The sequence below is a fragment of the Eschrichtius robustus genome, chromosome 20 (genome assembly GCF_028021215.1).
Source record: "Eschrichtius robustus isolate mEscRob2 chromosome 20, mEscRob2.pri, whole genome shotgun sequence".
Classification (NCBI taxonomy): domain Eukaryota; kingdom Metazoa; phylum Chordata; class Mammalia; order Artiodactyla; family Eschrichtiidae; genus Eschrichtius; species Eschrichtius robustus.
This window is the reverse complement of record NC_090843.1, coordinates 61,838,149-61,960,044: the sequence shown is the minus strand read 5'-3', so window position 1 is coordinate 61,960,044 and position 121,896 is coordinate 61,838,149. Positions and strand designations below refer to the sequence as shown.

Below are 121,896 nucleotides of genomic sequence, written 5' to 3'. Positions count from 1 at the left end.
GGTCTGAAAAAGCACATTTTTGAATGCACTGCTGAAATCCTGAACAGTCACTGAAGGTTGGTAAATATTACATCATCTATCTATATAGAAAAGACTCCTATTTGCTCTTGTTCGTTGTCACAGAAGTCTCCATTGCTTCTTTTTAATTCTCTCCGGCTTCTCCTCCTCCTCCTCCTCCTCCTCCTCCTCCCCCTCCTCCCCCTCCTCCTTCTTTTGGATAATGTCAGTGTTTACGGTTGTGTGCTTTCCCCCACGGGGTTCCTACTGGTCTTCCTTAGCACGCTGCGTCAGGCATCTACCACTGCTGTAAGTGGAGGTCCATGGGGGAATTCAAATTGAGATCCGTGACATCCAGGAAATCGATGTTGAAGATGCTGGGGCCGCCGGTGGGGAGGGAGCTGAAGCTCGGGGTGGAGCTGGGCGGCGTGATGTCCAGCCACTCCATGCTTTCCCAAGGAGATTCCGTGAAGCTTAAGGGCAGCCCACTGCTGTCCACGGACGAGGGTGAATACTGAGTCTGCATGGGGGAGAGGGGGCCCGGCAGGATCTCGTGCGCGTTGAAGAGGTCTTCCGCAGCCTTCCCGGAGAATCCATCCATCATCCCATCGAAGGGGGGCTCCTCGCTCCCGAGTTTCAGAAGGGCGACGTCGCCCACCTTCCCCAAGGGGCTCTGGGAATTTAGTAAGACTTCAAGGTGCTCGTTGCTGTCGGCGCCGTAGTGATCGAAGGAGAGCTGGCCTCCTGCGGAAGCTGGTTCAAAGGAAGCCGGGGGCTTGGGGAGGGCAGCAGTGGGGCTTCGGGAAGACCCAGGTACCTTTGGGACTTTCTGAAGACATGAATGATCCTCTCTGGCGTCAGCTGGCATTTCTGTTGGTAAAACACAATGGGAATTGTTCAATCCCTTCCGATCGAGCGTGACACGTGCATGAATCTTTGGAATGAATGACTTACGTGTAGACACAGGAGATGGCCATGCTTCTCGGGTCACTGCTCATCACCCAGTCTCATCCCCAAACTGCTCTGTATATTCTCAGTTCTTCCCTTGGGTCTCTACTCAAACTCTCTCCTGCTGGAAATTCCACTCTGTGATTATTGAACGCTCAAAGCAGGTTCTTTTACCTGCTTCTTCACTGACACCTGGCTGTCCCCTGAGGACACTGCATCCTCCGTTACACCCTCACTGGGGGTTCCTTTGCTGCAGAGCCAGAAGATGGGTCATCAGGTCCTTTCCCATTGCCACGTTCTGATTGTCACTCCCCCTCATTCTTATTAACTCCTCAGTGGTTTTGAGGGTCATGCTGCTCCCCTTGCCCCCGCCCCCGCCCCCCAGTCTCCTGGTCCTTCCTCCTCATCCACTGAAAACTCTACTTCCGGTTCATTGTTTTTTCCCCCCTTCAACTCTTGCCATCCTCTGTGACTTCAGCATCCCCAGAAGTGACCCGTTGTCCAGCTGGCCTCTCCATTCCTTGACACGCCATCCCTCCAACCCAGGTGATTCCGCCATTCCCACTCTGCTGGACACAGCCTGGACTTCGTTGTCCCCAGACACTGCATCCCCCTGAAAGCTCGATTTCCATCAATATCGCCAACTCTCTGTCCATCTCCTCCCATTCCTCTAGCTCACCTCGTAAGGACCCCACGACAACAACTTCTCAGCCAGCTGGGGTCACCCCAACCTACCAACTCGGCTATTTTATCACCATCCATCAGCCCCTTCTGGTTTTTACTTCTTGTTCCGTCTATACTCCTGAGCCACCATTGTAATTACTCTCTCATAAATATCCTCAATCCCCTTGTCCCTTTCTCCCGTCACCATACTCCCTTGGCCAAAGCCCACATCTGGATGAATCTTATCATCTGTTTTCTCCGAGCCTGCCCTGGACCGGCTGGACGTTCAAGAGAAAAATTACACAACGAAGCTGCCCGGTTTCTCTTGAACTTCATGATGTCAAGCCTACGAGTGGCACTTAATACTGCCTAGGGATCCTACTGTGTTTCTCCAGAAAACTCAATTCACTTGTGATCAGTTCATCACTGTTCTTCTTTCCTGGAACCTCCCGTGATCCCCTCTTGCACCCCGACTCTTTGCAGACCTTGCCTACGTACTTCACTAAAAATATAAGGGTGTCTGATAGGAACCCACTCATCTGTCCATTACGAAACTGACAACCATACATACACCTGTGCCCATCTTTTCCTCTTTCCCTCTTGTTACAATGGAAGCATCGCCTGTTTACTTGCTTTTTCCCCGTCTCCCCTACCACACCGCAAACCCCCTGAAGGTGGAGACTTTGCCTGGTACAGCATTGAACCTGGTACGATGCCTGGCCACTTTCTCCCTGAAACTTTAAATGTTGTTACTTAAGGGCTCAGATCTGGAGTCTTTTCTTTCTATGCACACGTTCTCCTTACATGATCCTACTCATTTGTGTGGTTTCAAATTTTAGGCACATACTACGTAATTTTTTAAAAAGAAATAGATGAATGACTTAAAAGGAGGCAAAAAGAACACGTTGATCATTTTTTACTTGAATGCCATGGGAACATGAATGGGCCATCAGTGGGAGATTACCAATTAAATTTCATTTTGAGTAGGTAGCACAAAACTTGCCTTATCTGCTTTCTTCTTGTAATTAAGAAGAGGGGGACATGGGGATTAGAACAGTAGGGAGACATGGTGTAGCAGGAGAAAACATTTAGGGAAACAGGGACTGAGCTGAAAGATGAAAACTGTTAAAATGACTGGTGAGAAATTTTCTGAGGACAACGGGACAAAGGCCATGGGGAACCATCATCTATGCCTTCTACTCACATTATCTCTGCTTCAAATGTGGACAGGAGGCTCAGAGGAAGTGACACTCGACCCTGAGACGACTTTTTGGTCCAGCTTACAACGAGCATCTGACCTTGATCCTAAGGGTTCGCACACCAGAGTACATGCAGGTGCAGGGCATCCTGATGTCTTACCTCCACTTTCAATGAGGACATCCAGGAGTTCGTCCATCTGCTGACTCTGGGTCATTTGCTATTGCAAAGTAACCAAAGGAGAACAGAGAAGTTAAAAGATGGCAACCGCTTCTGTAGGAAATCATCAGAAGCAGCACAACAGGTTTTTGAACTAGGTTTGGCTAGGGTTTTTTTTTTTTGTTTTTAATTGTGGTAAAATACACACAACATAAAATTTACCATCTCAACCATTTCAGAGTGTGCAGTTCAAGTGCATTAAGTTCATTCACATTGTTGTGCCACCGTCACCACTGTCCAGCTCCAGAACTTTTTTCATCTTGCAAAACTGAAACTCTGTCCCCATTAAACACTAACTCTCCATTGCATCCTCCCCCAGCCCCTGGCACCCACCGTTCTATTTTCTGTCCCTCTGAATTTGACGACTCTGAGTACCTCGGATAAGTGGATTGATACAGCATTTTCCCCTTTACAGCTGGATTATTTCACTTAGCATAATGTCTTCACGGTGCATCCATGCTGTATGTATCATATGTCAGAGTCTCCTTCCTTGTGAATGCTGAATAATATTCATTGCATGTACAGAATATGTATTTGGTTTATCCATACATCCATCAATGGTTTATCCATTCATCCATTCAACCAACTTGGGGTGCTTCCACCTTTTGGCCTTTGTGAATAATGCGGCTATGAATATGGGTGTAATTGACTAAAGGTTTTTGAGCCATGTGTGACTAAAGCTCAGTATGAATTTTGGACAGGAAAACTACTGAATAAAACAATCTATTACAACAAGAGAAGGGGAGAAGGAGGCAGAATGCTCCCCAGCCCAGAGTTCTTCAGAGTGAATTCAGTTGTTTGAGAAGTTTCCATCCCAGGAGATGGGCACCTTAACACATAGATAGTATGGCCATTTTTATCACTTTGAAGCGACCTGGGTATGACATAAAAACAAGCCTCAACAAATTTAAGAGGACAGAAGTTAGTTCAAGCATCTCTTCTGATCACAATGGCATGAAACTAGAAATCAACCACAGAAAAAGAAATGAGAAAAAAATGCTTACATGGAGACTAAACTACATGCTACTAAAAAACCAATGGGTCAACGATGAAATTGAAGAGGACATTTAAAAATACCCAGAGACAAATGACAGTGAAAACACAACCATACAAAAACCTATGGGATGCTGCAAAAGCAGTTCTTAGAGGGAAATTCATAGTGATACATGCCTTCCTCAAAAAAACAAGAAAATTCTCAACTTACCACCTAAAAGAACTGGAAAAAGAACAAACAAAACCTAAAGTCAGCAGAAGGAAGGAAGAATTAAAGAACAATAGGAAAAAATCAATAAAACCAAAGGCTGGTTCTTTGGAAGGGTAAACAAAATTGACAAACCTCTGGCCAGGCTCACCAAGAAGAAAAGAGAGAGAACCCAAATAAACAAAATAAGAAATGAGGTGACTCGGATCTGCCTCCCATTTGGGCGCTGAGGATGTGACCCAAGAATGTGGTTCACATTTCTCTAGTTCCTCATTGCGATAGCTTGTGGAACCTATCAACATTTGTAGGGACTACACCTTCTCCTCTGGCTCATCTGAGTTGTGAAGCAGAGTCCGTTTATGGAAGTCCACTTTGCCTGGCTTTTTTTTTTTTTCTTTTGAAACCAAGAAGGATCCGTTGATGTTTACAGATACCAGGGGACAGGAATGGGGAGAACAGAGGCATATACTGATCCCACTCTTCTGAGAGCCGGGTCCCAATAAACACAGGCATCAATGATCAACGTGGGTGAGAGCACTGCTTAGAGAACGAATCATTTGCATTAAATGCCTACAAGGTCTGGCAGGTAATGTAAATGAGCCAAACACAGAGCAAGAGAGAGAGGGGTAGAGGCTAGAACACATGTTCTGGTCCAAGGAGGCGACGATACTTTGTTTCAGGCAATGGTTGTCTGGCAGAGATGTGCCTCCAGGGTTGCCAGTTCTCTGATTTTTTTCAGAAATGGGAAAGCCTGCGTTTTGCATAAAATGTCCCGATATTTAAAACACTCTCTCATCCAAATGAAACCTAACTGCAGGCTGATTTTGCTCTGCGGGATACCAGGGTGCAGCAACTGATGGAGATGGTATTTTCTGGGTTGAGCACACACGGAGGGCCATCTGGTACTTTATCCACATTCAGACCATTTGAAATGTAAGATCACTCATTGCTGCTTTGTTTTGTTTTGTTTTTTGCTTATTATTTGAAAAATTTCCAAACATAAATGGAAGTGGAGGCTACAACAAACCTCCATGATTACCCAGCTTCTACAACCATTCATATTTTACTAGGATCACTGAATTTTGAAGCTAGGAAGAAACTTAGAAATGACTGGCCCAGCAATTACTCTCATATATTTGAGTACCTATCCCATGTCTGGACAGTGTGATAAACGCTGCATCATCTGAAATGATGGAGGCAGTAGATATCGCCTCCATTTTATGTAAGAGAAGTTGAATACTTGCCCAAGGGTAGTGGGAGAGGCAGCTGGCACCGAGCCCAGGCATCTGGGCGCCCAGCCAACCTCTTCTCTCTCTGCCTCAGGCAGCATCTGTACACACACAACGCCTCCCCACAACGAGCATCTAGACATTTTGCTCATTCCAGCAGGGAGGTGACAGACACGCTCAACAACAGAATCTCCATGCGTGAAGCAGCTGCATCACGTAAAACCACGTCCACCGAGTCAGCCTACTCTTCCGTAAAGACCAAATCGTGTGCTTACCTGCTTTACTGCATCTTCATAGGATGGAGGCTGGCTTATCTCTGAAACTGCTGAAGTTGACTTAGAAAAAGTTGGGGATGGAATTGAAAACTTTGGCCCTGGCTTATCAGAAGAGTGTACACCAGCCATCTGGGTGAGTAAAACGCAGAGAAAGACAATCAATCCATGCGTCGGAAACGGTACAGCTTCTGTTTTAGAAACTACAGGCTAAATTCTGCAAACATTGACTTAAGGGAAAACAAAAGCTGGGGCTTAAATATATGGTACATATGTATCACAGATACATATTAACAATGGTACACATCACTATGGACGCAAAGCTGGAGGCGTCTCAGGATGGGAACCTCGAAAATTCACTTCCCCCTCTAAGGTACACCCTGTCTGTTGGGAGAAAGCGAGATGAGAAAAGGAAATAAAGCAAAGGGTCCATCCAATCCGACATGAAGAGCTCCACCAACCCAGGAATTTCCAGAGTGATTTATCTCCCACCCCGTTTCATTCCTAAGTGGATGTATATGCAGACAGCTGCAGGCAGGTGTTGCCAGGGTATCTCTTCATGAGCCAGCCTTGGGGATTGTGAGTGCATTCTGTGCAGTGCCCGGGACCTTTCGGGGTCTCTGTCCCCTCAGGATGCCCTGCCCTGTGGCCTGCAGCACTTTTGTGTCACGGCCGTCTCACGTTTGCCTCCTTTTTACCATCTTCCCACGGCTCCTTGAATTCCCCGTGTCCCGCATCTTTTATATCCCCGATTGTCCCACCTGCTGACATTTATCATCTCTTCCCTTTTGCACCGTGACTCCAACTTTCTGCATCTCTCCAGTCCTTTCCGAGGACCCACTACTTCTTTCTCCACATTTTTTTCCCATGCGCCCTGACTCCAATCTTCAACTTCACTGAACCAGGTCTGTTTGCCATGATGTTTCGCAAACATACCAAGGCCATGTTAGTCGGCATAATTTCTGGGATGAACCCTGGAAACAGTGCCTTGGAATACCCTCACTTGTATCTGTAAATCCATTTCTGTCCTTTTCAAGTGGACTTGTTTCTATCCAAAATGTCATTTCTTTCTGCCTTTGAACCTCAACATTTGGAGAACAGGGGCCACGGAGAGAGAAGAGGCAAAGCCAAGCCCCAGTTTAAACCTCTTCCCAGGTGCCTACCTTTTGCTGTACACCTGGGCTTTTGGGACAAGAGTTGCCCCCGGCACCATGACTGCTGTCTGCCTGGGCTCCAGAGAAAGAGGGGTGAAGGCTGGAAGGCTGGGGAGAGAAGCTTGAAGGATGGCCCTCACGTGCCCCTGAGTTCTGTAGAAAGGAAGAAGGACAAATTAAATGGCCACCAGCAGCATATTTGAGGGTAACCTTTGCTCAGACAACTAGTCCCTGCCCTGGTGTCTCATCTTTCCAAACCTCCCTGAATTCCATCACCAAAGTCTCAGATCTGGCTTTGGACGTATCATTTCCTGCTCACAAACTTTCCATGGTTTCCACACATCTACATCGTAGGGTCTCCACATCTAACCAGGGTAAGTCTTTAAGACGCTCCTCAGTCGAGTATGATTTCCCTCTGCGAGCTTAAATTCTACTAATCCCTCCAGGCCCTGTACATATTCCCTCCCTGTGTTTTTTCACATGGAACGATCTTTTCCTGACTCTCCTTCTCCAACTCCACTTCTCAAGTTCAACCCCTTTGCAAAGCCTTCCAGACTTTTCTAGCGCTTCATGATCAATACCCACTGCCATGCTTTGTGCAGCATTTAACGTCAAAAGTGCCCATCGGTGATGTTATCCTATATTGCTCTTTATCTTTTAATTTTTTTAATTATGGAATCATTCATGTCTTTACAAAGAGTGCTTTGTAAACCATCAATGACTGTACAAGTGGTAGTTCTTCTTGATACTATCGATATCCTTCAGTTGAGTATCTTCCGGTCCACGGCTGTATATTTCAAGAGCTATTTTTACCTTCGTGGCCTAGGACATGACGCGCTCAATACCTGTTGTCAATGAGGATGATATTCCACGTAAGTTTCAGCTCCTCCCAGAGTGCTGACTGAGGACTGAGCATCATTCACGTGAATGCGCTGTTCTGGTGGGTTCATAAAAATGTATTCGCCTTACCTATGGCCACGCCTCATACTCCCAGGGTAGAGAATATTCAGTGGGAAAAGGCCATGCATTTTAGAATCCGATAAACCTAGGTTCCTGTGACCCTGGGCAACTGGCTTCACCTCCCTGAGCCTTATTTTCCTCAGTAGCAAAGAGTGATAAATTGGAACTCGTAAGGTTGTTGTGACAATCAATGAGATGACTCACGTACATGCCTCTTACTACCTGGTACACGGCAGGCATCCAATTAATGTAAGTGTTTTTCCTATTCCCTTTCTAATAACATAGATTTCAGAACCTTCTGATAACATAATTGTCTTTCTCAAAGAGACTTTCCCAATAATTCTTTGTTTTCATGGATAAAAGGAAAGTCCTGGATGGTCACCTTGGTCTAGTCTTTGAACTGGTCACTATTCTAAGCCATCCCTACTCTCGCTCTGCACCAGACACACTGGTTTCTTTCTGGTCCTTGAACATTCCACACATGCTCCTACCACAGGGCCCTTGCACTTGCTGTTCCTCCTTCACCTGCAACGCCTTTGCCTCAAGTATTTACAAGGTTTTCTCCTTTATCTCCTTCAAACGTCCCGGGCCCTTCCCTTTAAAGTTGTAAACTTCCAAACTCTTAATCTCCCTTCTCTGCCTTTTTTCTGTAAAATGTATCATCTTCTAATGTGTTAAATACTTACTTATACCTTTTGTTTACTATCTGTCTTCCCATGAGGGTAGGGATTTTGTTTGGCCAGCTCAGCACTAATCCCCAGAGACTAGAACAGGGCCTGGCACACAGTAGGTAAATATCTGCACTATGCAGACCATTACATGGCCACGGTAACTCCCTCTTTGGCCCTCTTGATGAGTTGGTTTGGCCTATGGTAAGGCTTGATACCAAGGGGTCCTGGGAACAGCCCCACGAGCCAAAACCAGCCCCTGGCTTGTTTTTGTAAATAAAGTTCTACTGGAACACAGCCACGTGCATTCGTTTACCAGCTGTCTATGGCTGCTTTTGTGATACAGGGGTAGAGTTGAGGAGCTGCGACAAAGACCGTACACCCCACAAAGCCAAAACCATTTATGATCTAGCCCTTTCCAGAACAGGTTCGCCACGCTAGTCTCGGGGGCGAGTTCGTTCTACCGTAAAGGCTTTGTGCATCGTGGCATCTGGCAGTTGCTACTGGGTTTGTGGCAAACCCTCCCCACGAAAAGTTCCAACGTCAGCTCTCTAGCAGCTGCACGTCCACAGCCCGCTTCCAGGAAGACGGGTTCACCAGGCATGGGGCCAGGCGTCCTTACCTGTGCAGTACGCGCCTGGCTGCCGACAGGTGAGGAGACCCTGTGCTCGTCTCCTTGGGCGCCCGAAGATGCGGGTAGGAAGTAATGGTTGTTTGGCGAGGGGGGCAAACTGATGTGCTGCGGGCTTTTCACGGCCCCGAGGGGCGAATGCTGCGGGGAGCACTGCGGGCTGAGGAATGTGGAAGGAAGTACGCTGGTCTGACCTGAGGGCTCCGCACAGGCAGTGCCCCCGAGGGGCGGGATCTGAGCATCTTCACGAGCCGGCGGCTGGCCCTCCGAGCAGGCGCTCGGTCTTCTCACGGCTACCTGCGGGGATGCGAAAGGACAGCTGGGGGCGGCGTCTTCCTGCTTGACGGGGGCGGCCGGGAGGGGCGGCAGCTTCTTCTCGGGACAGCTGCCCCTCTTCTGCTTCTGCAGCTGCAGCCTCAGCTCCTCCACGTGCCTCTGCTCTTGCTGGAGTTTCCAGGTGAGCTCGTTGATCACCTTCTGCTTCTCCACCAGCATCTTGTCCTTCTCGGAGTCCAGCCCGTCCAGCTCGGGAGGGATGCAACAACCCCCGTTGAGACTGCCCACGAGGCTCTCCTCGGGGCACACGTGGACGGGGGACGGATGCAGGCCAAAGGACGGGGAGGCATCGTGGAAGGTGTCCGGCAGGGACCCCGCCACCGACAGGTCGGAAGAGGCGGGCGAGATTGGGGGGCTGGAGCTGGTGCTGCCGAAGTGGTAGAAGCCGTTGGACGAGGCGCCGGTGGGCGGGGAGGACTGGTAATTGGGCAGCGCGTTGCTGGGCGTCACAGGAAAAGTGACGGTCGTTATGTCACCGAAGTTGGGCACAGGGTTCCCAGAACAGTCCTGGAAGGGCCGAAGCCGGTCCATGAGGGCCGTCTTGGTGCCGGACACCGGCAAACCTCGTATTCGAAGCTGTTGTCTTAACTCAGAGACCTAAAGAAACCAGGCCGTCGTTAGTGCTTCTCAATGACCATCTTTTAAAAATGTATTTATTGTTACAGAAACTTCAAGACATCACAAATGGGATTTTATAATGTCCCCTTTCTTGTTTCCAATTTCCTCCCCTACACCAGATATTCTATCGGTTTTGCACAATTTTAATGATTTGAAAATATCGGCATACACCATGTTTTCATGGGTCCAGATTATAGAAATGTCCAGCTCAAATGAACCACGGCGGTTATCTGGTCTACTGCTCTCCAACCCCCAACGTGGTCCTTGTCCCCACTTTACAGGTGAGAAAACTGATACCTGCCTGGGTTTGGACATCAACCCTCAACCCACAACACCAAAGCAGGCTGACACCCCAGGACCTCTGCGTCCTAGAGGATGCCCTGTCCGCCACCTCTTTGCCACCACTGGCAAGAGCGTTACAGCACAGCTGGGCCCCGGCCCGGGCTTCCTGATCCAGCAGGTCTGAATTGGGGGCTGAGAATCTGGGTTTCTAGCAAGTTCCCAGAGGATGCAGATGCCACTGGTCCCAGGACCAGGTTCTCAGCCTTGCAGTTCTGCATTACCACTGATGTCCCAATTTTACTGACTGGCTTGGTTAACAGTCACATACTGAGAGAAGTATGTGCGGAGGTGAGCCCATCATTCAAATCCTGGCCCCGCCTCTTCCCAGCTCAGTGATCTTTCTGTAAAATGGGGATGACAGTACCTCCCTTATACATTTTTGCGAGGATTAAAATGGCCTAAACTTTGTAAAGGGCTTGGAGTAGTGCCTCACAAATTGTTAGTGCAGTGTGTTTGCTATTATTATTATGTTGATTCACATGTAATTATTTCAACCCTGCAATTTTATATATATATATATATATATATATATATATATATATATATATAAAAAATTGCAGGGTTGAAATAATTACATGTGTTTATAAATCACAGATACGTAAAAATATGATAGACATGTGATAGACATGATGGAACACTTTAGATCCATTACAACTGATGCTATTTGTTGATATAGAATAATGAGTAATTATTTATGGTATATGATTAAGTGAGAAACGTTTGAATTGCTTGATTCAATTTCTATAAGAATTATATAAATGTGTGTGTGTATATATATATATATATATATATATATATATATATATATATATACTTAAACCTATGCTTGCAAGATGAAAATGTCTATATAAAAATATGCTAAAATGTTAACAATGGTTCTCCTTATCTGTATTTCCAAAATAGCCCACATAAGCACATTACTTTTGTAATTAAAATGGGAAACATATTAAATACCTAAATGTCAATAATTCCATAAAACAGCCAGAAATCTATAGGGAAATATTCTTCTGATATTTTGCAGGGAAAGATCTTTTGAGCCTCAAAGCAAAGAGAGTAATAATAAAAATACTGACCACAAAAATTGAAAACTATAAGTCAAAAATACTGGAAGAAAATGCAAATGCAAATAGCCATCTCATTAAAAAAATAATTGCAGGGCAAGTAATAAAGTGTTAGTAAGCTCAATGTATCAAAAGAAAAAGACTGACACCCAATATAAAACTGGGTAATGGACATGATCCAACCCTTCACAAACAAAAGATAAAATTAAAAGAAAAATGGCCAATAACATATGTGTACCATCATTAGTATTCCAAGAAATGCAAATAAAATAAGTATGTACGTAGCTTTGTATTCATCAAATTGACAAAGAAATGAATAATAACACTGTGTCAGTGAAGTAGCAGAAAAAATAATTGAATAAAAATGTTAAGAAAAAAAAAGCTTTTTAATACCTTGCTATTCCAAGTGTGGTCTTTGAACCAGCAGCATCAGACAGCATCTGGCAATTATGGGAGAAATGCAGAATCTCAGGCCCCTCCCCACACCTATCCAATCAGAATCTGCATTTCACCACGAGCCCCAGGTGGTTCACTGGGCACATTCAGGCTTGAGAAGTGCTGCCCTAACACATTACCTCTGGGAATAGATTGGCACAAATGTTCAGGACAGGAATGGGGCCATATGGATCAAGAGTTCTTAAAAATAGTTATATATTTTGGTTTAGGAGTTCCACTCCCATGTATTTAGCCTGGGGACATAATTAGAGAAATTAATAAATGTGTGTACAAATTATATTTTTAATAGCAAAAATTTGGAAGCAAGTTCAAAGTCCAATAGAGGGATGTCAACGAGGTGGAGAAATGATATGCCAGTATTAAAAAGAAAAATCTTATTGAATATTAAACATTATGAAAAAGTCCATGATAAATAAAATAAAAAAGCATGCCCGAAGTGTATGCTCACATAATTATTTTAAAATAATTATTTCAAAACCAAACATGTTCATACATATTTTAAGTCTAGAAGGATATAGAATCTGTGAGTTAATTGTCTTTTAAAATACTTGGGACTTCCCTGGTGGTCCAGTGGTTAAAACTGCGCCTTCCAATGCAGGGGGCACGGGTTCGATCCCTGGTCAGGGAACTAAGATTCCACATGCTATGCGGTGCAGCCAAAAAAAAAAAACTCTTCACTTTTTTATACACTATCATATTTCAATAGTGAATATATATTACATTAAGAGTTATTTTTAAAGTTATCTCAAAAAGGATTTGAATAACTTACCGTACCACAAGCAATAAAATAACGCTCTCGGCCCCCTAGCCTGGCTAGCATTTTTTTTACCATTTTCTTTTAGATTTGCTGGTTTGAAAAAGTGCAAAATGGCAACTCATTACTGTTTTAATTTAGAGTTACTTAAAATTAATGAGTTCTACATTTATTTTTAGAATCTGCTCTGGCACTGAATAATTTAAACAACATTATTACATAATGCAGCTCATATTCTAAAATAAAATGAATACTTGTTCAGTCCAGTTTGCTATAAATTTCAGAATATTACGCTGTGTAGGCTTGCTTGGGACAAAGATTTGTATAAAACTCTTTCTTACCTTCCCTGGTGTTTTATTTTTTTAACTAATTAATTATTTAATTTTTTGGCCATGCCATGCGGCATGTGGGATTCTAGTTCCCCGACCAGGGATCGAACCTGCACTCCCTGCATTTGAAGCACAGAGTCTTAACCACTGTACCACCAGGGAAGTCCCTCCCTGGCGTTTTAATCATTGATAAAACTTTAAACCATTTATTACAAAAACTTTCAAACATACACAAAAGTAAACAGAAAAGTGTAGTGAACCCATAAACCCATTAACCAGCTTTGACAATTTATCAGCCCACATTTGTTTCATTTATACGCCAATCTTGTTTGATTTATACCCCAAACTACTTCTTCCCCTACATTTCCTGAATTATGTGGAAGCAAACTATATATATATGTATATATATTTTTTTATAATAATAAGTTTATTCAGTCCCATGTAATTAATTCTGGTTCTGTTGATCTTTTTTTTTTTTTTTTATTAGTCATCAATTTTATACACATCAGTGTATACATGTCAATCCCAATCGCCCAATTCAGCACACCACCATCCCCACCCCACCGGAGTTTTCCCCCCTTGGTGTCCATATGTCTGTTCTCTGCATCTGTGTCTCAACTTCTGCCCTGCAAACCGGCTCATCTGTAAATTATATATTTTAATCTGTAAATATTTTGGTATCTTTGTCTAAAAAGTAAGTACTTAAAAAATATAGATGTAAGATCATTATCACACCTAAAATATGAATAATTATTTCTTAATATCCATCAAATATTTTCCCAATTTTTTAAACTTCCCATTTACTTTCTCTCTCCTCCCCCGACCCCCCATGCTCTCTGGCTCTCCGACTCTCCAGTTTGTTAGAAGTGGGATACAAAAAAATCCATATACTGTCAAATTACCACTTATAACTTTTCAATGAGAAATCAAACTTTTTTCTCCGTGCTTTTCCCCTTTCACTTCTATGTAGCAAAACATAAGCATTTTTCTGGAAAACATCACCTCCATTGCCTCACCTTTCTGATTACTTTTTTTGAGGGTTACCTTCATTAAGTCCTCTTATTTCTTCCTTTCCCTAAATGTGGTTCCATCATTCACCTCCTTTATTCCTCTTCTCTCCTTCCTTTCCGCCTTCTCCATCCTTCCCTCCCACTCTTTCCATTTTGTTCTCCTTCTATCTCACTTGCTGCTCTACTTCCAACCCTCCCCATTATGCAAACGATTCCGAGATTTCTGTTCCTATCCCTGACAGCACAGGTGAGCTGAGCGAGGCTGATATTTGTCTGACTGATGGAAACTGGCTAGACTTTTTCTCTTGGTTGTCCTGCTGGTACTTGCTTGTGCTCAACTTTTCTAAACTGAATGAACTTGCCAACATACCTTTAAACCATCTCCTCAGTCTACCCTCCCAATTTCTGCTGCTGCTGTAACTCTCCCTGGTGACACCTCTCCCCATACACCAGTAGTCAAGCCCAGTTCAGGTTTCTCCCATCTATCCCCCGCCCGCTTTCCACTCTCAAGAATGACAACAGCAAAGCCTTTGACATCAGTCACTTGAGTTCAAGCCCCAGTTTTGTCACGTAGAAGCTGGTTAACTTGTATTTCATTTAACCTCTTTAAGATCCTGATTTATTATGTTTACATTTAAAACTTATCTCGTAGGGCAAAAATTGAAGCAAATCTCAAAGTAAACAAAATTGATAAACTTTTAGCCAGACTCATCAAGAAAAAAAAGGGAGAGGGAGAGGGCTCAAATCAGTAAAATTAGAAACGAAAAAGAAGTTAACAGTGGACACCACAGAAATACAAAGGATCCTAAGAGACTACTACAAGCAACTATATGCCAATAAAAGGGACAACCTAGAAGAAATGAACAAATTCTTAGAAAGGTACAATCTCCCAAGACTGAACCGGGAAGAAACAGAAAATATGAACAGACCAACCACAAGTACTGAAATTGAAACTGTGATTTAAAAACTCCCAACAAACAAAAGCCCAGGACCAGATGGCTTCACAGGTGAATTCCATCAAACACTTAGAGAAGAGCTAACACCCATCCTTCTGAAACTATTCTGAAAAATTGCAGAGGAAGGACCACTCCCAAACTCATTCTAAAGCAAACCTCTGAAAGACGGCCGACCGATAGTTTATACTCAAAAAATGGTAGTTCCCACTGTCACCACCACCATCTCCTTACACCTCTGCTAATTATTGTAACTATAACCAGCCAATGATTCTGAGCATGTGCACGTCAAGGAAACCACCTCTCGGGGCTCTGACAGGTGGCACATCATATCTGGACTATGTTTTCTTTGGGGCCAAGACATCTCCAGTCCTATGTGATCCGAGCTCCCATCCAGAGATAGACGACTTAAAAAAAAATCTTTGTAGAAGACATATGACATAAAATTTACCATGTAATAATTTTTAAGTGTCCAGTTCAGTGGCATTCAGTACCTGCACAATGTTGTGCAAGTATCACCACCACCCATCTCCAGAACTTTTTCATCATCTCAAATTGAACCTCCGTACTCCTGAAACACTCACCCTTTATTCCCCTCTCCCCTGGGAACCAACATTCTACTTTCTGCCTCTATGGATTTGAGGACTCCAGGGACCTCACAGAAGTGGATGCACACAATATTTGTCCCTCTGTGTCTGGTTTACTTCACTTAGCATCAAGTTTTCCAGGTGAGAGAAACTACTTTTATCTCTATGGATTGATGATCTGGGGGGGCGTGGAGGGTGAGGGACCACCGCTCTGGACAGCATCGTCATAAACCTGACATCCTCTTCTAGGTTTATAGCTGCCAAACTGAAACAAACTCGACGAGACCTAAGCATTTTTATTCCAAGTGTAAGGAATAGAGAAACCTTTGATATCAAAGCCCAAGATACATTTCATTTACCAGTGTTGACATTTGGTGGCCACTGAATTTCCTCTAGTTCGAAAGAGTCCCAATCCTACTTTCCCCCCAAAGGAGATAATGACTGAGGGCTGAGCATGGGAAGGAGGATGACCAAGGAGGACGGAGGGCTGGGGAAGGGCCATCAGACTGGCCCAGTGAGGACCACGGGGGCCTTTAGGAATTTAGTGTTTTTGGGAGAAGTGATAAGATCCTCTTGGGGGGAAGAGTAATTGGTGGGGTGGAAACCGGGTAAAGAGGTGCAATCACTGAGCTGGAGTAGGCATTGGAGGGAGGTGTGCCCACGCACTGGAGACCCGGAAGGGCCCTGCCTCCATCCTTTTCTGTCCTTCTGTAAATGCCGGACGGACGAATCTGCCAATCCTGAGGACTGCTCTGAAACACACCAGGTTCAGCTCAAAGGCCAGCGTCCTTTCAGTGAACTGAGACCCATGAGTGTGATCCAGAGGCAACTGCTAGCACACATATATCATTTAACAGGCTGTTGCTACACTTCAGGGCAGACGTTCTCAGAATTGGGGATTTCATAATAGAACAGCACCTTGTCTTAAATTATATTATCGACATCGGGTTCCCAACATTTTACCTTGTTAAGTAAGGACTATTCTCCTTATTTAAGAGCATCCTGATGGAAGAAAAAGAAATAAAACACCAGAAACACTCAACTTCTATCCACTGCTGCCATCACTTCCTGATGGAAAGGACATTTTGACATTCAAAACATTGCGGGGAAATAAATACTTCGAATAAAGGTTAGTCAGATATATTGAACACAGTTAGATTCATGAAAAGCTCTTGACGTGGCTCTTGTTTTTCTTATTTCAAGAGACTGGTAAAAGTTCATCGTGAAATTGGCCATTGGAAACTTGTATCAATCTCAAAGCCACCCTCTGCGCTAAGGGCTATCATGTATACGATTCTATGTGACTCTTACAATGACTCATTCACGCAAAGGAGGAAACTGAGATGCAGAAACATTAAGAGACCAGCTTAAGGTTGCACAGCCAGTGGAAGAGCTGAGCTGGGAACCCCCAGTCTTCTGTTCTACTGGGTGTCCAACCACAGTGGTTAAAAAAAAAGTATTTGTTAAAAAAAAAAAAAAAGAAAGAAAGAAAATCATGTCAAACCGTATACCTTCAGATCATCTAGGTTGGATGGGAGAGGGCCTGGCTTGAGAGCAGAGACACCAGTTTGTCCAGAAAAACTGTTTTTGGCAGGAGACAAAGGGGTATTGCTCAGTGGTGCTGAAGAAGGGTTTGGATTTCTGACCACCTGCTCATTTGGTTCCCTGAAAAACAAACAGAAAAGAGGCACTTACAATACAATCAAATACAGTCAAATATACATCTGGGGGTATGATACTGTGATTTAGAATAGGAAATATATATTTGGTCTTCATCCTGGTTTCTGGCATAGCTCCTAAAACCCTTGGGATTTCCTAAGTCATGAGAGCACAGAACTGTCTTTTGTTATCCTAATGAGGTGACTCTTGGAAGCCACCTAAGGATGGAGGGTGGTGGCCTGGAGAACCAATCACGTGATTAGAGGGTTGGAACTTTTAGTCCCACTCCTGACCTCTGGGTAGGAGAGAGGGCTGGAGGTTGAACTGATCGGCAATGGCCAATGATCTAGTCAACCGTGCCTATGTAATGACGTCTCTATAAAAACCCAAAAGGATGGGGTTTGGAGAGCTTCCGGGTTGGGTAGCACGTGGAGATTTGGGGAGACTGGTGCACCTGGAGGGGCCATAGATGCTATGCCTGCCTCCCATGTACCCTGCCCCGAGCATCTCGTCCATCTGGCTGTTCCCATGGGGAGTTAACATGCTTTTACAATAAACCGGTTATCTAGTAAGTACAGTGTTTCTCTGAGTTCCTGAGCCACTCTAGCAAATTAATCGAACCCAAGGAGGGGATTGTTGGAACCTGCCATCTGTAGCCGGTCCGTCAGAAGCACAGGTGACAACTTGGACTTGTGACTGGTGTCCGAAGGGGGAGGGGGCAGTCCTGTGGGACTGAGCCCTCAACCTGCGGGCTCTGACACGATCTCCGGGGAGACAGCATCGGAATTGAGTTGAATTGTAGAACACCCAGCTGGTGTCAGAGAGTTGCTTGGCAGCGTGGGGAAAACTGGGTGACCAGAACCCTTAGGGGGTGGCTTGCGTTTAGACTGGATCACAAGCTAATGGCCCAGAAGGATCAGGCGTGTAATAATCAATGCATCAGCAATAATAATCAGTGCAATGTAACAAATGTAATAATAAATCAGTAGAAGTGGCAGGGTGAGGAAGAACTGCAGAGTGGGCCAGAAGGCAAGTGGCAAGCACTCCTCAAGCTAGTTTTGGGGAGACAAGAGGGAGTGGTGGAGACTGTGGCCGCAGGAGGGGCCCGTCCATCTGTGATTCAGCAGATGCCCTGTCCTGGGGAGGAAAGAGCATGCGCACGAAGCTTGATCGCGTACCGCACGTGGCGTAATCGCCAGCATGACCCGAGGCTGAACAGAGACAGGTGGGGGAACCTACATCCCAACTCTATGGTTGAGGAGAAAGACCCTTTACGAGGTGACCTAGCTGTGAGATCACACACTGGGCTCAGGAGTCCATCTTTGAGGCTGTCACCCAGTCACTCAGCCCTGAGCCAACTCCTGAAACGTAACCGGTATTGGACTGGCTCCCAGTTCCAATGTTACACTCCTAGATGGTTCCTCCCCTCCGTTCTGCCATTAATCTAGCGCTAATACTTTCCCCAAAGAGGCCTCTTATCAGGGGCACTGATGTACCTGCTTCCTCCCGGCCTTCTGTCCCTGAAAAAGTGGGCGTGGTTTCTAAAGAGTCACATTCTAAACACACCGGACCAGGATGCGGTGCAGTGCGGGACTCGCTGGGTCCCCAGGGGCTGGCCCGGGGGCCTCGGCCAGAGAAGCCACCGCCAGCGTCTGCCCCCGGGCGCCAGCCTGGGCCTGCCTGACTTACTTGAGCTGAGCTTGGTGGAGCCCGGGGTAGCTGAAGCGGTGCTGTTGCTGTTGGCTGAGGATCTGCAGCTGTAAGAACAGCTGTTGCTGCTGGAGCAGCCTGGCGTAGGCGGAATCCATGGGCGGAGGGGACTTCTCTGCCTTCTGGTCCGGGGGGATGTACTGGTGATATTTGAGCTTCTTCACCTTTGGCTTGGGGTCCTTGGGCTTTTTGTGGCGGTTCTTACTGTCACTCAAGGACTTGGACTGCAAAGCAGATGGAGAAACGGCATGTGCTTTAGGTGATGGATGGGAATGGCTTGGCATCAGGAATATATCTCTAGGAGGTTTCATGGGATGGACGTTCCTGAACCCCCGACACACAATACGGCAAAGGCAGGATGCACAAAGAAATCCTGGACGTTAAGGTACCTAACGGACAAATCCACTGCAAATGCATCGCAAAGGAAGGACACCCCTGAGGCTGGGAGTCCTGAGTCTTAGACGTGGCTCCAGGAGAATTTCCTTCCCGGAGGAGAGGGAGAGGTAAACTTGTGTTTCATGAGGACACCGTCTTAACCTAAAACCACCTGACGGCCTAACGAAGGAGATATTCTGCTCTTGGGATGGACTCATAAGAAAGCTCTTTCATCTGTATACATGTAATCAACTTTAGTGAAGCCCTTAGTAAGCTGACTTATTAATGACATAAACTCAGATGAAGTTCAGCTTGCCTCTGAAAATCCAGAATGTGGATTTTTGTTACCTCAAACGTAAGACCAATTCCCCTTCCCATCAAACACTGATATAAGATCAGGAAGTGACATCCTCTGAACTAAAGATTCTCTATTGACTACGGGAAGGGTTAGTCACCCACTGGGACCTTTCCAGAAGTTACCCATCATGGAGCATGATTTGGGCCCTTGAAAAAAGTTAAGGACACAGGCTCTGAAGTGAAGACACAGTTTTGAACATGGTACAATCATCCAACTTCATGACATCTCAATTACCTCACTTGCAAGTTGGGAAAAACATTCTCTACTTTCGATCTCAGTAATCAGTGGAAGGATGGTGAAACATATTGTTGAAATAATAACAGATTTCAAAGGAGAGTGTGATTATAACCCGCTCCTAAAATCCAAAGGCCTCCATAGATTGGAAAGCAATAGATCCATACTGGAATCGGTTAAAAAACATACATTTCCAAACCCTGACTTTATTACAGAAGATTGAAAGGAACATGGATATGACCATGGAAGAGTCTTGAGGATCTGGGGACAAGTGGGAGGGAAGGTGTGGTACCAGCAGTGTCCAGAAGAGGGGGCTCCTGAATAGCTGGCGGGCATGTTGTGACTGGGCAGCTTCCCCGTTTTAACCACAAAAGTTCTCTCTGACTCAGCGCATCCCTCCACCGAAGCCTTTTTTGTGTTTTCTCAGGGAGGCTTCTCCTTGGAGACCAACGAGCAATGAACTCAAGTATTCCCGTGGGCTGGGGGCTCTCCTCCCTGCTCATTCATTGGTTAGCGCTCCAGGTAACGAATCAGTCTTCTGCACTTGGGAGAGTTTCTGCAGGGCTCCTACAGTCAGCTCTGCCCTGCTTGGCTCTGGCGCAGCCTCCACTCCCACTCCTCCTAGGACCTGCTTGTCTGGGGGAGCTGCAGCCCTGGGTCTAGCAGTTAAGTCAGGGGCTGAGGCATTTTCTCTACCTGTCGCCTTAACACAGGGACTCCGAACATTTAAAAAGGTACGAAAATCGGACCATTTTCTCTGGATAGTGAGGGGCAAAGGCCGCCGCCGCCGAACCCATGGAACTCCGAATCCCTGGAACTGTACACTTTCATATTTTTGACACCAGAGGATACTAAGGCTGTGGGTTTGCTTTTGTTTTCTTTCTAGAACTGCACGGCCAATAGAAGGGGAGCACCGTCATCTTTCTAAAGCAGACCTGGATCCAAAATCCAGTGGTTTAAGACTTGGGCGTGAATGCATAAAACAAGTTAGTGGGCTTCCCTGGTGGCGCAGTGCTTGAGAGTCTGCCTGCCAATGCAGGGGACACGGGTTCGAGCCCTGGTCTGGGAGGATCCCACATGCCGCGGAGCAACTGGGCCCGTGAGCCACAACTACTGAGCCTGCACGTCTGGAGCCTGTGCTCCGCAACAAGAGAGGCCGGGATAGTGAGAGGCCCGCGCACCGCGATTAAGAGTGGCCCCTGCTTGCCACAACTAGAGAAAGCCCTCGCACAGAAACGAAGACCCAACGCAGCCAAAAAATTTTAAAAATATATAAAAATAAATAAATGAATTACAAAAAAAATAAAAGATATTCTAGGGCACATGTATTTCAAAAAAAATCTTAGGAGAATGCAAAGAGATCATAAGCTATTCTTCTAAAAAAAACAAAAACAAAAACAAGTTAGTGTAAGGCAAGAGGGAACGGTGGGGCCTGCAGCTAGAGAGGGCATGACTTCCTAAAGGCCTTCTGCCTCGAATTCGCACACACACTGCGCCGGGCACGCAGCACGCCCCCCAAGCCACCTGCACTCAGTTTGTCCATCCTGCTCGGCACACTGAAGTCCAAACTCCAGCCTGCAAAGGAGACCATCATCGAGCTGCCTAAACTTGCTGCTCTCCAATGGCTTACCCCTCCTGACTCCTTTCCTTGTCATTTTCTGCCGTCTGTGACTCCCTCCTCTGCTTGCTGTCTGACGGCGGCTCATCCTTCGAGGCTGGCTCAAACCCTGGCTCACTTGGGAAGCCTTTCCTAACCCACAGGGAGGTCTCTCATCTGCATGTCTCATAGGACACTTGAGGCTGCCCCGTAACGGTCACACTGCCGCAGACCCTGCTGAGGGGGGAGGGAGACGGACATCCAGCCCCAGGTCTGCTTCCGAGGCTACTGGCCCTGATGGGGGGCTGTGGCCACCTGGGGAAGGGGACTCTCCTTCTGTATTGCGGTAAAATACAAGGAACATAAAAATCCCCACAGTCACCATTTTCAATTCAGTGGCATTTAGCACATTTACAGTGTGGTGCAACCATCACTGCTACCCAGTTACAGAACATTTTCATCACCTCGAAAGGTAACTCCATCCCCGTTAAGCAGTCACTCCCCATCCTCCCCTTCCCTTGGAAACTACTAATGTGCTTACTGTCTCTATGGATGTGCCCATTCTGGACACTGCATAAAAATGGAATCAGACACCATGTGGCGCTTTGTGTCTGGCTTCTTTCATGCAGCATATTTTCAAGGTTCATTCATGTTGTAGCAAGAATCAGTGCTTCATTCCCTTTTCTGGCTGAATAACCTTCCATTATATGGATGTGCCCTGTTTATCCATTCTTCGCTCGATGGACATTTCGGTTAGTTCCAACTTTTGACTATTGGGAATAGAGCTGCAATGAATATTCCCGCATACAGTTTTGTTGGAACACCTGTTTTCAATTCTTTTGGGTATGTATCTAGGAGTGGAATTGCTGGGTTACGTGGTCATTCCGTGTTTAATTTACTGAGGAACCACCAAACTGCATTCCACACAGACGCACCATTTTACATCTCCATCAGCAATGCATGAGGGTGCCGATTTCTCCACATCCTCATCAACACTTAATATTTTCCACTTTTAAAATTTTAGTCATTCTAGTTAGTGTGAAGTGGTATTCTGTCGTGGTTTGGAGTTGCATTTCCCTGACAACAAATGACATGGAACCCCCTTCTCGTGTGCTTGTTGGGCAATTTGTTTATCTTTGGAGAAATGTCTATTCAAGTCCTTTGGGGCACATTTTTCTTACTTGCTCAAAGCCCCATATGGACTAGTGATGGCTGTGATATCAGACTAGACTGTAGGCTCCTTGAGGGCAGGAATCATGTTTTATTCAACCTGACATGCACTACCTGGAGCCTGCAATGTGAGCCCCGTTCTCTTACAGAGGATTTTACAGTTTCAAAGAGTATTCTTGTGCATTCTCTCAATGGCCTTATGTGAAGCTTACGCAGTCGACAGGGCAGAGATGTTTTTCCCTAGCTGGGTTGCTTCCTTCTTTGAGAAGCCCTCTAGTAGCCTCCTAGCTTAGAGATGATGAATATTCATCAGCTGAGAACCCACAGGCATTGACCAGTCAGAAGAGCTGTTGGCTTTCACGTAAACAGCCAGTCCTGCTGGACCAGGTGGGTATCAACCCTGCTCCTCATTGAAACTGACTGTCCTTCCTCACGGCAACTATGATACTCCCTTCGTACCAAGAGGCTGAGCGCTTTGCTCATTTGCATTAGGCAGAATTGAAACACTTTGGTAGAAATACTGATGCAATTTCTCTTTGCACACAACGTTAGAAATCACTGAATCATCCCCTCCACTTGCAGTGAACAAAATTCATCAATAGCCACTTATTTTCAACGCCGTTGAGCTGAGTAGATTGTAGGCTGGGTTTAAGCCACTGCAGTTTGGGGAGCTTTACTGGGAATCAGAACTACCTGCCATCCATTTATAAGATGAAAACCACTTCTGTGTACATGCAGTGGAGGGGGCAGTGGGTGGGCACCGTTACTTTAGCATCGATTCTAACTCAATTTACAACCTTTTCAAAAAATGTTTCTTAAGAATCTTCTCAGCATGAAGCGGTGGCTTTAGAGCTGAGAAAACACGCCCCCAAATCAATCAGAAGTTATTTGGGATAAAACATTACGAAGAAAGTCAAATGACTACCAGGCAGTTAATTGAGGAGAAAGTACTCTGTGAGCTATTAGATATAATGCTGAGAAACTTAAACCAAAACTATGTGATCATGCTTGTAGTTATGTGTCTCTTGTGAGTGTAACCCTCTGCTTTGTCTTTACTTCCATAGGGAGACTGGCTTGAATGATATAGGGTTTGCTGCAGGCAAGGCCTTCAGGTTTGCTTTCCTTGCATAAAATCCAGCTGCCCTACACCTGTTTTACGCCACATACAAATCCTGTGTGCACTGCAGTCAGCTGTGTCTATCTCTAGGCTGAGCTGATGAAGCCTTTTAAGTCAGGAATAGGCTGGCTGAGCTGTGATCCCAAAGAAGGGCAAACATTGCCCAGCAGGGGTCTTTGTCTGCAGGGAAGGCCCCTGCTGGGCAAGAGAATCTTGGTCCATATACACTGATGGCCCATGTCTCAACTCCTGTCTTGCGATGTTCCCAGTGGATTGAACACGTCCGTGGGGCCGTGTGACTCTCCCCCTGTTGACAGACCTAACTCAGCACTCCCTGCCCCGAGCTGGCCCTGTGAGCTGAGGGCTCAGACGGGCGTGGAGGCCGGCCCACCGTACCTTGACAGCAGCGTGTACAGGGACCGGGTTGCCCAGGGGGCCGAGCCCCTGCTTCCCCGGGTCTGACTGGTTGCCGGGCTGGGGGGGCGAGTCATTCCTTTCATTTTCTGAGCCAGAAATAAGATCCTAAAAATCCAAAGTTTAGCATTATTAGGATGCAGCAGTAAAAACTGTGTGACGTGGAAATGTTGCGGTAGAGCCTCCCACTCCCACCCCCGAGGTCTGCTGTGTTAATCCTAGCTTCTTATCTCAGGAACATCAGATTCTGTCCTCCAGCGGGAGGAGTCGTGTATATAACTTGTCATCCAGTTGAGGACACTTTTAAGAGAGAAAGCAGGCATGATTAATAATTATTCCAGCAGACAGGTATAGGACTGGCCTGTTCTGGACAAACTGGGACATCTGGTCACCCTGGGTGAGGGTTCCACCTACCTGCGGCTAGGTCTACCTGTTGGAGTTGACAGTGGGATTGAAAAAGAGAGGAAGTGGGAGGAGTGGGTGTAGGAACTTTGGGGGAAAGTAGGACAACAAAAAAGTTAGATGAAAAGGGGGTTAGCAGACGGAGGGAAAGTGTGTAGGTATGTGTATGTGTGTGTACGCATCTGGGTCTCTGTGTATTTGTGTGCATGTGTGTCTCTACGTGTGTCTGTCTAATATATGAGTGCATATATGTATGTATATATATCCCTTTGCACGTGTGTCTGTGTCTGTGTATATGTATGTGCATGTGTGTATATATGTGTGTGTGTGTGTGTGTGTGTGTGTATGTGTGTAGTATCAGGAAAACCTTTATGAGAGGCACGTTCCCATATGCAGAGGACTCTGAAATGGACCAAGCGCCCTCTCTCTTTCCCCTACAATCCTATGCCATGACTTTGAAAAAGAGGCAGGGGCTGCTCCACAATCTCCCCGAGCTGCTCAGCCCTTCCCTGAGCCCCAGCACCTATCAAAGGTCTGTAGCATCCTTTTCTCTCGGAGCCCGTGCCCTCATCTGTCACATGAGGTTGCCGGATGAACTGACATAAGATGATTTTTGCATTTTGCCTGGCATTGCTCAGTGTTTGTTCCCTTTTTACCCCGCTCCGAGGGTTAAAAAGAAAAGAATGCGTCTTCTCCCCAAAGCATCTTTAAATCAGAAGCTGAGGAATTTACTGTCAGAGGAATAAGATACAAATGGTCTGATGTACTGTTTGATGTTATCAAAGAAGTTGGGCTGCAAAGACCAGCTGTGGGATGCAGGGGAAGGAAAAATGCTTTGATTATAAACTCTTGCGCGATAAACGTACGGCTCTTTTGGCTCTGCTTTTTCTGTCTCCCGTCTCCCTCCTGTTCCACACTTCCTCCTGGGCAGCCTTGGCTTTGTTCTGATGGAGTGAAGAAAGGCCTGACAATGACCGGTAACAGCACAGTTTCAGGAAACAGGGTCGCGGTAAATAATTCCTGAAACTGTCCCTGATCCCTGCATGCTTTACAGTGTAAAAATGTTTTCAAATACACTATCTAATACGGTTTAAAAAGTACAAACGTCCAGCTATACAGTAAGTCCTGGGGGTGTAATGTACAGCATGGTGACCATAGTTAACAATACTGTATTGTCTCTCTGAAAGTTGCTCAGAGAGTAGATCTTAAAGACAGTAGATCTCATCACAAGAAAGAGAATTTGTAACCATGTGTGGGGATGGGATCCTGGTGATCATTTCACAATACATACAATGATATATTGTATCTATCGTACATATGGTGAAATACACGTGTATTTTTCACGATGTACGATACCATATCAAGCAATTATTCTGTACACCTGAATGTTGTATATATTGTATACATTGTGTATTTCACGATATATACAATATCGATTATGTTGTACACCTGAAACTAATATAATGTTATATGTCTATTATACCTCAATTAAAAAAATTAGAAGTACACACAGATATAAAATATCTATATAATAAAAATAAGATATGAGATATCTCCATATAATTAAAATATATAAAATAATATCTGTTAATAAAATATACATCATATATATAAAATATCTGATTTCAAGTCATCGAATAATTCCTGTGAGGCCAAGAGGAGTAAACTCTTCCCGAAGGGTAGGGGCTGAGGTCGAAGGGTTCTCTCCAGAAACAGGATGTGATGGAAGATTGACATCTCGTTGTCCCACGAGTGCAACCCCTCCCCCTCACACTCATCTCCTCTGGGGGCTCTGGGAATACTATCCTGCCAGGCCAAGGAAAGGTCCCATCAAGCCTGGGTGTGGCTTATAGAGGGGGAGCTCCAGGTGTTGGTGGGGGGCCCTGCATGCTCCTGGGGCCACACAGCTACTCAGCCTCACTTCCTTCTCTGTAACATCTAACAGAAAACGCTTGCAAGGTGCCTAGCACTGGCCCTGGTACACAGTGGGCGCTTAATAATGGCAGTAGCTGTTGTTAGCCATCATTATACTGCTCTTTATAAGTGTGCTTTTAACAGTATGTGCAATATCCATTTCTCACATCTCAACAATCTGTGGAATTGTCCAGAAAAAGGGGAATGCTATGTTTGGGCTGGGGCTGGAGGTGGCCCTTGCTCCAGGAGTTTGGCAGGTAGACGCCTGCTTAGGGGTAGAACTGGCTCAGGGCTCCGGCTTTGTAGCCAATCAGCGCCTCCTGCTCCCCGCTCCCCAGGGTCCTACAGTGGTAACTCAGTGCCTGGAAAGACCGTGGGCTTTGAAACCAGCCCTGCTGAGGCCCTTTCTCTCCAGGAGACTGTTGGTTGGTCATCTCATCTTGGGGAGCCTCATTTCTACCTTGTCTCTAAAAGTGGAGATAAAAGAGATCTACTTGACAGAGTAGATACTGAAAACATAAGTCAGAAGGGCATATTTCTGCGGATTCTCTTTCGGCGTTATCTGGAAGCTTTTGCCCTTACACACAGAACCCTGGACCGAACAGGGTGAGAAGAAGCATCAAGATGACGTGCCATGAAGAAACATCTCTGGGGTCTCTAAGCAAAACAACCTCAGCACTGCTGATTTCAAGACTGAAGAGGTGACAGGCTGAGATGTGCTTTGTTTACCTGGATTTTCCCCCGAGGACCCGCCAAAGGGGTCTCTGTAGCTTTCACGTCTGGGGGGGATCCTGCTGAGCCCTGGAGGTCTTCACCTCGAGTCTGATCCGGAGAAAGCCCATCGCTGCTGTCCTCCTCAAAGGCAAATGCATCCGCTGATTTGGAGAAACTCACCTGGTTACCTGAGGGAGTGAAAGCCAAGAAGAACTGGGTCAGTGGCAGTGCTTCAGTGTGTCATCCCTATTAGGAGCACTCACCTACCTCCTTAGATGTTTCCAGTTCAAGGTAGGAGTGAAGATATTTAAAATGACTTGCCTTCCCCTCTATTTACTCCATACAGGGGAACTTGTGTTTATAAAAGTGACACGTTTGGCAGGGATGAATGAGTGACAATATTAAAGGTCTATCATCATTTATTAAACTTCATTTTCAGATTGATCCATTCCTGCACATTTTATATGTGAGCCCCTATCTTTCTGAAGCTAAATCAGGGAACATGAAGGACAGAACAGGGGTCATCGGGTGCAGGAGGAGAAGGGCCCTGTCTCCCTGGGGCTTTACGACGAGAGGTGAAATCGAAATGACGGTGGGCCATTTGCATCGTGTTCAAACATAAAGCGGGGCAACCGGCACAAAATGTTTCGCAAACTTTGCCATTACGGAGAAGCCAGGGAGCTCCTAAGTTTAAATTCCTAAGTGTCAGAAGAGCTAATGGCACCAGAATGTCCCAAAGCCCCACTCAACGAACGCGTATCTGTCTATAAAAGCCATAAACGTCTCTCAGAAACTGGAGCGTGATCTTTATTTATTTTTATTATTTGGATTCTGTTGTTATTCCTCTTATCTTTGTGTGTATTTTGGAAGTCCCCAGCGACTCAGACGTGCTCAGATTCTTCCCCAGCAGCCTGCGTGGTCTCGGGAGGGAAACCCAGACATTGGCTTGGGGAGTGGGGTTACCAGACCAGGTGGGACTATCGTGACATCCTTATATGTCCCTTATGTGTTTGTTTTTTTTTTTTTTTTATCATTTTGATCATTTACAGTACTGTGATTTTATTTATTTATTTATTTATTTATTTATTTATTTTGGGCCGCATTGGGTCTTCGCTGCTGCACGCGGGCTTTCTCTAGTTGCAGCGAGCGGAGGCTACTCTTCATCGCGGTGTGCGGGCTTCTCACTGCGGTGGCTTCTCTCGTCGTGGAGCACGGGCTCTAGGTACGTGGGCTCAGTAGTTGTGGCTCGCGGGCTCTAGAGCACAGGCTCAGTAGTTGTGGCGCACGGGTTTAGCTGCTCCGCGGCACGTGGGATCTTCCCGGACCAGGGCTCGAACCTGTGTCCCCTGCATTGGTAGGCGGATTCTTAACCACTGTGCCACCACGGAAGTCCCTCCCTTATGTTTTTAATTGCCAAATCTCCTCTGGCTTATTATCCAAATGCACAGTACAAAATGTGCTGAGGCCACACGCTCTTGTGACCCTCTTGCAGGCACGGCTCTTCGAAAGGAATTTATGTATTATCAGCAAGTTTTCCAGCCCGGTATGCTGCAGTTACACTGACAACAACTTTTGACTCAGGCTTGGGGCAGATAAGAGAGAGGAGCTCTCACGGTGGAGACTGGAAAGGCAACGGGGAGCTGGAAGTAATGGAACGAATGTGGTTTGGGGCTTGTCATCACCACCACTGCTGGCATCTGTCATGGACCCTCACTCAGACACGCAAGTGTCAAATCAGGAGAGAGGCCGGACAAGGACAGGGCAGGTGGGAACTCCAGTCGCTGGCCCGCTGGGCAGCCTGCCAACCTGGAAAGGCTTGGGGACCAGCGTTGCTGCTCCTTGGTTTCAAGGATTATTTATAAAGGTCATTATTACTTTTCTGTGATTATAGAAGTAATGTTTACTTATAAAAATTCATACCATAGGAAATGTACATAACAAGGTACATAATAATCCCACTTCCGTTAATGATTTATTCCCTCTTCTAGACTTAATTCTATCCATATAGCAAGACACTCGCATATTTAAAAAGCACTTCAAACAGACAGGACTGAGTGAAAGATACTGTTCTGAAACTTGCTTTTTTCACCCTCCAGTGTATCTTGGAGATCTTTACATGTGAACGCATAGAGATCTTCCTCAATTTTTTGGTTAACAGCTACACAGTATTTCATTATATGAATGGGAACTTTTATTTTTCAACTTTTATTTCCCAAGGGGCCCTTATCTTTTAACTATAAAAATTTTGAAATAATAGAAAGGTACAGAGAATAATATAAAACATGTGAATCACCTGAAATAAATATATGCCAGTATTTTCCTATATTTGCATCAGAAAGCTATTCATTTTCTAACAGAAAGGGCTTTCATCGGGTATTTGACAAATGTCAACTTTTCCTTTGCAATCAGGGGTCACTCATCTCTCCCATCTGGTCTCTCCCACCTCCCTCCCTCTCTATTTTAAGGTCCAGAGCTAGCTCACACCCTTCCCTTCTTTCCTTACGGCAAACCCCCCGGCTCTGCAAAGAAGCCTCGATCTGTCATTTTCACTCAATGTGAAGGAATTTATATACCATTTCCCTTTCTCCAGGGGATCATGTGCCTGAGATCTTCCCAGGAAGGTCCTTCCAGGAGCCTCCATGAATGCACTTCCATTGTAAACTCAACCTGCTAATTTCTTTACTTTAGAAACCACGTTTTCATTGAAATTTCAAGTCCCACTTCTAGTTGTGGAATTAAAGGCTTTGTCCCTGCTGAAAAGATGACATGTATTATTCAGGGCCAGGTGGGCATGGGATCTGGGGGGGTGGGGGGAGTGGGTGTTAAGCCCTCTCCACCTCAGAAGTCACAGCATTTCATTGGGATTTACTTGGCATAGACCGTGAGGCAAGACCAACTCAGAGAGCCCTGCGTGTGACCGTACCAGCCCCTGGGGGCAGCCAGCCTGCCCTGCCCAACAGGACCCTCCGTGGGAGAGCTGTAGCATCTTACACTCCCTCCCCACTTCCTTCATTCTGAACGGCACTGATCTTCTCTGTGGGATCTGACACTTTGTGTGACAAAGAAGACGCCCCCGCCCCCTGCCACCTCCACCCGCATCGAGGATCACATCCCAAACGCGTGCAATTGAGAGGGAATTAACCAAACTGCAAAGTTGTCCAAGCATTCTAACACGCGTGGAAATGTTACAAGAAGGGCGGGGATGGGAGATAGTGAGAAAATTTCTCTCTTGATCCCCCAACTATCCCCCTTCAATAGTTTCAAGGGGAAAGATAACAAATGATAAAAACAGTGGTTTGCATCAGCAGTTCACTTAGTAGTGGAAGCAATAACAGAAACGATCAACTTGTGTTAGGCCTTAGAACGGTCCAGGAAGTCACATGAGGAAGGACCACATTCTCTCGTCTCTGTTTTGCAGATGAGGACGTTGCAAGATCCAGGCCCCCCAGTTCTTTAGAGACCGAGCTAAGACACAGGCCCAGCCTTTGCATGCTCAGAGCCTCCAGCAGAGGGGGAGGCAAAATCAATTTCCCTCCCGGGAGGTCAACAGATATATGTTGTTTAGGGAACATCGCAAGACTCACTGGGTTGGTGGCAGTGGGGAGGGGTAGCGTAGAAATCGGCCAACGTCGATTTCTTTTTCGGCACACACGTACTAAGGATGGCTCCATCCTCCACAACATCTTTAACTTGAGCTTTTGAGATCTGAAGGACTGAACATGACGTCTTGACTGTGAGAAGAAAGAAGGCAGGCGATCACTTCGATCTCATTGCCACTGTCTCAGAAAAGGGATTGGGAGGATTGTGAAGCCCTGTTGTTGTGGCCATAAATCAGCGTGTCCTTTTCACTTTGGCACCTGCCTGGAATGATGTGGAAAAGTCTAGAAGTAGAGTGTTTGGAATAAAGGAGTTGGTAACCAGTCCCATTTTCCCCAGAATTGGATGGAACACTCCTCAACTATTTTGTTCACTTCCAGCCTTCCCACTCAAGAGAGGAGTAGAGAGAAGCAGAAGTATAATCAGATACAGTATGGTGAAGATATGGAAACCACGAGAAGGATGCTATCCGTCTATCTGCAAGGGACACAACCGGAGAACTTGTCAAGGACTAGCCTGCCTGGTGAGTGCTGTTGGTGGCTAGCAGACAAAGCGGGTGGAGATGTGGGTTGTCCCGGCAGACTCACTCCCAGACGAGGTGGGATGGAGCTGAGCCTGAAATGACGGTGGACAGGATAACAGAAGGGAGGAGGGCACCTGGCAAGAGTTGCGGGGCGCAGAAGGGAAGTTACAGGGTGGTGATGAGCAGAGTTGGGGTGGGAAGGATGAAGAAGTAACTCTCCCAGCCGCCGGAGTGGATTACTTTAGGATCCAGTTCCTGGAGACACACAGCTTCGAGGAGTCTACTTTACAAGTGACATCAATCATTTAAAGAGGTTCCTCTGCTTAAGTCAAGGAAGAAGCCATGAGTACATGCAACTGTATACACGAAGAAGCCGTAAGTACATGCAACTGTATACACGAAGAAGCCGTGAGTACATGCAACTGTACACACGAAGAAGCTGTGAGTACATGCAACCCCATACATGAAGAAGCCATGAATACACGCAACCACGTACAGGGTAGTTGTTTACACCTGAATGAACAAACACAGGGTGAAGACCAAGGCCCCCAAAATGACTCCCATCTAGTTTCTAAAAAGCACGTTGTACCAGGTCAGAATAAGCCGTGTCAGAATAACAGACACACTGAGGACCACTCAGAGGCTGTCCACACTCGAAGAGTCGACCACGGGGGCCCCTCCCTGTCCCCCAGCACCACAAAGGGCCTGGATTTCTGACTGCGAGGCCAGAAGGTGAGTGACAGGACAGATAGATGAGCCCACACTAGGCTCAGCCCCTGCTGATGAGGACGGTGACAGCAAGAGGCCCCCGAGAGCGTGGCAGTGGCTTCCTTTGGAGCTGAGGTACGTGGTGTTCAGTGTGGTCAGTGTGGGCCAGACAGGTGGGTTTGTTTCTCGGTTCTACCACTTCGGTGGTGGAGTGACTGTTGATGAATTACTCAACTTCTTAGAGCCTCAATTTCCCCATCTATCAAATGGGACACATCACCATAGTCACCTCTCGGGGTTTTTGAGGATTAAAGTAACGCATGTAAAAGCACTGAGCTTTACATGTTTTATATGTTATTCACATGGTCCCTGACGCACACGTGTCCAGTCATTTCTAGCTGCTGTTGTTGTTATTCTTGTTTTTGGTAGCAGTGTCTGCTTGTCTCAAGTGCACCACGATCAAAAATAAAACAAAGACCACCCAAGAGGCAGTTTATCCTGTGGTCAGCTTTGCAAAGGTCAGCCCAACTCCGGAGCCAGAAACACTGAGAGGTTCATCCCGGGAAAGCAAAGACAGACCTTCCCCAGAGCAGACAGAGTGTCACAGGAAAGGCTGCGCGCTGCCCCCTCTCCTGCCTGCTTCAAGGCGGGCTCAGTGGAGAGGGACAAAGGTCACCTTATCTGGCTGCTTCAGGAACAAGCAAAGTCTGTCGGCTCCGTGCCGTGACCCTGGGCCCCTGCTCCAATCCCCAGGGCGCGGGGCTCACTGGAAGCTGCTGGAGTGTAGGCCGCTGGCTATTGTCCCTGGAGACACGTCAGGCGCTGTGATGACAAGGACCTGCTTCTGGAAGCCCTGACTCACCCCCAGGCTATGTCCACGGGGCTGTCTCTGGGCACCGGCCCCTTGGGGATCTTGGCCTGGCGACTCGGCGCTTTCCCCCTCTTTCTCGGAAGTGATTAGATGAATGAGTCAGTTGGACTTTACTCTGCATAAACATTTGAAATTCCAAGATGAAAATGCGATCGCTAGAGTCCTGGTTACCTTTCCGCCGGGACCCACACCAGGGGCTGGAAAGCATGGGGTGGGAATGTGAGAACAAACTTCGCTCGCTTATCTGTTTGCAAGCCTGAGCGGTGCTCGCGTGACAGCTATTTTAATTCATGATCAGACTTCCTAATGTCCTCCTGGAAGAGACTGAAGCCAAATCCACTTCCTAAGGGAGGAGGTGGTCGGGTGACAGTAGCTATAGTTTAAAAGTGGCTCTTGCCTAAAGAGATTTCAGTACACTGAAGACACCATAGTCTGGATGGGATGGATTATGTTGTCCAACAAAGACCGAACCCACTGCCCTTGAAGGGGATCAGATGCCTTTAGGATGGAAACAGATGAAAGTGGAATTTGGAGGAACAGCATTATTTTTCCTCAGATCCCAGGCACTTTAGAAACTGGCTTTAAGTCTCTAGATAGACCCTGATGCTAGGAACACATGAGTTGTGAAAAACAATTCAGCTGCATAAACACTTGTCCTGTATCAGCTTTCGAGGCTAATTCTCCAGGGACAAATTCTTAGGTGGGCAAAGATACATGAGCACTGTCTCAGAGCACCCGAACTTTCCTCCCTGTCACCGCCCCCCTCAAAGCTACCGGCTTCCTATTTCTCTTTTCCCACCCCCTTTCCAGAACCTTCCTCAGAAAAGTACTTATCACGTATGCCTCCGTGTGTTTCTTTCCCCCAAGGATTATTCACACTTTGGAAATAATTTCTCATTATGGAATGATAGATTTTGTCCATGAGAAAGTTATGCCAAAGCAAACGACGCTACCATCTGCCTTAGGGCCGTGGTTATTGTCTATTTGTCTTAGAAATGCATGATCGGAGAGTGGCCAGACTTCCAGAGTCTCTGAAGAATAACTGGATACTTAGTAAACAAGAATTTTTGTTCTGTTTAGTTATAAAGTCTGAGCCTTGGGCTTACAGGTGAGCAAAGACTAGCGTAGGATCTTTTAGAAAAATGTACATGACACTTGTAAATGGATGACTTCTGGGCCATCCCTGGCGGACAGAAATGTTGCTTTCCTGTGTTGAAGGGTTACGGTGATAAAAAGAACTGCTTTATCTTTGATAATGGCGCTGTATACTCTGAATCACAGGTTCAATTTAAAAAAAAAAAAAAAGAGCCGAAAAGCAGACTCAGGCATTCAGGTGGGAAGCCTGGCTCAGTTCCAGGAAAAGATGAGGACACTTCAGGGGGAGGAGCTTGTCCACTAGAGCAGGATGCCGGGACCCTTCCACTGTTTGAAGAGTTGGGAAAGCCAGCTGCGGTTCTCTTTTACCCAAGCAGAAGCCAGCTTCCTTGGTACCTAAGGGATGCTCTTGGCAAGTGAAGAAGACACCCAGATGACCAGAGAGGGGATTAACAAGCTTGGAGTAGGGCTCTCAAAACTGAGGGATGCTAGGTGACAATGACCACGTGTAAGCAGAACAAAGCCAGGCTCAACTCCAGTGTATAGCTTCTGTTCTCGTAAATCAGCACTCCCCCATAATGTCATATTTGTTGTATTTGGAGTTCTGGCCTGAGAGAGAGTAGCTGTTAGAGGTTTTCTAAGAAGGAGAAACAGGGAAACAGGTGTTATGTTCTGAGATGTAGCCACGAGGCGCCCCAAGCCTCCTTCTGTGTCAGTAAAGTCAGAAGGCCCCCTCTTCATCCACATTGCGTCACTCTGGTCACACAAGCCTGTGTTTCCTCCCCCTGGAATCTGTAAAATTCTACCTGACTCAGAAAATAAACTTGCAGGCTGGAAGACGGATGGCTAGCTGGCACCCCAAAAAGGAGAGGAAAGGTCGGGGGGGCAACGATTTGCTACAGTCATTCAGCTGAGTGCAAGAGGGGGGACATCAGGGAAGGAGAAGAAAAATCCCGGAGTAGGGGCTGGTTCCCTGTCTACAGTATCCTTCCCTCCCTGCGTTGAGAGAGCTTCTGGATTATTGTATCTTTGGGATGGAGAAGCGTTGGTCTTGAATAAAACCGGGAGGGAGGAAGACAATGAGTATTTCGCTCAGGGCTTGGCAGAAACACAGACGCACAGCTGCAGAGGGAGCTGGAAAATGTAAACACATCTGGAAAGGCACGTGCACAGAGGAGGAGAAATACACAGGTGCCGGGAGGAGGATACACAGAAAACCACAGCCCTGAGTCACCACTTCACCGAGGGTGGATGATGTGACCCCAAGGAGTGACAGATAGGTGAAGGGTCGGCATCATCACCGCCACTGGAAGGGCTACTCAGAGCGCTGTCTCTGCAATTGGTCGCTGAGCAACGCCCTCTGCCTCTATGACACTTCATAGGATGCCACGGCCTTGCCCGTAGAGATTCACGCACATTGAAAGATTACCGCTAGAGAGGCTGAGGCACGGACGTTCCTTGGATGAGGTCAACCTGTATCCTCCATCTCTTTCGCTAGCTACGCCTTCTCTTTACTCTTCACAGATCCCTCGTTCTGTCTCACATATTCCTACATGAGAGCTTCCTAGCCCTCTTCGCTTCTTGTACATCCTTCATACCCCCAGCTCCCCCTTCATACCCCGTCTACTGGGCACTCCTGATTCTCTGTACCCTGCACAACTTCTATCTTGACAGCATCTATCGCCTTTTATTAGGATATAGAATTATTTATGGGTTTTGTGTATTGTCTGTGTCTCCTGCACTATAATATAAGCTCTGTTAGAGCAGAAATTTTTGTAGGTTTGTCTAGTGTCTGACACACAGAAGATACTCCGTAAATATTAAATGAAGAGCTAAATAAATGAAAGGGCAATCTTATCGAGTCCGTCGGTTTAAGTTACCATACACACTAAAGTCTCCCATGTCTACAGCTCTAGACCAATACTTTCTTCTGAAGTCTAGTTTGATAGAACCTCCTGCTATTGAATCCCTGCCCTTGGGGTACCTGTAGACCTATCAGCTGCAACTGCTGAAACGGGAATTCATCACCTCTCCCCAGATCTGCTCCTCCACTCATCCCAGTCCTGATACATGGCTGCCATTTACTCAGTTGACCAAGGGGGAAACCTCAGGGTCATTTTTGACTCTTCCTTTTGTTCACATCGACATAGTCTACTGGTCATCTAAGGATGCAGCGTCAGTTACCTCTCAGATGCTCTTTTTTTTATACCCACAGCACGACTCTTGTTCAGACTCTTAACTAAAAGCTGTTCATCAGATTTTATGTTCCCCCTTCTGAAGTATAGAGATATTGCTGTGAAATCTCTGTTCAGCCAGGGAATACCACCCCTGCCAGCCACGTGTACTGTTTTCACGATGGGATGGGAGTGGAAGTGATGTGTTCATTTCCAGGTTGAGGCTTTTTAAATGTGTGGGTGGACCTTTTCATTTTTTCTTTCCTCCTCACTGGCTAGATCCAGAGGATGATGAGACTGCAGGGCACAGGTTGGCAAAATTAGGGCCTGTGAGCCTGCTGTCTGTTTTTGTAAATAAAGTTTTATTGGAACACAGCCATGGCCATTTGTTTACATATTGCTTATGGCTCCTTTCCCACTACAGCAGCTGAGCTGAGTAGCTGTGACAGCTTAGAGACCTCAGCTTATTCTTTAAGAAAAAGTTTGCCACCCTGGCTCTGGGGGATGGTGGAGCAGCAAGACCAAAGAAGCTTGTGTGCCTGAAGGGTTTGCTATCGAGGAAAACCCTTTCTGGACTGTTTATGAACAAGAAATAAACGTCTATTATTAAGCAGCTGAAATTTTGTGGTTTGTTTAGCAGCCTCTGTTATCCCAACTAACAACAAAAGAGATGTAAAGTCTCAAATAAAATACTAGCAACTTTTTAGGGGAAAAAAATCCAAGTAGGATTTATTTCCAGAAATGCAAGGATGATTAGGAAAGACAGCAATACCACATTGGTAGATCAAAGAAAGAAACCCATATGATCATCTTTTCATGCGTGTTGAAAGCATTTAAAAAACTCAGCATTCACCTTGCAAGCTATTCTTAGTGGAACAGAATAGAGAAACACTTCCTTGGAATATCTACCTCCAGCACAAGTTAGTGTCATATTTAGAGGTGAATGACCAGAGGAATTCCCACTGAAGACTGAATCAACAAATGTTATCACTGGGCTTCCCTCATGGTGCAGTGGTTAAGAATCTGCCTGCCAATGCAGGGGACAGGGTTTGAGCCCTGGTCCGGGAAGATCCCACATGCCACAGAGCAACTAAGCCCGTGTGCCACAACTACTGAGCCTGCGCGTCTGGAGCCTGTGCTCCGCAACAAGAGAAGCCACCGCAATGAGAAGCCCGCGCACCACAACGAAGAGTAGCCCCCGCTCGCCGCAACCAGAGAAAAGCCTGCGCGCAGCAACGAAGGCCCAACGCAGCCAAAAATAAAAGAAATAAAAAAATTAAAAAAAAAAATGTTATCATCAATATAACATAAAAAATATATAACATTATATAATATTGCTTTTGAAGCACTGGCAATGTACCAATAATAATAATTGTCTACTATGTAATATATCAATAATTTTAAAATTATATAACGAAATATTGCATAATGCAAAATAATATAAATTATATGTGCTTTATATAATTCATACATATAATTTTATATGTAAGATATATATCTACATGATATAAATATTTTATATATGACAAAATATATATAATTAGATTTGTATAGTATATTATACATTATAACATATATCATTTACAAATACAAATATTTAATTTATAAATAAAATACATAAAATTATATTGAATTTATATTATGAATATACTGCATGTAACTTTTAAAATGATGTTAATTATGTAATTTATTAATAATTCCATGATGTTGCTTTTCAACAACCAGCCAGTGCTCCAAGGCAGAAAGAAAAAACCAGGAGGCACATCTTCATTATCTGTAGATGATGTGATTGCCCATGCAAACAATTAAAGATAAAACGAGATACTATCGGAACAATTAAGAAAATCTACAAAGATGCCCAGTTACAAAATAAATGTGCAAAATTAAGAGGTTTCCAATATGTAAGTAATAACTGATGTGAATTTATTTTAAAAAACCTTACCAAGGGAAATAAAAGAAGACTTGTAGAGGTGAAAAGAGATACTATCTTTCTGCCTCAGAAGAATTAATATATTTTAAACCTATGAATTCACCATAAACTAACCTATACATTCACTGCAATCCCAAACAAAATTCTAATAGGATTGAAGTTGGAATATAATAAACTGATTCTAAATTTCACCCACCATATACTTGTGAGAGTAGCCAAGAAACATTAGAAAAACCAGACCAATGTAAAGAAACTTGTGAAGACAGATATTAAGACAAATTATAAAATACACCACTAAAATTGTGGAAAAAAGAAAATTAGACCTGTCTCTTAAACGGTGCACTGAAATAATTTAATATGCAGTAAAGACTGAAATATAAAAATGAAGTATAGGGCTTCCCTGGTGGCGCAGTGGTTGAGACTCTGCCTGCCAATGCAGGGGACACGAGTTCGAGCCCTGGTCTGGGAAGATCCCACATGCCGCGGAGCAACTCGGCCCGTGAGCCACAACTACTGAGCCTGCGCGTCTGGAGCCTGTGCTCCGCAACAAGAGAGGCTGCGATAATGAGAGGCCCGCGCACCGTGATGAAGAGTGGCCCCCACTTGCCGCAACTAGAGAAAGCCCTCGCACAGAAATGAAGACCTAACACAGCCATAAATAAATAAATACATAAATAAAAAATTTAAAAAAAAGGAATAAAGATGTTAATCTGAGATCACAAAACAACCTTTAAACAAAAAAAAAAGTGAAGTATATACATGTCAGAAGACAGTATAGGTGAATAACTCTATTCTTGAGGTAGGAAGTGTTTTCGATAAGCAATAACAAATTCAGAAACTACAAAGTAAAAGATTAAGAGATTGCACTACACAGAAATTAAAAACTGCTATAGGTAAAATACACTACACACAAAATCAAAAGGCAAAGGACAGAAACGAACAAACAAACAAACAAAGCCAACAATAAAAGGCAATAGACATGCTGGTAAAAGGATGTATAATACCTGTGACAGGTGGAGGATGAGCTTTTTTTTTTTTTTTAATATATATATATATATATATATATATATATATATATACAGCTTTTATAGTGAGGGAAGAAAATGCCCAGTAGAAAAAAGGAATAGCCACGAATTGCCAATGACACAAAATCACATGGAAAAACATCATCTCTCTATAAACCAAAGAAGGCAATTTAAAATGGGATCTTTTGCCTATCATATAAAAATCAAAGATAAATTTGCATGCATGGAATAAATATAATGTTTTAATAAATGATAAAAGAGATACGCGATAAGAGATCTTTTCTGTCTTAGATCTCATCCAAGTAAAGACGGGGATGGTGCACTGTTGACTGGGCTAGTCCAAGTTCAAAAGGCACAGGATATTTAGGTGTGGACGGAGAGAGTAAAGAAGAGAGAAAACCACGGTGGGATATTTAATGCGCAGTGATGAGAATACTGTCTCCCCTAGAGTTGATTCTTCCATATTTACAAGTTCCAAATACAAAACTCACGTGGCCTCTGACTGGTTGGGTGCAAGATTTTAGAATGTGGATAAGTTTAACAATGAACTTAGCATTTAATAAAACATCTTTATGCATAATATTGGACAATGTGTCAAAACATTTAAATGTTCATTGCTTATTATATATCAGTAATTCTTAGAGCGTTTGTAGGCTTCATTGGAAGAGCGTTAATTTGCCCGTGGGAATGCCAGGATTCCCTTTCTTCCTTCTACCATGGTTTTCCCAGATTCCACCTCAGCACCTCTGTGAATGAATTCAGGACCCTCCGGCTGTTTGGATCCATGTGGCCTCAATGGTTCCAAAGGTCTGCAAAATGATTTTACGCAGCTGACGAGAGAATGAACGTTTGTGTCTCCTCCTTAAGTATCTGTACTTCAACCCTGTAGCACGCATGTGTGTTGTCAAAGAGTTTTCACGTGCTTCAAGAACTGAACCTCACTCCCAAGAGCCGATGAGTTGGGCTGGTTGGGTATTCATCTTGGAGAAGTGAAGGGACCTGGGGAAGCCCCAAGCCACAGCACCCGAACTGGGCTTAGCGTCCAGGTCTTCCCATTCAGGTCCAGCGCTCTTTCCACTCTGCCAGTCTACGCCCCTTTAAAAGAGGAAGGGCGGAGAATGCCATGACTCCAAAGTGATGGAACCTTGCAGGGAAGATGTTTTGAGGTTTAAAATCAGGTCAGCTCCCCAACCTGCTTGACCAGACCCAGACTGGTCTATGTTAACCTGACTTTGGAGGGTGAGCGGGTCTCAGTTTCTTCCTCACTCCCTGGACCTCTGGTTATGGGGAACACTCTGGAACAGCGGCCCATGGATTGACTCTTGTCTAGTGAGAGGTCTTCGCCCCCAGGGCCCCAGCATTTCAGAGCCATGGCGGCCCTCAGACCTCAGCATGGAGGGAAGCGTGCCATTCATTGGTGCTACCTACCTTTTAGGGCCTCTTTCACAGCGGAATCCACAGGGAATATGTTCTTCTCCACCAGCTCCAGGGGTCCCGGCCGGAGAGCGATTTTTTCATTGAGGTCATCTGCAAGTCGGGCTCTTTTCAGCTTCATCTGAGTAGTTGGAACGGATCTCTCTGCAGTGGAGGCTAAGGGGTTAAAATCAAAAGGGTCAGCTCTAGAACTTGATGTCATTTTTGTGGGGTTTTTTTTTTGCTTTTTTTTTTTTTGCTTTTGTAACCCAAACACTCTGACACATTGTACTCCACCATCCTAATAATTTTTCAATGCAATCATCCTCATTTCACATGGATTAGTAGTGAAGACTAGACGCTTCCAAATAAAGGCAAATAGAGAAGCACGGAAGAGTTAGAGCAACTTGCTTTGTGAGGATTTTGGGAAAAAAAAAAAATGTGCAATTTGGCGATTCTGTGAGTAAGTAGTCCATGGGGCCTGTATTGCTTGCTGACACTAAACTATAGCATTTGCATGCAAATCCTGTCTATATATTGCCCGGCCCAGGCTGAGCTGGCAGTAAATATTATCTATTTTTATAATTAATTGTAGTAGCGTGACTTCTCGAGAGTTTTAGACTTGTTGAGGTTGTGATACTAACTGATTCAAATGTCCAGGTCCAGTTGTAAAAGAAAAACAATTTTGGGGGGGAATAGTTATTTAATTAAACAGGGATTTTAAAAAATTGAATTTATCCAACAGGCAGTTTCTCATCTTTGGGAGGGTGGGAAAGGTCACTGAGAAGCCCTCAATCACCGCTCTATTCCTCTTTGGGTGAGGCCCTGACTTATTTCTGTGCGGGAACGTGGAAGAGGATCTTGTGAGCCGCTGGTTGCTGTAACGCAGGACCGGGAGTTAGGGTTCCTTTCCGCTCAACTCTGCAAATTTAGAAGTTGAGACCTTTACGGACGTCCTGGTCCTATTGTTCTATTAATATCCATCTGCTAACCCAGGCTTAGTGTCTGGCCGCTGCTCTAGAAATCTCCACACAGGGGAGGACTAGGGATGTCTCATGGTTGCAACAGGTCAGACTTGCGTAGAAGCTACATCTGCAAAGCACTCGATGTGGGATGGACAAAACATCAATATTCCAAACCGAAAAACGGAAGTTTCTAAGCCCAAATCCTCTCCCAACTACCCGTCAGGCCAGTGCAAGGGCTTCTGCCACACCCCCTGCCTCAGGGATGTTTCTGACCCATCCTGCACAGCCATACAGGATTCATCCTGTATGATGAAACACTCCTTTCTTGCATCCCCTCCAAGATGGTCCTCTCCATCCGTCTCTCAGTCCGGTTTCGCAGGCTCGCCACAAACCGAATCCACCCCCTACATGACCTGAGATGGTTGATGCCCAAACTACCACTCCAGCGAGCCTGGTCCTTTGCCTTCTGTCCCCCGCCCCCCATCTTCCTGAGTTCACCTTTGTACCTTTGCTTACTCTGTTTCCCCGCCCTAACAAAGTCTTCCTAACTCCTGTTCTTACAGCTTCCTTCTGCTTCGACTACCGCCAGCAGTTACAAGCATTGGTCCTTAATCTTATATTGCTAATTCCAAAATCAGACCATGAACCCTTGGAGGGCAAGGGTCATTTTGTATCTAGCAGATCCTTGGTGCTCCAGGGGGCCAACTTCCAATTTCTGTGGGGGGGAAGGGTGGGTTTCATGGGACCCAACAGAGACTAAACTTGGGGTTTCTGTGGTTCATAGCCTGATATTTTAATTCAAGACTGGACTGATACAACAGATAATGCTTTCTTGATTATAATATTATACATACGTATTGTTGTAAGTGTGGAAAACGCTAAAACATTATGCAAAAGAAGTGAAAGCATTAGGAAACTCCCCACTTAGGGTCAACTGTTTTTAATAACTGGGCATCTTTCTTAATTACTTATACAGTATTTATTGGTAAGTCAGTATTTTTTCATCATAGAATCTGACTGTAAATACAATTTATGTATATATTTTTGCCTCCCTGATTTTGACTGTAAATATAGTTTTGTTTTCTGGTCTCCTCACTAAACATCATTTTGTAAGCCTTTTCTCATTAAAACATGATTCTTTTAAAGCCTCATTTGTGGTAGCTGCAAGTTATTCAATCACACGGATGGTGCATAATTTATTCAGTCTGTCTACTATTTTTTGACGTTCCACTGATTTCAGTGTGTCACTATTTAAAGTAATTACATGATAAACATCATTGTACATAAATCTTTGTATGTCTGATTATTATTTTTTTGATACAATACTAGACATTTATTACTGGTATGAAGGATGGACATTTTAAAGGAAGTTGATATATGTTGGACACTCCCTATGTGCTCAGAGAAAGTTGGGAGGTGGCACAGCTCAGAATGAATGCCAAGTCTGGTACTTCTTGGCCACTATATGGCTTCCCAATTTGACCGTCTACATGGCCTCAAATGACTAGATGAGCGCTCAAAACCACCACTTTGGAATGGCAGGGGACCCCTTCTAAGGGGAGTTAGCAATTGTGCAGAGACAAAGAACCCTGGAAAATGGCCCACGTTCCATTCCCACTGATGGGCCCCAGTTTATGACTTTGGGCAACCTTACCTTGGAGTATGTGCATTTTCACCACGTCTGCACGGTCGGACCTGTTTCTGACCTTGTGCTTCAGGGTGTCTTCAGCCTGTCAGACACAAACACAGAATGAATTCTGCTATCAACCTCATACAGTTTATTCACCTAGTTTTAACTTTAAAAGAGACCCCTTTTCTCTCAAAGGGAAAATGTCTCTTTTTGTTTGTTTTTTGTTTTTTGTTTGACAAACGCAACATGCAAATATCTCTGTTCTCCTACGTCTTGATGAAGGAGGGCTCACAAAAACCTCTAATAATTTTAGGATGGAAAAATGAGATAAAGAGGTCAAAAGCTTGGGTCCACCTCAGTGCTCCAAACTTAAAGGCCAGGCAGGTACCTAATCATAAAATATTAATAAAACTGTGATGATACTACACTGCTTTTGCATGAGAGCCAATCCTGTTCCATTGCCTCTTAAAAGAGTCACAAATTAACTAGAGTCAGAGATGAAATGTAACCCCAATCCATCCGGTATAACATGACAACATGTGCCCTCCTCCTGTTTTGCCCTTGATCTCTCTCTCTCAAGACGTGAAAATGTAAATCCTGCAGACTGAGACCCACTGTAAGCTGGGAGGACACTTAGAGATGAGTTATTTACTGAGTCTCATGGCTTTCTTGATGATGGAGTTGTCTGTAGGGATGGCGTTGGCTGTGGCAGGGCCACAGCTGGACCTCAGGGCCCTGATTTCTAGTTCTGGGTTTTTATCCCACTATATTGAATCTCTTAATTGGCCCCCGAGAGGAGTCTGGAGAGCACTCCAGTTCTGATGAAAGACGATTATTCTCCAGGCAGTAGGAACCCCAGCCTCTCACGAGTGACTCTGAAGAGTCCCAGAGCTCTGCTCCGTCTTCCAGCCCCTCCCCTCACTAGTTGCCAGGCTACGACATCCCAGGAGAAAGATACCTAACGGCCTTTCCTTCTACATACACTGCTGATGCTTGCTCAATAGCACTTATTGTATTGATAAATTCAAGTTGCAGAGATTTGCTCTGAAGGTACAGAATATACACCGATTTCCCCCCCTCAAATGCTAAACGAAAGAGAAATAAACAGAATTCCTTTTGCCTTTAAATAGCTGTGAATAAGCTCTGTATCTGCAGGCCCTACCCTACCACTGAATTGGGTTTAAAATAATCTGATTGTTGCTGAGAAAAGCCTGTCATGAAAGAGAGGGCAGCTTGCCCACACACCTTACCTCCCTGTTTCATGTCTCTCTGACCCCCACCACATCCTTGCAGGGATACCCCCCGACATCAGAAAGATGGGGGACATTTTCTTAAAGCTCATAAATAGCAGCTTCAAAGCCAATACTGTTGATCCCATTTCCACAGTTTTCAGTTTCTAGGAGGAAGATTCCACATGGCGTGCGGGGAGGGGACCAGCAAATTGGTTGAGTTTGTAGGAGAAATTCTACCCACTTTCCCCCAAGCTTAGCATTCAGAGGTCCAGAGCCTGGAGTCTGAGTTCAGGAAGGTGGGAAGTTCGCAAACAGTTACCTTGCCACTATCCAAACGTTTTCTTTGCTCATGGAATTCAGGTGGGCTTTTCAGGGCTGAAACAGAAAGACACAGACGTGAGCAGAGGGGGCTTGGGGCCGGGAGCGGCGTCGCGGTGCTTGCCGGTGTGCTTGCCGAGCGGTGCACAGTGGAGGTGCGACGGAGATGTGATGGCCTTCATCAGGCCACAAGCAATGGAAGAGGAGAGGCCTGGAGGTCACCAGCTTCCCTGCAGCCGGAGAATCCAGAGGAAGGCGGACGTCAGCCTCAAACAAGAGGAGCAGCAAAGACAGAATACGCGACAGGAAGAGAAGTGGCAGAGACAGGGCATTCCAAGATCCTGAGGAGGGACAGGCCTGCGGGAGGAGACCAGGCAATGCTCTAGCTTTAGGGGAGACTGGGGTGACTACCACCCTCTTTGACTTCGCTCTGCCCTTGAGTGCGCAAGTCTGGGTGGAGACTGCAGTCTGTGGAGGAACCGTGTCCCACGTTGCAGGAGGGGACTTGTCCTTTGGCTCAGGGAGTTGGCTGGTGGGGTGGGAACATGCAACCAAAGGGCAGTGAGTGAGAAGCACAGAATCAGACTCTGAGTGCTGGAAGGGACCTTGGAGATGGTGAAATACAGCTCCAAGCCTGAGCGGAATGGGGAAACGGAGGCCCACGGAACGGGACTGCCTCGCCCGGGGTCACACAGGTAGGGCTAGGAGCCTAGGTCGTCTGACAACCTAACTTCTTTCAGGGTGTGATGCTCAAAACACTAACAACCAGTAGACAGGGCACTGGTCCCTCACAGCTCACAGCAGCCGGAAGCAACCTGGACCGAACGCCAGCCTCCCTTCTTTCCAAGACCCACTGCTTCTCCTCCTCCCAGCTCCCAGCAACTCCTCACGACGATGCACTGAACTTTTGACTTTGCAAAGCAGTAGAACATCGTTCGGCAAAATTCTACCTTTTTACTGGTCTTCCTGATCCCCTGGAACAACTGCAACCAGAAGCCATAAAGGATCACCTTTCATCAGAAGTGATGAGGTGGATCAGAGGTTAGAGAATTGCATCAAATTTTCTTCTGGATAGTACGTAGGTCTGGACCAGTCGGCGAATCACGTGATCCAGATTTCTAATATTTACTCCCACAGATGTCAACTCTCAAGCTGCAGGCAAGAAAATATTCTTCCAAACTTTGGCTGGCATAAAAAAATCGGATTTCTAGCCAGATGGGCACTTGGGGCTGTGTGTGTGTGAATGTGTGTGTGTGTGCACGTGTGTGAGTGTGTGTGTGCCTCATTCAGCCTTAAGACCACGCCAGATTTGAGCCCAGCTCTCAGATGGGCTTGCTGGACAGCAGGCAGACTCCACTGTGGTCCTGGCAACTGATCGACCACGTTACCCTCTATTGAGGATGTTGCTTGGGAAGCTACTAAGGCATCTCTAAGTCTTCCTGTCTCACCCCGACATCTGCAATGTTGACCAAAGGAACGCACAGAATAGTCCCAGCTGGCTGCCTTGTGCCAAGGAGAATGCACAAGCACTATTCTCCTCAATCTGACCAGAGACTGAAAGGCTTCCTTTCTTATAGGAAAAAAAGAAACAATTGTTGCTTGACTATCATATTTCCCATTGATCTAACATCCCCAGTTTCTCTTTGCTGCTTTTCACTCTTAAAATGAGCCTTTCTGCCAACCCTGCCCTTTTCAATGGCCTCTTTCCCCCTCCCTGTCTCCTCACTCAGTGGCTCTGAGGAATCACCTGGGAAACTGTGCAGGCCTGCCACGTTGCTCATGCATTTTCTCTGATTTGGGTCTGGCCCTCATCCTGAGTCAGGAGGCTTGCCGTTACTTGCACTTGATCACAGTTGCAATTTATATTGATGGAGTTTTGAAACCATCTCCCATTTCCCCAGGCGACCAGGTGCTACGAATCTGCTTGAAGTCCAGTGGGCCCTGGTGAGTCTGTACAATCTGAACCCATAGGTCTGCACCTCTGTCCGACAGTCTGGTGGTCACCTAAGTAGGTATTATATGTTGGTGTGGCTTAATCTCTTCCATAATCCAGAAAAGGAATTGATTTCAGTGTGGCCTTATTAAGTGGTTAAAAAGAGCAACACAGCCTTTGCCTTAAGAAGCAACCCTAAGGGAACAGCATGAATCTATCTTGAGATTGCTCTTACATTCCAAACTCAATTGGTTTTAATTGGGCTTAGGACTTAGGGGCAATTCATCTGGTTCTCTTATCCCTGAGGCTTTTCAATTCTTATTTGCGGAACTTATTAATTCTTCTACGAAACACTGCATTTCCTGTATCTTAGCTTGCAGAGCTATAAATCATCACTTCTTGGTGTTAACTATTCCCCTGTGAAATGATTGTACAGTCCAGTTCTCCAAGGCCAGGAGCACAAAGGTCTTCTGGGACCTTCCGCCACAGGGTGGGAGAGGCTACGCCCATTTAGCCAGGACTTGGGAAGGAAGCTAAAAAATCCACATACTGTGTTTTACCCCACGCTCTTCTTTTCAGGGCTTAAGGGGTGTTTTGTGGGGCACCACTTGGCCTGCCATGGGCCCTGTGATTGACGTTTGCCTTTTCTGTGATTCCAGAGAATGCGGGTTTTAGCCACCTCCCCTGAGGGCCAGCGAAAGCCATAATGCACCCCCTACCCCAGTTGACTTTTTGGAAAAAAGGACCTCCTTTGCTGCCAGCCCTGGGAGTATCCAATGGCAAAATTTTGTATTTAAGGGATGTTGACATTTAGGATTGAAAAGGAATTTGGATTTCTAAATTAAAAAAAAAAATAAGTCAATGTGATCTCAAATTAAAATATGGTTGTAAATTCAGTCAACCCCACATCTAACTCATTCTGCCTGGAGGAAGATGAATCGCTTCTCACAGGGGAATTCATGTTCTCGCCGCGGAGTTTAGTTAGGGGCTGTTCCTATTTCTGTCCCCGCGGCTCCAGCTAATTTGGGTCAGCTGTGTGTATAAACATTTGCTTACTTAGAGCTCAGGAAAAGATCCCAAGATAAGAACAGGCCTCCTGCGGTCCCCTGCTGCTAACCTCCTGCTTCCTACAGGAGCCCAGCAAAAGGAGAAAATACGGCTGCAAGGCCGTGGACAATCAGTCAGGGAGAGGGGCCTGGCTCTCACAGAGGAGGGGCCCGGGGCTGGTAGCAGCTCTGGTGGCAGAGGCAGGGCCTGCCTTCTCTCCCAGGGCCCCTCACGTCCAGGCTTGCAGGGGAGAACCCAGCTCCACTGGTATACGGATGAGGACCAAGAGGCAGCATCAAAGAGCCCGCATCTTAGGCAACAGATGGAGCAATCGTTCTCGAAGTGTGGCCCCTGCACCAGCATCTTCAGCAGCAGCTGGAAACTTGTTAATAATACCAATTTCCAGGCCTACAGAATCCAACGCTCAGGTGGGACGCAGAGGGACGCAGGGGTCTGTGTTGGAACACGCCCTCTGGGAGATCCTGGCGCCCCGGCGTTCACAAGGCCAGTGGGTGCTGATCTAGAGTCCTTGGGAAACTGAGAGTTCAAAAAGCGGGGAATGATGTCTAGGACTGATTTCTCAGTATTTCAAAAAGCTGAAGAAAGAGGGTGTGTTTGCCCAGAGAAAGGCTGCTTAGTTCAGTGAAACTGCCACTTCTCATACTTGCTGTCTCGAATCAGAATAACTTGGGTTAGAACTGGTCGTTCTCATCAAGAAGCAACGGCTGGTAAGCTTATATGCCGCTAATTAAAGACAGGTATATGGATCAACAATTCACATATGTAGGGTTCTTTGGGAGGAAGACAAAACTGATTCAAACGCAAGACCCATGGCAGTAATGGGTATAGTTTCAAAAGTGACTAAAATTTTGGGAGCCTTCCCTTCGGGCTCTGTCCTTGCTTTGCCATCTATTTTTGGTACAGCCTTGAACAAGTCTGACAGGTTTCCTGTGTTCTCCGTTTCCCACTTACAAAATGGATCTCGTAGTCCTCTCTTGGCTCTGCTTTTAAGGACAAGTTGGACCATGAATATTTTTTTTCCCCAAACAAATGGGATCCACGCTATGGGTGTGTGATAATGCTTTGGAAATTGTCTTAACTCTTTAGGTTGGCAACAGATTGCCTATTCAGTACCCAAAGGATAGCCTTAGGGGTCTGAAAAGAGTGCATTCTCCCAACAGAGCTTTGTAATATTTAAGGCCTGGCTTGCACACTTGGAGAATTTAATGCATCACACATGAATACTCTGGAGTTTCTCAGAAGGGTTCAAAGACAAATTCAAAGGGTGCCTGTCATCACTGGTTTACTAGTTTCTAAGGAGCGAGGAACTAGAAAATCGAAGGAAAGAGGGAGGGAAATAAAGAAGTGAGGATTTTAGACCCAAATGGGCTCGGCATGAAAATCCAGGGCGCCTTTTTTTCCCTATCTCTGAATTTGAGGTGTTAGAAGGAAGGGGAGAGGGACAGATGAAACCCTTGTGCCGTGTTCTGCTCAAACAGCCAACAGTGTGTGGTACGTAGGGTGCTGTGGGGAGAAGCCAAGTCAGATGAAGGCACTGAGGAAGGGAAGAAAGACTTTGCCCCGTCAACGTCTCAAAACTATCAGGAAGCTGCATGTGCTGTGGGTAGAGGAATTGCCCCGTCATTCTTCTTGCTATTCAGGAGGAGGATCACAGAATTCAGGGATTTACCAAGGCTTTGCAGTAAGTATGTGTCTGCTGAGGCTTGGATTAGTCTGCAAAACAAATAAAGGCAGCACCATTCACAGATAGCTCATCGTATCTTTCCATTCATTGACATCGATCAGACCATGGAACCTGGCTGCCCAGATGCTTCTTTCTGGCCAGCGGTGCTTTCTCTGAGTATCTGGGGAGAAGTCGCAGCCTCTCTGGTCCCCTGGGCCTCTGTAATCCACTTCAGGTCTCTAATCTCGTTTTCTATAATCCCAGAGAATAAACTCAATGTTCCCTCCTCTATCCCCTGGGTTCATATAGATCAGCCCCACTGTAGTAGCAGAAGGAAAGGGAGAGAAAGTCATCTATTTCCTTCAATTCTCCCAGAAACTCACTCCGTGTAGTGGTGGGACATTGTCCAATATTATTAATGGGGATAACTAAGCAGGAGCGATTTGGGGAACCTTCTGGACTGTAGGCTCTTTGAAACAGAATTCATGTCTGACTCCACTGTGTTCCATAAGGCCTTCCTCCCAGCAGATGGTCGAAATATTTACTGAATTGCTCTATGACCGTTTTTTTTTTTTTTTGCATTGAAAACTCAGAGCTGATCGTCTTTCTGCACTAAGGCTTCTGAAATGGTTGGAATAAAATGGTATTTAAGATTCAACCCAGGAGAGTGATGCCCAGAGAAAAGAAGATAGTGGAGAAAATCTGCCTGAGAAATAATGAACAGATCTGAGCCCCATCCATAGGTCTCCAGAGGAGGAGCCTGGGCTCTGTCTCAAAGGCAAGAGAAAATAAGAGAACCTTGATGTCCTCTCGCAGCCTTGAGCCTGGCAGGGAGGGGCGGCAAAGCCATCCCTTTGAACTCTAGTTGATGGTGACAAGTAGGCAATTTGAAATCTCTGTTTTGAGATTCAGAGGTAGGATTTTGGAGAGGAGTCCAAACAATATATTCTTAAAGTAATATTTCTACGTAAATGTTGAGAGGCTATTTCACTCAGATTTCACGACTCTTTTGAAAATGTGAATTCCACCACTGATACTATAAATGTGAAAGCAATCTTAGAAGCCAACCTGGGCCCATGCTTCTGGCCCGAGAACCCTTTCCCACTGTTTAAAGTTGTTCGAGGGGCCGTGTGCTGATCTCAGAACCCTGCCTTCCTTGACTAAATTCAAGGAAAAATGCCTTTAAGTGCATTCAAAGCACCGGAAGGGGAAAATCCTAAACCTATAATATATACAAGTAAGATATGAGTACATGCTTAAGAGAGGTGATGAAGGGCGATTATAAAAGAGGCTCTGATTCTCTGATTGCTGTGGCCTGTTGGTTACTCATCAGCAACTTTGAAACCTGCAGGATGCAAGCCCATGAAGGAGGAAGAAATTAAATTCAATCCATGTGGACCAGTTTCACTAGTCTACTGAAAATCACACATGGTCCCACTGGAGTCAGTGGGGGAGAAACCTTCTACTTAATCATCAATTTGGTGTGCATTTGAAATGAGACCAGCCATAGAGCAAGCTCAGTGGAATTTTCCATTCACTCTTGGTCATGGTGAGACATAGATTATGACGTAGAACCCAAAGCCATTTCATTAAAACCATGGGCTTTTCCTTGGCATTTTCACATATACATGTTTTTATTTTCCCAAATTCCAACTGAATTTTTCTGGCCACAAAATGCTTGATGATAGAAACTTAAGGAAGTGCTTTTAAAGTTCCAGTGATTCCTTTTGAATATTTGAGTCCAGAGCCCTATACCAGGATCAGGAGACACGGGTTCTGGCCTCAGCTCTGCCGCACTAGGAATGGACTGCACTTTTTTTGCAATGGACAATGCCCTTGGGATTTAACCTAATGTACAACTCATGACTAATTCTGCCCAAGGAGAGCAGGTGTTTCCGTTGACCAGCTAAAAACTGCAGAGCCATCCGATAATACCATAAGGACAATGAACAATTCACTTGGCCATAAGCTTTCCATTTAGGCAATTTATGACAAGTCTGAAAATTCAGGGGGAGCACTGCAATTATTTCCAATGTATGGATAACGTGAGGTTGTGTTACTAGTTTTATTGTGCGTGCATTTAAAGTCTCACAGTTCAGGTTTGTAAGTAGGACCACACTGGGCCCTGGCTTTGGGATGTTTGAAAAGCCTCTTAGGCCTCTCCAATCTCGGTTTCATGGAGGTTAAAGACAATGAGACTTGGACTAGGGAAGGGATTTTCAAACTCTGTTTGAAGAGGACCAGCGCCCTGGGGAGGATAATCAGGGTCACCTAGGAGGGCTGAGGGGAGCCGAGTGAATGGGACAGAGGCCTCCGACCCTGTTCCAGCCAGTGTGTGTGTGTGTGTATATATATATATATATTTTTTTTTTTTTCCCATAAATTTTAAATTTTTATTTATTTATTTATTTTTGGCTGCACTGGGTCTTCGTTGCTGTGCACGGGTTTTCTCTTGTTGCGGCGAGCGGGGGCTACTCTTCGTTGCGGTGCGCGGGCTTCTCATTGTGGTGGCTTCTCCTGCTGCAGAGCACAGGCTCTAGGCGTGCAGGCTTCAGGAGTTGTGGCACGCGGGCTCAGTAGTTGCGGCTCGCGGGCTCTAGAGCGCAGGCTCAGTAGTTGTGGCGCACGGGCCTAGTTGCTCCGCGGCATGTGGGATCTTCCCAGACCAGGGCTCGAACCCGTGTCCCCTACCTTGGCAGGTGGATTCTCAACCACTGCACCACCAGGGGAGTGTATATATATATATACACAGACACAATATCTTTAACTATTAAAAAACATTGAAAATCACAAAATTAGATGATCTCCAATGACTACTGGCTTTGCTTCCCTCCATTCTACCCCCTTCCTTCCTCCTTTCCGCTTTCCTTCCACTTCAAAAAATTCAAATGATAGAAGGAAGACATAAAGAGCCCTCTTGTAGAACATAACTAGTTTCACCCTGACTTATACTATCTGTGTCTCTTGTCACCTTTTCCCCTGAAATCTCGAGTCTCCGCGAAGGACGGTCTTGCTCACTGTGGCCCCCCACAGCACCTGGCATACCACCCTGCAGAGAGTCAAGTTCATCATGAAATGTGTTGAGTTTGATTGAGTTGAAAGGACCCTGAGACTGTGGGCTCCTGTTCCCTCTTCTGGAGCGGCTGCTTTTACACACGTACCCCCGGGGGCGCTGAGTAAACAGACTGCATGTTTCATGTCTGGGTTGAAGAGGCTACCATCTCCGCCCCCAGCCTCTCAGCAGGTGCAGAGGCTCGTCTGGGTCTGGCTTCCCCAGAAGCACTAAGTCATCGAGGTCTAGGGGCTGGGCCTGCAGGGTGCATCTGCTGCGGCTCTGACATTTTTCCACAGCAGAATCGACACCCTTGGGAAGCCTGGAGAGGAGATGGCTAAAGAGTAAGGAAAACTGACGATGCTTAATCAACCCTTCTCATTTTGCTGAATTAAAAAGAAATATCATTGCATTACTCTTAGGACTTTCCCCCAGCAATTATCTTAATCATACAATGGGCTATGGATGCAAAATTTCTGTCAAGCAGTATTTCGTTAATATGTACACTATTTGATTCTGAAAATCCTGGAGAGCAAAATATTATATCTTCATTGGACTCGACTCTACAAATGGACGTTCAATTTGGATGACTTACATAAGAGTGTTATGTAAAAAGGTACCATCGGGTTCATTCCTATTTTTATTAGGTGTTTCACTGATTCCCTGAAATTTAACCCCAGCAACCTAAAAACAAAAGTTTATTCTCATCCAAAAGCCAGCTGCAAGACCCAGGCTTGGATCATATAAGCACATAGTTAAACTTTACATCAGCTGTGAACAGCTTGAGGGGATGCAAAGGTACCAGGCCTCTCTACTCCAAATGCCTTTCCAGAATTAAGGGAAAGAAACACCCGTGAAGGAACAGATTATTTTAATCCCACTGAAACTGATGTGCTCATCTTATATTTGAGGGCACGTGGTAGAGACTGTGGTCTACTGAGAGGATCCTGGTGGATCTACACTTGTCTACACTCCATTCCTAGTGAATCGTTCTTCTAGATGTGGTTAAACAAATTCGATTCTACGCATTTGCAACAGGATTCTGAAAAAGACTGGCCTGCTCACATTTGAGTGCGAACGTATTTATCTGTCTTGAAGTCTGCAGACTCTTGGTCTTTCCTGTCTTTTAGCACCTGCCCTGCTGGGCTGACTGAGATGAAACAGGCCACACAGACTTGTACCTTTGGTTTCTCATCCTAACTGTACATTTTACTGAAGCAGCCTTTCAACTGCAGGGTGAGATCTTTCTTCTGTGCTTTAGCAAACCTCTAAAAAAGTTGTTCTGCCATAAGGTCACCTGCTGTTTATTTTTTGTAGGGCTTAGCCATGAACAAAGAATTTCACCTGAATTACCGAAGGAAAGGGACTTAAATATTCTTAGTTCTGTTCTGGTTCTGAAGCACGGACTACACTTAAAATGTTTGGACCTTGGATCACAGGGCACCAAGGTTACTACCTGCAGGACATTCAATTAAGGGCACATGCTTGCTTGTTGCATGCTTAACCCTGAAGCCACAGTCATGACAAGGACCTGGATTTCTGCAGGAGTCATTATGGATCTTGACTTTTAAATTTTGCTGGGGTGAGAAGTTAGAAAGTGTCACCTAAAGGAGCTTACATGGTGATTCCATTTATCTAGGACTTTTCCTGTTTCTATAGCTAACCAAAAGTTAGCTTCAATTGCTAAACTGGCAGGAAATTTCAAACATATCTTCTAAAAGATATGATAATCCTTCTTCTTTGACCCAAATGATGGCCAGTAATTCAATGTTATACCGTTTACACTAGAATGGTATTGCCGCTCATTATTCCAGAAAGGAAGCACTGGACAATATTCAATTACTTGTGGACTCAAGTACCCAAACAGAAGTGAAACCGAGGAGGTGAGAAAAAGATGATGTGATTGGTGCTTCCGGAAAGAAGAGTGATTAGATCCAATTCTAAAAGTAGGAGAGAGGGATGGATGCCCGTAGAATTGTGTTTGTCCTGTAAACAAACCACCACGTTGGAATTTTAGGTACAACCTATATGATTACAGGGAAGCCCTTACAGGTGAGTAGCATTTGGGGCTAAGCCTCCAAGGTCTGGGATTCCTGCTGACACAGAGTCTGTGAGGATCTGGGAAGACTGATCCACGGAATTAGACTATGACCTCTGAGGTGCTTTCCAGCTCCCAAGCTGCACGGTCCCATGGTACAGATCAGTCAATAAGAGATGCAGCTACTCACGTGGTATGATGCCTTGGTTAGCCAGTTGTTCTTGGGTCCTTCTCTGTTGAAGCCGTAACTGTAAAACTTAGAAAAGCAAGTGTTAGTTTGTGAGTTGGGCTAAGACTGATTGCAATCACTTCTATTTGCCTTGTACTTTTTTTTTTTTTTTTTTTTGCATCACTCTTCTTGCGTTATTTCTAGGACAGTTCTGAAAGTCTGCGTGAAGGAGACTTGCGTTTTTGTTGTAGACGTGTAGAAGGAAGGATGAGAGAAGCTGAGGGGGTTGCAGGGTTTTGCAGCAAGTGGGTAACAACCAGAGACTAGAAGACTTGTCTCCTCTGTGAAGTGAATGTTACTTTCACAGCACCATGCTCTGTCTTCCCCTGCTATACCACCTGGGAGGTGAATACCATCAAACACTGCTGGGAATTTGGCCATGATTTCAAAAGAGGAGATGGAGTAAAGGAAGCTTGGCCTCTCCAGTCTCACCTGGGTTCAAATCCCGTCTCTAGCCCCTTCCTATGTGGGTAACTCTGGGCAAGTTGTTCAACCTCTCTGACCCTCAGTGTTTTCATTTGTAACTGGGAACAATGCCTGCCTTACAGGATTGCTATATAGTTTGATTAAACTGTGTACGAAGACTGCTTAGCAGAGCGCCTGGCACATAAGTCATCGATACATGGTAGTATTATGAGAGTTTGGAATCCACCTGGAAATTCAGAGAAGGGCTATTGGAGTCATGCTTTACTTAGAAAAATTAAAACACTGTAATCTGTCCAAACTATAAATTATAAAACTTTGTTACTATCCCTAGCACAGACTATATATATTATACATATTTATACATATAAGTACTTATATATATGATATATATATATATATATATATATATATATATATATATATATATATATAATGAGTATAGTATTTATGATTTTCTCATCCTCTTCACCCCTTTCCTCCTAAAAAAAAAATACCCATCTTTGGACATTTACATTTTCTCAGGGAGATTATGAGTTCGCCATCTTGGTTCCTGGGTTTAAGTTGCTCAGGATAAGAATAGAAAGAGCAGAAATTTTCAACGAGAGGGATTGGTTTAATCACCTTATAATGAAAAGAGAGAATAAGCATTGCTTTTATGAATATAAAATTAGAATGGAGAGAAGAGAAGCAAAAATGAAAAGGATATATGGGCTGATGTTCAAGTTTATTTAGTATTTCAGAGTGAGGCTTCAGAGCAAATGCAGTCATAAGATATACTGAGAAAGTAACGGAGAAAGACAATTTAAAAAAGTGTTGCTGTGGGTTTTGAATTGGCTTCTCACCAAACTTCTTTGGGAGAGACCAATGTTGCTGAAATACTTTTAATTACTTTTGGTGGCTAGACTGTGCTCCACTGAATAGCCTCATATGACTCCATCTTAGGACTGGACAACAAAGAGGACTACATTATTTTACTTTGTGGATAAACGAAAACGACATGAGCGTTTATTATTCAAGCCCTCCTTCAGACCAACCCTCTTACTGATAAAAACCGTAAACTCTGAACATAATGTGAAAAGTAACTACCTGAGGATTCTGAATAGTGACAAAATCAGGCAGACTGTAGGGAGGAGTTGAAACTTGGAGAGGTGACTTACATGGGGGTGAGTTTCTCCTTTTGGGGTGGGAGGGCTTTGCCTTGAGGGTGGCCTGTAGTCATGAAGTGGCAAGTCATATAGGTAGTTAAAACTCCAATAGAAAACCTGCTCATCTTTCTGGCCAGAGGAATCAGGAAAAGGTGCCCAGACAACCAAGGCTGCCCACCAGGGAGTGAGGGGGAAATCAGCAAGGGAAGGAGCTGGAGAAGGAAGGGGTTCCCTAATTCCATGTGTGAATCTCTGCAAGTTTCAGGTTGATCCACTAATGATGTTTCCATGGGACAGATTCAAAGCAGCACAGCAAAGGTATAAAATTAAACTGGAATTTGAACATCTGTGCACACAGGCAAGAGAGAGCTTAAAGTGGGACTCTACCTGGGTTAACTGTGCGCTAAAACAAAAACATCAGCATTCTCCTGAGGACCGTAGGAGTCTATGTATAAGACTCACAATGTCCAGGATGCAATGCACAATTACTCTACACACAAAGAATTAGGAAAATGTGACCCACTCTAAATGGAAAAGACAATAATGAGACGCTAACCTTGAGGTGACCCAGATGTTGGAATTATCAGACGAGGACTTTAGTTATTTTCAACTATGCTCAGTGAAGTAAAAGAAAGCATACTTGAAATGAATGTAAAGACAGGAAGTTGCACCAAGAAAACAGAACACATAAAAAGGAATCAAATGGAAATATGAAACTTAACAGTAGAATATCTGAAATAAAAAATTCACCAAAAGGCCTGAAAAAAGAATGAATATCAGAGTAATGAATCGGTATACTTGAACACAGAGCAAACTGAAGAGGAGAGAGGGAAATGATGGAAAAAGTGGACAGAGCCTCCAGTACCTGTGCCACAATATCAGAAAGTCTAATATCAGCTAATGAGAGTCCTAGAAAGAGAGCAGAAAAATAAATAATTGCCAAAACTCCCTAAATTCGGTGAAAAACAGAAATTTACAGATTCAGAAAGCTCAACAAACCCCAAACCAGATATAGTCACAGAAAACAACACTTAGATACATCATAATCCGATGGCTGAAAACCAACGAGAAGGAGAAAATCTTGAAAGTAGCCAGGAAAAACAACACATTACATAAAGGGAAACATTGATTTAAATAACCACAGACTTCTCAGCAGGAATCATGGAGTCCAGAAAATAAAACAAAATGAAAACAAAACATGAAACTGTCAACCCAGAATAGAAAATATCCTCTAGGAATGAAGGTGAAATAAAGGTATGCTCAGGTAAAGGGGAAACAGGATAATTTGTTGCCAGCAGACTTTACTACAATAAGGAAGTAAATTCCTTATTACTTACTACTATGCTTAAGGAAATTCTTCAGGCTGAAGGGGAATGGTATCAGAAGGAAACCTGGATATTCAAGAATGATGAAAGCATATCAGAAATGGTAACTAGCTGGGTAAATTTTAAAGATTTTTTTTCTTCTTAAGTTTAAGAAACATATACGTCATGTATGTGTGTGTGTGTGTGTATATATATATATATACATATATATATATATACTGTTTAGAGAAAAGTCATATCATTGTCTTGTGATGTTCTTAAGGCATGTAGACGTAATACAGGTAACAATTATAACATAAAGGGCCCTTTATGACCGCAAGGTTTCTATACTTTACATGCAGTGGTATAATATTAACTATAGGTAGCCTGTGAAAGGTTAATTATGTATATTCTCATCCTTAGAGCAACTAATAAATAAAAATGCCAAGAGGTATAATTTAAAAGAATAAATAGATTAAAATGGAATGTTAAAAAATATTCAAATAATCCAAAACAAAGCAAGAAATGGGCAAAATAGAAACAAAAAGTAGAGGGACAAACAGAAAATGAGTAATAAAGTGGTAATCAATAATTACATTAAATATTAATGGGTGAAACACTCAAAAGGCAGATTATCAGGAGGGATTTTTTAAAAAGCAATATTCAATTATATGCTGTCTACAAGAGACACACTTTATACATAAAGACTCAGATTGGTTAAAAACAAATAGATGGAAAAAAGATACACCATACAAACAGTAATCATAAGAAGGTGGAATGGCTATATCAGTTAATATATACTTTAAGTCAAAGAGTATTAACAGAGATAAAGAAGGGACATTTCATAATTATAAAAAAGACAATTCATCAGGAAGGCCTAGCAATTATAAATGGATAGGCATCTAATGAGAGCTTCAAATTACATGAAGCAAAAATTGACAGAATTAAAGGGATAGACAATTTCAAAATCATGGTAGATTTTTAAGATCCCTCTCAACATTTGGTAGAACTAGATAGAAAATTACTAATGACATAGAGGATGTGAACAACAATATCAACCATCTTGATTTAATTTATATTTATAGAGCTTTACACCCACTAACTACAGAATAAACATTCTTCTCAAGTGCACATAGTACATACATTCATCAAGATATACTAGACCATAAAACAAGTTTCAATAAACGTAAAAAAAAAAACTGAACTCATATAAAGTATTTCTCTGATCACATTGGAATTAATTAGAAATGGGAACCAACGTGCTATTTAGGAAAATACTAGGTGATAACTTCTAAATAATTCATAGGTCAAAAAAGAAATCACAAGGGAAATTACAGATATTTTGAACGGAATGATAATGAATATACAACATATTACAATTTATGGGATGCAGATAAAGCAATGCTTGGAGGGAAACTTAAGAGTCTTAAGTGCTTCTGTTAGATTAGGAGAAAGATTTAAATTATCAATGACCTAAGTTTCTACCACAGTGAGCTAAAAAAGAAGTATACTCAAAGTAAGTAGAAGGAAGAGAAATAAAGATCAGAGCAGAAATCTTCAAAACAGAAAGCCGACAAGTACCAGAGAAAATTAACAAAGCCAAAGGCTGGTTCTTTGCCAAGACAACAAAACTGACAAAGCCTTCACTAGACTGATTAAAAAAAAAAAAGAGAGAGAAAGGATAAATTTTACCAATATCAGGAATTAAAAAATGAGTTATTACCACCCTAGACCCTCGACATTAGAAAGGATAATAGGAAAATATCATTAACAAATTTGTGCCAATAAACTTGACAATTTAGATAAAATTTCTTGAAAACTACAACTTACCAAAATTGATACAAGAAGAACCATAAATCTGAATATGCTATATTTAATAAATAAATTACACTGATTACCAAAAAATTCCCCCCTCAAAAAAACCTCCAAGCCCAGATTGTTTTACTAGTAAATTCTATCAAAATATTGTGATTGGAATAAGTGATTTTGCAAGTTCTCTGTCAAATAACTTCCATATTCTATATATTACACCAAAAGTAAGTAAGAATCCTCAATTATTTTGTATTTATCATAGATCTTAATCCAATAAAGGAAAAAGTTTTGAGAGATATCCCATTACTAGTGTCAACCATTTTGAAGCCTGCTTCAGTTCTCTAGATATAAAGCTATTTTGACTTAGATTGACTGCATTAAAGTAATAGAAGTCAATGAAAGAGAAAAATATGAAAACACTTTTGAACAAAAAAAAATTGGAAGAATTCGGTGATATGAAGGAAGAGAGAAATATATATATATATCCCCACATGTGGAATCTGATGTATGGTTTGAGGCTAGACTATAACTTTAATTTATTCCAAATAGTTGGCAAACTACGTATGTCTCTGCCATTTATTAAAGAATTTTCCTTTGCTCACTGATTTGTAATGTTGCTTTCATCATTTATTAGAGTTCTAATATAAGCCATGATCTGTTTCTAGGTGCTAAGTTCTAATTTATACTAATTTACACTTCTTATCCTTTTCTCTCCTCTTAGCAGCAAAAGTAGTATATGTTTTCTGTTTCAAGATGGCAGACGGAGTACACAACTGATTGCTATAAATAACAGAAATGAGAGTTTAAAAAATCTATACCTTCACAGGGAAAGAAAAAGGGGATTCCTCAGTGTATTGGAACTGAGTAAGTGTAAGTAATCTCTGAGACATAAAATGAATATGGAATTGATTGGACTGGAAAACTCATCCCAAGACATACACAAGTGAGTGACGGAAAGCCATGCCAAGAATCCTCCTTGCCTTGGAGCAGGAGGGCGTCTAAGGCTCAATGTAACAGCATTGTTAATTGGGGTACCAAAGCTAGAGGTCTGCCCCTACTATGTCCTGTACCCCTCCATACACTGGATCGGGCATTGGTTATGTGGGATGAAACTGTCTCCAGGTGGGAGCAGTAAACAAGTCATCTTGGGAGACACAGTGGTGGGCTTCAGACTGTGAAGCAACGTGTCTTTTCCCCACAGACTGTGCTCACCTGTGCCTCAGACAGTCTAACAGGTATCCACAGGGCATACGTGAGGGTACAATCAAGAATCACCTAACCTGGGAGGAATGTCAGCACCATGAAAGAAAGGCTCCAAACTTCAACAAAACAGTGTGAACAAACGGAGCAGGTATTTCTCAGAGACAGGCAAGATAATTTTCATTAATTAAAAATAAAATAAAATAACCACTTCATACCCATTAGTATGGCTACTGTTAAAAAAAAATGGGAATTAACAAGTGTTGATGAGGATGTGACGAAATCGCACTGCTGCTGAGAATGTAGAATAGTTTAGCTACTATAGAAACCAGTATGGTGGCTCCTCAAAAAATTAAAATAGAACTACCATATGATCCACCAATCCCACTTCTGAGTATATGTCCAAAAGAAGTGAAAGCAGAGACTAGAAGAGATACTTGTACACCCATGTTCATAGCAGCATTATTCACCGTAACCAAAAGGTGGAAATAACCCAAGTGTCCACCAGTGAATGAATGGACAAACAAAATGTTGTGTAGACATACAGTAGGATATTATTCAGCCTTAACAAGGAAAGAGATTCTGACACATGCTACAATGTCGACGAACCTTGAGGACATTATGCTGAGTAAAACAGTCACTAAAGGACAAATACTGCATGATTCCACCGATATGAAGTCCCTAGAGTAGTCAAATTCATAGAGACAGAGAAAACAATGGTGATTGCCAGGGGAGGAGGGGACCAGGGCACGGGGAGTTATTGTTTTAATGAGTATTGAGTTTCAGTTTTGCAAGATGAAAAAGATCTGAAGATGGATGGTGATGATGGTTGTACAACCATGTGAATGTATTTAATACCACTGACTGCACAATTAAAAATGATTAAAATGTAAATTTCATGTGTGTTTTACTACAATCAAAAAAATAAAATTAAAAAATAAACCAAAGGTCAAAGTATAACTTAGTTCATTAAAATAAACACACTCAAGTGGATGGCTGAATGAATACAGTTAAAAATAAATCAGTAAACTGTAAGTTTGAGCCATTCTCTTAGAATGTAACATAGAGGGATAAAGGGTGGATAGCAAAAGCAATATGAACTCAACGTAGAAACACTGCAAGATGCAGAAAGGCTTCCAGGAAAAAAAATACTCATCCCTGAACTAGAGATAACTATTATTAATATTTGATTCATGTACTTGAGGTCCTTTTTCCTATATGTTTATGTGGGATCATATAGTAAGTTTTCCTTCATTAGCTGCTCTTTTTAGTAATGTATCACAAATATATTCCTATGCCACTGAATACCCTTCAAAAGAGACAATTTTATAAGCTGCATAGTATTTCATTTTCTGATTATTCCGTAAGTGACTGAACGAAATGCCTGTTATTGAATAATTAGTTTGTCTGCCATATCTTACCATGTAAAACAGAAGCAGACATTCTTTGTAGTTAATTTGGGGCCACATCCTCAAGCTATTACTTTGGGATACACTCTTAGAAGTGGAATTGTTTGCAGGCTGTTGGTCCATAAAGCAAATAGCTCTCTTGAGGGGTTATTCTGATGTTCTTCTCACTAGCTAAGTAAAGCATGGCAGGGTTGTCCAGCACCCTTGGCTTTGCTGCTCTTATCACTCGGAAGCTGCTGTAAGCCTTCTCTCCAGTGAAGCTGGTGGCCTGGTTGCCAGTTCAGTGCTCCAAGCCTACAGGGAGAGGCCAGACAGCCAAGGTCAGGATGATCTTGGCAGTGGCATTTGTCCCTGGGAGGCTTCTTCTCCAGGTTTGGCAAAGCTCCGATGCTACAGAGGTGGAGACTGAATGACCACATCCCTTTCCATGCCTGCTTCCTGCTGAATGTGGGAGACCCCTGATACTGGGGCAGAAGCTGTCCTCAGCTGTTGTCTGGCCTCCATCCCTGTCTCTCTGCGCTTTACTGACCAGCACTGCCCTCCCTGCTTTCAGCCTGCTGTGGCCATTTGTGTCCCCAGAGCTCTTGGCAAATCTCCACTGCTCCACTGTAGCTAAAAATACTCTGAGCAGAGAGTTGCTTTTCAGCCCAAGCCTTCCCCCACTCCCAGTTCCAACCACCTACAAATTACGGGTATCCATGCAGCTTCCTCTGTGCTTCCTTTGAGGCCATATGGTTATCTTTGGGAGGTGAAAGGGAGCGAGTTCTTGGTGTCTTTTCCATGTCATCCCAGTATGTTCCCTTACGGTTCTGGCATTTGGGTGTCAGCCTGTCTTAGCTTTCAGAAACAAAGCAATTGTTTTTCTCTACTTTTGTGTTCGTTTGGGCATCGTTGCCAGAATTAAGAGTCACATGTTTGCACCCAGGTTGCTTCTTTTTTTTTAAAATTAAGTTTCTTTATTAAAAAAATCAAAATCATTACAATGTTATACTTAAGGACAAAAAGAGACAATAAAAACCAATGTGATATTTCCCCCGAATGTTAAAAATAAAACGTGATAATTATTGTGACCAATTACACAATAGTTGTTAGGCAATATTTATACCATTCTAGAAATTTCCATAACTTGCCTAGGAACCAATAAGAAGATTTGAGAAAATATTAAGGTTAAAACAAAAAGGAATCCTCAGTACATGCTGTTCTTTACTACACAATATTTACATTAGTGATTTTTATCTAATCATAAAAATATCAGCTCTACTATATTAAATTCTCTTCAAGACTGACAATTAGTCCAATTTGGTTTCCTTGGTACAAACACAGGTATTTATCCTAATCAAGTTGCTTCTTTATTCATAAGTTCTGGGCTCTCAATTCTGATTTTCTCATCTGTCTGGGGCTTTTCTTGCCCCAGTACTACACTATTTGAACTATTCTAGATTTATGATAGATTTTCATGACTGATAGGGAGGATCTTACATCACTCTTCTTTTATAAATGTGTCTTGACTACTCTAGCCTGCTTTTCCCCCAAAATGAATTTCAGGATGTGAGTAGCAAGTTCCATCATCACCCCAAGAACCTACCTCCCCAGAAGCTGGAGGAATATGTCCCTTTAATACTCTATAATCACAAGTGTGAACCCTATCCAGGCAGGGAAGCATCACCCTGTTTAAGATTATTAAACAATATATAGAAACCTCTGGATCAAGTACAGTGCAGGACCAGGACTAGGTTCCCTGCATGCAGCTGGGGCTGAGACTGGGTACCCAACCCAAGAAATGGGAGCTAGAAGTACTATTTGCAATAGCCAACACATGGAAACAACCTAAATGTCCATCGACAGGTGAATGGATAAAGATGTGGTATATACAGACAATGGAATATTATTCAGCCATAAAAAAGAATGAAATAATGCCATTTACAGCAACATGGATGGACCTAGAGATTATCATACTAAGTGAAGTAAGTCAGAAAGACAAATACCATATGATATCACTTATATGTGGGATCTAAAATATGACACAAATGAATCTATCTACAAAAGAGAGAGAGACTCCCAGACAGAGAACAGACTTGTGGTTGCCAAGGGGGAGGTGGGTAGGGGACAGAAGGATTGGGGGTTTGGGGTTAGCAGATGCAAACTATTATTATATATAGAATGAATTAACAAGGTCCTACTGTAGAGCACAGGGAACTAGATTCAACATCCTGTGATAAATCATAATGGAAAAGAATCTGAAAAAGAATGTATATGTATGTCTAACTGAATCACTTGCCTGTACAGCCGAAATCAACACAACATTGTAAATCAACTATACTTCAATAAAGTACATAAATAAAAAAAAAGGATGGGAGCTGAATATCTCTATACACCACTGGGTTGCAACCAGAACATGTCAGTTGCCTGTGCCCGGCAGAGGAAGCAGGGCCAGTCAGGATGGGAAGGACCAGGTACAACTGTGTACGTCTCTTAAGAGTTTCAGGTTGAAGAGGAGGGAAATATAGGGATTGATGGACACTGTGACATTTCTCTTGTCACATAGACAACCACCTCCGCTACATGCCCAGACAGACCTTTCCTGACGCAAAAGGGAAGCAATATGATGGAGCAAGGGTGGGAATGGAAAACAGAGACTCAACTTTGATTCAACCAAGCCGTGTGACCTTGAGTAAGTCACTCTGTCTACGAGTCCTAGCCTTCTCCTCTGTGTATAGCAACAGTGCCAATAACAAATCAGAGTAACCAATTTCACAGGATTATTGGGATGGAGTTAACGAGTTAACCACTTTCTATTAGCTATTACTGCTAATAGCTGCTTCAGGAGAAAGCCCAACTGCTGGGTTCTGCTTACAGAATTTGAGGAGAAGGAGCTTTAACTTGTAGTGGGAGCACTAAAGTATACGTTTTAAAAAGTCATTGCTGCCTTTAAATACTGGCCAAGTTCAGGGCTAGCAGTTGCTGGGGGCAGGTGATGCAAATTGTAAAGGCGGGATTTGTAGGAAGAAGGGACCAGAGATACAGAGGTTATACAGTACGGAGAGTGAAGTGGGAAAGGCAGAGGACAGAAAAAGGAGTGAACAGTAGAAGGTGAATCAGTAACTCAACACAGATCAATTCTTCCATCTTCCTGTTCACTATTTCTCCCTGTCTCTCTGGCATTGGTAGAATTGAAGAGTGCTAGTCTCTCGGACAGAAGTTTTTATATAAATCATCTCATTGAAACCTCCCATTAATCCTGTAGTTGTATGAATTCTGATCCCTATGTTATAACTCATAAGGCCCAGAGGGTGTAAATAGCTCATCCAAGGCCACAGACATATGAAGCAAGGACAGCAAGCTTCAAACCCATGACTTTGGACTTTAAAATTTTGCCTCATGGGTGCAAATTCTGAATGGAACCATTTGGATGATAAAATGGTAACTTCTGCCATGTTAAACCTTATGTTTCAATGTATTTCTTCCATTGGAAGGGTTCCTTTCAAATGAAGAATCAGGAGCCACTAGAAAATGAGGCATGTTTTATGCTCCCTGCCTCTTCGGTAACCCAACGTAAGGGACCCTCAGCTCAGCATTACTGTCCGTAGTGTTTCCATAGCAACAGTCATGTAGAGTACCATTCTCGCCAACACAGGTGACGGGCTCAGAGGAGTCTCCAGTTAGGATGAGGCTCCTGAATGATCCCAGACTCTGACGGCATCACACAGAGTTGTTGCCATGGTTTTGGTGAGAAGTATTGCTTTTCTGAGGATTGCGAAACACTTTATGTTCCAACCCCATGCTTGCTCATTCCTGACAGAGTGGAAAATGCGTCTCCTTGGCTGAAATGTTCCTCTTGAGTCCAGCCCAAAGATGACATTTTTAGGAAAGTTTGAGAAGAATCCTGGGTCTGTTACTGAGTCACGATAGAGTAGAAATGGATCTTTTCTATTTAAAGAGTTTTGTGCTACTGTTTGAAAATGTCACATTGCTAGGGAACAGTGGAAATGGAAAACTTTCCATTTACCATCAACAAAGAAAGATCATTACTGAATGTGAAACAGAGGAGTTGAAGAGAAGTTCTGTTACCTGTCTGACCAAAATAGAAGGAGGCTGATGGGAATTTGATTTAATAATCTCGGTCTGAATAAGCTTGGTGCCCTAAAAAGGGATCACTTATCTGGAATACAGCACATGTAATTCTAGAACCCCCTCTGCTCCTACGTAGTTGTTCCTTTAGACTGGTCCCAGAATCTCTCTGGATCTCAGTTTAATATAAAGCAACAGAAGAGATAAGATTAGCTTAGATCAGGATTTTCCCAATTTATCTTATATCAAGAGTCACCTGGGACCTGGAAAAAAACATTTCTTTGGGATCTTTCCTTGGAGACTACAGTCCAATAGTTTTGGTGTATATTGGAAGTATATTTTAACAAACATTCCAGGAAATTCTGAGGAAAAAAGTAGGTTTGAGAAATAGAAATAAGCAAATATATTATGCGAAGAAATGAGACCATGTTTTTATACTGCTTTGTGCCTTGCTTTTTCACTGGTAATATATTGTCACTTTTTGTGTGGGTGTGTATATGTAGACTCTCATTTTTAATGGCCACATAGTGTTTTGTCATGTTTTACTATCTGTTTAACAAACCCCCTTTTATCATACATTTAATTTTTTTTTCCAGAAATGAGGTATCACTTTGTACTCCTACTGGGACTTGGGGAGGGTTTGCATTCCACTACACCCTTATTAACAATGCTATTAAAGAGGAGAAAAGCTTTGCTTATTTGATAAGTAATGATGGTATCCGTTATTCTTTCTAATTAGTCAGACACATTTTCATAGATTTGTTGATTATTAGTATCTTTTCTTTTGTGAGTGGCCTGATAATATTCTTTGCAAAGTTTTCCATTGGGATTATATTTTCTTATAGGTTTGGGAGAGCTATTTATACCTGAAGCACATTAAACATAGTCATATATGTTGTAAATTTCCCCTGGTTTTTTGTTTCCAATCAATTTTGTTTGTGATGATTTTTTGGCATTTAACATTTCTATATGCAATCCTTTTAAAAACTCTTTTATGATTTGTATCTTTGGTGTATACTTAGAAAAATCTCCATCTCCAGATTATATATTCACTTAAATGTTCTTATATTTTTATGGTTTTGGTTTTTGTATCTGACTTTGCAATGCACCTGGAATTAATTTTAGTATATAGTATTAAAAAAGGCTTTCATTATTTTTTCAAATTGTTAACTAATTATTCTAACATAATTAATTTCTAATTAAATGGATTTTAGATATAGATTCTACCATATAATACTTATATATATACTTCTATACCCTTGAGTCCGTTTCTACCCTTTCTTTATTTTCTGACCTCGATACTTTGTTTTGTTTGTTGGCAGGCTGGGTTTATCCTTGACTTAAATATACATTTTGTACGGTGTGGGAGTCTAATCTGAAATACCCTCAGCCCTCCAGTTACACAATCCTCGTTTAGATGATCAAAACCAAGCCCTCAGAATGATTTCTAAGTAATTACAAGGTTTCAAGGGACCAAACGGTAGAAAGTAACTTCTATTGACACCAGCAACAGAGGTGACATATCAAGTTAAGATAGTGCCATGTATTCATGGAAATGTTTATATACGACAGGTAGGAAAAGTTTAATCCGATGAAATCTGAGTCTGAATCAGTTCTGAATGTACTGAGGATTTTAGGGAAGAAGGGAGCAGACAAAAGAAGAGAAAGCAAGGATGGGATAAAGGTAAAAAGAGGAAGTAACAAAAAGAAAGACAGTAGGAAAAAGGTTTCGTTTGGTTTTCACTGTAAGAAGAATATTTGTGTGTGTATGAATATTCCAGTGAAGGCTATTAGTTCATATGTATGTACTGGAAAATAAAAGATGGGTTAAATCAAGGGTGAGTTTCTGCTCCAGGAAGGAAACCAGAGATGGGCCGAGTGTCTTGGTACAACTATGGATTTGTAAGGCTTCCACTCAGATCATGAGCTGCCTCCCTGGGCCCAGCGTGGAGGTGATTCTAATTCTGAATGAGGCGGAGGGAGAGGGGAAGGATGGAAGGAAGGGAGGGAGGGAGGGAGGAAGGAAGGGAGGGGAAAGAAAGAGAAAAAAAGAGAAAAGGAAAAAATCCTGCCTTTACACTTACACACTGTAAGAATTACAGAATGAATCTGGCTCTTTGCTCCATGTCTTAGATAATTTGGAAGCAGCAAAATGGGGACCAGAATTCTTCATGGGAGCCATCTATACCTATCCAATAAGCTGGATTATCACCCATTCATACTTCAGTTTGGGCTGTATTGACAAAGCTGGCAGGTCCAAGTGAAACCCAGGTATCTTTCCTCCAACCACTGATGGTGGAGAACAGCTGCCTTTTCCCCTAAACAATAACACTAGGTGTCTTGGTGTTTCCCAACTCTTCGGCAGTTGTGAATTCCTGTTTATTACTTTCTATCTAGAATATGACATGGGCCCATGAAGTTGTATCCTACAAAGAAGTTGCTGGGATCTGTGTGCTAAGCTTCTATTTGGTCCATTTAAATAAACCACCACTGCGATGAGTATCATCCTTACCCATCACACCTCCCGTCTTGCCATGGAGACACTGCCTTCCTAAGACCATCATATTATTCATACTTGATCGGTTTTCTGTTCTACCCTCCCTCTACTCAACTGTTCTCTTTTTTTCCTACCAAATCCTCCATTTTTCCTAAACAAATTTCTCTCAGCCTCGTTTCGCCTGCGGTCTCTATGCAGCTCACTTGCCATCACCTCTACGGCCTCTGAGAAGGGTCACATTTTCTAAGGCGGTGGTCCCCAACCTTTTTGGCACCAGGGACCAGTTTCGCGGAAGACACTTTTTCCACGGACAGGGGGTGAGGGATGGTTCAGGTGGCAATGCGAGCGATGGGAAGCGGCAAATGAAGCTTCGCTCGCTCGCCCACCACTCACATCCTACTGTGCGGCCCGGGTCCTGACAGGCCGTGCACCGGTACCAGTCTGCGGCCCGGGTACTGGGGACCCCTGCTCTAAAGGAACCCCAGAATGCATGGTCTAACAAGATACTGTTTCTGAATTATAATTTGTGTTTAAACGTAACCAGAGTCATAAACTAATTTGTGTTTATTTTACATTGAGTGAGTCATTTTTGTGGGAGGGAATAAATGAAAAAACACCTCAGAGAAGGTAAATGATAAACAGAAGACATGTACTCACTAAACCAACCACATATTCATCATCTAGAGAATCGTCTTTCTCCTAATGTTGCACAAATTCCAGTCCAACAATGGCTCTGCTTTGACTACGAGGTAAGGTGAAAATCAATCCCCCAATTTTGCTGAGCGAACCCAAAGGTCTTCTTCCAACAACACTTCAAAATAATAATACAAAAAGGTCATCTCTCTGGGCTCCAGCCTCCTTACCCATGAAGGACAGGACAGATTAAGTTAGAATTAGGTGCTCTCAAACTTGAAAAAAACAAAATAAAAAAAACTGGAAACTTTTTTTTTTTTCCAAGCTGAAATCCTACATGGAAGGAAAAACAAAACAAAAAACAACAACAACAAAAAAAAAACAGTACCAGGGAGCACAGTAAAAGTAAAACCTCTCATGAAATGTCAGAGCTCTGTGGAGTAGAGTTTGAAAAATCATTGGGTTGGGTCGTCCCTAAATCCCTTCCAACTTAAATGTTATTTTTGTGATTTCGATCTAAAAAATCTCAAACCTCCAAGGAGACATTGCTTAGAAACAGATGGAGTGATTTTTATCCAGGAACGAGGGTCTGAGGGGTGGATAACGGTGCCACCGTTGCATCAATAGAACCCTGTTCCTCCAGCCCAACTTGGTCCTTTGAACCCTCCTTGAGGGGGGAGTAAAGCCTCGCGAGAGGCGGGAAAGCTTCCGATTCAGAGGACCACGCCAAGGTTCCTTAGCAACAGCAGCTGAGGGACGCCTCTCCCATCAGCAGCTGGTGGTGGGCTCTCACTGCTTCTTCAGCACCTTATTACAACGAGCTCTTGGCTCCTGGTACAATCCTCTGTACCCTGCCTAGCAGCCAGCATCCCTTGGCAACCGCAAGTGCAATCATTCTGTCAGACCGGTACCACTGCTTGTATTCTCATTGCTCTATACTTTGTTTCATGTCCTGCATATACAATATGCCCTCTGTCTAAATGTGAATCCTTTTTATCATCTGAATATTGGATGACAGATGCCAAAGTCCAGAATCTCATAGAAAACCAAAGTGAATTGTATTAAAAAATAATAATAACCTGCATCTATGGTGAATTTCTGCTTTGCACACAGGCAAAATACTTATGAGTAGTGGTTAGAAGATCACCCGGAGCTCTGCCTGCTGAAATACAACAGCGGATGTCCCCTGCAAGTCACACGAGAGTTCAGGGGACCAGGCCCTGCTCCTCCCATGAAACTGCTGTGTGACCTCGGTCAAACATACGTCACCTCTGCAGGCCTCGGCTTCCTACTAAGAGTGTTAACATTTCATGACCCTTGGCTTCATCTTTGACCAGGATCTTTCTTTGCATGTTTCCAAATTCAAGCCTCTGAGATGTTTCTTAATCTCAAGAGTTTTCCCCATGAGATGATGATACGTCTTGTAATAGTTCTTAGCATTATGTTCGAAGTGCAGGAAAAAGACTGCAAGATAGCAGAGCAGTACACCATCGAGGGTTCCAAGAAGTCAGATGTGAAATGCAGGGTCTTAAAGTGAACCTCCAGAGGCAAATGTGACCCAAAACAGCTATTATTTTTACAAAGGCACCAGAATTTTTAGGACCCCCCCCGCCATGAATCTACCAATTCAGTCTCTCAAAAAGTATTTAACAGTCCCTTGCTATTGGCTGAGGCATCTCCAGATACTGAGGATGACACACAGTAATTTAAGGCATGAATAATCTAATGAAGAAGAGAAGATGCCCACACATGAGTCAGATAAATAAAGCGTCAAGCAACACATGATTAAAGAATACATATTCACAGAAGGGTACCGAGGATAAAAGGATGGAACCTTTACATTTGCAAGGGAGAATCTTATAGGAGAGATGGTTGATAAAGGGAATTCTTGATCAAGGGAAAAGCATGCCTAAAAATTGGAATGTGGAATCAACATGGTACCTCCTGGCCAGAGCCAGCTTCATGAGCATATATGACCTGTGCCACAAGCATCTCACGCTCAGAAGGGCCCCGTGCTTAGTTTAACGCTGTGCTGCCACCGCCTGAAATTGTGATCATTTTGAACAAAGGACCCCACATTATAATGCTGCGTTGGGCCCTCACCAGATACGTAGTGTGTCCCAGAACACCAACTTTTCAAGGAGAGGGACTCCTATCGTGGGGTGGTAAGAGATAATACTGGAAAAGGAAGTGGGGATTCATGGACAGAAGGCCTTGAAACCTACGCTGAAGTGTTCAGACTTTGTCCTGTAGAAAGATGGCAGTACTGGCACTTTTTTTTTTAAAATTAATTAATTTATTTTTGGCTGCGTTGGGTCTTTGTTTCTGTGCTTGGGCTTTCTCTAGTTGCGGCGAGCGGGGGCTACTCTTCATTGTGGTGCGTGGGCTTCTCATTGCGGTGGCTTCCCTTGTTGTGGAGCACGGGCTCTAGGGGCGCGGCTTCAGTAGTTGCGGCACGCGGGCTCAGTAGTCGTGGCTCGCAGGCTCTAGAGCTCAGGCTCAGTAGTTGTGGCTCACGGGCTTAGTTGCTCCGCGGCATGTGGGATCTTCCCGGACCGGGGATTGAACCCGTGTCCCCTGCATTGGCAGGCAGATTCTGGGAACCACTGCGCCACCTGGGAAGTCCAGTACTGGCACTTTTTGAGCAGCAGAGTTATATGGTAACATTGAGATTTTAGGATACCTAATCTCGTGCTAACACAAATGGCGGAGATGGGGCTGGTGTGAAGACTCTTATCAGGCTCCGTGGGTAAAGCAAGAAAGGTCAGTTGGACATGGTGAGAATGGAGAGGAGAGGGAAGATTTGAGAAACAAGTGGAAAAGAAGAATCACTATGTCTTGATAATAAATTAAAGATGGAGAGAAAGAGAGAGAGAGAAAGAGTCAGAGACAGGTGAATCAAATTTACATGACAATTTCTTTCATCAGACTGGCAAAGAAGAAATAAAACCACAAAAACTAAAGAGCTGTTACTATAATTATTGGTGGCAAAACTGGTAGGGCTGTCAGGAGCTTTGAGGCCATGCTTTCATCTGGGAACTTGGCAGTAAGGTGAGTGTATTAACATCATTCATCCTTCATTTCACTCTTTCAATATTTATTGATCTCTTACTAAACATCTAGATACCGTTTTAGACATTAAAGGTCCAGCTGCAAATAAAGCGGCCACGGACTCTGCCTATGAAAATTTTACAGCCTAGGAGGGAAAAGACGTTAAACAAATAATTACAGTTGTGGGTACATTATGAAAGGGAAGCTTCACATCGTTTGGGAATTAGAGAGGCTTTTCTGGTCTTTTCTCCCAGGAAACTTAGGCAAATAAATAAATGGAGTTGTTAAGCCCATGGCACTTAATTTGCTTCCTTTCAGTTCTACTCAACTACAGCCCATTTTGTGTGTGTGCATCCGTGCACATGCATGGGTAAATTCCATTTCCGAAAGACTTGGCTTCCCTGATGAGAAAGGGGGAGATACTGACAATAAAGTCCCTGGCAGAGTGAGGAATAAAAGAGAAAATGAGAAGCAAGTCATACCTGCCTTTCATTCTCTTCTGAATGGTTCTCCACTGAACTTACAAGGAAATGCCTTTCTGATCTGCTACGGAGGTGGTTTTTGTGTAGCTAAGATGTTCCCACAGGATGGCCTCGCTTCCTGATCTCAGTTTTCCCCCAAGGATGGGCATCCCCCCAGCCAGATTGGGCTTTTCCCTAGGAATTTTGGAAATTGGACTGGGCGAGAGCTGTCTACTTGGGAGCTGTCGGGAGTGGCCATTTTCAACCACGTGAACTGGGAAAATGGTGAAGCTGACCAATAGGGATGGGGAGAGCCAGGGAGAGTGGCCTGAAGGTATTCCAATCCCCAATTCCAGCTCATTCTCCTCCAAGTATCAACCACATTCCTGTTTCCGAGTTCCATGAGACAGCCCAGGATGCTTTTATAATAAGGGCTCTTTTTTTGTTTAAGCTTGTTCAAGATTTAATTCTCTACTGGTTGCAAACCAAGAAGCTCCCTACTGATTAGCGTTGAAGAGGGGCAGCCGGTGGTGGAGGAAAGCTACCAGCACAAGCAAGCAAAGCTTTGAGATCTATTTTAAAATCCTGGTCCACTAGTCAAAAACTCCTAGGGCTGCAGACCTAGGGTCTGTAGAGGTGGCAAAACATACACCCCAGAGCATGATGCTGGCAGACCCAGGAAGCCAAGTTAAGCATGTCATGGGAAGCATCCCGGATGGTTGTTAATGTTGAGTCCTCTCTAGCCGATGCCAGGTAAAGACCACAAGCCCTGGACACGACAGAGCAATAGTCGGCTGAAAGCTCTCCCCTCAGAAGGGGCATTCGTATCTGTCCATAATTTTGGCCTTGAACTTCTTTTTGTTGAGCTCTACCCTGAGTTTGGCTGGATCAACCTTCATGTACGACCCCCGACTTTGACATCATTGCCTTCAAGGACACCGTCAGGCACAGGGCAGTGGAGGATTTCCTGGCAAGTAACAAGCAGGACCACCACTGGAGGTTTCAGGGACGCTCAGAGCTGGAAGCTGATGTTGTCGGACACAGATTGTAGAAATAACTGCCCTCTTCTTGCCCAACGGGTGGCCCACTCACAGAATTCTTTCCTTTCCCTGGCATTTTCCGACTCTGGGACAAACCCCCTCCCCAGGAGCAGCTTGCGTCACTCGTGGGTCTGATGTTTTCTTCCTTGGGGTACACGGGCATCAACCCGCCTAGTACAGAGGAGACAGGGGGATGAGAACTGAGAGAATGTGGCCTTTTAGGCCAGGCTGTCTACACTGTTCCTGCCCCAAGCCTGGCCGTGTTTCCCAAACAAGGCTGAAAGCCAGCGATTATTTCTGTGTGTCCTGCTGACATCTGAGCACGCCCTGCTCCTTGCCTTCAGAGTCCAGGTACCAATAATAACCGTTCCCTTGACCAAGCGTTGCCCTGTGTGCAGCCAAGTGGTCACAGTGACCAGGAAGGACAGAAGCTGACTGTGTACCCATCCGTCGCTGGGGGCATCCAGAGAAGAGGCAGAGAAACTGGCGATCAGGTGACTAACGCGCCCTTTGTGGTCTGATGGAGAAGGGGAGCCTGGGCGGCCGGACTGGCGTTAGTGGTCTTCACAGATGAGCAGACATGCAGGGAGAGGCTGGGACCAGGCACCACTGTTCTTTCTTGATCTCACGAGATGTCCCAACTGCGCTTCCTTCGAGGAGATTGAGACACACGAGTTCAGGCCAGCTTCCAGCGTTGGGCACGTGTTGGGTAAAAACCAGGGGAATATTCACATCCAAAGAGCACCAGCTCAGGATGACCACGCAGTTATTTCAATGATCAGGCCTCACGCACAGTCTCAAGTTTGAGAAAGATGTCTGTTCACACAAACACTGCGAAGCGATCCTTTCCCTAAGCACCACACTCTCAGTTTGTCAAAACAGTTGAAGAAGACTAATTCGTGCCTCAAAAGGAATTCTCTCTCACGCAGCCAGCTGCCAGGTTTGTGAGCTGAAGGCTTTTATGTTACAACATCTCAGGACACTACAGGCAGGAGGAACGCAGGCCTCGAGCAGACGTGCCGTGGGGCTGACGATGCCACCAAGGGGACAGAAGGTGCAATTTGCCTGCTCTCGGGGAGGACGGGATGAGAAAGCCAGCTCTGGCCAGCCCAGGTGCCTGTGAGAAGCAGTACAGAGTAGGAGTTGCAGACGTAGGCTCTGAAGCCAGGGGTGCATACGTTCAAGTCCTAGCTTTTCCATTTACTAGTCGTGGAGTCTTATGAAACGTCCTTCGGGGCTGGGTTCTCCAGTTTCTCCATCTGTGAATGTGGGGGGACGGAGGGGGACCCAGGGTACCACCCCACAGGACTGCTGTGAGGATTCAGTTCGTACACGTGAGGCACTAAGAGCAGTGCCCAGCAAACAGGGAGCACCCAATCATTCCTGGGGTGCTCTACTGGGACTGCGGTGCGTCTCCCCAGAGCCATCCCCGCGTGGGGAGGGCCAGCCAGCGTCAGGCCACGCTGTCACCAGAACTGCCCGTTGAGCCCTGACCACTCGGCTGCAGGGAAATTTTTTCCTCCGTCACAAATAGGTCCCTGAAGCGTGGAACAGAAACTCGGCAACCGACATAAACAATTTCAAACAATCATTTCAGAAGACAAATGGCTCCATGTGGGCATCAAGATTCCTCCAGAGGCTTTCCCCACTTGTTTATGTGTTCCATGGCCTAGAGCCACGAGTGAATTAGGTGGACAGCATGCCACCCCGGGGGGGGGGGGCGGGCAGGAGGGGCCTGGGGAACCAGAACCTGCTGTTTGACCTGCTTTCCTTGACAGCTGGTGCTGGGGCGGGGGGTGGTCCTGGAGGGAAGGGACTCGGATTTTCACCTCCCAGGGTCCACCCTTCATTGGGAGGGGTCACGAGATCCAGGTTCAGCCCTGCTCCGCCATGTTTCTGCGTGTGAATTTCAGTGGGTCACGAGCCCTTTCGGAACCTCATTTTCCCACCCCTGTGAGGAAGGTATCATTAGACCCATTTCACAGGGTCACTGCCGTGATCAAACTAAGACTCTGTGAGCCGGGATAAATGACTACACAAACATTCAAGAGGTGAACGCAGGCATCCAGGGAATACCTGGATGAGAACTGGTAAGAAAGGCGAATTAGAACTCGGAACCAAGGGTGTGCTTTACGAGGGCAAGGAAAAGGAATTCTCTCCAAATTAAGGGGAAATTTTTCATTCCACGTCGCTGTAGTCCTGGAATAGAGACTGAAGTTCTTTTGAGATCCTAAGTGAAGCCTGGGGTATACTGTGCTAGCACTGAAAGCACATAGTGCCTCTTCTGATTATAAAACATATTTCCATTTCATTAGCTATTCTTTGAAAGTACCATATATAACATGCATGTTATATTACATTTCAGTGTCTTCAAACATTCTCCCTTTGTTGAGCATTTCGAGTTTTTCCTTCAATTTTTCTGTAGCATGTATAGCACTACAAAGAATATAGATCTTTGACTCGTCATATGAAGTATATAGTATATACATAATATACAATAGACATATATATATATTATATGCTCACACCATTATATAATCATGATATATATATAACAGTGATTGATATATATAAATATATATAATAGTGTGAGTATATGTATATATATATGTACACATATACTGTACCTTTAAAGTTTGAGAAAACAGTAAATGTAAGTATATTAAAATTTTTTTTAAGCGTTAGAAAATAATCTTGGCTCTCCTGTTTTTACAAGGTTTTGCAACAACCAAACATAACATTTAAGAACATTTTCCGTCCCTGGGACATTCCATGGTGCTGGGTTCTAGTCTATGTGCTAAGACCAGAACCTTCTGCAGAGACTGGTACTCTACTAAAGCCAAAGGCTGCTTTGCCATTTCTATGCCTATTCTGTTCTCCTCTCCCAGCTAATACTGTGTCGAACTTGCTGAATTTCACCTCTCCCTCTAATCTAGCCCTTTGAACCTTGAAGCCAGTGCAGATGGCTACTACGTGCAAAGAACGCCCGAAGCAGAGGGACCATTTATTTTGCTGAGAGCCACTGGCCTTGAAAAAGCCAGGCATCGGCCCATCCTTGCACCATCGATGTCTTCCCAGGCTGCATGTTCCTCAGAGGATCACATGGAGAACTTGAATCTGGGAGCCCAGAACTCTGGTTCTAACTCTAATGAGTAAGCTTGGGCAGATTTCTTAATGTCCCAGACCCTCAATCTCCTCATCTGCACGACCAGTTTTGTAATCTCACAGAGTTGTTATGAAAATATAAGCATATCAACTTGAGAGTTTAATGCACCATAAAAATAAAAGGTATTATAATTTAGCAGACTGCTGTCTGATCCTCAAACACTGTTCCCTCTGGAGAGAGCTCTTTGCCTTGGTTTCAGTTTTAGAAAGAACGATATTTCCGATTATAAGGGTGGAGGAGTTGGGCTCTCAGTGGAGCCCGAAGAACAGCCATGAGCCACGCCAATCCTTACAGCCAACTGGTAACCTTGCAAGGTCCCAGACAAGGCCTGGGGCTCTCGTCGGAAACACATAAAGACCTGAGCCGGACAACACCTACCCCTGTCTGGAGAATGCAAATGATAATAATGCCTTTCTCAAAATTTTCTTTGAAAGTGAAGGAGTAAGTGATAGTACGTATATAAATCACTTTATAGAATACAGTGTAAATTCTATAATGATAATGAGTATCTGCAACATTCTCAACCACCACCTGGGGTAAAAAGAAACGAGAAGAACTAGCAGCAAATCTCACGAGGTAACCACAAGGTGGTTGTAAATTTAGAAACAATATGATATTTTATAATAATATTGAAGTCATTTTAAATATTGCAGATTAGCCTCCTATAGCATATTGATATAAATAACGATATAATCACGAATATTGATCTGTGAATAAAACCATTACCGTTAATGGAGTACACAAGTACATCCCTGCACTAGGTCAAATACCTTTTTTGTCATTTCACTGAAGCCTCACAAAATTTCCACAGGGCAGGCAATTGTGTTCCCACCTTCACAGACGGAAAAGTGGAGAGCTTGAAGGATATGCTCAAGTTCATACGACCAGGAAAGGTGGAGCCAGAATTTGACCCCAGGTCAGCGAGACTGAAGGGCTTGTATCACAATATACACATTAGAATTTTCCAACATAAATTAATCGGAGGGGTTGCCAATGTTCAGTCTCAGCTGCGGACCAAGTTTTCTTGGTTGTAGTCTGAATGTGAATGTGCTCTCGGATTGGTGGGAATTTATAACAACTTAAACCTCCCAGGTGTTCAGCCAACCTGTTTCAGCTGCTCCTCAGTTCAGGAATCTTTCATCTCCTATGACTGCATGGCTTAAAACTGAATACGCAAGCAATGTCCACTGCTAATTCATGTATTACCAAAGTTATTCCTGCTTACTATAGAAGATACAGGAGACACTGAATAGATCATCAAAATAAGGAATATAGGAATATAAGAAAGAATATAAGAAAAATTAAAAATACTCATTTTCTCACCACCCAAAGATAATCACTGAGAATGGATCCTTCTAGGCTTTGTTCTACGCTTGAATGCTTTTGGTATATTTGTGGTGTGTTTTGACCCCTAACTTGCTGAGCTTAAAATATTTCAGCTATCAAAGTATTTTTATCAGCTATCAAAGAAGCAACTGAGTGTCCATCAACAGATGGATGAAGATGAATAGATAAAGAAGATGTGGTTTATTTATACAATGGACTATTACTCAGCCATAAAAAAGAATGAAATTTTGCCATTTGTAGCAACATAGATGGACTTGGAGGGAATTATGCTAAATGAAGTATGTCGGTCAGAAAAAGACAAATACTGCATGATACCACTGATATGTGTTATCTAAAAAATACAACAAACCAGTGAATGTAACAAAAAAGAAGCAGACTCACAGAACAAACTCGTGGTTACCAGTGGGAGGGGGGAGGGGCAATAAACGGGTGGAGGAGTGGAGGTACAAACTACTGGGTATAAAATAGGCTCAAGGATATATTGCACAACATGGGGAATATAGCCAATATTTTGTAGTAACTGCAAATGGAAAGTAACTTTTAAAAACTGTATAAAAAGTTTAAAAATACAAAAACATTATCTTTTTTTTCACTGCCTTTTGATCAAGAAATGAGCATGATATTTAGAATTTACTGGCATTTCTGTGTGTGCTTGGGGAGAGTGCTAAATTTAAAACTGTCTTCTAATATTTTATGTCATGTCACTTATTTATTGTATAACTGAAAGTTTGTGCCCTTTTACCAACCTCTCCATATTTCCCCCACCTCCCAGCTCCTGGCAACCAACACTTGACTCTCTGTTATCTGATATTTCTTACATGTTTAGTGTCTTAGGGCAAGTCTGTTCTTGTTGCTGTTGGTTTTCAAAAATCTCTTGAAATTTTTTAATCAGATAAACTGAGATTAAAATACTCAAGTTTCATTAAAAGTCCTGGGATTTGGGAGAGATGCCATGTATAATTTACAGGTTAATCAGGATTAGAAACAAGTAGCTGAGTAAATCGCTATTTAGAAAATCACGGACAACAATGGCAATTGGGTATAAACCTGAAGTTGTAGCCCAGGACTCCACTGGAATGTAGAATTAAAACCACTGGGCCAACTGTGTGTGTATGGGATGGGCGGTGGAGAGGGAGGGTGGGAGAGGCGAGGTTTAGCTTGTGATAGAGATGGTCATCATGGCACAGATGGGATCAGACCTAGTCTCTGCCGTTTACCAGTTATGTTACTCCGACTAAGTTGTTTAACATCTTGAGCCTCAGTTTCCTCATCTATAAAATGGAATAAGCATACCTGTCTCATAGCATTTTTTGTAAGGATTAAATGAGATACTGAAAATGTCATAGGTAACAGGTTCTCAGTAACTCCTGGCCCTCTTCTCTTCTCCTTCGATGAAGCATCGATCATATTTGGTAAAACGGTCACATTTGGTCCCCAAATAGCAGATCACACAGAGGTAGCCAAAGGTTTCCAAAGGTATCAGGTACTTGTGGCTCCTCTTCCTTTTCATTCTTGACCGGAAAGGTGTGAAAAGCTCACTGAACACCAGTCCGCACTGGATAAGTATCCAAGATGACTCTGAGTTAGTTCTATCACAGGGTCAAATATTCACTGCCATGTGGAAAGAGGACTAAGGTTGAGCTTGGTGCATTGTTAAGTGCTCCAGAAATACAAGCTACCATAGTGGTTCATAAAGATTCCTATCCATGATTCCCACACTTGGCTATTTCCTCTAAAGGATGAGTATCCTATAAAACAATCCAGAGGAAGAAAAAGTTCATGAAGATTTTCATGGTAGTGTTATTTATAACATAAAAATTATAACTGGCTTAATATTCCGATACAAGTGGAATTATTATGTACTCACTTGGTGGAATAGGACACAGTCCTTAAAACAAGAATTATGCTACTATAGAGCAGCTTGAACAACTGCTTATGATCTCATGCTGACTGATAAAAAGGCTGAGTTTAACTTAGGCATACGCTCTGACCATAGCTTTGTAAAGTTCTTTACGCGTCGGCACGAGGGCAGGAAGGGAGCACAAAATAGCAAAGACATTTGAAGTATCGAGGAAATGATTGTTCAATGAATGTTGAATAGCATTTTCTTGGAGTTAGCCTGTTTTGAAGCCTCACTGCCCTGTCAGGAGCTTGAGTATCAAGAAGTTCCACGTGGAACTTTCCCTCAGACCAAGAAACCAGCCCAACCAGTCATGAGGACAACAAAGTCGAATGACTTCCTGAAAGGAGAGTGTCTCCCAGAAGTAGGAAAGTCAAAACAGCTTATGGGGTATTTTCCAGTCATTATCTGTGAAATAGGGATATTCCTGGGGGCTACTGGACTATATTTTATGAGAAAGAACTGATGACTTCGCACTACTTAAGAGTCCAAGGGGAAAGAGATGCAGATTGAAGGATGGATAACTTGTTTGAGTGGCAGTTCAAATTGAGATGTTAGGCAAGACATGCTAAGAATTTGAGAGGCTGTGTATTCACTGATCGTTGCTGCACATACCAAGTGATGGTTAAGGTCCTATACGGGGGAACCCAGTAAATATATTTTACAATATTACAGTGGCTTAATCCACTGTTTCTACTGCTAGAATTCTACTGCTTTCTCTAATGATCTAAGGTGGCTGAATACAGCAAACGTCAACTGGTGTGATTGAAATGTGAGAGAACTACTCTAGTGGTATCTACAGAGGAGTAGGAGAATTCATCTTCCTTCAACCAACAGGAGAAAAGAATGAAATTATTCTTCCTTCATTGGTTTCTGAGGGCACTTTGCTGTGCTCTGTAAAAAATGAAAGTCAGGAATCAGCCTTATTTATTCTGAATTTCGGGGAATAAATGACACATTATAAAAAATTTGGAGACCCTTGTATTTTCCTCTAAGAATGATAATGCAAATGTAGTTAGGTAAAGCTTGACTTACCAGCTGTTCTGGATGGTATCAGAATAGAAATTAGTGCAAATTACTGACTTAAACAAACACTGTCTGCTTAATAAAGTTGAACAAACTAAATACTAAAATCATAAGGCTGCAAAAAACTATTATTTGGCTAATGGGTGGTTTTGTTTTCTTTTTTTAAATCCTATTTATGTCTATCAAAACCACTACTTCATGCTTCTCTCTTGTGCAATTCACATGCCACCAGGTCAAGTAATCCCTTCCCATGTGGAGAATGGAGACGTCCTTCTGCAGAAGAAAGCCTTGATAATTCTACAAAACTCTTTCCCTCACAAATGGCAGGGATCATTTTACTAGTATGGAAACAGATGCCCAGTGAGCTGCGCTGACTTTCCCAAGCTCATGGAGTCAGAGAGTGGGCGTGATGGGTTCCCCCCCAACAGTTCTGCCCACAGGAGAGCGGGCATGAGACTGGAAAGACTTGATACCTGGGAAATACACCTGCCAGCTTCACTTTCCTGATCTGGGCAGAGATTCAAGATAGCTCGTCACCATCTGCTAGAGGACCAGTGAGTTCGTGCTAGTAAGATGGAAATAAAGGAGATGAGAGACCACTTCATGTTCTAACATCTCCTATTCGGGTCTGGCTTTTTTGAGGTATGTAAAATCCTCAAAGTGCTGGGTTGAGCACTTCTGCTTCTGCCAGGCACTTCTGTTATTCTCCAGTTCAACCCAATTAGATCAGAATCCATTCAATTTGGTTCAGTCCTATTCGACAAACTCCTACTGTGTCTGTCATATACTGTAGCAGATAAAAGATGAATGCCACTCTTTATGGTCTTAAAAAACTTATGTTTTCAATTTTTTCAAAGACCCCAGATACACATAATTGGATTCATCATCACCCCTGGTCCAAGTCACACTGTCATCATCGGCCCATGAATGAACATTATTTAATTCATTTGCTTAATAATCAATGTGCATGTCACCACGGCTCAACCTAAGACCACCACCAATAACCTTTCTCCTACTCAGGCTCCACGCCTAGCTCTTCCCCTTGCCTCTCCTACTGCAGAGGTAACTACTTTTCTGAATTTTGTATTTATATTCACTCACTCTTTTTTTGTTCTAGTCTTAAGCACCACTCCCTCAATATGCCTAAAATATATATAAAAACATAGACTGGTTACTTTTGTTTCTGAATAGTCTTTGGGGGGAAAATAAAATGTATCTATTCAAGGCATGGTTAATGGTGCCTTATCTATGCCAATCACTGTGCGAGGTGCCGGGGAATAAAGCAGTGAAAACGAACAAACAGACAAAAATTCCTGCCCTCATGGACAAATAACCAAATGATCAAGTAAAATGTTTAGTGTTCTCCATAGCAATAGGAGCTATGGATAATAATAAGGCAGGTTAGGTGCAGGGGGAGAGTTTGGGGCTCTTGCTGCAGTAATTAAGATGCTGGGGAAGGCCACCTGGTATACGAGGTGAATGCAATGGTCTCAGTAGATGCGCTGGCCCCTGAATGTTCCACTAGCTTTAAAAAAAAAAAGATTTAAAATTCCCATTTAGGACTTAAACCACACTCATCTTTTAAGATCCCGCTAACTGTGTTCTCATGTGGACTTCTAGAAGGCTTGCAGGAACCACGCACAGGGTATTAGAGGGTCAGCTCTAACATTCCACGTGAGGATGTGGGATGGGTCTTTTCTGCTTCCCAATCGATCCCCCAGCTCCTAACACGGTCTCCATTACAAGGGAAACATGGAAGAAATATTCCTGCATGTTTATTGAATGAATGAATAAATACGTAACTCTCGTATAGCATTTTTTCAGCACCTTTCAGGCTGCCTGTGAGCTCCTTGGGAACATGGGTTATAATCCTCTGATGGATATTCCTGGGGTGGGGCATTGGTGCCAATACATAACAGAGGTTTGAGCAGTGAAAGGGGGACCCAGCACGGGAGGAAGCAGCCAGGAAGGAAAAGCATCAGCGTGCTCACCTGGCTGGGTGCGGAGGGCTTGCCAGCTTCCTAGATACAGAGATTAACCCCATTCGAGAAATCACTGTCGGAAACTGTGAGTTCTTCTGTCCAGAAAGAATTCTCCACAATGTGTTTGTCCAGCTAAACTGGCCCTCTGAGATGCTGTGTGAATAAAGGTGAAGCATGTCTCGGAATCCCTGCCTTTCAGAAGCTCATAATAGACATGAGAAATAGCAAAGGCTTCAGAAATCCTGCAATTAAAAATCCAATTTAATTTTTCACTATACTTTGCTTCCCTCTTTTTTAAATTTCCTGCTGAACAACTTTAACATGCTGTGGAGTTAGTCTTCTGTGGGCCTCCCTGGGGAAAACACAGGTATTATGGCTGAATAATCTATATTAAAGGAAAAGTGCTACAGAACAAAGTCTGTAGGAGAGAGGCATGTGGAGGGGTTATAGTTAGGAATGCCTTATTGGAAGCCGCTGTCACAGGCAGAATAATGTCCCCTCCTCAAAGATGTCTACATCCTAATCCCTGGAACCAATGAATATGTTACCTTACATGGTCCTATGGACTGAATTGTGTCCTCCACACACCAGATTCACATGTTGAAGCTCTAACTCCCATATGTGATAGTATCTGGAGACGCGGGCCTTTGGAAATGATTAGGTTTAAATGAGGTCTTGATGGTGGGGCCTTCATGATGAGATTAGTATCCTTGTGAGAAGAGATCAGAGAGCTCGCTGTCTGTCTCTCTTTCTCTGTGCCATGTGAGGACACAGCGAGAAGGTGGCCGTCTGCAAGCCAGGAAGAGAGCTCTCACCAGAACCTTTCCATGATGGCACCCTGAACTTGGACTTCCAGCCCCCAGAACTGTGAGAAGATAAATTTCTGTTGTTTTGCTACCCAGTCTATGGTATTTTGTTATAGTAGCCCATGCTGACTAAAACGCATGGCACAGGGGAATTAAGGCTGCTAATCAACTGACCTTTTAAAATAGGGGGATTATCCTGTATACTTTATGTTTATTAGCTTATAGTTAGCTCTCAGTGCAGGGGTAAAATCTCACTAATTTTTGAATTCCCGGTATCTGTCATAGTACCTGGCATATAGTAGGCTCTGCCTTTGTGGTTACAGGAAAATGTTGTAACCATGGGCAAATGAGAGATATTTTGACAGCACATTAAGTAAACAAGTAGTAAATTTTTATATCACTGAAATAATTTTATTTCAAAATTCATCTTTGTTTTAACATTATAATATATACCAATATTCTACTGGTCATTTCAATAGCAAAATGGAATTTGGGAATAGATATTTGTGCTCCAGTAAATGTCACACCCAAAAGTTGTCAAGGAAATTTAGAAAAGAAGACTGAACATATGAAGCAATTGAAATGATTGTCTTAGAATAATCATATCTTAGAATAATCTTAGAATAATAATGGGTTAATTCTAAAGATGGCAGGTGTGAATTATTCATTTATCCACGTGAGAAAAATTTATTGAGCATCTACTCTATGTCCGGTTCCCTGAGGATACGACAGCTTTTAATGTCATAGTAACACTTTTATGAAGTTTATAGTCTTCAGAAGTTTACAGAAGTACTCAGGGCCATTCATTTGGGGAAAATATCAAATCTTAGGGCTGGAGGCAACTGCAGAGATGAACCAGTCAAATCCTCTGTTTTGTAGATGACAAAAATGAGATCTGAAAAGGTCAATTAAATTAGGTAAATACACATAGTTTTATAGCCTAGTTGCCACAGAAAATGCAGAGTGCCTAGTTCAGGTGAAAGTATGCTCCCAATATAGGCTAAAAAATTAATCATTGTTTATCTGAAATTCAAATATAATTAGGCATCCTGTATTTTTATTTGCGAAATCTGACAACCCTAAATTTTCAGGGGATGGAGGTAAGGCCATGGCAGGAACCAGAGTCTGCCTTTGTATGAGCTGTTTGGGAAGAAGAGAAAAAAGAGAAAGAAGCAAAAGAAACACAATAGTTCTTTAGAAGGGAAACCCACTAATGAACCCCTCTCTCTCTTTTTGATCCTTTGTACATGGTGTGTGTGTGTGTGTGTGTGTGTGTGTGTATACACACGTATGGGTACTTGTGTCTTATTGACACAAAGATTATGGTATTGAGGAAAATTACTGACAGTGATACTGATTACAGATACTGACATAACAACAGTGAAAAGATGAAAAACAATAAAAATGTGGTTAGTTTAAAAGCAACACTAATGACTGCATTTAAGTAAACTGCCTCTGATTTATGCCCAACTGGCACACAGCCCAATCACAATTTTGCTTATTCCCAATCTTTGCATTTTCAGAGAACCATAAAATGTTTCTAAAGGGTCTGAGAAATCACCTAGTCCAACCTTGACATTTACAGATGAAGTAACCAAGACTCAAGAGAGAAGAAGTGACAAACCCAGGACTACCCTGCCTAAGAATTTAAATAATAGAACAATATTTTCTGAGGGCTTACTAAGTGCCAGGCATTTTTCTAAATGCTCTACTTGTAGTATCACATTTAATCATCACAACAATCCTATAATCATTCTCATCATTCAAACGAAGCAAATTGAGGCAGATAAAGTTATGTAATTTAGCTAAGGTTCGAGGTTATACAGCCGATAAGGAGAAGTACCTGCTAAAAACCCAGAGAGTTTGGCACCAGATCTGCACATTCAGTTGTGAAACCCTGCAGCCTCTCCAGTAAGATGAGTTTATATCACTAAACACGTTCATCCATGTAAACTTTCATGTTTATTGCTCCAGTAGCACGGCTCTGCAGTTAATAACAAGGTCACTGGAATACAGCTTATAGAAAGTCAGTTGGAAGCTGTTACCATACATGTCAGTTTCAGAGTCAAAACAGTTACCTGCTCCCTTACAAACAAACCAGCCCTACACACAGGCCCCTTGGTATGATCAATTTCGTTTTCTTTATTTTTTTTTGAAACTTTTAAAATGAAATACACCAGAGCCTACTATCAAAGCAAACATTAGCCCTGAGATAGTTTTATGAGTTTACCTTTTGAGTAGTTTGTGAAAGAAAAGAAGACGAAAAAAAGAAAACAAGAGAGAAAGAGAGAGAGAGAAATCAAAACAGAGAAGAAGCCTTCTTTATTCATTGTTAGCCATAAAATAAATGGAGGACTCTTAGGAAGAGGCCCTCTTGTTCGCATGCTGCCAGCCAGACTTATGTGCTCCCACAGCTAGGGCTGTAACTATCTCCAGCAAGAATAATCCCCGTCCTCAACATTACATTTACTTAGTTTTACATTCAACTTGTCTTCTTCTCTATCTTTCAGGAGATTATCAACCCCTTGCATTCAGAGGACCAAATCACTTTGTCCATTTCCAGACCCCGTTTCCCTGTTTATCAAAGGTAGAGGATTAAGCCTGCCTATGTCTGCTTCGATAGCGTGTCTTCCCAAAGCAATCCTTCCTGTGACACAGAAGCCTGTCCCAGTTTAAAAAAAAAAACGAAAGTGAGGCTGCCATCGGAATTCTCGGAAGCTCCAGGGTCTAGGTCTGCAGGGTCCACCTGGGGAGACACCAGGACTCCGCCGACCTGCCAAAGCAGGAATTAGGAGCACTGTCTTCCTGGCCTCTGCACTGCGGCTGAAGGAAGCATTCGTTCGATAAGTTTCACAATTCTACTATCAAGTACATCACCAAGTCCATCCAGAGACAGACCAGCTCCTCCCCTGCCCCTGCAGGAAACTGGCAAGGGTGCCTTTGAAATGAGCATAGCTTCTTGCAAAACAAATCCACATCCTCTCTCCTTCAGAAAGGTGGCAGTGTTGCCCTGCGGTTTTGACCAAATTGCAAAGCGGTGGCCATGTCTCTCGTGGATTGACAGACCAACCACCTCACCTCACCACGGAAAGGAAAGGATGGATTAATCCACTGCAGAACCTAGTGCCTGGCAGACCTGCCCTGGATCTTCGGGGCACTGAGTCTTGCAGCTGCCTCCGTTCTCAAGTTTTCATCTCGCTTTGACGGTACAGAGCCATAGAAAATCTCCAGTGGACCCCACAGACATCTAAAAGCCAGGAGCGGCTAAGCAAGTCCCAGAGGACCCTACTTTCCAGCATCCACTCTTCTCATTTTTCGGTAACATCCGTCCAAGTGAAACGCTGCGTGGTCCCACTTAGAAGGGCTATGGAAAACTTAGCAAACTGTGCCAGCATCCTTCTAACACCTGTTATGGGAAATGTTCACATCACAGTTTATATAAAGTGACCCATCTTCTAAGCGGACGTTGTACCATTTATTGAGCAGTTTGTTACCACTTTTATAAAACCGATATTCTACACAGAGCTATTGAGAAAGAACCAAAGAAGTCTCCCCGTCTCAGTGTGGAGACCCACACACATCAACACCTTCCAGGGGCGGGTTACCACCCTATGTGTGAGGCAGTTAAAGGCCCGTCTCCTCTCCACTCACCTTCACTCAGCGTCCTCTGAGAAGTTCCTCTATCGCCACTAACACAGAAATTTGGGGGAAAAGCCTCCATTTATAAACATCAGATGGTTTGGGAAAAAATATTTGTGGCACTGGACTTCTTTTTTTCCTACAGTGATGTCATTTTAAATACTTGGTGTGCTCCAAATTTGCTATTTTTACTTCCCCCAAGTGACTTTTTTTGGGAAATACATTTGTTTGGATTAGCTCCATTTGAAGTGACTCCTGTATCTAATACAACAGCATCAGGTTCATGGTCTCAGCAATTCTGACTGATACTGTGCAGCTCTCCAACTTGAAATCCCCTGTTTGCTCATTTTCAAGGTTATTCCTGTTGGATGGACCCCTCCAGAATTTCTACTCGCAAATATAGAGACAAAAGTAAAAGGACTGGCCTTTTCACAAACAAAAACCACACTCTATGACTCAAAGCATTTACAACAGAAGACATTAAAGGCCCCCCCAAGGCACATAAAATTCTTCACTTGCCAAATGTGCTTTTGGGGAACAGAGTTGAAGTAGCCAAGGCGCTGGCTTTGAAACATTTATTGGAAAGCAGTGTGGAGTTGAGACGTGCAGAAGAGGAAAAGTTGAAGAAGGAATGCCAAGTGCCTTAGCCCTACCTGATCTGAACTTGCTCCTAATCAGCAAAGAGTGCTCAGACCCCAGGAGTGTCATGTTGAGTCTCAGCGAGCCGCTGGTCCCTTGGCCAGATGGCCCCTGACTTCCACCAGGAACGGGCTCCCGGGAGCCCAGTTGACCGCAGTTAACAACCCAGAATTCATCCAACTCTCCGCGAGCTCCCCCGGGTAGGAGTACAGTGGCAGCCAGTGACCGAAACCAGTGTCCCCAGAAAAGTGGCGGCCTCGCCGCGCGGGGCTACTCCACTCTCAGCTGGCGGGACCCTGCGCCTCCTCGGGGTCTGGCGGGGCGCCGCGGCATCCCAGGCGTGCGCGGCTGATGTCATAGGCTGCCCGCGCTCCTCGAGCATCCCCACCACGCATTTATGAAGGTCCCCAGTTTGCTATCTGATCCTTTTTTACTACTGACAGCAGCTCAGCCAATCAGGAGTGGCGAGCGGGGCCCGGGACTCGGAGCAGCCGGAGGAGTCCCGGGAGCCGGTCTGAACTCTTGGCTGCGGGCGGCGCGGGGGCGGGCAGCAGGGATGCGGAGGGCGCGCGGTGGGGGGGGGGGGGGGGGGCGGGCGGAGCCTGGAGCCGGGAGCCGAGGGGAGGGGCGCCGCGCTGCGTCTGGCGCGCAGGTGGGCGGGCCAGGTGGGAGGGTGGGGACCCCGGGGGGGAGGGGCGTGGCCCACCCCGGGAGGGGACTCGCGCGCCCGCGCACCCGGGGCGCACCGCGCTTGGCAGGCAGGCTGGCTGGACCCCTGGCAAATAACCGAGGCTTCCAACGCACCAGGGTGCGCACATTCTCCGTTTGCGCAGGCAGAGACGGAGCATACATGTCGCAGTTCCCGTATCAAACCTGGATACACGTCCACGGAGAAAACGGAACGCCTTTCGTTTTTCTGGGATATGCTCTTTTTGGACAAACCTGACTCAGGCTGCCTGCAAGTGCAGCCAGGACACCGTGCTCTCCCTCCTGGGGGAGATACACGAGTTGGAAGCCCTTTGGGGGCGCTCAGTAGAGTGGGACTCAGGGAGGGAGGGTCTCTGGAGCAGAGGGATGTCCGAGCCGGGTTTGGGCTCAGCTTGTAAAGGCTAAAAAGACTTTTCCCACGAGCGAGTCCCGAATCCAACACCAAGTGACTGCGCATCCAGAACGTGCCAGGTGTGATAGGCTCGTCTGTAAATAAAACAAAGACCTGCTCTCGAGAAGCTTGCTTAATCGTTGGCAGCACAGAAAATAACACCGAACTATATACACACAGAGTGCTGGGCTGAATTTATTTGCAACCTTCTATGCACGTGGGCGTCGAAGTATCATCTACTACATGCACGCCTGCTTATGTCTGAGAGCGCTAAAGCCTTCAAAGATCCGTGGGTGACAGATGAAGACCTGATATGACCACAGCTCCTGGGACAGCTTCTAATGCTCTGAGTTTGGGCCTTGCCCAAATTCTCGGATCCTTGAGTTCACCCTTTGGAACTGACCAGTCGTTGGTATAAATGAGGTCTTCCGGACTAGACCATTTAATTCCTGATACGTCAGAAAGGCGGAGCAATCCCAACCTTGTTCCTCTTGGGGACAGAGTCCTGTCCCCAGAGGCCTGTTTACGGGGCATGAGATGTGCATGAGTATCTCAGTCATTACGAAACATACACAAGGCATCTCTTTCCTAGTCCCGCTGGAATAAATTATCACAACTTGAGTGGTTTAAAGCGACAAGAATTTATTATCTTGCAGTTCTGGAGGTCAGAAGTCCTAAGTGGGTCTCACTAGGCTGACATCACAGTATTATCAGGACTACTTTCCCTTGTGGAAGATTTAGGGGAGAATAGTTTCCTTGCCCTTTCCAGCTTCTAGAGGGCGCCCATGATTTTTGTCTCTGGCTTCTTCCTTCACGTTCAAAGCCAGCATGATGGGTCAAGTTCTTCTCACGTGATATGGCCCTGCCCTTTCGTCTCCGCCTCCCTCCTCATTTTAAGGACCTTGTCATTATACTGGGCCCACCTGGATAAACCCTGTTGTAAGGTCAGCTGATTATCGACCTTCATTCCACCTGCATCTTTAACCCTTCTTTGCCATGTGATGTAACATACAGATTCCTGGGGTTTAAGATGTGAACATAGCGGGTAGGGGCATTATGATATCTGTGACACAGAGTGACCCCTCTTCCTACCAGCCTGTTCTTGTCCTCAGTTGAACCCCAGGCTCCTGATCTTCAATGAAAAGAGGTCAAGTGGAGGGAGGTTTGGGAATAGAGACGCCCAGGAGCCTGGAAGAACCCTGGCCAGCTTTCGGATACCTGTGGCAGGGAGGTACTTGACAGGGAGGAGACCGGTGGGAGAAGGAATATTGCTAAATTATCTGAGCAGAGAAAAAACTATTCTGAGCCACATTAAAAAAAAAAAAGCCAAACAGATTATTATCCTGAGGGCTGTGGAGCGATACATGGCAACTTGGCGGAGAATTCTTCTTGCAGTGAAAGTCGGGATAAGGGTCTGCCTGACCCAGATGAGTTGGACAGGAGTGGATTGTTTTCCCTCTGCAGGCCTGAGAGCGTGTGTGTGTGTGCGCGTGTGCGTGTGCGTGTGTGTGTGTGGGGGGGGGTTCTTTTTTGAGTAAGTTTGGGAAATGCTGGTAACCGTAGCCTTCCTCAAGTTTCCCATCGGAGTGTGGAGCTGCTGACATCAGCCCTCTGGGATTTATACCCCCTATGGCGTGGAATATCTATGGATATAAATATGCTCGTATAGAAGCTCATCCTTCCCCCCTCTATGCAAGCATTTTTTTATGCAAAAAAATGTTTTTGGTGGAATTGAAAGAGGATGTTCCCGAGGGAAACAGATGTCCCAAGCTGCTGTGCTTTGGGAGCAGCGGGGCGAACGCAGCAACGGCAGGCCCCCAGGCTCTGTCCTGCAATTTGATCACACTGGCAGCACTTCTCGGGGGCCTCGCTATCCCCCTGAGGCCTAGAGTGAGCCCGGGATGCGATGTGATGTAAGGGAGAGACATGAGCTGCTGGGAAGCTCTCCATTTGAATCTAAGCTACCCCTGTGACCTCGAGTAAGTGACTGAAGTCTTCTGAGACGCTGAGCATCTTCGTGTAAAATGGAGTGAGAAATGCTCACTTCCCAGAAGTGTTGGGACACTGAAACAAAACAGTACATCTGGAAGAATAATAATTACCCGGAACAATTCTTCCTGCGTGTTTTACGTCCTTCTCTTTACCCTCCCCCCTTCTGCATCCATTCTTGATGATACCAGGTAATCCCAAATCCTTTTCCCTGGTTGTGGCTTTCCTTTCCTTTGCCCTCAGGTACCTAAGGCTGTGTAAGAACTTACCACGGATCTAGCAGCTTGCAACAGCCCACACGTTTCTTTTTTTTCCAATTTACTTATTTATTTTTGGCTGCGTTGGGTCTTCGTTGCTGCGCGCGGGCTTTCTCTAGTTGCGGCGAGCAGGGGCTACTCTTTGTTGTGGTGCGCGGGCTTCTCATTGCTGTGGCTTCTCTTGTTGTGGAGCACGGCCTCTAGGCACGCAGCCTTCAGTAGTTGTGGCTCGTGGGCTCTAGAGCGCAGGCTCAGTAGCTGTGACGCACGGGCTTAGTTGCTCCGTGGCATGTGAGATCTTCCTGGACCGGGGCTCAAACCCGTGTCCCCTGCATTGGCAGGCGGATTCTTAACCACTGCGCCACCAGGGAAGCCCTCACACGTTTCTTGTCTCCAGTTTCCACGGGTCAGGATTCAGGGCCTGGCTCTGCTGGCCCACTGCTCAGGACCTCACAGGCTGTACCTCCAGGTGTTGGCTGGGGCTGTGGTCTCATCAGAGGCTCAGCGTCCTTTTCTAAACTCACTGGTTGTTGGTAGAACCCAGTTCCTTGCAGCTCTAGAACTCATCGTGGCTTGCTTCTTCAAGGCCAGCAGGAGAATCTCACTCTCAGGGAAGATTCTTTTAAAGGCCTCACCTGATTAGGCCAGACACATCCAGGATAAACTCCCTTTTGATTAACTTGAAGTCATACTAATTAGGAACCATAATTATACCTGCAAAACCTCTTTACTTTGACCATAGAACAGAATCTAATCATGGCAGTGTCATCTGTCACATCACCCACCCCTCCCAGCTACAGATGAATGGATAAAGAAGATGTGGTCTATATATACAATGGAATATTATTCAACCATAAAAAAGAATGAAGCATTTCATTCTTCATTTCATTCATGCAGCTACAAATGGCAACTAGAGATGATCATACTAAGCGAACTAAGTCAGAAAGAGAAAGACAAATACCATATGATATCACTTATGTGTGGAATCTAAAACATGACACAAATAGACATATCTATGAAACAGAAACAGACTCACAGACATGGAAAACAAACTTATGGTTACTAAAGGGGAAAGGGGATGGGGGAGGGATGGATTGGGAGGCTGGGGTTAGCAGATGCAAACTAGTGTATATAGGATGGATAAACAACAAGGTCCTACTGCATAGTACAGGGGACTATATTAATATCCTGGGACAAACCAGAATGGAAAAATTTTTTTTTAAATAAAAACTGAGTGCTAAATTAGAAATGTGGTGGGTAATGTAGCGTATCACCTCTGATTGACAACTGACTAGAGCATGAAGATTCAGTTCTTTCTCGTGGGACCCTGAAGTCAACTGACCGGAAATGGCAACTCAGAAATGCCTCCTAGTTACATCCTGGTTTCCTCTTCCCACCTGGAACTCTCGAGAATTCTCAGCTCCTCCCAGCACCCATAGCACCAGTGCAAGTCCCTTAAGTTTAAGCTTCATTGCCTTCACAGTAAATCCATCTCTGGGGCCAGTGGAACATGTGTGCGGGCTCAGGGAGATTCATGCAGTCCCGCTTGGCGACCCCTGCGATGAAATTTGTGCTCTAATCTCCAAGGGGCTCCATCTAGATCCTGGGATGGAGGGGGTGAAATCTGGACTACCAATGACCTACTTAAGGAATACAGCCTCCACCTATCAATTTCAGTGTCAATTTCCTGTCAATTTCAGCCTATCAGTCTCAATTCCAGAAATGTTTATAAAGCACAGACCTTGTTCTAGCACTGTAAGGGTTATAAAGATAAAGCAGATATGATCCTGGACCTCCAGGGGACAAGAATAGAGTGGCAGGGCCTCCACAAACTCCCAATAAACCAGAAATCCAATGTCATTATTACACTAGTAATGTAATGAGATCTCAGATGGAACTCGTGTGACCCAGCCTATTAATATAGCCTGTTTTCTTTCATGAACCTGAGTACAAAAGAACTTTTGCCTGCTTTAAACAAAGACTTTAAGTTAAACAAATGTAAAGAAAGTAGTTTCAGTGGAAAGTATCTGTCACAGCTCCTTCTTCTTCCCCTGCTTGCCAGCAATACCTCTCACTTTTCCCTTCTCTCTTTCACTTCTCTATCCTAGCTCCTGCCCAGGAAAAGGGAATCCAATTTGATAATTCAGAGTTAGAGCCACTGAGTTGGGCCACATTTGCTGGAGGACAGGGTCACTATGTTAAAATAAGTCATGCATCTGTCATCACCTCCTCTTCAGCTTCTTCCTTGCTGCTCTCACTTTAAGAGGGTGGGAGGAGCATAGATCCGAAATAAAGAATGTGCATCTGCCCCTATGTTTGTAGCAGCTCTATTCACAATAGCCAAGACACTGAAGCAACCTAAATATCCATCAACAGATGAATGGATAAAGAAGATGTGATACATATATACAATGGAATATTACTCAGCCATAAAAAAGAATGAAATAATGCCATTGGCAGCAACATGGATGGAACTAGAGATTATCATACTAAGTGAAGTAGGACAGAAAGAGGACAAATGCCATATGATATCACTTATACGTGGAATCTAAAATATGGGGTAGGGATGGAGTGGGAAGTTGGGGTTAGCAGATGTAAGTTATTATGTATAGAATGGATAAACAACAAGGTTCTACTGTATAACACAGAGAACTGTATTCACTATCCTATGATGAACCATATGGAAAAGAATATAAAAAAGGAATGTGTATATATGTATAACTGAATCACTTTGCTGTCCAGTAGAAATTAACACAACACTGTAAATCAACCATACTGCAACTTAAAAAAAAATGTGCATTTAACAGTGTTTGAATCAATCTATACCAGTCGTCCCAGGTCCATTACGAGTATTGCTTAATCTGGTTTGCACTGAATTTACGCAATGATGGTGTCCCCGGGTCCAGGGTATATGCAAGAGCCTGTCACACTGCTGTGACTTGCTTGCCATGGAGAGTATGGAATTTGGAAGTGTGAGGCCCACAGCTGGACTCATGGTTGTCATTCAGTATTGGATGGGTACCATTTGCATGGTGCAAATTCTTCAATTCCCCTTTGTTTTGTCTGTTTTTTTTTTTTTTAATTTATTTTGGCTGCATTGGGTCTTCGTTGCTGCACACGGGCTTTCTCTAGTTGTGGCGAGCGGGGGCTACTCTTCATTGCAGTGTGTGGGCTTCTCGTCGCGGTGGCTTCTCTTGTTGCGGAGCACGGGCTCTAGGCATGCAGGCTTCAGTAGTTGTGGCTTGCGGGCTCTAGAGCGCAGGCTCAGTAGTTGTGGCGCACGGGCTTAGTTGCTCTGCAGCGTGTGGGATCTTCCCAGACCAGGGCTCGAACCCATGTCCCTTGCATTAGCAGGCGGATTCTTAACCGCTGCGCCACCAGGGAAGCCCTGTTTTGTCTATTCTGTGAGGGTACTAGGACGACAAATAATTACCTACTTGTCCAATAGACACTTGTCAGTTTTTGTCTTTCTAGATTCTCTCAGGGATGAGGCATTGTTGGTCCTTTCCCACATATCCAAATGCCTTCTCCACTGGGGTTTCCCCAAAGCTCTTCAAAACAACAGGTACAACACCTAACTTATACTTCCACTCACCAAGTTTCCCTACAAACCTACTCTTTCTCCTACAGTTCCTGTTGAGTGAACAGGACAGTAGCCCCCGAGTTTCTGGCTTGGGAGATGGCCCACCATCCCTTCATTCGCCCCATCACCAATCTGTCACCGTGCTTTTTCCATTCTCCACCTAAATACCTTTTGAACCTACCCCTTAATTTGCTCCTAATGCCTCTTCCTTACTTCAGGCCCCCCCCCCTTGGTTTTTTCCTGGATTATTACCAGTGTCTCTTGAGTGGTTGCCCTTCTCTTTCCCTGCTCCAAACCATCTTCCATGTTGTCATCAAAATGGTACTTCTAAATCATAAGCAGGATCAGTCTGCTTCCTGCCTACATCTTTCTCTGGCTCCCTACTGCTGAAGGATAATGTCCACACCCCTAAGTACGACATGGAGAACTCCACGTAATTTGGCCCCATTAACTCCTACTTTATTTCCTGCCTTTCCTCCCGTTTCATCCTCTGTATACTTGCAATAACAAAGAATTTTAAAAACACTGAGGCTTTTCTCTCTCTTTCTTCCTTTCCTGTTTCTTTCTTTTTTTAAATATTTATTTATTTACTTAGGCTGCACCGGGTCTTAGTTGCAGCACGCGGGCTTCTTAGTTGCGGCATGCACGTGGGATCTAGTTTCCAGACCAGGGATCGAACTCGGGCCCCCTGCACTGGGAGCGCAGAGTCTTACCCACTGGACCACCAGGGAAGTCCCCCTTCCTTTCCTGTTTCTTTTACCTAGAATTCCTTCTTCCTTTCTCTGTCTAGAGAAATCCTACTTATACTTCAAAACCCAATTCAAACTTCACCTTATTCAGAAAACCTTTGACAGGCCCAGGCAGAATTAATCACACCCTCCTTGCTTTGCTGCTTTCATATCTTGCTTATACTTTGTTATTGCATTGATCAAGGAGTATTATGGATTACTTTTGACATGAACATCCCTCCACTAGTTTCTAGGCTATTGGGGGACAGAAACGTCCTTTTCATTTATCTGTAGCCCATTATCTATTTTTCCTTTTGTTCTATTTTGCTAATTTCCTGTATTAATCCTCCCATAATAAGCTGCCCTTTGACATACTTTGTATTTGAATTATTGTCTACAGAATAGTGTTTCTGGTTTTTGATCTTCTCTTCTTCAAATATATTATACATTTCTTGAGGGCTTTGGCTACATCTTAGATGCTTTATCTCTACCAAGGCGTCTTAAATGGTGGTTTTCAAATAGTTGTTATAACAGGGGTTGGTTGGATGACGCCTGGGGTGTAAGGACTGTTTGGTTCTGATTCACTCCATTCAGGGCCCGATGCAAACTTATACACTTTCCAGAGATGATGAAACCGCTTCTGGTTCATAAAGTGTGATCTGATGTGGGAGTGTGCTTTCTCTTCCAAATCTTTTTTTTTTTTTTTTTTTTTGCAACTGGTCACATTCTGTTTCCTAACTCTTCCCTTTGCTTCAGTCGCCTGCCATCTCCCCCGCTCCCCAGAAAACAGAATGGAGGCCCATAAATCCCTGACCTGCTTCAGATGACCTTACAAATCACGCATGCCTAGTCTCATTAACCCTGGACGCCTATTATGGCCAAGGAATGGAGAAGCACCGCCCCAGCAGGGAGGGGCGGGGCAGGGCCAGCGGTGCTGCTTCCCGGACCCCAATCACTCAACAGCTTTCCAAACCTCACCTTTATCTCACCCCACGTTTCCAGGGCTGTGAGTCAGGGAGGAGAGCTTTTAGTTCTAGGGGACGTGGTCTAGAAAGGCTATTTCTTTCCCCTTGGAAACACCATACAGAAAGTTAGAACAGGTTAACTGAAACTGACATCTGACTATTATAATTAGTACATTCCAAGTGAGAATGTCTGAAAAGGGAAAATTCCAAGTGCTGTTCCAACCAGCTATGACAACAGGAAAGAAAATTCATGGTGGGAGGCTTGTTAACCAGGAATACCCTCAGCTTGTCTCAGTAAAAGGAAACTTGAAAAAAAAAAAATCGTTCATTTCAGCAAATAGCCAATGGACCTTCAGACCCACTAAATGCTTCTGCCACAAAATTCCTCCTTATGGATATGATTTGAACAGATATGCCAGTTTGATAGAAATGGATTCCTGAAACTCTCAGACTGAAACCTACACAATGTTCAGGCAGGGGTTGCAATCCTTAGTAGTTCTCTTTTTATAAGATTTGTTTTTATTAAGACTTAATTTTTTTAGAGCAGTTTGAGGTTTGTAGCAAAATTGAGAGGAAGGCACAGAGAGTTCCTGTATCTCCCTCCCCCCAACACGTACGCAACCTCCCCCATTATCAGCATCCCACCCGAGGAATGCATTTGTGACAACTGATGACCCTACGCTGAATCATCATTATAACCCGGAGTCCACAGTTCACATTAGGGTTCAGTCTTGCTGTTGTACCTTCTCTGGGTTCGGACAACTGTGTAATGACACGGAGCCACCATTACAGTGTCATACAGAGTAGTTTCACTGCCCTGAAAAGATCCTCTGTGCTCCACTTTTTCATCCCTCCCTGCCCTAAGATCTTCCTGTCTTATAATCGCACTATTTTCATGCTTCTTTTCCCCAAGGTCACATGTACTTTTAACTTTTTAAAGCCCTGGAGTGTGTACTTTCCTTTGTAGCCATTCTGGGAGTTCTTTGAGACACTTTTTGACAGCTGAAGTAACTGACGCAGGAGAGAGGGTCACTGATTCATGGGAAGTTGTCCCTCTAGGTAGAGGCAAGACCAGGTCTTGGGTCTCAAGGCCTCTGTGTGGCTGCTCTTCTCGCGAGCTCACGCAGCCTCTAATTTGACAGGTGACTCAGAAGCCCACTCTGGTTTCCCTCTCTGGGTATACACGTGCCCAGGCTTCAACAGGTGTTTTCTTTATTCCCCTGGGTGGTCAGTATTCGTGTCAGGAAAAATTTAAACATCTCTTCATTGCTTTCTGGCTCATGCAGGATTTTCTTACAGTACGTTGCCAATTTCTGTTTTTCTTCTGGAAAACTCTTTATTACGAACTGACCTTGGTACTGACCCATTTCCCCAAAAAAAAAAAAAAAAAAATCCATAAAAGCCAGGATTTTGTTACATTAGCATTTAAAGCTAAAGAATGGTAACTGTGTGTCAAAGGCTTTCATGACATGAAGCTGGGGGTATCTTCCAGTGTGTTTGAAAGAAAAGTTATTAAAAATGACCAAAGATGAATCCCAGAAGATCCAATAAAATGTACATGTCTGCAGAGGGCTGGGTTTGGAAAGGTTATTGAAACATGGAGCTGTTGGGGGTGTAATTTTCCCTTTTGTGGTCAGGTGCAGCAGTGGCATAAAGGCTAGTCATGGCAAAATATGTGGGTTCTGGAGCCAGATGCCTGAATGTAATTGCTTGGTCCCACCTTCTACTACCTGTGTGACCTTGGGCAAGTTACTTAACCTCTCTGTTCTCTGTGCCTCGGTGTCCTCATCTGTAAGATGGTGGTCTAATCCAAAAATTTACAGAGAGGACCCGATAGGTAAATAGATACACATAAAGCACTCAGGACAGAGCCTGGCACGTGGGAAGTTCCCCCAAAAGGAGAGCTCCCCCCCAAAGATGGCGGTGACGGCGGCGGTGGTGATGGCGATGCTGACAGTCACGCATATCCACTGACCAACCCATTTATGGGCAAAGCTGAGGTGCAGAGAAGCACCTCACATACTTTTTTTTTTTTTTTTTTTTTTACTTTTTGGCTGCACCACCCGGCATGCAGGATCTTAGTTCCCCGACCAGGAATCAAACCCTCGCCCCCTGCAGTGGAAGCGTGGACTCTTAACCACTGGACCTCCAGGGACGTCCCGCACCTCACACACTTTAAAGTGCTCTACAAATGCTACATATTAGAGTCTGTGAATGCTGATCATTTGGGAAATAACTATTTTCTGTGGTGGAAATAGCCAGAGTCATTTCAAAGCAGTGAGAAAGTCAACATCCTTTAAACACCCTCCAGTTTCATCAGGCCAGGCTGTCCCTGCATGAAATCAGTGCTTCATAGCTGACTGTGGTCCTGCAAGTGGGGGAGCCATTGCCAGGGATGCTGCGGTCAGACCCCTGAGCTGCAGGTTTGGACTGGCTGGCATCTGAGTTGTTTCTAAAGATTCCACTGGAAATACAAACGTGGAATGATCCATGCTTAAGTGAATCATAATAATGGAAACAATATTCAATTTTGAGGCATTTAGACTTTGCAAGTTTTATTCTTGCCCTATTTGAAAAGAAAAAAAAACCCCTGCAAACTAATATCTGCTTGGGTGGAAATTTGTGAAGCTAGAACTCAGAACTCTAAAGGCTTTGTGTCCTCTTTTTTTTGTTGTTATTGCTCTATCTGGGTTTGCTGATGGGTGATTTGAAGCTGGACACACACTGCACCTGCCAGAGAATAGAGCCAAGTGTTAAGTACCGATAGATACATCTGTCATCCAAAAGTTTTCTGAATCTGGGCTATAACATACATATTTATGTGTATAAACACGTTTATGTGTATAATACACATGTATGCAACAACATTAGCTGACATGAAGTAAATGCTTACTCTATACTAGGGATCTGAATGGTTTTATTATCTCACTTAATACTCACAATGGCCTTAGGAAGTAGGTACACTTTTTATTCCCATCTTGCAGGTAGGGAAACTGGGGTCCAGAGAGAGTACTATCCTCAGACCCAGATGCCGTATCTCAGGGGCCCCCCTATGCTTTGGACTGCCTTCCTTGAAATTTTCTAGGTCTTCTGAGAACTGTGGAGGCCAGCAGAGTCATTTAGGCTAGGTGCTCTGAGCCCAAGTCGGATAGGGTGGGCCCCACTCCCTGGTCTCTGTTTCTCCCCTTTGGGGTGTTCTCTAACCCTCCAGCCTGCGGTGGGGTTGACCAGATGCCCAATGAACTCCAGAACTGCAGCCTAATGAGTCACCTCAGATCCTTGTGACCTGCCCTGGTGCCAGGAGGGCAGCCTGGTGAGCTGATAACTTCCTCTCACTGGTGTGTTATCAGGCTGCCAGAATGGTGCTGCCATGCTGATTTTGAGTTATTCAAATTGTTTATACAGACAGGAGCCCTGTCTTTGGGAAAAATATTTTTTTTCCCAAAGCCCCTGCTCTAAGCAGCCCTGCTTAGAGGGGAAGCGATTTGACCAAGATCATCCAGCTGCTTAGTGGTAGGGCTGTGATTTGACCTCAGATGTGTCTGAAGTGCTTCACATATTTGTTCTTTATTTTTAAAGATTCTAGGGGTTGTGATGCTTATATATACATTTTGCAGAAAAGATCGACTATCCCTCGACTATCCTAAGTCATTTATTTGCAGATGAGCAAAAAATCTTTCCACAGTTTTCTTTGATCTGCGACCAGCTACAGGCTAGGCCTACCTTCCATAAGAATATGAATTTGGTAGTCTACCTACATTTATTTATGGGACATCAGAACTTCTCAGGAGTGAATAATGGTTTGGGATTGGTATTATGGCACCAGCCTTTAAGCTGCTCATCACAGATATAGTCTGTGATTAAAGAGACACTGATGGATTTTTAGAGACATTGATGGATTTTAGCTCTTTAGTTGGAAATGATACCTCATCCGGGATCACAGCAAAAGCATTTCTGATATCTGACAAAAGCATCATCCAAGAGAGAGAGAGAGAAAGGGAAAAAAAATCCTACAAACATTCATGACTCTGGAATTTAAAAATTACTGACGTTATTTGTTTATTAAAGATTATAACTCACTTCAACATCACAAAGAATGAAACCCCTTTAACCAGATAATAAGCACAGCATGTTCTTTATGATAATGCCAACGATAAAACTAGAAGACTTTACAATTTGTTATTTATCGGGTCGACTGGACACATCCTTTTTCTACATGCCAGGCTCGGAAAATTCTTTATTTTCTCTCTCCTTCTTATAAATAAAGAGCTGACTGCATAGAGCTGACACATTTATCTCAATGCACTTTGCACTATAAAAGCCACATTAGTTGGTATTGGTGCCGAGGTTCCAGAGTTCGCAACTTTGAGGGTGTACGTACATTCTTATTTCCCATCAGTGTTGGAGAAGGGTCTCCCTTTAGCTCATGGCAATGGCAGAACTTGCTTCTAAAATGTTTTTCCAGCATATTTCCTGAATCCATTTATTTTTCTTTATCTTCAGCCACCATGCTAGACCACCCCAACATGCATTTTAAAAAATTTAGATGGTGTAATAACCTCGTAAATAGTCTCGCCCCTGGAAAGTCCACTCTCTACACGGAAGCCAGATTGATCTTTTTAACATAAATCAGTTTAAAGTCCTCCTTTGCTCAAAACTCGCCAGTGGCTTCCCAATGCCCTCAGGGTTAAACCACACACCTCATCATGGCCACTCCGGATAGCATCTGCTATCTTCTTTTTTCATCTCCCATCTTCCTCCTTCTTCCTCTGTCCTACCCTCCACTCTGGGGAAGGGGTCACAGGGGTGGGGCGGTGCCCGGGAGGTTGACCAATATGGCCAGGGTTGATAGGTTCCTTTGCCCTCTGACTTCCCGGTGTGTCCAGCCAATGGGGAGCTCTGGCAGGGATTCCACGGAGGTGGGAGAGTGAGGTCAGGGCGTTTGCTTCCCAGGGTCCCCTGACCCCAGCAGCATCCCCTGTGAAGACCACAGCTCTCACTAGGCAGTCTTGTCTGTTCTGCTCCCTTCCTGTGGGCCCTGCTGACCACTCCGCTCTCTTCTTTCAGCACTACAAGTGGCCAAGGCGTCTCTCTGCCTGGAACACACTCTCCCAGATCTTTACAGGCCCAGGCTCCAATCACGTAGGAATCAGCTTCGCAGAGAGACCTTCTCTGACCTTCCTCCTTGAAGCAGCCCACTCTTCCCAGCCACTTTCTATCAGTTTCTCTGTTTTGCTTTTTTCCAGTCCCTTATCATGGACTGAAATGATCATATTTAGTTATCTGTTTTTTTGTTTGTGTGTCTGTTTTGTCTCCACTACGGACACCTGGGCCGGAATCTTGTCTCTCTGGTGCTCCTTGGCAACCCCAGTGCCTAGGACTGCACCTTGCACACTGTCGGTGCTCAATAAATGGTTGCTAAGCATTTGTTGAATGACTCCAATGGGACCATCTCACTTTACAGTTGGGAAAGCTGAGATCTGTGGAAATGGAGCTTGTCCAGGGCCCCTCATGGGAACTGAACCAAGATTTTTATGACTCAGGGCTGCCTTTCCAGTTCTCAAGTTCCTGTCTCATTTTAATCCTGTCTTCCCTGTAGAAAGGGGCCTCTCTTCTTTACCTTCTCTTTACTGGCTATGATCTTTAATGTAATGAGTAATTCTCCTAAAGCATGGATGTTCTAACCTGTATCTCCCCCCATCTTCCTTTACTCTCTCTTGCTCTCTTTCTTTCCTATGTCCTATCTCCATGCCTTCTTGTAGCTATGAACCACAAATAAAGAGCTAATGTTTAGATACTTGGAAAAAACCATGCTACGACTGGAGAGCAACTGGGGGAGATCAAGACCTGGGAGACTTTGGAGAAAGTCAGGGACTTCCCTGGTGGTCCAGCAGTTAAGACTCCGAGCTCCCAATGCAGGGGGCCCAGGTTCCCTGGTCAGGGAATGAGATCCCGCATGCATGCCGCAACTAAAAGATCCCGCATGCTGCAATGAAGATCCCAAGTGCCGCAACTAAAGACCTGGTGCAGCCAAATAAATAAATAAATAAACATTAAAAAAAAAAAAAAAAAAAAAAGAGAAAGTCAGAGCATCTGTCTCACACATAGTGATAATAGTAGTTACTGCTACTTAATGGATTAGCGCTCAGTCTGGACCATACATAGTATGAGGCACTTTGCATATAATCCATATAAGTTCTTACATCTTCCTCATAGTAATCCCGTGACCTATACATCTTCCTGTTCTTTTACGGGCAGGAGCTGAAATTCAAGGAGGTTAGGAGACGGCTTAAGACACAAGTCCCACTCACCTTAAAACCCTGCACACTACCTTCTCCAAATCTAATGAGGCTCCTGGTAAGTCAGGACAGGGAGCTGCAGGTAACCTGGCCTTTGAAGAGAGGGGGTGAGACAGAAGTAAGAGCCTGATTGGGAGTTCAGCCAGAGCTTGGAAAAATCAGATGTCAGTGGAGGAATGAAGCCCAAGGAGTAGAGAGCATGCGGAGCCACTTTAAGGCTAAGGGGTCGAAATTAGATCTTGAGCCCAAAGTTAGAGATGGGGGTCCATGCAAGGCTCATCACAGAGATGGTGCTTTCTGGCCCTTTGACTTTCTAGTGCCTTCTTTGCAGCTTTAAGACTATTCTTTGGAAAGGACATGGAGAAAAACCACTGATACTCAAGGAGGGTCTTTCTCTCTGACTCAGTAATAGAGGAGATACTGGCTGGACCCTCTCTAGGGCAGAGATAAGTTGCCCTTGAAACACGGTGACTAGCTCTCAGGTCTCATAAAGCAGCAACAAGGACAGAGTTAGGGAGAAGTATTCAGAAGTTAGAAGTGTCTGGCAAAAAAGGAGGAGGCCAGCTGAGGGCCGTGTGGCCCTCAACTGCCAAACAGAAGACTTCAGATCATTGAGTGTCAATTCTTACTTGCGGTGCAAGGTTCGGTACTAAATGGATTTCCTTGACTGCAGTCACCTGCAAATGCCCACTCTCTGCCCCAGAAGAGTTTCTCTCCATTTCACAAAAGGAGTGAATGGACGGAACGGATGGTGAGGCCACTCCACGAAGGAGGCCGGAGGCAGGTAGGGGCAGCGTCTAGCCATGAGATATTAATCTCCATGCTTCAAGCGCCCCAAAGAAACGTCTTCATGTACTACCATGCCGGGGCTCTTGCGCAATCGACACTAACAAAGAATACTTCTGCACTTTACTAAGTCTACTTTTGAGCCAACCCATGTTTTCATCATAATATTTACTTCTGGGTAAATAGGCTAAATTCTCCGATTCTGATACAAAACAGAAAGATCAGAGAATGAAAATAAATAGACATGGCTGTTTAAAGATCATGTAAAATGTTTTCTAGCAGCATAAATATTTGATTGTAAAACTTTTCAATATGTTGTGTCTATTAACTAGTAATGTACAATATTTAAATAATGCAGCCAGCCCAAGTAGGCCAGGGTCATTTTGGGAGGACATAGTGAAGGCCCAGCCTGGCAAGATGCCCACTTGCAGTCATAACACAAGCCCGAGACTGGCCCCAGACACTATCCATTCCATCTGGAGCTCTTCGGTCAGGCCAAGCCACAGACAAGAACAGAGGGTTGAATGAAACACTCGGGGACATGGAAAACTTCCCTATCACTTTCCATTGCTAATTTGGTTTGCTCAGAAGCTTCTGTGTGTCATTTCTATTTGGACCTTCAGATGTTCAACCGGTTGGTACTCTTCGGCATGATTCTTTGATTTTTGTGTGTGTGTTTGGAGGTTGGGGATGGGGGGAATATTTCTAAAAGGCCATCCAGGACTTCGGTGGAATTACTCTGAAATTCCACACATTGTCACTGATATCCCTGACTCTCTACCTGTATAATCTGGCAAAGAGCATTTGATTTACAGTCAGGAGGCCTGAGTTTGGGAGGCCTTTTTAGCCATCTAAATTCAGGCAGTTCTCTGAATCTCTTTGGGCCTCACCTTCATCATCTGTGAAATGGGACTAAGATGTTTCCTGGCTGTTCCACTGTGTGGTTGGGAGGGTGAAACATGAAAATGAGAGAGAACAATGAAAAGTATGGAAGTTCTCTAAAGGACAGTCCTCACTTAAGGGATCATTGCATTCACATGAGACTGTATACCTTACTGTATGCACTCCCCCCTCTGACACCGAGCCTAGCGCATTGTAGATCTCTTTATAAGTTTGCTGATAGAATAAATAAGCATTGTTGGTAGCCTACACGGTCCTCTCCTCACTCAGTTCTGCAAGGAGTGTGCTTAGAACTTCCAAGAATGAAGAGCCGCAGCTGACCAAGATTACAATGGGCCCTCAGCGTTCTCAAGGGATACACCCCGCAGTCCTGAGAATCCTCAAGTTCCTGAATAAAACTGAAGACGAGAAGGACAAAGCTGCAGTGAGATGCGGAGATGCTGAGATGCTGGCTGGCAGTCTGCGCCCACCCCCGGCTTGGCGACTCTCTTCTGAGTGCCAGCCTCCCAGGTGATGGCATTCCCAGGACAAAGGCAAATTTCTAGACAGCGTGGACTCTGCGGTGGCTCATCAACAGTAAAAACCAGAAATCTGAACTCAACAAATGACAAGGATCTGCTGACTTGCTATTGTAAATAATTGGGAAGAAAGTAATTTCATAAAGCAGTACGAATAATGCATCAATTCTAATGCTCTGTGTTCCTTTGCTTCCGCCAGAGAATCCCTGAGACAGCTCTCAGGTACATCGACGTAACGCGATTGCTTCATCTCACACTTTTTGAACATTTCCCCCCTGACTTAGGAAGTCCTGTGAAGACACGCACATTGGGAGGCCTGTAAGCTAAGTAGTTCTAACAGACTGTGTATTCTTTTAGAACAGACTTTATTACATTATGTGCACCTTTTTAAAAATTCATTACCTCACACTAAATGTTTAGAGTGCCTACTATGTGCAAAACTATGTGAAATACTACCTACTAGGGGATATAAAGTATAAGACATTAATTTCTACCTTTAAAGACCTTACCATCCTTTCTGGGGGGCGGGGGCCATAAAAGGCGTGTGTACACCAGAACATAAGCTTGAATGTAGGTGTCTCGTTGGTATTGTTGATACCGTCGGTACAGTGCTGAGCACATGGTCGGCAGTCAGGAAATATTTACTGAATAATGAATGTATGTATGAATCACCCACTGTATTTTACTGAATCCAAGATGCATATTTTTCTATCTTTTACTATCACCAAAATACAATGCCTCTTAAAAATCAATGGAATGCAAAGGGGAAAGGGAGGAGGGATAAATTAGGAGTTTGGGATTAACATACACACACTACAATATATAAAATAGATAAACCACAAGGACCTACTGTATAGCACAGGGAGCTATGCTCAATATTTTGTGATAACCTATAAGGGAAAAGAATCTGAAAAGGAATGTCTATCTATCTATCTCTGAATCACTTTGCTGTACACCTGAAACTAACACATTTGTAAATCAACTATACTTCAATTAAAAAAAAGAAAAAAAATCAATGAAATGTCACACTGTACTTTCTCTTTCTTAGTAGTTCATACAATAATGTTTTACCTTATAATCAACGCTTTTGAATTCAATGATATATGATGAATAATGATACAAGGGAGGATTTATTTAAGTATTAGAATACAGCCCCTGATTCTTTCGACATCATAAGAGGAAAGCTTCTTTGTAGTAGGAGCTAGACTACATTTGAAGAGAAGAAAGGGAGATCTAGTTGGGGCTGGGAGGTGAAAGCAGGGAAGGATGACATGGAAATAAGTGGAGGGAGATTACAAATGTGAACAAGGAAAGACACACAGAGAGACGTGATTAAAATATGTTTCAGGGCTATTGAAAAGGTAGACATTCCTGGAATGGAGAGTTCATATAGAGAAGTGGTACAGCATAAACCTATAAGCAAAGGTGGGATCATGGCAGATTTTAAAGGGCTTTGAGTAACAAGCTGGAAAGTTTGGATTTCATCTTGTATATAAATTTTGAGCCAAAGAACACTAAAAATAGTGTTCTAAGAGGATTAATCTGTGCAGGGTGGATTGAAGTTTGTAAAAAAACTGGAGACAGGGAAAGCAGATAGTGGATTATTTTTGTAATCCAGCAGAAATTTAAGGACAGACTGTGCTAGGGTCATAGAAATGGGAATGGAGAACAAAGGTGAGATATGAGAGAAATTTTGAAGGAATTGGTCAGTGATTTCTCTTGTTTTACATAATCATCATCTATTTAACTCTTTCTATGTGCCAGGCAGCATTGTGCTAAATACTTTTAAGCATCATCTCACTTAGTATCCAAACAGAACTTATTATTTTCTCCATGTCACTTATTATTTCCTCTATTTTATAGCTGAGGAAACAGTAACTGGTACATAACCTTGTGTCATTAAATGCTTCTTGCCTTGAATTCTTCTTTGTTTAATGGTAGTATACCCCTGCATTTTAAAAAAATATTTTTCTATAAAATTATTTATTTATTATTTATTTTTGGCTGCGTTGGGTCTTTGTTGCTGCGCGCGGGCTTTCTCTAGTTGTGGCGAGCGGCGGCTACTCTTCGTTGCGGTGCGTGGGCTTCTCACTGCGGTGGCTTCTCTTGTTGCAGAGCACAGGCTCTAGGCGTGCAGGCTCAGTAGTTGTGGCACATGGGCTCAGCAGTTGTGGCTCACGGGCTCTAGAGTGCAGGCTCAGTAGTTGTGGCGCACGGGCTTAGTTGCTCCGCGGCATGTGGGATCTTCCCGGATCAGGGCTCGAACCCGTGTGCCCTGCATTGGCAGGTGGATTCTTAACCACTGTGCCACCAGGGAAGCCCCAAACTAGAGTATAATTTAACCTCTGCTACTCTCAGTAATAACTCTCAATACGTAATCAAGAATATTAAATATAGAGGAAAACAATCAGACTTAAAAAATTTTTTTCATTATACAGTATTTTTGGCAAGAATTGGTCTTACATTTGCATCCAGTGTCAAAATCATTTTAACAAAAAAATGTAAAATTTTAAATCTTACTGTCCTTATTACTCACCATCATCTATTTGTACTTTTCTCTCTTCGAGCTAGCATTATGTCTTTGGATTTTATATACTTATCTGCTTTTGTGAAATCACTTTCTCTGATTAACTTTGTAGGAATGGGTGTACTGGTGTAGTTTTAAAGTGTGTAAGTCTAAGAACATTTCCCATCGTTGCAATATTTTCTCATCTGAAATCTGTAAACTGGACTTCTGCTTTTCAGTGTTGCAAAGGAGAAGTTTGATGTAGAACTGACTTCTTCTGTGAGTAATTTTACAAAAATACATGGATTCTTATAGGTTCCTCCCCTCCCACACCTGAATTAGAAGAAAACGCAAACAAGATGTCTTGATGTATGTCTTAGTTTATTCTTAGGTGTGCTACTTGGTGAAAAGACTCATGTCTTTTGTTAGTTCAGGAAGGATTTTCCTTTAATTCTTTGTTCATTGATCCTTTGAATACTCTGATCTCTTTCTGGAATTTTTGTTCCACATAAATACTAGACTTTTTGGATCATGCCTAATACTTTACCACGTTTATCATTTATACTCCACGTTATGTGGAAACTTCTTGATCTTGTACTGTAATTAAATTCTGCAGTTTTTATATAGACTCCACTTGATATGTGCCACCTTCACTGAATTTTAAAATGTATCTGTCATTTTTCAGTTGCTAATAAATATTTTCTGATGTCAGATTGCTTCCTTTACAAGATCAGCTTCATAAGTGTAAAATCTTCCTGAAGAACATTGAAAATACATATTAGAGGTTAGGTTGCTTATGATTATTTCAATAACTGTTACTGAAATGGGGGGGGGGTATTTCCTTTATCAGATCAGTTCCCTTTTTGGAGATTGTGGAATATTTTCATACATCTACCACTCTTCCTCCATGACCATTCAGGTGATCTGTCCAGTATGGAGAGTTGAAATGGGTTCTATCAAGGATTTTGTGTATTGGTATTAAAATATTTCGGGTCCAGGTGAAGGGAAAAGGGAAACATTTAGATTCACAGATCTTTAGTTTGCCAGATTAGAGACCCAGTAGCTGGTGGGGAGTAAGGAGGGACTTCAAACCAGAGGCAACTGTGGAAGAAGGAATGTGGCCCGGACAAGACGACATCCCTACACCATTCCTCTTTGCGGGACAACACAATGTCCCAGCCTTTGCAGGTGTGCTGGAGCCAGCTTGGACTGTTTGTGAGGTTTGATTGCACGCATCTCTTCCCAACTCCATTTTAGGTGACATCACAGTGCTAACTTGAAATAGTTGGTGGTGGGAATATTTACAGCACAGACATTGGCAAACACTACAAGTCATGGCGCCCCACATCCCTGACAAATGGTGGTTAAACATTTACCAGCAAATGACTGCTTCTAGAAAACATATTTAGTTTTCCATTTTCCTGGGTCCAATGTCTAACTCTGCCTTGAGAAAACTTGTGATGAAGATGAAGCTTGATTTTGGTGTTTTTACATATTCCTCTGTCATGGGCTGAATTATATCTTCTCAAAATTCATATGTTGAAGCCTTAACACTCAGTACCTCAGGATGTGATTGTCTTGGGAAATGGGGTCTTTAAAGAGGTGACTGAGTTAAAACAAGGCTGTCGCAGGGAGCCCTAATCTAATCTGACTAGAGTCCTTATAAGACGGGGAGATTAGGACACAGAGAGACACCAGGGAGGTGCACACACAGAAGAAAGGCTAAGTGAAGACACAGCAAAAAGACAGTTGTCTCCAAGCCAAGAAGAGAGGCTTCAGAAGAAACTAACCCCACTGACAATTTGATCCTGGACTTCTAGACTCCAGAACTGGGAGGAAATAAATTTCTATTGTTTGAGCCACCCAGTCTGTGGAATTTTGTTATGGCAGCCTAAGCTGACTCATGCATTCCCTCGCATGATCCCAAACCATCTCATATCCCCCCTTCCCTTTACCCCACGAGAATGTCAACCAGGCATTTCTAGTTCCTTACAAACAGCAGAGAATTATGGAATGAAGCTTGAGCTTCCTACTTGCCAGCTTACATGTTTAATCGACTTTGTTAAAGATTCCCACCCAAGGGTCAGCTCAGTCCTCCTTTTATTGTGCAAAGCCACTGACCTCTTCCTTCCACTTGTCATTCTACACCTGCCCCTAGAGTTTCTGTCTACATAGAGAGTCAGGCAGGGCAGTGAACGGAACAGTGAGAAGCATCACATACGGCTGAGAATGCAACCAAAGATCAAGGTGATGGGTTCAAAGGTGATGAAGGACAGAGTTATCTTGATGTAAGAAAAAAAGAACTTTTTTTTTTGGCTGAGAAGAACTTCCTTCTTCCAAAATACACTATCTTAGAGGACTAAGAAATGGTGGACTATTCACAGATGAAATTCTGAAATTGGCATATTTAATTCCAAAGATGTGCCCAGTTGACCCACCTCCTCATCTTATTCCCACCTAAGTCTGTGTCCCTAAGCAAAAAACACCTTACGGTGATGCTACTTCAATGTCTCATAAAGAATTATGGATGGACCTACAGATTGTCATGCTGAGTGAAGTACGTCAGACGGAGAAAAAATACATATGATCTCCCTCATATGTGGAATCTAAAAAAATGGTACAAATGAACCTATTTACAAAACAGAGTCACAGGTGTAGAAAACAAACTTATGGCTACCAAGGGGGAAAGGGGGCAAGGATACAATGGGAGACTGGGATTGACATATACACACTACTATATATAAAATAGATAATAAGAACCTACGGTATAGCACAGGGAACTCTACTCAATACTCTGTAATGACCTATATGGGAATAAAATCTAAAAAAGAGTGGCTACACGTAAAACTGACTCACTATGCTGTACAGCAGAAACTAACACAACACTGTAAATCAACTATACTCCAATAAAAATTCATTAAAATAAAAAAGAATTATAATTCAGGCTTCTTGATTATATATTTCTTTAAATTGTTTTTAACGTCTTTATCAGAGTATAATTGCTTTACAATGGTGTGTTAGTTTCTGCTTTATGACAAAGTGAATCAGCTATACATATACATATATCCCCATATCTCCTCCCTCTTCCGTCTCCCTCCCACCCTCCCTATCCCACCCCTCTAGGTGGACACAAAGCACCGAGCTGATCTCCCTGTGCTGTGCGGCTGCTTCCCACTAGCTATCTATTTTACATTTGGTAGTGTATATATGACCATGCCACTCTCTCACTTCGCACCAGCTTACCCTTCCCCCTCCCCGTGTCCTCAAGTCCACTCCCTACGTCTGCGTCTTTATTCCTGTCCTGCCCCTAGGTTCTTCAGAACCACTTTTTTTTTTCTTTTTCATTTCTTAGATTCCATATATATGTGTTAGCATACGGCATTTGTTTTTCTCTTTCTGACTTACTTCACTCTGTATGACAGACTCTAGGTCCATTCACCTCACTACAAATAACTCAATTTCGTTTCTTTTTATGGCTGAGTTATATTCCATTGTATATATGTGCCACATCTTCTTTATCCATTCATCTGTCGATGGCCACTTAGGTTGCTTCCATGTCCTGGCTATTGTAAATAGAGCTGCAATGAACATTGTGCTACATGACTCTTTTTGAATTATGGTTTTCTCAGGGTATATGCCCAGTAGTGGGATTGCTGGGTCGTATGGTAGTTCTATTTTTAGTTTTTTAAGGAACCTCCATACTGTTCTCCATAGTGGCTGTATCAATTTACATTCCCACCAACAGTGCAAGAGTGTTCCCTTTTCTCCACACCCTCTCCAGCATTTACTGTTTCTGGATTTTTTGATGATGGTCATTCTGACTGGTGTGAGGTGATACCTCACTGTAGTTTTGATTTGCATTTCTCTAATGATTCGTGATGTTGAACATCCTTTCATGTGTTTGTTGGCAATCTGTATATCTTCTTTGGAGAAACGTCTATTTAGGTCTTCTGCCCATTTTTGGATTGGGTTGTTGGTTTTTTTGATATTGAGCTGCTTGTAAATTTTGGAGATTAATCCTTTGTCAGTTGCTTCATTTGCAAATATTTTCTCCCATTCTGAGGGTTGTCTTTTCGTCGTTTATGGTTTCCTTTGCTGTGCAAAAGCTTTTAAGTTTCATTAGGTCCCATTTGTTTATTTTTGTTTTTATTTCCATTTCTCTAGGAGGTGGGTCAAAAAGGATTTTGCTGTGATTTATGTCATAGAGTGTTCTCCCTATGTTTTCCTCTGAGAGTTTTATAGTGTCTGGCCTTACATTTAGGTCTTTAATCCATTTTGAGTTTATTTTTGTGTATGGTGTTAGGGAGTGTTCTAATTTCATTCATTTACATGTAGCTGTCCAGTTTTCCCAGCACCACTTATTGAAGAGGCTGTCTTTTCTCCATTGTATATTCTTGCCTCCTTTATCAAAAATAAGGTGACCATATGTGCATGGGTTTATCTCTGGGCTTTCTATCCTGTTCCATTGATCTATATTTCTGTTTTTGTGCCAGTACCATACTGTCTTGATTACTGTAGCTTTGTAGTATAGTCTGAAGTCCTGGAGCCTGATTCCTCCAGCTCCGTTTTTCTTTCTCAAGATTGCTTTGGCTAGTCAGGGTCTTTTGTGTTTCCATACAAGTTGTGAAAATTTTTGTTCTAGTTCTGTGAAAAATGCCATTGGTAGTTTGATAGGGATTGCATTGAATCTGTAGATAGCTTTGGGTAGTAGAGTCATTTTCACAATGTTGATTCTTCCAATCCAAGAACATGGTATATCTCTCCATCTATTTGTATCATCTTTAATTTCTTTCATCAGTGTCTTATCGTTTTCTGCATACAGGTCTTTTGTCTCCCTAGGTAGGTTTATTCCTAGGTATTTTATTCTCTTTGTTGCAATGGTAAGTGGCAGTGTTTCCTTAATTTCCCTTTCAGATTTTTCATCATTAGTGTATAGGAATGCAAGAGATGTCTATGCATTAATTTTGTATCCTGCTACTTTACCAAATTCATTGATTAGCTCTAGTAGTTTTCTGGTAGTATCTTTAGGATTCTCTATGTATAGTATCATGTCATCTGCAAACAGGGACAGCTTTACTTCTTCTTTTCCGATTTGGATTCCTTTTATTTCTTTTCTTCTCTGATTGCTGTGGCTAAAACTTCCAAAACTATGTTGAATAATAGTGGTGAGCGTGGACAACCTTGTCTTGTTCCTGATCTTAGAGGAAATGATTTCAGTTTTTCACCATTGAGAACGATGCTGGCTGTGGGTTTGTCATATATGGCCTTTATTATGTTGAGGTGAGTTCCCTCTATGCCTACTTTCTGGAGGGTTTTTATCATAAATGGGTGTTGAATTTTGTCGAAAGCTTTTTGTGCATCTATTGAGACGATCATATGGTTTTTCTCCTTCAATTTGTTCATATGGTGTATCACATTGATTGATTTGCGTATATTGAAGAATCCTTGCATTCCTGGGATAAACCCCACTTGATCATGGTGTATGATCCTTTTAATGTGCTGTTGGATTCTGTTTGCTAGTATTTTGTTGAGGATTTTTGCATCTGTGTTCATCAGTGATATTGGCCTGTAGTTTTCTTTCTTTGTGACATCTTTGTCTTGTCTTGGTATTAGGGTGATGGTGGCCTCGTAGAATGAGTTTGGGAGTGTTCCTCCCTCTGCTATATTTTGGAAGAGTTTGAGAAGGATAGGTGTTAGCTCTTCTCTAAATGTTTGATAGAATTCACCTGTGAAGCCATCAGGTCCTGGGCTTTTGTTTGGTGGAAGATTTTTAATCACAGTCTCAGTTTCAGTGCTTGTGATTTGTCTGTTTATATCTTCTATTTCTTCCTGGTTCAGTCTCTGAAGGTTGTGCTTTTCTAAGAACGTGTCCATTTCTTCCAGTTTGTCCATTTTATTGGCATATAGTTGCTTGTAGTAATCTCTCATGATCCTTTGTATTTCTGCAGTGTCAGTGGTTACTTCTCCTTTTTCATTTTTAATCCTATTGATTTGAGTCTTCTCCCTTTTTTTCTTGATGAGTCTGGCCAATGGTTTATCAATTTTGTTTATCTTCTCAAAGAACCAGCTTTTAGTTTTACTGATCTTTGCTATTATTTTCTTCATTTCTTTTTCATTTATTTCTGATTTGATCTTTATGATTTCTTTCCTTCTGCTAACTTTGGGGTTTTTTTTTTTTTTTGTTCTCTAATTGCTTTAGGTGTAAGGTTAGCTTGTTTATTTGGGATGTTTCTTGTTTCTTGAGGTAGGATGGTATTGCTATAAACTTCCCTCTTAGAACTGCTTTGGCTGCATCCCTTAGGTTTTGGGTTGTCGTGTTTTCATCGTCATTTGTTTCTCAGTATTTTTTGATATCTTCAGTGAACTCTTGGTTATTTAGTAGTGTATTGCTTAGCCTCCATGTGTTTGTATTTTTCACAGATTTTTTTCCTGTATTTGATATCTAGTCTCATAGCGTTGTGGTCGGAAAAGATACTTGATACGATTTCAATTTTCTTAAATTTACCAAGGTTTGATTTGTGACCCAAGATATGATCTATCCTGGAGAATGTTCCATGAGCACTTGAGAAGAAAGTGTACTCTGTTGTTTTTGGATGGAATGTCCTATAAATATCAATTAAGTCCATCTTGTTTAACGTATCATTTAAAGCTTGTGTTTCCTTATTTATTTTCATTTTGGATGATCGGTCCTTTGGTGAAAGTGGGGTGTTACAGTCCCCTACTATGCCTGTGTTACTGTTGATTTTCCCTTTTATGGCTGTTAGCATTTGCCTTATGTACTGAGGTGCTCCTATGTTGGATGCATAAATATTTACAATTGTTATATCTTCTTCTTGGATTGATCCCTTGATCTTTGTGTAGTGTCCTTCTTTGTCTCTTGTAATAGTCTTTATTTTGAAGTCCATTTTGTCTGATATGAGAATTGCTACTCCAGCTTTCTTTTGATTTCCATTTGCATGGAATATCTTTTTCCATCCCCTCACTTTCAGTCTGTATGTGTCCCTAGGTATGAAGTGGATCTCTTGTAGACTGCATATATACAGGTCTTGCTTTTGTATCCATTTAGCCAGTCTATGTCTTTTGGTTGGAGCATTTAATCCATTTACATTTAAGGTAGTTATTGATATGTATGTTCCTATCACCATTTTCTTAATTGTTTTGGCTTTGTTATTGCAGGTCTTTTCCTTCTCTTGTGTTTCCTGCCTAGAGAAGTTCCTTTAGCATTTGTTGTAAAGCTGGTTTGGTGGTGCTGAATTCTCTTAGCTTTTGCTTGTCTGTAAAGGTTTCAATTTCTCTGTTGAATCTGAATGAGATCCTTGCTAGGTAGAGTAATATTGGTTGTAGCTTCTTCCCTTTCACCACTTTGAATATGTCCTGCCACTCCCTTCTGGCTTGCAGAGCTTCTGCTGAAAGATCAGCTGTTAACCTTATAGGGATTCCCTTGTCTGTTATTTATTGTTTTTCCCTTGCTGCTTTTAACATTTTTTCTTTGTATTTAATTTTTGATAGTTTGATTAATATGTGTCTTGGCGTGTTTCTCCTTGGATTTATCCTGTATGGGACTCTCTGTGCTTCCTGGACTTGACTGACTATTTCCTTTCCCATATTAGGGACGTTTTCAACTATAATCTCTTCAAATATTTCAGTCCCTTTCTTTTTCTATTCTTCTTCTGGGACCCTTATAATTCAAATGTTGGTGCATTTAATGTTGTCCCAGAGGTCTCTGAGACTGTCCTCAATTATTTTCATTCTTTTTTCTTTATTCTGCTCTGCGGTAGTTATTTCCACTATTTTATCTTCCAGGTCACTTATCCGTTCTTCTGCCTCAGTTATTCTGTTATTGATTCCTTCTAGAGAATTTTTCATTTCATTTATTTTGTTGTTCATCATTGTTTGTTTGCTCTTTAGTTCTTCTAGGTCCTTGTTAAACGTTTCTTGTATTTTCTCCATTCTATTTCCAAGATTTTGGAACATCTTTACTGTCATTACTCTGAATTCTTTTTCAGGTAGACTGCCTATTTCCTCTTCACTTGTTTGGTCTGGTGGGTTTTTACCTTGCTCCTTCATCTGCTGTGTGTTTCTCTGTCTTCTCAGTTTGCTTAACTTACTGTGTTTGGGATCTCCTTTTCGCAGGCTGCAGGTTCGTAGTTCGCATTGTTTTTGGTGTCTGCCCCCAGTGGCTAAGGTTGGTTCAGTGGGTTGTGTAGGCTTCCTGGTGGAGGGGTCTGGTGCCTGTGTTCTGGAGGACAAGGCTGGATCTTGTTTTTCTGGTGGGCAGGACCGTGGCCGGTGGTGTGTTTTGGGGTGTCTGTGAACTTACTATGATTTTAGGCAGCCTCTCTGCTAATGGGTGGGGTTGTATTCCTGTCTTGCTAGTTGTTTGGCATAGAGTGTCCAGCACTGTAGCTTGCTAGTCATTGAGTGGAGCTGGGTCTTAGTGTTGAGATAGAGATCTCTGGGAGAGCTTGAGCCATTTGATATTACGTGGAGCCAGGAGGTCTCTGGTGGACCAATGTCCTGAACTTGGCTCTCCCACCTCAGACGCACAGGCCTGACACCCGGCCAGAGCACCAAGACCCTGTCAGCCACACGGCCAGGTACGTGGGGAGTTTCTTGCCTTTTGGGAATTCTGAGGTCTTCTGCCAGTGTTCAGTAGGTGTTCTGTAGGAGTTGTTCCACATGTAGATGTATTTCTGATGTATTTGTGGGGAGGAAGGTGATCTCCATGTCTTACTCCTCCGCCATCTTGAAGGTCTCTCCTGAAGCTCTTTTATAGAAAGACAGACTCCATGCTGAGCAGCAACTGTGCAGCTCGGGGGGCGATGGTCCTGGCGACGGCTATTCCTATAGCCTCCCTCCCCCTTTCCCACAGAAGCTTGTTACCCAGCCCTCACTAGCTGTGAAGCCCTCAGAGTGGGCTTCCTTGGGGCAGCCATTTTGGCTTTTAGTATCTTGATTATATTTAGAAAGTCGGAAAACAATTGATTTTGAAATGATTGATGAATTATGATTATGTAAAAAACATTTGTACTAAAAGACTCTTTAATATGGCTAAATAAATATTTGTCTCACTAACTTATACTTGGTTCAGTTTGTGATCACCAGTATTATCCGAAGTCACATACTGTTTGGGAGAAGGAGTCATGGCGATTCATAACACTCCATAGTGGGATAACATGTAGGAAAGTCATCCCTTCAACAAATCCTTACTGAAGAAGCCCAATCATCTGCTAGTCACTGAGGACACAAAGATGAATGAGATACAGCCTCTGTCCTCAAGCAGGTACAAGGCATATGAATACACCCTTTCAGTAAAGTAGGTTCTAACAGAGGCACTACCATTACACACTGTGTATGCTTGGAAAAGTCATTTGATTTTCTTGAGTCTCAATTTCTCTTATCTACAAAATGGGATCATTGAGTCCTGTCGGACCATTCCTGAGTTTTTCCTGAGTATCAGCTAGGATCCAGTAAGTGAGAATTAAAGACTATGTTAATGGTAAACTCCAGGCCTTCTCAGACCTCAGCTTAAAGACAGAAACATGGTGCTCATTGGTTTGGCTCTTCCAGGCAGAATGGCCCTACTGTGCACACTGGACAATTTCAGTTAACCTTGGGCTACTGGAGTCTGTGCACTCAGAAGCAGATGCTCTAGGGTTTTCTCACTTCTGGCCTCTTCCCCTCCCCATGTTCTCTGCCCAGCTGTGTCATAACTTACGCCCTCGACGTCTAATTGTGGTACAGAAGAGCACGGGTTTTGAGTCCAAAGGGCTGGGAGGATAGATCTTGCTTTTCTTTGTATGGCAATTTATTAATTTCCCTTTCATCTATTGCAGATGCTTGGGAGAAAGAAAACAGACCCACCAGTAAATCACTAAATCAATAACTTTAACAATAAATCATGAAGCCAGATTCATCGACAAGGACTACAGCACGAGGGTCCCTCCACCTTCAACAAGACCATTTGTTTGCATTAATCAAGTCTTCTCTACATGCCGGCTGTCTCTGTGAGTTCCCACCATAGCTGAATTTTGCATTCGAGGGAAAGCCAAAAGAGGTTAAACAAGGTGCCCCACATCACACGGGTCTGCCTGATTCCAAGCTTCAGCTCCGTCCCCTTGACTCAAACTGCCTCACTACTGTCTCCAAGATCCTCGTTACTTTTCAGAGGTAGGGTATTCCCAGAAGCCCAGTTTCTGGGCTAAAATAGAACAGTGCCCACCCACCATTTTCTGTCCTTCATGCTTTGGGTGCATACTTTGAGTCATATGCAAATATCTCTTTACCTCAATGCCTGGCTACTCCTGACTCTGGAATTCGGATCAGGAGGAGAGTTAATATTGAAAAGAGACGATGTTAAGGTCTCTAGAGATGACTAATTCCAATTCTCTATCGACTTGCCTTGGGACCATGGCTGAGACACTTCCTAACCAGACTGAAGTAAGAAATGTGTCTGTGAAATGAGGAGGGTTGAGTTGGGTTTCAAGTTCTAGAGTGGGAGACACTCAGCCCTAGCCCAGGTGGCCCACATCCACCCAGTGTCTTTCCACTGACAGCTCTGTGTCCTGGACACAGTCCTCCTGCTGGTGGCAGAAGAAAGGTCGGGCTGGCATACTTCTCAGTTCCCTTTTGCTTGTTAGTTGGCAAATCCTCATAGAATAAAAACGCCTTTCCGTGTAACTCTAATCAAAACACACTTTGAAAGGGGTGTCTGTTGCCAAAACTTTATATTTATCCCAAGAAAAATGAGAAACTATTTTTGGATTATCTGCCCATGAGTCTCCCGCCTTTCTGCAGATAAACAGGAATTACTTGCATGCAAACCCCTGTGCTGCTCAGAACATGTGTCTGAGCACATGTTCTCAGACAATCCTCCCTCCCAGGATTCTGCCCGTGAAAACGGAGGTTCTGGGCTGCTGCTCCTCCCCGGCAGCTCCACGCTGTGATTAGGTAAAGGGTGTAGGATGTACAGATCTAGGTCTGAGCTCTGGCTTGGTTACTTCCCAGCTCTGTAGCTTCGGGCAAGTTTTTAAACCTCTCTGAGCCTCAGTTTGCTCATCTGTAAAATGGGGATGGGGAACACCTAACTGCAAGGTGGCTGTGGGGATTAAATGCAATAAAGCCTTGTTATATGGAGGGGGAGTATTCAATAACTGCTTTGTCCCTTCTCTCCCCAGATCTGTATTTGGCCCTGAAGGAAGAGATCTTAATCTACACTGAAGGAGATGGTGGAGAAATGAGGGAAAACACACACATTTGCCTTCATCCTCCATGTCTTTCGGCCAGGCAGACTTAGCTCTAGAGAGGGAAGCAGCTATGGACAGGCTGCTTTAGAGCAGGAGACAAACGCCAGTGGCCTTAGGAGCCAGGCAGGTAACAGAGATGCAGAGAGCAGACAGGAAGTGATGGGACATGCCGTTCAGCAGGGATGCACATGCTAACCTCAGGCCTTTGGATCGGAAAATTTCACAACACCACGCCAGCTCAGCAAACACTTGGGTGGGCGGAACGGCGCCCTTGGAGCTCCAGTCTGTAACTCCTACTCCAGAGGGACGTATTGTTCCATTCCTTCAAAAGCCATCTCACAAAATCCACCTCCCCTGGAAATCTGTTCTTCCTTCCTTTACTCGTGGTCCCTGGCCTTTACTAGCCCAGCCACTCATTTGCAAGCAGTTACTGAGCACCTATTTTGCACAAATCATTGTGGAAGAGACACATGAAAAAGCACGCAAGAGTGGATGCAGTCATCTGAATTTAAAGCGAAGCATCTAGAACGAGAAGAATATTTCAGTGAGCTGTTGCATACACGTATTGTAACAGCATTGCAATTTGCTAGGGAGACAGATAGTACAGAAATTGCTTCTGTCTGGCCTGGGAGAGGGGGCGGGCGCAGGAGAGAGGGACACTTAACTGTGGAGGTGTCACAGGAGCCCTAATGGGTTTTGACAGGCGGCACGCAGGGAGGTGGGTACATCCCATTATACGTCTGTGGTTATGGGTTTTGTTCGTCTCTCGCGTGTATGTTTATGCCCTCTTTCCTGTTGGAATTTTGGAAGCTCCTTGAAGGAGGGGACTGCATCCCCTATGTGGTTTTCCCGATTTCCTTGACATTCCATAACACCTATCTTAGTTTCTTGTTACTGAAGCATCCTTTTCTGGTTGTTGAGAGAAGGAGATGCTGGATTCCTCTGTCGGTGGGAAGCAAACAGTCGGAGGCACTTGGGGAACACAGATAAAGGTAGTGAGATTGGTGTTGGGCCTGAACGAGCCATGGATTCCTGAGACTGTGGCTGACAGGTGATGTCTCGCCCCTGATAATGGCCCATCAGGACTTCCTCCTCAGCTGAAAGGAGAGGAAAGGCAGGCACACTGGTCCCTAATTGTCCCTAATCACGGATGTTTAGAGACAACCCAGAGGGAAGACCTCCCGCGTTAGGGATTTTACCAGGAAGCAGTGGATCAGGTTATCAGCAGCCAAAGGATAAAGAGTGTTGATTTAGCTGTAGGGGGGTCGGACCCAGGCTGATCTGGCAAAACCAATGACACTGGGTCTCATCCCTTTTACCGAAGCTCCCAGTCTTGTCTGTTTCAGGGTTTCAGGAAAGATGGAGATGAAACAGGGAAAGATAAGAACGTTTCCCAAACACCTGTTATTTGCTCGACTAAATTCTTTACCTACATTAACTCATTTACTACTCACAGAGACCCACGATCAAATCAATGATAGGCATTGTTGTTCTTATTTTACTTTGGAGGGAAACCGAGATACGGGGACTGCATGCCCTGCCTGGGAGCACGCTCTGAGAAGGCTGCAGGGCTGAGCTTCAGTCCCAAGTTTGCCCATCATATAAGCTTCCTGCTCTACCCAGCTGTCTCCGTGACCTGAGTCAGGATCCTCAGGAAACAGACTCTGACAGTGTTAGGTGTGGATGTAGAAGGCTTGGTGGGAATAATTCTTACAAGAGTGAGGAAAGCAGAGTCAAGCAAGGAAAGAAGTTAAGCTGTGATGTGATTGCCATGGAAACCCCGGCAGATCCCAGTAGAACCGGGACCAGGGTGAAGCAAGTCTTGCCTTGGGGCAAAATGTAAGGGGTGCCAGAAAACGCAGTCATCACGATACATAATATTTTAATGCAACGTGAAAACTAATTTAAGCTAATGTTAAAAAATCCATCATGAACACACTATCAAAATTTTAAATAGAGTCCAAATCCAACCCTGCACTTGTGTGACTGCCCTCACTCTCCTCACCCCAGCCAAGGTCAGTCTTTATTGAAAAATTTGATAGTTCTCCTGGATTCTTGTTTTGCAGTATTAAAAAAAAATACTGCATTAAAATTGTATCTGTCTTGTTTACTGAGACTTTTGGTGCCCCCTTAAATTTTGTAGCTGAGGTGAGCACCTCGATCTCCTCATCCTAGTCCTGGCTCTGAATCCCAGGAGCTCTGGAGCTGGGATGGTCCTTCAGAGTCGTTCTGCCTTCAGGCGATGAGGCTGGGGCTCCTTATCCCCATCCTCATGGACCAGTCATTGAGTGTACGTGCCCCTGGGGAGGGGATCTAGCCTTGGGTAACTCTCTTTGGCTGAGAGCAAATCTCTAAGTGGGATTCAGCTGAGACGCATCAGCCCCCAACACTCCAAGCAGCTGGGGGCTCTGGGTGTCACATTACTGTATCCACTACACCCCTCAAAGCAACTTACCTCGAATCCAGGGCTTTCCTTACTGTGTCCTCTGAACTAGAGGCAAAGCTCATTATTAGACTAGAACTCTTAGGGAAGGAAAGTTATTTAGAGGGGATTATCTACAAAAAACACTTTCCAAATGTAGTACGGTCTTGTCAAGGAAGATGTTCAGGGTTGGAAATAATCATCTATTCAACAAGTTATTGTGTGCTGCCATTTCCAAATGCAAATATCACCACTGCTAAGGCTAGAACATAATGCCCCACAGAGTTTACTGGCTTAGCCGAAACTTCTAGTTTTCAACAGTGATGAGATCAGA

General features: G+C 43.8%; 1 protein-coding gene across 1 annotated transcript; it reads right to left on the bottom strand.

Annotated features, from left to right (window-relative positions):
- Positions 1-229: 229 nt before the first annotated feature.
- On the bottom strand, positions 230-88,626 carry MYOCD (myocardin). The gene is made up of 14 exons (XM_068530544.1): positions 88,279-88,626; positions 54,675-54,740; positions 44,732-44,787; positions 43,205-43,280; positions 40,601-40,762; positions 27,265-27,437; positions 24,202-24,327; positions 18,934-19,178; positions 17,097-17,250; positions 9,131-10,072; positions 6,890-7,033; positions 5,730-5,858; positions 2,968-3,025; positions 230-867 (listed from the first exon to the last, which is right to left on the bottom strand). Exons 1-14 carry the CDS (start codon positions 88,331-88,333, stop codon positions 296-298), a joined length of 2,958 nt encoding a protein of 985 aa, XP_068386645.1. The 5' UTR covers positions 88,334-88,626; the 3' UTR covers positions 230-295.
- Between the last annotated feature and the right edge of the window lie 33,270 nt (positions 88,627-121,896).

Coding starts and splice junctions, on each gene's coding strand:
- MYOCD (XM_068530544.1), bottom strand. CDS start 88,333: ATGACACTCCTGGGGTCTGAGCACTCTTTGCTGATTAGGAGCAAGTTC. Junction 54,741..88,278: donor TAGGAGCAAGTTCAGATCAG/GTAGGGCTAAGG, acceptor TGCTTTTCTAAG/TTTTACAGTTACGGCTTCAA. Junction 868..2,967: donor TGTCCTCATTGAAAGTGGAG/GTAAGACATCAG, acceptor TTTTACCAACAG/AAATGCCAGCTGACGCCAGA.